Raw genomic sequence first — 144,179 nt, forward strand, 5'->3', positions numbered from 1 at the left:
CTACAACGGTACCCATAGTATTTTTCATTCATATCCCTAGCACGTGTTGGCCCACTACCAGCACACATAGCAGCCTGGTCGACAAACGAAGCAACAAGTACCGCTCGCAACGCAATCGGGTGTTTGTTTACTACACGGGGCTCTCTGATTGGCCCGCCAGTGCTTATCAACAAAAGTTCGTGGCACCGGTCGTGATTTTGTTTATGGCGAAGAGTGTTCGTGGCTTACTACGCAACATCCAAAACTCACAAACACACACGAAACCAGCTGTGTGACAGCCGTTCGTCCACGAAACTTTAGCTAGTCTGTCAGTTGCAGAGGAGAACCGTAACGTGATTGTTGTGCAGCTATTTTGTGTCTTTAGAAAAGTGATTCTGTTGACGCAGTAGTGTCACTTTTTTACGGTTTAGGCAAAGGTGAAGGTGAACGCATTGGCGACGGAAGCAACGAAAATTTAGAATTTAGTGCCATTATCGGATACATTCCCATCGGTATTGTCGATCGGAAGTTAATTCGCTAGCTGCGGCAACCGCCGGAAGAGGAAGTTGCAGCAATTAAACGGTTGAGATGTGATTTTAAGCCGGAGAAAAAGTGGATGAAAATGATGTCATCGGCCATGATTAAAAGTGTTGTTTTCTTGTTTCACGTAGAATGATGGCTCAGTGCAGCAAAATATCGCAGTTTTTGCGAGGCTGATGTTACTCTGTTATATGGAATTCACTGATAGTAATAATAATTGGGATTTTTCGCTAGGTGACAGTAATTATAACGTGAATATTGTTGCTGTTATACAGACGATTTTGTAAGCAGAGATGTGAATCCCGTTTTTTTGTTGCATGAAGTGGCAATACATGCGGAAGACGTAGCTCGTAGTTTGTAGATAAAGTAGCACAACAGCTGTGTTTTACTTGAAAAGTGGTGTAAAAATAGAAGCGTATAGTACTAGCAAAGTGGTTTACATTATTGAACCCAAGTTCACCATCTGGGTGATCCGAATTGGATTTATCAGTGCGAACAAACTGACGAAAACGTCTTCGCGATGGTGTTCGAGAGCATTGTCGCCGACGTGTTGAATCGGTTTGTCGGCGAATATGTGGAGAACTTGGACAAGAAGCAGCTCAAGATTGGAATATGGGGAGGTAAGTCTTTAATTGATCCATATCTGGGTAAATGTTAGAGCTATGAAAACAATCAGGAGCTCGTTCCCACTGCAATCGTAGTCGAAGATAATGCAAATAATGTGTTATATCATTCTCATTAGAGCCCCTCTTGGCCCATACAAGTGTGTAGCCATTTGTGCGTGCGTGCTTCATTGAATACCAATGAAAGTGAATGCCCATGAGGGGGAAACAGGTTGACCGAGTTGCCAGGCCACGCAGATTTCAAATAATATCATAATACGATTTGTTTATTTGAAGCTCATTTTCGAATAAACATATTGGTCTTACTGCACCAGCGAATAGGAATGACTCATCCTTTGCAGCTCCGTTCCAGATGGCAGATTCGGACCAACAGAACAACAAAAAGTAATGAATTTGATTCTAGGTAGTAAATATAACACACTTTCTCACACTACACCTTTCGAACATGCTACGAACAACTTGTTTGGCATGAATAAAGATAGCATTTACTACAAGCTACAAGTTAGAGGTTGGTACTCACGCTTTAAAATTGCGGAATTAAGTAAATTAATTTACATATCTGTGAAAATCATGGGAATATGATGTCAATTCTGAGATTCTAAGAAAAATAAGAAGAGAACCCTAAGAGTTTTAGGGTTCCGGAAATTCAGTGCTATCCTTAGGAGTACTAGTATTTCGGAAGGGACTCTGGGATTTCCACCGAAAATATGAGCCATCCATAAGGACATTTCATAGAGAACTCTAAGATTTCCATCTGATTCCCGATTTTGGCAACATCCGCTTTTGTCTACCTGTTTGGCATCACCCGTTCATCACAATTTCTTCCCGATTTTGGCAACATATTGAACATTAATATTGATTATTAACGTGACACGGGAGACCGTGTTATTTTTTATTCAAAACTTTGCAGAAGCAAATCTCGAGTTTTAGTGAACCGATGAAGCTGATAATTTAATGAATTGTACACTACATATATAGAATTATATGATAATTGTTTCACATCGGTACTTGAGATTTGCTGCTTCAAATGGATAGAGTGATTATAATGGCGTCCCGTGCGGCCTTAAGGTGAAACATTTCGGAATCCAATGATGGCGGCCACAATGGCTGACGTGTACCCCTACTCACGTTTTCAAAGGCACTAAAATAGGTACCGTAAAATGGGGTGTTAAGGGATGAAAAAAAAATTTCAACTCGAATTTCAAGCAACTTCTAGTATGTCAATAAATGAACAAAGTACAGCCCTACCATTCTCTCGTCGTGTAAATCAAAAGCCAAATACAATTATGAGGATCCCATTACAGATTTCTGAGATAATAATGAAAATGTGTGATTTTTGACGGAAATGCAAAATGGGGTGTTAAGGAATTTGAGTTTCGTAAATAAAACCATATATTTCAAACAGCAAAACATAATCTTTTTGGTCAATAACTTCGGTGCTTTCATTCAATTTCATAAGTTATGTTCAACCTTAATCAGATAATACATCAATATAATTGAACTTGGATCTCTTGCAACCGCAAACCGTTTCATTTTAACTTTTTTTTATACTTATATATTTTTGTATATTTTTTTTATACTTATATGCAACAGGATCATAACCTAAATATTTGCAGTTTATGAATCCTGCAAGCTATGCAGAGCAACTTCGTAAATAATCTATAATATAAGCATAATTTCAACAAGCTTTTAGTTTTAATAGGGGAAATAGTCAATTTGTCCTGTAAATAAAACACTACACTAAACAAAGTATTTGCATGCAACACCCAGTGGCATGGTCGAAAAAATACTGAAGAAGAATTCCAGTATGGAGCGGAAATCTAACGCTCACTATATAACACGTTAAGAGCCCAACGAGGCTGCGAAGTTTCTTAAAAAGAGCTCAGAAATGACAGAATGTATGTACAGAGAGTTACGCGAAGAGGCTTCTTTGAATGATTGTTCTCCTTCGTCTTCGAAAAAAGCCCCTATTTGTTTTGCTGATCTGTTTGATAGCTGGACGGTTTGAAAGCTCGATAGATTTGGTTTAGCTCTTCGCGCAACTTTTCATTTATAGACTCTGAGAAATGACAAAATTTTATTATTGTTTACCACTTCATAGGATTACCACTAAAAGAAACAACGGCTGCAAAATCATTTTGCATTTCCAAATAAAAGAATCATTCTAACTTCCCAAACACTTTACCAGTATCGCAAAAGTTTTGGAAAAAATATCTAGAAAAATCCTTTATTTACTTCAATACGTTGTTAACAAGATTTTCCAACCAGTTTAACCAATTTTTGAGACTAGACATTTTTGGAGATATTCAGTAACAAAAAAACAGGGTCCCTTAATTTTAAAATGCAGTTCTACCTCACGGAATAAGGTAAAAGTATATTGGAATATATTACAGCATAAATCGAATGTATTTAGTAACTTGGAAGAAGTAGAAAAGATAATCCCTTAACACCCCACGTATTTTCAAAAACAGACTTTTTCCATAAACAATATTAAAAGTGAAAATCTAGACAAAATTTTCAAAATTTGTTGCCTGCATTGTGATCTCAATTAAATATACTTATCTTATAAGTTACTCACATATTTTTCTTAATATTGTTTCATAGTTTTGTAGTTAAATGTATTTAGCCTATAAAATTTGATAAAAAACTTTTTGAATCGTTTTCAATATCTAGACTCCACAATACTTTATTTTATTAGACATTCCCTATCACATACTGCAGTTCACAATCCTCCGAACAAATCAAACATTTCAGAAGACTGATATATCGACTTTCGACGGTTTTGTGACTTGTCAAACTTGATGCAGAAGTTCAATACCTTAAAACCCCACGAGTCCTTAACACCCCATTTTACGGTATTAAACGTTTCTGCTCTTCTTATTTTATGCTTTCTGCTAGTGCACAAAGCCAAACTAAAAAGTACACTGTTGTTGGATGCTTTCTTCGCGATATTTGTGGTTTTATAGTTTTAGTGAAATCTTAGAAATTTATCAAACTGTTTCGCCTTAAGGTGAAGATGAATCGGAGCCAAAGTTCAAATTTTCAAGAGCACGGATCTGGAGAACCAAACATCCGTTTGAGCTGAAAACCTAATCGATTGGTCACCACCAGCTAGTAACCAATCGATCAAGTTTTCAGCTTAAACGGATGTTTGGTTCTCCAGATCCGTGCTCTTGAATATTTGAACTTTGGCTTCGATTCATCTTCACCTTAAGTACTATCAGTTTCAGAAGGTACTTGGTTCTCCAGTTGGAGATCCTTTCTCGCTTCTGTTTCTGAACTTCCTTTCCAGGTTTACCAAGCTACTTATTTTCCAGTAAAGAAGAGAACTTTTCACTTGGCTGTTGGATTTATGATTACCTTGTACTTAGAGTCCGTGGTTTCGGATAAATAGGAACACTGGAGTGAACTTTGAACCTAGTTTATATCGCGTCAAATGTACAAAAGTCATCTTAACTCTACAGGTTATACTATTGATGTGTTATTATGTAAAACTGGAATTATGTTGAGTGCAAATTTCCATATCCCTTTTAAGTCCAGGGATATATAGACGTTTTATTGATTTTACAGAGATAAAATCTCAACCTATGCTTTCTTATGCGCATTCGTCTCACGCGTAGGCGTGTTTTCTTATCTCGAGCGCAGTCATAAATGCCTATTCGTTCCTAGACGGATGATGCAATTGCGTTATGTAAATGTGATCCTTTGTATCGGATTTTGCTTTTCATTCAATCTTCTCGTCTTTGGTATCGACAGCGAGAGGGTCTCGACAGGCTATTAGATTTTACTGATTTTATTATTTGAACCGCTGCTAATTATCTCGCGGCGATAAGTACTGAATCCTAACATATTGAAATAAAACAAAGTGAAAATACATCAAAACTAAAAATTATGGTGAGCAAAGAAACGTAATGTCAGACGTTTTTATGAGTATAACTCCCATGTATCAAAATTCAAAGTTATTGCTTAACGTGTAGGATAGGTGCTATAAAGCAAGCAAACTATATAAATTATAGATACATAGTTTGATATAGATCATAGAAGAAGTTTAACGGTCTGAAATGCCGGAAAATGTTTTCCTATTTTCGAATTAACTTCAATTAGCTAGTCCATCAAATATTTTAGGAAACCTTTGGTGAGTGATTTCTTTCAGGTATTTCAGTAAGAGTAAGAAAAACAGATGTTAAGAATAATTTTCGCGTTGTTATTGCAGAAACTTTATTAAGGATCCATGTTTTAAGATCTATAAATATAGCTGATTCCGCAAAAACTCTGTTTTTTATTCAGGAATTCGTCCTAATTCTTACGGATCTTACAGAAAATCTGCAGAAATCCAGTTAGAAATTGTATCTATACTTAGGTCTTTGCTATTTTTTTTTTCAGAAGCAGCAATTGGTCGAACTCCAGAGAAAGAGAAATATCAGGAAAAAAATCGTTTGATAATTCGATAACAACTCAAACACAGACAGAAGCCTTATCAATATCGCGTGCATTCTTTTTTTTCAAGTAGTCGTAAAAATTTAACGGTTTTCTCGTAAAATTAGAAATTTAATGTAAAACGATAGTCTTTCAGCTGCAAACCTTTGAAGTATTTCCATTATTGAGTCATCCGAATTCTTAAAAATATATAGACGAAATTTTGCAGAGCGTTTTACAAGGCATTCCAAAAGATTGTTATCATAAAAGCTTGCAAGAAAAAATAGTTTTAAAAAATATTTATTTCGCTCATAACTTATTCTGTCATCTTCTTTAATGTTTATACCAATAAATCTGCTAAAATTAATCAATATATTTAATTCTATCTGAAACCCACGTGCTTATAAAGCTTTCAGGGAAAACATCAAGGAGTTCTATCTGCAACGTGTCCAAAAAATCCAATAGCTTATTATGATTACTCAAAGCTCGAATCTACACGCAGTTGAGCTCAAAAATTGTTGACAACGCCGTAAATTACCCTCATCAAAATATTTTCAAATCTCAGCAAACGAACATAATGCTCGTCATAAAATATGTATACATCTCGGCGGTTAATGGTGTCAGTTTCAAGAACAAACATTGAAAATGTATTAAAATCCGGAAAAAAAAATAATAGGGCGTGTAATTTTATAACGGGTTTTGCAGTAACTATTTGATGAATCCTTTTCTTTTCATTCCAGACATAACATTCCAACTAGGATTTTTGCATAATCGTGTTATAGTTAAAATTGCACGAAAACGATCCTCAACGGCACCTTTATTCGAAACCAGCTACTTTCAATAAGGTCTTAGCTGTATATCTGCATTCGAGAACATCTGCAAATTGCCACACCAGGCTTATATTGTGTACAGCAAGTGTACTTTCCAGATACTTAGTACAAGCTGCTCTTAGGTTAAAAATTCAACTGAAGAAGGCTTCCAGACATTTTCCACATCATTCTTAGTAGTTACCATGTATTTTCTGAATCTTTTGCAACATCCAGATTTGTCAACATAAAATTCATGCCTTGTTGCCAAAATATGTAAGACACCGTATTTAAATTTTGTTCGGCTTGAAAACTATATCTTAGGTGCAAAGTGATAGGAGCATCTATTTTTCAAATTTAGATGTCCTTATTTATTTTATGGATAATATCTTTAGATTTCATCAAATTACTTCTGATTACAGTCTATCAAGTGCATTTTGAAGAAGTTATCTAACCCATTTGTAACGTATTCTTCTGTATCTCTCATAAGAGTTCCAGGTCAACGGTCGATTTTGAAAAAGAAAACTGCCTTTTCAGTTCTGACATTTACTCAATTTTTACTTGGGTCTTGATTTCAATCGGTCCATGCAACCGCTACAACACGTTACATACAGAAATTGAAGCAGTAAGAATTTTGAAGAATGCGAACCAACAAGAATACGCGTAAGCGTAAAGTTCTTTCGATTTACCATTGTAAATTTTTACCTTGGGGGTAAAAATGTATTGGGATGTCCAAAATAATAAAAACAGAGCTTTCGGTCAAATTATTTTCGACGTATTTTTGGCTATTCATGACCATGTGAGCATTTTAATCTCATAGATGAAGTTTTGCTCTACATTTTGGCATGTTAATTGACCTGGCTACGCTGTACAATTAATGAATTGAGGCAAAAGCCCAAAATCATTGCCTTGAAGAGATCGATCGGTAGATTCCTGGATTATGGTTCCTGTCACAATGTACTTGTAAGTTAGACATCTCGAAAACAGTTTCTGACAACATCTGGAACGACTTGTCCATCATCTCTTGACCACGATTTCCGAACAATCGGAACTGCTAAAGGGTACATCTTGAAAAGATTATCCCACTTCGGTCATCCTTCGGGTTTGCTCTTAACTTTGTGAATGTTGTTTTTGTTAACATTTTGTGTTAGCAAGCTCCTCATCGGTTTTCTCTGGATTAAAAAAATAAATAACTTCTGAAGTCGCGATCTTTGTTCTTTTTAGTTAGGATTAGATGAATGTAGATTTTTACCGAGTTCCCAAAAATTACTACTAAATTTCTAAAGACTCAAAAAATTCCAAAATTCTACCATAACTTTACCGGAATATTAATTGTGATAATTTTATAATCGTTTATTTTTTATTGCTGTTCAGATCCGCCACTGCAACTAGTTATGAAAATCTATTGTAATATAACCCGTTTTCAAGTTTCGATACCGTTTTTGTTTTATTTCCTCAGAATCATCTAAAGGAATTAATTAAGTTGAAAAGGTCGCGCAGTTTAGACTTCTCACATAGAATGACGAGATTTGAACCCAAGGTTCACAGCTTGATCTTGCTGAATAGCATCATCATCATGAAACGAAGTCTTGCAAAAAATGAGATATTAGTTGTTTTATTGAAGAAGTCATACCTAAACGAAAATCTAATAATGGAAAGTCATTTGGATTGTTCACTACTAGGAGTATGGATGTATCCGGAAGATTTTCTAGATAAATTTTTGAAAAAAAAAATATTGAGCCTCTTGAAAAAAATCTGGAAGAATTTGAAGTAATTCGTGAAATAAATCATACAGGAACCCCTGGAATAATCTCTGGAAGTAGAGGAGTTCCTGGTTGAACTCTCGCGTAACAATTCAATCCTCAGATCGTTAGTTCTGAGAAAATTCGATGTGAATGTTGTTCACCACATTTTCAATTCCTATGTCAATCAATGTGATTTCTTGCTCGTTGAGTAACGGTTTACTATAATAATCGATATTATTCTGAAAATGCCAAAAATGTGGAAAAAAAAATGATGTTTTTTTCAAAGGAAAATAGAAGATACTCAAAATCTCAAAAGATACAAAAATCTTGAAGAAAAATTCATGGTAGAATCACTGCACAGATTCTTAGAGAAACCTTCGGAGTCTCAATATTAAATTCCATCAAATTCCTGAAGAAAATCATTCTCAAAAAATCTTTGAAGTGCTCTCAGGGAAAAGTTCTCTGAGGAATGCTTATGAAACTTTTGGAGTATTTCACGATTCCTGTGTGGTTGCGTAAATTTAATTCATGAAAAAAAATACGAAATTTCAAATAACTGACGATTTTTTAGTACACCCGATTCTGTTTTTGGGATGCGTACCGTGCAAAAAAAGTTTTCAGTTCAAAATTTCAAAAACCGTGCATAAAAAGTAACACCACTTCGCGACGTTTCATGCAAAAATAAGGTTTTGGCGAGAAAAAATGAATGTCAACTTTTTTTGCCGTGTAAAAAATCCGTGCAAAAACAGAATTTGGTGTAGGTCGAATTGAGAGAGGTTTTGGAGTGGTAGAAGGCTAAGGAGGTCAATTTTGTGCCGAAGCATCTCAACCCCCCGAACGCACCGGAACTGCGGCCAATTGAAAAGTGCTGGGCCATCATGAAGTAGGCGCTTCGGAAATTGAAATCGGAGGAAGATATGAAGAAAAATTGGACAGCCATGCAAAAAAAAAAAAGTTGGTCCAAGTTTTGTACAGAACCTTATGAGTAGTGTGAAGAGAAAAGTTTGTGCATTTGGATATTAAATTGAATAAAACAAACATAGGAAAATATTCATAACATGTTTTATTTTACTCCCTGAAAGTTTGAGGATGATTGGTTGAACGTGCGAGTTTTGCCAAATATCTATGTGTGTCGCAATTTGATTCCGTACAACTTTAAAGTAAAAAAAAAATACTTTGTAACTATTAGCTGTGCAAAAGTAAAGGCGTCTGTACCAATAATGATGTAAAAATGCCTTCACATTGTGCAGTTGTCAATCTATTGAACGATAAATGTGTCGCTGAAGATTAGGTTGTCGTAAACCGATTATCAAATATTTGAGGACGCAAAGCTTTGTGAATACAATGCTTTACTTTTCTTGCGTTTTAATTCTCTCAAATACTTTTTTCGCTCCAGTTTTTTTTTCTGATAAGAGAACAACCATCACAGCGTAGCAAGGTTTGACCGGCCTTCGTTATCAGTTTTTAATACCGTTGAAAGACGCTAATCATTTCAAGCACATAAATTTGCAGCGTGTCGTTGAAAGTCTGTTCCTTTTTGTTTTAATACACGACACAATTAGTATTGCCGTTGTTTTTCTTTCTACCATAGGCGTTGTGAAATTTAGCAATAATGACAAATTATCGTCGTTGTTGGATTCGTCGTTATCGACGGTGCGGGGCGGTTAGCGTATGAGTGACGAAGAATTTATATGGCTTTGAGTCACCTATAATGTACGCTGCTGTATGCCTACTTGAAACGAATACAGCATTAGGGTGGTTCACATAACAACAATGTTTGTATATCACATCTCCCATATCGACGATGTCAGTATGGGAAAATACAATTGCAACTTTTTCGATTTTCCATACAAAATGGTTTATTTTGAAGGCTTAGATCTCAGTTAACCCGTTTGAATGAAATTTTCACAGCACGCAGATAAACTTGAATGTCGACAAATGTAATTGATCGATTTTTTCAATTACAAGGTAATAAGTAATAACGGTTTGACTAAAAGTAATTTTTGACAAATTTTAATAATTTACGTAACTTAAAAAGTTGAATGAATAGCTTTATGGTATCTTCAGCATAGTTTTTCGTCACTGTAGTCAAATCGTTATTACTTTTGAAATCGTGATTAGAAACATTGTTCAAAAATATATGTTGATATTCAAGTTATGTTTGTCGGAGATATGGCCCAGTAATCCCGAAGAAACGGAGATATGGAAGATGGGATTTTGTTTGGGTGGATCGACCCTAATACAGCATTCTTTCTCGCTGAAACTGCTGTTTGCTTTCCAACCTGGGATGGGAACCGAGCCGAGTCAAACATGTCGATGTTGACAAACAGATTGGATATACGAGTAACTTGAATCACCGTCGAGTGATGGTAGAGGTAGAGTACTAGCAGCAGAGAAACAAGATTGTACATCAAATATGTAGAAGAGCTCTTATAATAAAATATGATGCAAAATTGCTTCTGAATTGGAATTACTCCCATTTTCGTAGCTACGTTACTGGCTGACATTTATACAGGGTGTTTGATGTTCATGTTAAAACATTTGTATATAATGACATTGAAATGCATGATTTGAATTTGATAAAAAAAATTCTTTTGTGTCATATTTAGAATAACACGATTTCTAATAACTGTAATAAACACTACCTGAATACAGGTCTATTTTTAATGAAAGGACATAAAAGTTATTGCTTCAATTTTTCGATGTAATTCGCTTCTGATATTCGACATAAATAACTCGAACAACATAACGTTTTTATAATTTTGTTGAATAATTGAGTTGAACGTAATACAGCTCTGAATACATTCTTAAAGAATTCCATGAACATTGCTGCAAAATCTTTTGAGTAATCAAGTGTAATCAAATTATGCGTGAAATTATCCATAAGGAGAATTCCGTTGTAAATCCAGGAAGTTTCAGAAGGTTTGTTCCAAAATGCTCTCAGCGATTCTCTCAGAATTTCTACCAGTAATCCTCCCACTTACTTCTCAGTTGTTATATCAGGAGATCTTCTAAAGAGTCTATCAGGAATTCTTTCAGGGAAACCCACAGAGGTTCATTTTAAGTTTTTTAAAGAAACTCATCTAGGGGTTTTGATAGAAAATGCTACGATAATTCCTATAAAAGTTGCTACGCCAATTTTACCAGTAATTCATCCAGCCATATACACAGAGGTTCCTTAACCCTCTCTTTCCCATGGTAGCACAGAGGTAATCCACCGATTTTCGACGAACGCGGGCTAAACCAAATTGGTACGAGTAGCTCAATAATAATTGGAATAAATTTATACGCTCATTTGTCTTATCAAACATCGAAATAAGTGACCTAAGGGTCAAACTATTGAAAAACAATCAACTAACTATTGACGGATTCCATGTCAAATCGGTCAGTCACAGAACTCGACCATCTTCGATTATTGCATGCAATATTTTTGAAAAATTCTAATTCCGAAACTGTTGATTTTAGAGAAAAATGTTCTATGAAGAAGTTGTAGTGAACCGTTTGGACTATAAGAAAAAAATATACACTGAAAAAATATTGTATTTATTTTCATAGAAAAATCAAAAATAAAAATAAAATTATAAATTACACAAAAACTCTATTTTTAATATTTTTTAAATTTTCACCATAGAATCTTGATAGTAAACAGATGTTTGGGACAAAGTTTCATGATGGAGAAATTTTTAATAAAAAAAGTTTTTCTAAGAACAACTTTTGGTCGATTTTTAAAATTTTGATTTTTTGTCAAAATAAATACGTTCTGATGATACAGTAAGCATCTTGAAATGATTCTAAGCCACAATGATCATATGAATAATTTCTCTAGAAGTAGCCATTTTCGAATTATATCGAGTTTAATGCAAAAAATATTGTTTAAATATTAAAATAGGCCATTTTCAGAAGTACCGAAAAACACACTCAGATTTTGTCTAGACATTTCTCCACCAATTCCTCAAATAATAACTCCACGTTATCCTCGAAAATATCTTTCATGATTTCCTACAATAATTTATCTAGAATTTGTCAATAAATTCGTTTAGCAATTCTCGCGTAACAATTCAAAAGGGCCAATCCTCAGATCGTTGATTCTGAGAAAATTCGATTTGAATATTATTCACCACATTATTAATTCCTATTTCTCAGTATTCAAATCAATCAATGTGATTTCTAGCTAGTTGAGTGACGATTTACTATTAATTCACGCTAATCTTCTTCTTCTTCTTTCTGGCGTTACGTCCCAACTGGGACAAAGCCTGCTTCTCAGATTAGTGTTCTTATGAGCACTTCCACAGTTATTAACTGAGAGCTTTCTTTGCCGATTGACCATTTTTGCATGTGTATATCGTGTGGCAGGTACGAAGATACTCTATGCCCTGGGAATCGAGAAAATTTCCAACCCGACAAGATCCTCGACCAGCGGGATTCGAACCCACTACCCTCAGCATGGTCATGCTGAATAGCTGCGCGTTTACCGCTACGGCTATCTGGGCCCCCTATATGTCATGTATAATACACGCTAATAATCGATTTTTTTCTAAAAACTGACAAAAATGTGGAAAAAATGATGAGTTTAAATGCTTTATTGGCCAAAATTGAATTTTATTAGCGTGCTTGGCCCAGGGCTATGCCTTTTCGGTTTTCAATGAATGAGCAAGAGAGAGTCATTGGCCTCTCACCATGCTAAGGCCAATGACAGTTTGCGAAATTTTCCGATTGTAGGCCCTCCTGATAGAGCGAGAACCGATTATTGGCCGTTTCAAGCAGGGGGTCAATGAATGATTTGAAAAAAAGCGGTTATTGGCCGTTTTGAAAATCGAGTTTATAACGGTAAGTTTTATGATTATGTTGACAATGTTTGCACAGTTTGTGGGTGTTGGGAGATGCTATCAAATGGTAACATTCATCCGAAAATTTCCTCCAGAGATTTTTCATCCACTGATTACATTAGCAGTTTCTTTCAAAAATTCCTCCGTCAATTTCCCACTGGATGGTCCTTTTTCTATCTGGGGTAACGTGGGGACAGATCCTGCTTTCCAGCTTAGTGTCTTATGAGCACTTCCACAGTTAACTGGAAGCTGTCTTTGTCAATTGACTATTTTTTGGATTCGTGTATCGTGTGGCAAACACGGAGATACTCTATGCCCTGGAATGTCGAGAGAACTTCCTTTACGAAAAGATTCCCGATCGGTGAGATTCAAATCCATGGCCCTCAGCTTGGTCTTGCTGAGGTCTTAACCGCTGCGGTTATCTGCCCCCTTCACTGGATTCCTCAAAACATTATTTAGAACTTTCAATCAAAAATCTTTGAAGTTTTCCTTTTGAAATGTATACAAGAATCTCGCAGGAGTTTTTGAAGGAATATTTGCAGGAATCCTTGGGAGGAATTGCTGGAGTAATCTCTAGAGGTATATTGTTGTCCTTTGCTGAGTCGATGCAAAATCTAGTAATTCATAATTTATATAACCTTCCTTGTGCATTGGGGTCATTTTTAGTCAATTGGCACTGTAAAGAAGTTGTAACTTTGTAGAGGAAATAAATAGAAATCTAAAATTTTCTGACTTTTCCTATCTTCTAAAATCGAACACATTCTCGCTAGAAGCAACTTTCAGCGACCATAAGTGTTCTTATGATAAACTCTACAATTATTTACTGACGGCTTATTATTTTTGCATGCATATATCGTGTGGCAGATACAAAGATATTATATTTTCTGGCAAGTCGAGAAAATATCAAATTCGAAAACATCCTCGACCGTTGGAATTCGAACCCATCAAGGTCTTGCTGAAAAGGTGCCCGTCTATCTAGGCCTCCAAAACATAAAATTGTTAGTATCCGAATACCCGGAACCGTTTGATAAAATAATGAATCGGCATCTTTAAACAAGTTATCATATTTTTTACCTATAAGTAAATAGACATTTCGACCGCATTCGCAATTTTGAGATCAGCTGAAATAGGGCTTCAACTGAAATGAGACACTTCAAGCGATTTCTCCAAGAATTCCTTCAAAAAATTCTCCAGAAATTTTACTAGAATTTCTCCAAAATAATCTCTACTGTAAATTCTACAGCGATTTCTCCAAGGATTGCACTACGAGTTTCACCTGTGATTTCTCCGCGAGAAATTTAAACTTTTAAACCGCTCCCGATAGGGCTATACATATACCTTCAGAGTTTTGCCAGGAATTTCTCGAGGGATTCATGGAAGGATTATTCTAAAGATACCTCTAAGAAATTCTCTTCATGGATTTCTCTAGAGATTTCGCAAGGTTTTTCTTGGAAATTTTCCCCAGACATGCTTCCAGTGAATCCGCTAGAATTTCCTCCAAAGATTCCCCCAAACATTTCTTCAGGGATTCTTGCTAGGATTTCTTAAAGATTTTTTTCCAGAAATCCTCCAGAAAATCCCTTTTTGAACAATTTTTTGGAGAATTTCTCGGAGAAACCTTTAATAAAAATATGGAGAAATCACTGTAGGATTTCATGAAGGAATCCCTAGACTTTAGATACATCCCTGGTTAAATACCTGGGAGAATCGCAGGAGAAACCTTTCCAGGAGTCTCTGGAGAGATACTCGGGGTAATCTCTGGAGTAAATCCTTGAATCAATTTCAAGAGGAATTTAGGTAGAGATTTTTCAGGGCTAATCTCTGAAAAAAAAATCTGTAGGAATTTTTGAACGGTTACATGGGTAAATTGCTGATTCCCTGTAGGAATCTTTGGGGAAATCCTAATAATTTCATTTGAGAACATTTCCAGCAACTCCTCTTATAATTTATTTATGTATCCCTCTAGAAAAAGCTTTTGTTCGCAACCGTATGTTTTAGACCAGTTCATCTCCATTCCATTGCTCCAGGGATTTCTCCTAGCCAGGTTCCGTTTTGATTCATATTACGGACACTTAAGGCTTCAGTGAAGTATGACGCATTAAAATCCATATAAAATAAATCATCCTGATTGATTACTCCGCGTTATCAAGCCTTCAAAGCACTTAACTTTCCAATGGTGCGATTGATGTTGATTCCGCAACATGAGTACTTTGAATAAATAGAAATGTGTGGACGTTTCATGATTCTTATTCCGAACGTTGCCTTACTTTTGATTCGAATTCTGAAAATCATAAATAAAAAAAATCAAATTATCAATTGAAATCGTCGAATCACTGAAGGGACTTCTGAGGCAGTAGGGGATTATAAATTTGCATAAATATCTGTGGAAAATACTTATTGAAACGAACGAGAATTTTGAATGGCAAAAATTGAAACATGTCGTTGAAATGTTTCCCATACAAAGTGTAGTGTCCGGAATTTGAAGCTATCCGTAATATGGATCAAAACGGTATTCCTTCAGCCATTCCTACCAAGAATTTTTCCTGAGACTCGGGAAAATCTCTAAAGAATTGCTTCCAGAGATTGTTCCATGTATTTCTTCAGAAATGCCTGCAGGCATTTTTCCAGAGATTATATTGGGAAAATTTCTTCTTGAATTCCCCCAGGAGAATCTCTTCATAGACACCTTTAGAGATTTTTCCAGGAATTTTTTCTTGGATTTATCCAAAGTTCATTTTAGGGATTCCTCCAGCAAAATCTCTACAGTGATTCTTCCAGGCATTTCTACAAGGATTACTCCAGCAGTTTATCTTGGGAATCCTCCAGATATGCCTTCAGCGATTCCTTTAGCAACTTACCCAGGTAACCTATCAAAGATTCCTTCACCAATTTACACAGGTAATCCTTCAGAGATTCCTCCAGGAAAATGTCTCCAGTCTATAATATTATTTCTTCTAAGTCTACCTTCCTCTTAGTTTCGTCAAGAGATTTTTTAAGAAATTCCTCCTTTAAAAATATTTCTTGGTTTTCACGTATTTTACTAAACTTACATCTTAGCATTAGGGTAATTTGCCCATTATTGCGGTATTCCCTATTATTGCGGTATAAGAATTAAACCCTCATTATCAATCGAAAACTCTATTTTCTTTGGATATTATTGGTGATGATGAAAGCTAATAGTATTCCCAAGCTGTACCAGATGAATGCTTTAAAAATTAAACGATTTTGATCGTTGGAAGAACAGTTTTAAATGATGCATCAAGAAAAGCCTATATTTTTAACCAGTCTCTCTATCTACGGGTGGGTTTACATAAGCTTAGTTTTTTTAAGTTTAGAACCAAAACAATTATATGTAGCGGGTATATCAGTTCAATATGGATGTAGTTACATGATAGATATTGAATTTTGAATAAAAATTCTATATTTTTGAGAAAAAGCATATACCGCAATAATAGGACAATGAAAATAGCGTTTTGCGTATTATTGCGGTATCTGTAAATCTCATTCAAAAATTCGATATTTCAATAGTAATTTTAAATGCAATTGCTGGAAACATTAATTACATTATTAGGGTACTAATTAGGGACATAATTTTGAGTTATTCATACATTTATTTAGTCAAACAAAAGATTTATGTATATCTTTACCCTGTAGTTCCTCTTATTTAGAAATATTTTGCAAATAAGCACAATGTTTTACCAAAAAATCACGTAAACTGACTGAAAATCGGAACACATGCCAAAAATACGTTGAAAAACTGAGATATAAGATGATCGCAAGGAAGCAATCCTTTAAAATTGTGTAGCTAGTGGAAAATATGTTTATACTTAAGTCAACAAATTCATTTCTTATATAGCGACTAATGGTCTCAGATAGTAGAAGCATTAACCTAAGAATGCTAATGTCGCTGCTGTTCGTGTTACCAACATCTAGTTTGCCATGAACTGACAGCGTGAGTACCGGGCATCAAAGTGTCAAATTAATTATAAAAGCATAAACAACGACAAGGCATTGAACAAACAATGAAAAACCATAATTTAAGGTAATAATAATTAAAATCAGTTTTGTGACAATAGCGCCACTAGCGTTCTATTACTAATATTTATATTTCTCAGATGGAAGAACCTTTTCTATTCACTTTAACATTGTCCACCTATGACGAAAGTGGAGACGAAACCGGCAGAAAATCATTCGATTCTGTTGATTTGTTTTCAAATCGTGATATAAAGTAATGAATTAGTTTTCCTCATAGATATGTCCAAAGTCACACAAACTGACAGTACCGTGCAGTGTCATTAAAATGGAGGGAGCATAATTTCAATGCTCGAGCATTGTGTGGTATTGAATGTATATTGAATGTAATAAAATCTATGGTTTTTGGTATACCGCAATAATAGGACGGCACTACCGCAATAATAGGACAAAATACCGCAATAATAGGACAGAGAAAGAGCTTCAGATTTATATCCAGAAAATGTATGTATAATTCCAAAAAATACTTTTTTACTTCACTATACTCCAGATAAAGGATAGTTTTAACACTTAACATTGCAAAATACTATAATATTTAGATTTTAGACACTGCAATACGATTTTAATTTCAACACCTTGCTTAAGTCCTCCATAATAGGACGGATACCCTAATACATGTTCTATCCCGTAGGTGATGTCGTATTGAACAACTTGATTCTGAAGCAAAGCGCCCTGAAGGAGCTAGACCTTCCGGTCAGCACTCTTTACGGACATCTCGGAAAATTGGTCCTGAAAATCCCATGGAAGAACCTCTATAGTGCCCCGGTGGAAGCCATAGTAGACAAGTTATATATTCTAGCCGTGCCCAATACCGACATCCGTTACAATGCCGAGAAGGAAGACAAAAACTCCTTCGAGGCGAAGAAAGCGGAACTGCTCCGTATCGAGCAGGCCAAAAAGATCGAGGAGGATAGGGACAAACCCGTGGCGGATAAAACGTTCACCGAAAAGCTGACCGCACAAATCGTTAACAACGTGCAGATTAAAATTTCCGATATTCATATTCGATACGAGGATACCACCACAACGGGATTCCCGTTTGCATTCGGTGTAACGTTAAGCAACTTAAGCGTGCATACCACCGACAAAAACTGGATGCAAACACTTGTGTCCGAATCCGTTACGAAAATTTACAAAATGGCCCAGATGGAGATGTTGTCAGTCTACATGAACTGCAATACCAAACTGTTCCAAGACCAAGATCCGTCCATGTACAAAGTGCTATTCCAAGAAACGATCGCTAGCAAGTGTCAAAAACCCGAGGGCTATCACTATATCTTTGGACCCATCAGCTCCGGGGCACGCTTGGAGATGGTTCCAAACCCGGAATCGGAAGAGAACCCCTTTTCATCCCCAAAGATAACCCTAAATCTGCGCATGGAAACATTAGCAATCGGCATCACAAGGGTGCAGTTCCAGAACACAATGCAGTTAGTTGAGGCTTTTGGGAGAATGATGCGTGCCATGCCATACCGGAAGTTCCGTCCCTATGGAATCGGGTACAAAAACAACTACAAAGAGTGGTGGTACTTTGCGTACACCTGTGTCCTGGAGGTGGAAGTTCGAAGGCGTCGTCGCAACTGGTCCTGGGAGAACATGAAACGGCATCGGGATAATTTGAATCGCTATGAAGAAGCGTACAAGGTGCAGTTGACGGCTAAAAAGCTGACCCCGGAGATCACCACTCGTTGTGAAGACCTGGAGAGGGTGTTGGATTTGCACAATATAATCGTAATCAGAAAGAAGGTGGAATTTGAAGTGCAAAAGGAAGGAAAGAAACAAGAAGCGGAACAAAAAAGCGGATGGTTTAGCTCTTGGTGGAGCGGAGGTGCCAAGAAGACGGACGACTCAAGTAACACTACAGATATAAGTAAGTTGATTGTGATTTCTCTTAAGTCATTAGAAAACTTTAAACATTGATCTTTTTCCATCACAGAGAAACAGTTCGAAGCCGCCATGACACCGGAGGAAAAGGCCAAGTTATTCAAAGCAATTGGCTATCAGGAAAACGCATCTCCGACAGAGCTTCCCGAGAATTACGTCGCGCAAAGTTTGAAGTTCGAATTGAATTCTCTAGAGGTATCGATCAAATCGGAAGTATCGGTCGATTCACAGGAGAAATTGGGCAGTCCAAGTCGACTACTGGAACGGGTGATGATGTTGGAACTGAAGAACGTAACATGTGGCGTTGAACAAAGACCTTCGGCCGGAGCATTGAAGTCAGTCTCAATAAGGGTGTATTATCACAATTTCGCATTCATAAACCTTTATGTTTTACAGAGCCGCGTTACAAATGAAAGAGCTTACAATTTCCGGATTGAGACAAGGCGAAGTCCTTCCAATAATGGTCAAATCCCAGCTGGAAGGATCAGATACCTTACTGGACGTTTCGTTTGAAACCAACCCAATGGATAAGAAATGTGACCAACGAGTTGTGGTAACTTCACGACCGCTGCAAATAATCTACGATGCAGAAACCATCATTCAATTGACCAAAGTGTTTACGACTCCACGAACTGCCACCATTTCTCAGTAAGTTTTTGGAATGTGTCGGACAGAACGACGAAATTTGAATGTTTTTTATAATTTCAGGCTCACGGATGCCGCTGCAGAGAAGCTGGTAAACATCAAAGAACGATCGGCTACCGGTTTGCAGTACGCTATTGCTAACCATCCACGTTTGGAGTTGAATGTGGACATCAGCCCCAGTTATATAATCGTTCCACATGGAGGCTTGTTCTGTCAGCAAAAATCAGTGCTAGTCGTTAGCTTAGGTAAATTGGTGGTTCAAACAGAACCCCGTCCAATCAATCAGAAGGACGTTCACACAATGCACGACGAAGGTGCCAGCCAGGAAGAAATTCTACAAGAAATTATCCGCCAAAGCTACGATAAATTTGTTCTGGAAATTCGCGACGTGCAGGCAATTGTCGCCACTCAGGAAGAAGACTGGCAAGGAACTCTTCGTTTCAGTACGGTGACAGAGATGCACATCTTGGAGCCCACGTCGTTCCGAATATCCGCCCATCTTTCCGTGCTTGATGATGATCCAAGGCTTCCCAAATGTAAAATCTTTGGCGAACTACCGTCAGTGAATATTTGTGTCACCGAACAACGAGTGCTGGAAGCGCTTTCTATTGTCACGAGTCTGCCTTTGCCGGAGAGCGATGAAATCCAACCTGCTCCGATTGCAAAGGATAGTAACGTGTTCAGCTCGAGCTTGTCCTTGTTGAAATATCTAGACGAGAAACAGCAAAAGTTGACCAAAATTCAGCGACCGGTGGATAATTTGAATACTTCCGATGCGATGGACGGCGAAGTTGTCCAATTTATTGATTTGGAAGTGCGATTTGTTCTGAATGGTTAGTCTTAGGACGTCAATATGTACATACATTGTTAACGCTTCTTAATCTCCTTCACAGAATGTTCACTTACAATTTTCAAGATAAGTGGGACAGGAAGTAGCTCTTCAGAAGTTTTTACTACTCCTACGGAGGAGTTCCCCCAGTCACCACTGGAGCAAGCCTTGATGCAGCGGAAGAGTGTGACGTTCAATGTCCCCTTCACTCAAGTGAATTCCCAGAAAATTGTCGCTTTTAAGGTGAAACAGCTGGAGATGAACATGGTACAGAGAACCTACGACCTGAAGGTGGCCTTGAAATTGGGTGCCGTCACCTTAGATCAATTCCGCGTGAGAAACGAACAGGAAAATATACTTAATGTGATACAAACACCGAAGTATGAGGACAACGATGATTATCTATTCACTTTAAACTATACAAATGTGAGTATTATTCTTGTGTTGTGGGAATAACTGATTAATAATCGTTGAATTGATTTGGTAGTGCAAGAAAAACAGTCCGGAGTTTACCACGAAATACGAATCTGTGGAACAGGAAGTCGGTATAAACTTTTCCACCTTGGTGCTGTTGCTTCATGAGGAGGCGTTGAATGAAATCATTAGAGTAGGTGTTTTCTTTTTAATCTGGAGAAGAATCATGAAATAGCTAATGACATATAATTCTATCCGGCCAGCTCGCAAATGATTTCCAAATGCGTATGGAAGCCGTCATGAGCAGTAAGAAAGAACAAGACCAGCAGAAATTTGCCCAGCGCGATCGAATCGCTACCATCTACGAAGAGGAGAGCACCGCTTCGGTGCTGCTACACGCAGCGAAAGAGAAGCTGCCTACTATCCTGGAGGACGAAACGGTCACCGCTGAACAGTCCAATAAGGGTGAGTAAAATTTGGATAAATATCTAGCAATTCGGTAGATGTAAAATTGTATGAGTGTGATTGATTTACCATGTAGGTGTTAGATATTCTTCAGTTTGACTTTGCGTAGATTAGTGCACACCGTCAGTATGAATATTTCAGTTCATTATCATATCGTCTAAAGGATTTTAGGGGTACAACCGCCATTAGAATAACATTGAACATTAAGACTAAAAAACATGATTATTAGTGACTTTATTTGTGAAACTTTCAGCTTGTAGATGTCTGATCTCTATAAAAAGGCTAAAAACATCTAGCGACATATATTTAGACTAGCCCAACTCTGTATGAGAAAAATGACGATGGTTTTGACGTCTGTTTATCGTTATCGTCGTTAAAGATGAAGTCTTCAGACGTTAACGTTCTCGTCGATAACGATACTGTAAAGTTTATCGACACGTTAATGTCTTACACCATTAAATCGCTTCCGTACTTTCGCGTATAATTGTCAGAATATCTCCCGTTGAGATTCTCCCTTTAAAGTTATTCGAAAATTTTCTACAAATAAATGAAACCATATCCGTTGAATAAGTTGACTATTAAACATTTGAGCAGTGCGTAAATCGAATTAATTTCCTGGCGAATGCATGCCCAATCTGGCCCAGTCTGTGTTGCGATAAATTCGAACAATAAGATAGCTTGGTTAGTATGATGGATTGAATATAATCGTAAGGTCGAATCCGAAGTCAAATCATGTCCTAAAAACTTTTTCAATTATGTAAACTGCCGTAAATCGCAAGTCAGTCCCATCTGCATTTTCGTCAAAATCGAGTTAAGTTCAGATTTTAACATACCTTCCAATGCTCTTTCAGCTGCCCTAATGAGAAAATAAGATTTGTTCCGAAAAAGTAAGAAAAAATAGCAAGTCAAATTGTCCCATAATGAAAAGCAACCGCATATCAGTCCCACTACAGATTTCCGCACCATGTTACACAAAATTAAACTGTTGTTTGGTCTTCATTTTATTTTTCTCGTGAAGATATCGTAGTGAAAAGTAAGTTGTGAAAGTTTCATTCAGATTTGAACATGTTCCAATCCTCTGGAATTTTTTGAACATTCGTATGGAAATCGAGTTTGGAAACTTCACAGCCCATTTTCTCAATGCCTACATTTTACAGATGGGACTGACTTGCGATTCACGGCAGTAAACACTAAATTAAAAAGTAGCAATTTCCCTTCGCGAATGCATTTTGACGGAAACGTAGGTGAAAACTCTTCCGATATCTGCAACCTCTTTGCAGATTTCTTCCAAGAAGTGTATACCACCTACTCCGAAGAAGACCGCGACCGCAATTTCTTTTCTTTTTTCCCAGAAATTTCTAATAATATATCTATTGCAAAACTATCACAACAAGAAATCTTATCGGCACTAAAAAACTTGGACGCGTCAAAGGGAGCAGGACCGGATGGCATTGCACCCGTGTTCTTCAAACATCTCTCAGAAGAACTTACCATTCCCTTAGAACGCCTTTCCAACATGTCTCTAAATAATGGAAAATTCCCAGAAGCGTGGAAATCCTCGTATTTGGTGCCTGTTTTCAAATCAGGTACAAAATCTGACATACGGAACTATCGCGGAATTGCCATTATCTCCTGTATCCCCAAACTCTTCGAATCTCTCGTGAACGACAAAATTTTCCAGCAAGTAAAAAACCAAATTACTTGTAGGCAGCATGGCTTTTTTAAAGGCCGCTCAACATCTTCCAATCTGCTAGAATTTGTATCTTTCATTCTCAACGCAATGGACAATGGCAAGCACGTAGAAGCCCTCTACACTGACTTCAGTAAGGCATTTGACCGAATCGACATACCATTATTAATCTTCAAATTGCAAAAAATAGGAATGGAGCCAGGACTCTTGAGTTGGATCCAGTCATATCTATCAGATCGGAAACAAATAGTGCGCTTTCAAAATAAATTATCAGCACCCCTCTGGAGTACCCCAAGGTTCTCATTTAGGCCCACTTCTTTTTATTTTGTATGTAAACGACATTTCCTTTTTACTTAGAAAAATAAAATTTCTTATATATGCAGACGACATGAAGCTCTTCATGGAAGTAAGTAATTCTAGCGAAGCATAAGAATTCCAGAATGACATTAACTTATTCTTCACTTGGTGCAAAAAAAGTCTACTCCAACTCAATATCAAAAAATGTAATTCAATAGCATTCAGTCGAAAATATGTCACACCTCCAATCAAAGTATTTTTAGGAAATCAAGTAGTGCAGAAGTGTAAAATTATAAGGGATTTGGGCGTAATCCTAGACTCTAAACTCACTTTTGTAGAACATTATAATTCCATAATAAACAAAGCAAACAGCATGCTTGGCTTCATTAAGAGGTTCAGTAACAATTTTCAAGACCCATATACTATTAAACTATTGTATATTACATATGTAAGACCAATTCTGGAATATTGTCACCTAGTATGGAACCCGTACCATGTCGTACACGAAGAACGCATAGAATCAGTACAGAAGCAATTCCTTTTATACGCCCTTCGGAAATTGAATTGGACTGTACTGCCACTTCCGTCGTATGAAGCACGCTGCATGCTCATCAACTTGGAAACACTTAAGCAACGCCGGGAGTTCGCAATGATTCTCTTTATAAACAACATTATTTCAAACCGTGTAGACTCTGCTGCATTTCTTTCTCAACTTAACTTCTACACACCCTCTCGGCATTTAAGAACAAGAAAATTATTTTCAGAAAAATCATGCAGGACGCATTATGCTCAAAACGGACCAATAAACCGTATGATGCGTCAGTATAATGTACATTGCGAATTCATTGGCATTACTATGTCCAAAGAGCAGCTTAAAACACGACTAAAAAACAATAGAAGTAATCCATAGCATGTAAGAAAGTATTGTAATTATTGTATGTAGTCTACCTATGCTTGACGATAATAAATAATAAATAAATAAAGTCATTCGTCATACCGTCGGGGACTGACCCTCATAGGGGATGTGGGTCCGTCTATTCGCCGAGATGGAGAGTTTACTGGACCACTCTTTCCTGATTGGGGTGATCTCAATGGAAATCACGGTCAGTTAGTCACGTTGAGAATGGAAGCAGTTTAAGGAAGCCACCCGCAATCTACAATTCCCTTATGGAAATCGGTTGAAAGCTTCTTAGGAGCGAATGAACGGATGCTATCTGAAATCCCGAGGAGCTTCATAAGATTTGACGCTGCGAAATAAATCCCACGTCGAAAAACTGAAAAACATGTCAGCGCTTATTCCCAATAAAGATCGTTGAACACCAAGTCATCGATGTTTCCAAATGCGTCACCAGCTGTAGCGAAGCTCGTGTGTACTTTGACAACGAACTGATGGAAGAACTAAAGCCTCAAGGTATCAAGGAACTCCGAAGAATTACAAGGCGTAATGATACCAACTTATCAATCTTCTTCTTCTTCTTGGCATTACGTCCTCACTGGGACAAAGCCTGCTTCTCAGCTTAGTGTTCTTATGAGCACTTCCAGAGTTATTAACTGAGAGCTTTCTTTGTCAGAGTTGCAATTTTCGCATTCGTATATCGTGTGGCAGTTACGATGATACTCTATGTCCAGGGAAGTCAAGGAAATTTCCATTACGAAAAGATCCTGGACCGACCGGGAATCGAACCCAGACACCTCCAGCATGGCTTTGCTTTGTAGCCGCGGACTCTAACCACTCGGCTAAGGAAGGTCCCTTCCAACTTATCAATACCCCCACCATAATCCTCACTATTTTCCACATTTTTTTAGGCGCATTTTCCCCAGAGACTATCTACGTATGATGGATTACCCTCCCTTTTTACCCTTCCCCTATGCTGTGCTAATGCTACTGGGACTGCTGGGTCACATGCGCACCTGCTGTTAATACCAGAATATATATAATCCATGTACCAGTTCCGTTTTCTGCAGAGGCTGCAACACAACGGAGCATTCATTGGCAAGCAGAAAATGCCCAACTTACGTCAAGGAGGAAGAGATTTAGCATCTACGCGTAGACATGGGAATATTGGTTGTGCTACTTTTCCCCGAATGTCGTTTCCCCTCATCGTTACAGACGTCTACCCCACCCCGGATCTGACGAACAAAACTCGGCGCTTCGTCGCGACCGGGACAGCGGCGGATAAGGGAGGTTACTCCTATACATGCTGTCCGGGCGCCAAGCCATCAATGTTGATCGATATCGAGACCCAGCTGGAAACGCAAGAATGTGTATATCTGCCAACGGACTCCCTTCAGAAATCTTTCACCTCCAACTACTACAAAGTAGATGTTCAAGATGTTTTGTCTAGATCTCCAAGGGCTCCGCTGCCGGAAAAAGCTAGATCCGATCCAAAAGTTTACGATTTTCTTCAGCTACATAGGGATGAAGCCCAACAGCTGGGACTTTTAGCTCATTCCGAACCATAAAAAATCCGATTACTCTAATAGTCTATCCAGAAACTGCAAGGTCTACCATTCGGTTCCTAATATCAGAGGTTCGCTGGCCATGAAAGTCTCTGAAACATTTGGACTGGTCGTCTTTGACGACGGAGCAACAACGTTCACCAAAGGCTAAAGGAACTCTTCTATCGATATTACCTTAGCTCGTCCAAACATAGTAAATCGACTTCTGTGGATAGCAGGTGAAGACCCATTGGGCAGTGATCATCACCCGATTTCGATCCGGATGAACAATCACAAAGAATTTCACGTCGCCCTCGTTGGAAATATGACCAGGCTGACTGTCCGCAGTTTCAGGAATTGTTAAACGCCTAACTTCGTAATTAAGTCCCGAACAATATTGAAGACCCACTAGACGAAATCCTCAATGCAGCCTCACTGACTATCCTTCGAGCAACTAAAAACCCTGGTCGTAGATCTCTCCCTTGGTGGTCCCCGGACATAAAGAAAATGGTTAATGGCCGTTAAGCGCCTCCCCGTAGACCACGTGCTGTGGAGTCCTACCGTGCAAAAAGGAACGAGTGCCGTCAACAAATTTTAGATGAAAAACAAAAGAGCTGGGAAGCTATCTTGGAAGGAACAAATTCCAACCAAACAGTTAGATTTGGAAACGAGTCAACGCCTTGAATGACCAACGAAGATCGCTGGGAATGACTAAGACTGCCAAGCGGTATAACATGGGAACCAATTGTAATAGCCAATGCCTTGACCGACCATTTTGCGTCTCCTTCGTCACAACGAGTTCACTCGGCGGAATCAAGTTTCTATGAGCAGCTTAAGTAACCTGAAAACCCCGGCGGGTACTGTTCCACTTCTCATCAATGTCTTTTTTCGTCTAGATGAACTTAACTTGGCTTGTTGCGTAGTAAAGGCAAATCAGCAGGTTCAGACGAGCTTGGCAACCGACTGTTTCGACAACTCACAACAGAAGCAAGAGTGGCGTTACACGAACTTCTAAACAAAGCCTGGACCCAACACACTCAACCTCAAACTTGGACTCAAACTTGAATAGAGCCCTCGCAAACCTAACTCATCAGGGCCTCCTCCCGGTTTAACAGGTCCACTAGGTTGGAGCCAGAAGATCGGACGCTCCACAACTCCTGGTTAATTTCTCCGTCTAGAAACGTTTCAAAGTAGGAAACAACCCTGCTGCAAAGCGGGCGCATGTCGTTGAGTTACTATCCAGTAAACACCATGACCACTACATTCGTTATACAGATGGATCAGGACCGGTTTTGAAGTTGCCGAAAATGGTAAAATCTACTGTTTCCGACTACCTGATCAATGCTCAATATTTTCGGCAGAGGCAGCGGCTATTCTTTAACCAGCACCCAAACCGATCTAGTACACGACACTGAAGACGGCCTTACAGTTGAGGTCGAAATACGCGTATCTGTCAAAGGATACAAACTCTAGTGGAATTGAATGGTACAGTACTAAATTCGGTTTTTTCATCTACCGATTTGTGTGGTTTCAGATTCTTCAAGTGTTCTCAATACCATAAATTCTCCTTCATCACATCACCCTTGGATCCAAGCTATCCAGATGAATTCTCTACCTAGAACAGTTTATCTCTGGGTCCAAAGATACTCTGGTATCCAGGGTACCGTTGAAGCTGACCACTTTGCCACCAGAGGTCGAACTAGTCGCACGTTTATTAGGCTGACTCCTGGAGTGGACCTAAGAATGTAGTGCAAATCTATAATTCGTCTGGTGTGAGCCCAGCAATGGACAAGCTCAAGAACACTGTGTATCAGAAAAATCAAAGGAGAAACCACAAGATGGACTGACACCATCAGCGTCAGTTGCAGATCCACAAGCTCTCTCATGTTTACGAATCTCACCCACAACATGGGAAATGGGGAATCACATAAAAATTTCGCATAACTTACAACGCAACCATGACGGTGGAACATCTAATCATCAACTGCCTCGTCTATCAAACATTCTTCATAAATCCGTTCTATGAGCCTTTAGTTAGTTAGTTGATTGGTTTTCAATAGTTTGACCCTTACGTCACTTGTATCGATGTTAGTTGAGATTAATAAGCATTTTACATTTATTTCAATCTTCGTTGATCAACTTCTGCCTTCAACTGATAGGTAAATATTAGGAATTTTCGCAATTGTATAGCGCATAGTTTGAGTTAAACTAAATCAATTGTATCCACGCTTGCTTTCGTTATCACTTTCAAACCCTACAAACCGGTCAAACGTGAAGTACATCGAGTAATTGCGAACAAATCGATACTTAAACTCGCGAGAACTGCTCAATCGATGATTTTCTAGAATTAGAAAACAATGTGGATCTTGTATTATTAAGCCATTTTCATTGTAGTAGAACTAGTAACTCATACATTTTTGTTTTCTTTTGTTTCCCGTTTCTAACTGGTTTGTTTTACGTAACTTAATGGTGTGCCATGCCATCATCATGAACTATGCAATCGATTTCGATGTGGCACCACGATACGAATGGATTATGGATGTGAATGCTGCTCCGGTTGAACAAAATGAACGATCACCGAAATCGATCTTTTAATATATGTTTTATGCGTGCTGCCTGCATTTTTTGATCTCTTATGCGTTTGTGTGTTGACTGATGTTATGTTACTACACCGTTTTGATTACCCTATGAAAATTATGTGACACATAACCGAACACACTGAATCGGAACCCGTCGCTCACTTGATCGGTACAACAATTCGAACTCACAACCTTCACACAAAAATACCCCAAACACGATAAATTGCCAAAACGATTGCAACCTAGCAGCTAATCGTAAACGACTATCAATTGTAGACAGTATTAAGATCAGAGTGGAGGCCAAGCTAGAAGATGTCACGGTGGAACTGCAGAACGATAAACGTTCGATCGCTGTCTTGGAGGTTGGTTGGTTTAATATTCTCAAATCTGCAGATTTTCATCCGTTTTTCCTACGGTCTCTTTCAGGTTCAAAATCTAACAAGTAGCGCAATTGTAAAGTCGTCCTATACTGAGGTAAACATCCGTTTGAAGGATATCGTCCTCACCGATACGAATCCTGCAACGATCCACACAAAGGTTAGTATGAAATAAGAAGATTTAAAAATATATAAGTAATTAACAGTTTTTATTCTCACTCTTTGACGCAGATTCTGTCGATCATCGGTGACAATGCGCTACAGGTGCAAGTTATACTGTTCGATCTGGAGGCCACTTCGGACTACAATTCGGACGACATGCGTGTCGAAGTGACGATGGGTTGCGCTCGGATTGTGTTCCTAAACTGGTTCGTTACCTCGGTGTTGGCATTTCTGGATAACTTCCAGGCAGCGCAACAGCGAATCAAGGAAGCCAGCGCGGCAGCAGCTGAAGCTGCCCGGAACAACGTCGTCGAAGCGTACACTAAAGCTACGCGCATGAAGCTGGATATTAAGGTGAAAGCACCGATCATTGTTATTCCTGTAGATTCCAAAAGCTTGAAAGCGGTAGCTATGGATTTCGGGCATTTGAGTATAACGAACAACTTCCGAGATATTGCAACGGAGAATGCCCACGGGCCAGCGGTGATCGACGAGATGAAGATTGAACTGAAGGATATGAAGCTATCGAAGGTTGATGTTTGCCCGTCGGAGGAGAGCCAGATGTCACACATGTCGCGATACGGATCGGACGATATGATCTATGGAATTGTGCCGGATCAGAGTGCGGTGCTCAGTCCGACCAGTTTTACACTGATCATGAAAAGGAACCTTTCATCTGGGTGGTACCGCGATCGACCAGATATAGATATTTCTGGACGGCTGAAAGCGGTTGAGGTAGGTTGTTTGCGACATTGAATGTTCTATTTATCGAAGTGAAATGACCTTTGCTTGCAGCTCAATTTTATTGCGACCGATTATAGCGTGATTATGCTGATCCTTTCCAAGAATATGACGGAAGGCCAAAACGAGTTCAAGAAACCCGTGATCAAGACTGAGAAGTCACCTACCAGTCCGCAAGGTATGTGTTCTTTTTCCGTTTTTTTTTTCTATGAGAATTCCCCATCGAAAATTATTAGTTAATTCGTTTTCTGTTTGTTTTTCGCTCATAATCACGTGTTTTATTTTACCTGAAATCGGCTCGAATCATGTCGTGATGCTGCATTTGTTTCCAAATTATTACCGTTTGCTGCACCATCATCCTGCTTTGAACATCATCCGTGCACCAACTTTCCGTGTGTCCATAATCATCGCTTGCAACATGAAAATGCAAACAAAATGCGTGTTCAGTCATTAACTATACTACTTCCACCGCTGGCATATCTGCTCCCGATGGTAAGCTACCATACAATGCTACTCTTAGACGTAGAATAGATTGCACCTGATACACTGCTTCGGAACATATGTACGCTCGAAACTGTGAAGTAATCATTTCCGGTTTCACCTGTGAATAGCATCTGTCCTATCTGATTCAGCGCAGTGCAATGAGTCTCAGTTGAACTAAAGATGTTTGTCGGTGTTAGGACAGACTGGACCAAGTGTTTTTCAAAGGTCTGAGAAAATCGCACTCCTAGCATTTTGTATAACAAAATATTTGCATGACTTGCTGTTATATAGGAAGTTATTTGTTTTATAAAACATTTGTATCTAAATAGCATCGGAAAGATCAGAAATGATGCGATTCTTGACTTATCTTTACAAGGTCAAAATATCATCTAGTCCGGGCTGTCTGAACACCGACCAATTGAGAACCACTGTATGCGACTAATCTCACAGTCACAAGTGATACTAAAGTGTTAAAATATGCACCTTCTATTGAATCAATCCTTTAGATGTAGAGATTTTAATCATAGCTCCTCCTTTGCAGCTAAAACTAACTGGTCTGCCGTAGCCAAGCGTGCTACCGCCAAACCTTTTGGCGTGGACGTGGCTCAACTGAAAGCAAAGCAGGAAGCCGCAGCTCGGGAGAAGGAAGCTGCCAAGCAAAAGGTGGACACATTCCTGAAGTTTAGCTTCCAAATCGATAGCATCAATATTAAGATGTTCACTGGTATGTAGGGAGTTGAATCATGACCGGGTTCATCACAATAACTTTTGTTTTCCAGCTCCGGACCAAGGATTGGCCGGTTTTGAGGTCTACTATCTATCACTGCAGGGGAAGAAGCTAACGGATGGATCTCTGAACACGGCTATCATTTTGTGTGACATTCGGTTGGACGACATTCGCCCGAACCGAGAGAACATGCTGACACGGATGATGGAACGACGATCGAATAATCCCAAGATTAGCTTCGCCAGTGGAAGCGATGATGAAGAAACGGCTGCCCTAATGGCTCCAATACACTCTATGATCGATATTACGTTTAACATGAAGGAGAACGACATGTTTGCGGACGTGAAAGTGTCTAGTTTTAATTTGATTCTTTCCGTGGACTTTTTGCTCAAACTGCAACAGTTTTTGCAACCCGAAGAGTTGGTTGAACAGAAGGCGCTACAGGCAGCTGAAGAGCAAGCCAGACGGGAACGGAAATCCAGCACTTCAATTGGTAAGCTAATTTCTTGCGCACTGAGGGTACTGCAGCTTTAAAACTCGTATCAATTTCTTATGATATTCTTATTAACCTTTACGTTACCGAGCTACAACATGGCATTTTCAAATAGCTGCCATTTCGTCAATTTCCATTCGTTTTTTTAAATCACCTTCAGTTGATTTATTTTCTGTTCAGGATGAATCACTGCGACCAGTTTTCTTCGATTTTTGTGGTATACCCGTGTCCTTTGTTTAGTGCATGTCAAAAATGAAGAAGTCGTTTTTTATACAAATCTCGAAAACTTATGCAAACAGACTCAAGTCAAAATAGTATACAAACTTACTTTATCTATTCTTTGTGTTTCGCAGACGCTCTGAACCAACTCGATTTTTCACTTTTAGAACGTTTTATTTCCGGATTTACAAAACGAAGAAAGTAAGATTTTCAACTTTCGCAACCTAACCACTACTTTCGCCGTTCCGCTGTATGGAGAGACAAAGTGACTTAACCACGAATCAAAACAAAACACTACTTGAGTCGATTTTACACTGGTACAAAAACGTCGCAAGTAACTGAATAAAACCAAGGGTGGAACTGGCGGCTCTTTATTGCTACCCCGACGTGTCGCTGGTTCTAAAATGTAAACAACCATACAAAATAACGGCCAAACAATGGTGACGGCGTAATCAATTTTCTCGCAAACATCTTTTTTGGGAATTTAGCAGAATTTTCTGATTAAATTGCCAACAGCGCACTGCTGTAGCACGTAGCAAATAACTTCTTGCAAACAATTTCTTTCAAGCGCATTGATTACCTGTAATTTTGCGAAGAATGATTTTTACTTTTCCGCGTTAAGCCTTAAAACTGGTTCTGGACTTAGGTTGGCGGCTTTTCAATTTTACTCCCAGTTGACAGCCGCCCTCCACCCTTGAATAAAACGGCTTCTCATTTTGTCATAAAATTGTTGTGGGAAATAATAGGAACTCCGTAGTTTTTTAGGCGCAAGCTCATTGTAAAGGGTGTCCACGATGAAATTGCCACACTATAGGCCTATTCAAATGACGTCTCAAATCAGCTGATCGGGAAGCACTTTGACATTTCTTCTATGAAAATGACAAGCCCGTGTTAGCACCGGTCCTCCACCGATGTAAACAAATGCATAGACGGATCTGTCACATGAAAAGGCCTATGAAATTGCTCTAACTTCTTAACCGTTGGGTAGAACTTAATGAAAATTTGGGTGGATTTAGTTCATAGTGCATTATTTACATCCTGCAAATTTTAAAGTCCTGTGATCAAAACTCGCGGAAATGGAGTCGAAAGAACAGCTCGTGCGTGATAAAATCTTACGCATTCATCACGAGAACAAGGATCTCTCGCATCGTTCCATCGCTAAAACGTTCAGAATCGCGAATTCCACGGTGTCGCGAGTGATTAAGCGGTTCGAGGAACGATTGACCACCGATCGGAAGCCCAGAAGTGAAGGAAAAAGTATTCCGTACAACACCAAAAATCACAACCGCATAGTTGGGGCCTTCAACCGAAACCCGAACGCCTCCGTTCGGGATGTGGCTAAGAACATGCACCTAAGCCGAAGTTTTGTCCAGAAAGCCAAAACTAAGGCTCGGCTTCGAACGTTCAAGGTACAAAAGGCCCATAATCGCGACGAGAAGCAGAACAAGTCCGCCAAAACCCGTGCCAGGAAGTTGTACCTCAACATGCAGGATGTAAATAATGCACTATGAGCTAAATTCACCCAAATTTTCATTGAAGAATTTAACGTTAAACGGTTAAAAGATTAGAGCAATTTCATAGTTTGGCAATTTTATTGTGGACACCCTTTACTCTCTTCTCTGGACTACTCTCTCGTTCTCGTGATCTCTCATCGGCTGCTCGGACGATCGACTTCTCTTCACGTGCTTGACCAAACGAAGACATTGGTGAATGCAGAGTCTATGAATGGAGAGTTGCGCGAAGACTACAACCAAGTCTACCTATTGAACTGTCAAATAGTCTACCCAGTGTTGCCACAAGTACAGATTTATCTGGAAAGGTGCAGCTTTTTTGATAGTTTTTGGTACAGATTACAGATTTTCACGAAAAAGTACAGATTGGTACAGATTTTTTGAATTGGTAATTTTGTGACACAAAATCCAAAAAAATCGTGAAATTTGAAACTAATTTTCACAAAACTATAATTGAAGGATACAATTTCCATAGAATTGAATAATAATTATATTACAAGGGAATTTTTTTCACTAAAAACTATATAAAACTTCTAAGTTCAAAAGGATTTTATGAGTTTTTTCAACAATTTCTATTGAACGCGGTACAGATTTTGGGTACAGATATCTAGAATCTATGATACAGATAAAAAAGATTTTTGAGCCGTCGGTACAGATAAAAATGTGGCAACACTGCGTCTACCTATCCTGAGACGAGACTCGCGGAGACGGTCTTCTTTTTCTGCGATTGCTGAGTTCTTATTCCACTCAGTGTGTACATAAATTTTGCGCAAACCTTTCAAGCTCTCACATGGCCATCTCAGCAAAAAAAACTATTGCGTTTGCATCACACCGAAGCATAAACGGTATTTTGAGTAAAATTTCATGTCAAAAAACGTAGCAGACATTATAAATAACTAGTCTTGTGTTTAGATTTATCAGCATCTATGGAAAAACTGCTCCGCTGACTGAGGTTTTTAATAATAGTTTATTTTGAATACAATACTTTTCACTTTTCCAGCCATAGAAACGATGGGCTGCATTTGACGTTTCGTGACAGCGGAATCTGGGCTGCATATGACGTTGATATTTTTCCTCTTCGCGAGTCTCTCTCAGTACCTATCGAGCAAAATAAACAAACACGCTTTGGGGCGAGAGGAGTATTGCTGTCGTAACGAAAGTAAAAAAAAATATGTACATTTAAAGATGCGGTGTAATATGATGATGTAACTTACCCCATTCTCATTACATGTAATGTAACGGTGATGTAAGTAATCTCCCTCCATTAGTGGAAACACATAAATCCGTTTCATAGTTGAACGGTAACTGAAATTCAATAAACCATACAAAATTAGTCAGGAAACAATATAATAATTATTTAATCCAGACATACGCTGCAGATGTGGCTGTTTCAATTCCCAGTCGGAAATTCAAAGCAAAAGAAATTCACTGTTTTTTTTAGTTGCTCTCCGTGAGGAAACTGATAAAAGCTCATGTTTTTGAGTACATGGTGTTTGTCGTATATGTTGTTGCAATTCTCCACTAAACAATCATTCTGATTATTTTCAATTACAATACGTTCTCTGGTATTTAAATTGCAGCAACTAAAAAAAACAGTGAATTTCTTTTGCTTTGAATTTCCGACTGGGAATTGAAACAGCCACATCTGCAGCGTATGTCTGGATTAAATAATTATTATATTGTTTCCTGACTAATTTTGTATGATTTATTGAATTTCAGTTACCGTTCAACTATGAAACGGATTTATGTGTTTCCACTAATGGAGGGAGATTACTTACATCACCGTTACATTACATGTAATGAGAATGGGGTAAGTTACATCATCATATTACACCGCATCTTTAAATGTACATATTTTTTTTTTTTACTTTCGTTACGACAGCAATACTCCTCTCGCCCCAAAACGTGTTTGTTTATTTTGCTCGATAGGTAGACGATTTGACAGTTCAATAGGTATACACTCACAAAAATCCAAACGTCATTGTTACGTGAAAAATCACGTAGATCATTCCAAATTCATTTTGCCTCCACTTTACCTGACTAAGATAAAGATCACTAAGCCGTTCATAACCATCAAATAGTGAATCGGTAATTGTTACTGAGGTTACCTATCGCACTTACGTGAAATTCACGTAGGTGCCTAAGTTCATTTTGACATCTGCACGGAGAAAAAAGAATTGTCCAGTCAATCATATTTGCTGGTAGATCAATCATATTTTACATTGAATTTTAGTCAACCATACATTAAAATTGATTCAACAATATCTATGGTTGGCTTAACTATTTGGTACGATTGGTTCAACTACACAAAATAATTGAATCAACCATAGATATGATTGACTCAATATTAATATACAATCATGACAATGGTATTATTGTTGATGTTGTGTTGTCAAACCCGGCACGAATCTTCTTTATCGACATTGCCAAAATGCGACAAAATGTAAATAAAAATGGGAGCAGGAATACGAACCACAATCTTGAGAGTGAGAGCGCATTGACTTACATCTACTCCAACTTCGCTTGTTGGTAATCAGCGGTTTTTTGCAGTACAGCTCATAACGTTTCAAGGTAAATATGTGCGGAAAGCTAATTCAACAATAATATAATTGAAATAATCATGTGATGGAAGACAGAAACAAACGCAAAAGCGATTGGGCAAACCATACTATCAGCTTAGAAGCACCGAAAATATGCTTGTAACAATCGTATCCAGGCATGTTAAAACAACTATCGGAAAAGTTATGTCAATCGTGCAAGGATTTTCTGCGTGTGCATGTACGTACACATTCGGTGTTGAGCGCAAATCGTAAGATGGCGCCCGCTTGATTTTTGAGGAACTTCAGAATACCGAAAGAATCCCTGCATTACTTCATATTTTATACCCGATTTATAATCTCTATCAATTATAGCACGCGAAGGCGAAGGCTACAACAAGACAGAACAAACTCACAACATTTGGGAAACATGATTCATAATGCTCAGATTGAATATAAAAATATCACAATCTTTTAGGTCTGTTTACATTTTCCAATTGGGAATTAGTTTTCTTCCAAAGCCTATTAGAGATAAGGTTGGTCTTTATTCCAGTTAAATTCAATGCAAAACCATCTAGGTCCTATTGAAACGCTTCGTGAAGGCTACCGGAAAATCCACGTAGCTCTTACGTGTAGCGCCGGTGGAATGGACGAAGGTCAAAAGTTCATGCGTTCATTCTGGGCTACCTATGATTAACGTAAGAGCTACGTGGAAAGTGCGATGGAAAAAAACCACGTATGTTTTCACGTAACAATGACGTTTGGATTATTTTGAGTGTAGACTTGGTTTCAGTCTTCGCGCAACTCTCCATTCATAGACTCTGAAATTGTATTGGTAATTTAAATTTTGTTCTTCTTCGACACTTTGGAAACAAACATTTGCGCTGAGAGTGCATTTGAGTAAAGTCACTGGAAAGCGCGTAAATAGGTTGCCGGAATAATTAAATGTTTTGTTATTGAGGAACTTGTTACCAGTTCTCTTTGCGTAACTCTCCATTCATAGTCTCTGGGTGGATGAAGCCATTCATTGTCTAACGCTGATGGAGTATTCGGCCCGGCTGATTGAAGACGAGCTCCAATAGAGATTAATGGAACGAACGCAATGATCTGGAACTACGAAAGATCCGGTAGATCGAACAGATTAAGGATGGATATTGGAGCGACATTCACCTGATTGCGTTTAATTTGCGCGTTGAGCAATTTCGGACTGCTCTACCGCTCTTTGTAGGCTCCGGACCAGATTTGCTGAACTGTAGAGATGAGCGAGTGACGATTTAACGGATTAGGATTGATGGAAGACAATCTGTGGACAACAAAAGACCCGGTAGATCGAACGGACCTGGCTAGAAGTAAAGGTACGCTAAATAATCACTTGATTGCGCCTTGTTTGCGCATTAAGCTAGTTTCGGACTGCTCTACCGGTCTTTGTAGCTACAGCATACTTGACGTAGTTCAGGGTTGGTGTTTGCTGAACTTCTTAACGATTTGATGATAATCAGGCTGGCATGACGAACTGCAGCGGCGATCGACGATTGGTTGATGAATTACGAGGGCATAAACGAACTAGAAACAACGGAAGACCCGGTAGATGGAACGGATACATGATAAATTATTGAAACGCTAATCACCTGATAGCGCTTCAAAAGCGCGTTTAGCATGTTCCGGACAGCTGTTCAACTTCCGTTTGAATGGGCAGAATTGCGACCTTCGCAACTGGTCTCACTACGCCGTCGGCATTGGCAGTCTTCATGGTAACGACGCGAACAACTCCGTCCTTCCCTGGATGCAACTGGGTGATTCTTCCAGGCGGCCACTGCACAGGAGCCAGATTTTCGTCCTTGATGATAACACCCGGACCGGGACTGGTGACTTATAACCTTTCGTTGCTCGCGATTGGAGTTGTGCGAGGTATTCGGGATACCAACGAGCCCAAATACGCTGGAACAGCTTCTGTGTGAACTGCCAGTGATTCAACCGGTTGTCTGGAGTGTCGACACAGCTTGGTTCCGGAACAGCTTGGAGGTTTGATCTCACCATGAAGTGACCGGGTGTCAGCACTTCTAAATCAGATTTCACGCAGGAGATGGTGCTTTGCTGACTTCACCGCGGCTTCCCACAATCCACCAAAGTGTGGTGCGCGGGGAGGGATGAACTTCCACTGGATCTGCTTTTCAGCGCACCAAGTCTGGATCTGATTTCGGTCTGCATCACTGGACTTCAGCATTTCATTAATTCGATGGAGAGCGTTAGCTGCTCCCTTGAAGAAGGTCCCGTTGTCCGAGTGAATTTCTCGAACAAGGCCGCGACGGGCGACGAATCGGCGGATTGTTGATAAGAAGGCTGGTGTGGAGAGATCCGTGATCAACTCAATGTGAACAGCTCTAGTAGCAAAACAAACGAAGATGCCGATGTAGGCCTTGGTTGGTGCTCGATTGCGGATGGGCGACTTGATGAACACAGGCCGGCTATAATCGACACCGGAGATGGCGAAGGGACGTGCCGGAGTGACACGAGATTTGCGAAGATCTGCTGTACTCTGCTGAATGAGGATAGGTTTGCTCCAGAAGCACTTGACACAACGGTGATACGTACGACGAACAAGATTCCTTCATCCGATGACCCAATATTTCTGGCGCATTGTTGCCAGCATCAGTTGCGGTCCGGCGTGGAGCAGAACCTTGTGGTAGTGTTCGGCAAGCAGTTGTGCCAAGGGATGTTTTGCAGATAGAATGATTGGATGCTTGACGCTATCCGGAATTTCGGCATTCGAAAGGCGTCCACCGACAAGGAGGATTCCGCCATCGTGGACATGAGACTTCAGCAGCTTGAGCGAGGAGGATTTCAGCGAATTCTTGCCAGCGGATAGCTCTGCCGAGTAGAGTTGTGATTGGGCAAGGCGAACTAGTGCACGATTGGCGGCTGCAAGGTCGGCTGTCGACAGAATTGATTGACGTTAGCCCTGCTGCTCGTAGGGCATTGATGTATTTCAGACAACGCTATGACACGGCGAAGTTTGGTGTAAGTTGAATAACGTGCGAACAGCTGATCCGGTAGTTGATCTTCTGGGGCGACGATCGTGGTGAGTGTTACCTTCCGAGCTTCTTCGATGGCTGTGGCGGATTATCCTGCTGGATCGTTCAAAATCGGCCAACGGTTTGGGAATTCCGAAAGCCACTGCGGGCCCTTCCACCATCTGGTTTGGTTGATGAGATCCGTGGGTAGCAGACCACGGGACAGTTCGTCAGCTGGATTTTCTATTCCTGGTACATGGAACCAAGAAGAAACATCGATGGTAGATTTGATGGTGAAAACATGATTTGCAACAAATGTTTTCCACCGGCTTGGCGGAGATTTCAACCTTTGGATGACGGTGGTGGAGTCGGTTCAGAAAACTACTTCTGCTGGGTTTTTGATCGACTGCTGCACCTTGTGATACAACTTCGTAGATAACACGGCGGCGCAGAGTTTGAGCCGTGCTATGGTGTGCTTCGTTGCAAGTGGAGCCACCTTTGACTTGGACGTCAGCAGTTGAACCTTCACATCTTCTGCATTGAACGTACGGACGTAGCAACAAGCTCCATACGCTACTTCGGAGACATCTGTGAAGAAATGTAGCTTGGTTTTGGAAACATGCCGGAAGAGGTCTTACAGGAGGCATCAAAAACCACGCGAACCTTTGTGGTGGTGCTGCTCTCCTTGAACACCGGATGGTGAGGCAGATAACAGTGTGGAGAATTATCGTCGATGGAATCGAGCTTTCGCATGTGTCATCAGCTTAGTAGTCTAAGTAGCTTAAGCAATCCCTAGAAATCCTTTCCTTTCCTGTTTCAAATGTATTCCTTAACCTTAAAACTTCCCCAAACTAACATAGTTTTTAAAATAAGTACAAATTTCAAGATGTAAATTATGTAAAAAAAAGAAAAATTTCGGCTCTGTTATGCCCTACGGCGCCTGAGCCTGCCAAATAAACGGAATAAAAAAAATGGGTAAAGATCTACCAGTGAACCCTAGTCCTGACTGCTTAAAACGAAGAGAACAAGATATAGTAATCAAAGGAACACTTATCGATCCTTGTTACTGTTATGTCTACCCATCTCAAGCAGGGTTCTGGTACCATTTACTTATTCGTACCTACACTATTTCTGGACTATAAATACTGGCTGCCGTTGGCGCAGAAGTAGACTTCCCGGCCTGTGGACAGATTAATATATTATAATATTCTATATTTACAGGTTATAAAAGTGGCGACAAGGATCATGGAAACGTGTGTTTTTTTTTCATGTTTTCTTTGGGATGGCGAATTGCCAGTTTTATTTGTTTTTGAATATTGTTTTATTTTTGAAGTGTGGTAAATTGCCATTTTGAGTAGAACTAAATCGTTCTTTAGAGCTGACGAAATTGTCGTTTATTGCGCACATAGTTGTTCTTTTGTAAAGCGATTGCTGTATTGAGATGAACGAAATTGTTCTTTAATGGTGATGAAGTTGTTAAATGTAATATTGAGAATGAATCCAATGATTTTCATATTTTGTTGTGGTCATTAAATGAACAAAATTGCGTTTCGAAAATAAAATTGTGGATATATTTTCGAATGTTTGTTGTATGAGCTGTTCTAAAGAGCATGTGTTTTTCAAAGAGTTTTTAGAAAGTTTCTATAGGGGAAAGGACTGTTATGTCTACCCATCTCAAGCAGGGTTCTGGTACCATTTACTTATTCGTACCTACACTATTTCTGGACTATAAATACTGGCTGCCGTTGGCGCAGAAGTAGACTTCCCGGCCTGTGGACAGATTAATATATTATTTTATTCTATATTTACAGGTTATAAAAGTTACGTTTTAAACCTGTGACAAGTCTCGGTTTTCCCAGTTGGCCGAGAATGATCTTGACAAGAAAAAAAATTGAGTCGAATTTAACAATTTGTTTTCTAATCTTTTATTTATTTCGTTCTCTAGTTTAAAGAACTAGGATTCTGATGCATGGACAATATCGGTGTAATTTCTTATCTTCATCAAGGGATCCGAATTTGACTGATAAAGGGGCGCGCCTGTGGAGAGTGCACTCACCACACTATTCGAAGTGAACAAATCTTTCAATTAGAATCCTTTCCTGTGATCAAGTTAGGAATTACAAATGTAAGAAAACCGAAAACTTTATCACTTCTCGATAGTGACAAAGTATCACGACATGCACTAAACAAAGGACACGGGGTATATTACAATAGATCAAATATTGATTAAAATGGTTTATGTTCCGAACAGAAAAAAAAAATCTCCGGTATGGTTCCAAATTCAGCATTGTCCATTTATGACAAATAGCTAGTACCTTTTTACAGAGTCAACTGAAGGAGATATCCTAACATATTGTCATTTATCAATATTTTGCTTAATTTGGTCTTCAGCAAAACAATTGCTGAAATTTCAGCATGATTTATTGAGTTTCGTCAAAATTTGCTGATGATCAGCAAATTTGCTGAACAGTGTCACAAACCAATCTGGATTCTTGATGATTTATAACAGCTCATGTTTCATATTTCATAATTATCGTCGTGGTGGTCGTTTGATAATATTAAGCGATATATCCTCAGTGTAGAAATTGAATTACTCATAAACTTACAATAATTTTAAATTCTCAGCTCCCACGGAGAAATCAGAAGTCGGTCTGATGGAAATTAATATCAAAATCGAACAACCGGATATCATTTTGGTGGAACAGATGGACGATATCAACTGCCACGCTTTGATTCTGAACAACGAAATATCGCTCAACGTGCGGTTAATTGGAGAGCATCAAGTTATCAAAGGTGAACTCAACAACTTCTGCTTGTACTATGCCGAATTCAACCCGGAGCGTCGCAACGACACCAAACACTTCGTTATATATCCCTGTTCGATCAGCCTAAACGGCTCGACGCCCGAGGGCAAGGGACTGCATCTGAGTTTGAATTCGACCGATATCAAAATCAGTGTTTCGCCGGCAGTCATCGAACTGATGAACAATGCTCTGCAAACATTGACGGCAAATGAACAAGCCAAACTCGATGAGACTCAAGCACCAGAGGATTACAGTAGACTGTGGGACATCAAAGGATACGATCCGGATGATTTCTGGTTCATACGACCGGAGTTGGCCGAAGATGCACTGAGTTTGGAGTCACTGCGGACGATTGACATCAAAGAGGAGAAGTGTATGGTCGAAGTACCTTCCATATCGTTAATCATAGAAACGGGGTTGGGCATCAATACGATTCCTATGCTTTTCATCGAAACCAGCATGCAGGCAGAGGTTTCTAACTGGAGTTCGGATATGAATATTAGTAGCTCCCTGCGGTTAAGCATGTCATGCTACAATCAGGCTCTGGCCCTATGGGAGTACGTCATTGAACCGAATGAAGTGGAGCAGCCGAACGGAGCAATCGAAAACGTACCATGGGAGTTGACATTTGAGCTCGAAGTGGATCATCATGAGGATCGTTCGAGGGACCCCACTACAAAAATCAATATTGCCTCCAGAGACAGCTTGGAAATGACTGTTAGCAAAACCTGTTTGGATGTATTCCAAAATTTGGGGAAGGCTTTCTCCGAAGCGATAAAGCGAGAAGGAATAGTAAAGGCAGAAATTGTAGCTCCATATACGGTTCAAAACGATACCGGTCAGGACATCAAAATCAACTTTGTCAGAGGAGATTTTCTGATACATTCCTCACATTTGCAATCAAATAGGGTTGATGAACTAATCGCAATCGAACAGACCGGTGATCAGGAAGTAAGTAGCTGTATAGTGATGCCGAACGGTCGACTCCATTTGGAGCCTCGAGAAAAAGACTGCGATCTGTCGATGTTGACTGTGATGCAGGACAACGAAAATAGTACTAAGAAAAAATTCCTCAAAGTGATCATCGGGGATACTGAGAAGGAACTGACGCTTCCGGTGTACAAATCGGACAAGCGTTACTTCCCTGTTTACCGAAAAACCGATCAAGACCCATGGGCCATCATCTCCGAAGTGAAGATCGATCACGGTGCAACGGTCGTAGTGCTGCGAGGAATCGTTCAAATTTACAACCACTTCACTGCCCCGATCTACGTTCATCAGTACATTGAACACGAGAAATATTTTGTTGGCGAAGTTCGCCCGGGCGGATTTTTCAACGTGCCTCTGTATTTCCTGTACAACCATATGGATCTTCACTTTTCGATGAAGGGTTACCACTCATCGGCTCAAGGAATCAGTTGGAAGGAGTCGCCTAACAATTTAAATCTCATCAAGTCGCTCCAGTGTGATCCTATCAGAACATTTGAGCCGTTCTATATCAATGTAAGGACCGTTTTCGTAACAGTATTCTCATGTTCCATCTAATCCATTCAATCGTTACAGGCCGTTCGCGAACGTCACGATGTTTTCCACGAGGTTACATCGAAGCACACGATGATGAGTGCATGCTTCGAGATTCACCTGCGGCCACCGTTGATGCTACGCAACGCATTACCCATAGGGTTGACCATTTCTGTGGCGGGTTGTTCCGTTCGTAGGGAACTAGAAGCCGATATCGTCACCAGCACCGAGAGTCTTTCCAACGCTTCGACCATTGTTGGCGAAGACTACCTGGATTATGGCGAGAAGCTACTCCGACCGGGTGAGCTTCTGCATCTTCCGACAGTGAAAACGGCGGCCCGATCGGCTACGGAAACATCCTACATTGTGGCCAGGGTGAGTGAACATTAGTTGTTCAATAAACGTTTGCAAATGTTGAATTTCTAATTTATCTTGGTAGCTCGTGAATTATTTGGAAAAGGATTGGTCGTGCACAACGGAAATTCCAGCACAACCACCGGAATTCGGCGTGTGGACGTTCAATGCCTATGATTCGGTGGAAGTGATGTCGCTCCAGCTTGGTGTTAAGTAAGGGTCGAGTGAAGAAGACTGTTTGAAATGATGAATTAATTTATTGTTTTTTTTTTTTGGATAGATACGAAAATCGCACGGATGGATTGACGTTGATTGTGTATTGTCCTTTCTGGATGCTCAACAAGACGGGTTTGATGCTGAGCTACCGGGTAAGAAGTCAAAATAATTGTTTTCATAATTGCCCTTAAACTGCTACAAAACTTTCTACGGAAATCAGTAAATCGTGGAAAAAGTTTTTGAGACTGCCAAAAGTGACGATTAGTTGCGGTTTCTCTCTAAGTTTTGAAGCAGTTTCTCGTTTCCATAAATCAGTTTTGCCAGTCTCGTGTTTTGTTTTCAATCATTTTGTTCCACCTTATTTTAAATACACAAAAACATTAAGTTCTATTTATCACATTTACACTTTACAGACAAACAGATAATGCTATTGTAGCATTAGTACTCCTTGGATACATGAAAAACAATTTTGTTTAGGGGGCATTCATTGAGCACGTCAAGCTTTGCATTAAATAGAGCACTGTATTAAAAAGGGGAAAAGCATAAGAAATTACCAAAACTTGCGTGTCGTGCCTAATGAACACTCCTTATTCTATGCATACTTAGTTGTCTATTATATCATGCTACTTTCTTATCATTGTCCCTTTTCCTTTGTTTCTATTTCCATATTTACTCTTCTCTCTATTATCCATATTACGGGATCTTTGCAATGTTCGCGCACACCAATCTATGTGTACTGTGCATTTGTATTACCGGTCGTATCCGTTGCCAAAACCGGCTCTTATCGGCTTCTCGAATCGATACACTAGAAATCGCGTAAAACCGAGAAGAAAGAGTTGGCCGGCAAAAACACCACTTACAAGGTATTCCCCGCGCAAATTGCATCTCGTTTAATATTTATTTCCGGTTTCTTTCTTTCTCTGGCTGGAGTTTTAAAATACTGCTGGTTCAATGTTGTTTCATGTTTTTGATTTAACAATTCTTTTTAATTGGATGGGTTTTTGCATTGGCTTGAAAAAGGTCCTGCACAGTTCTACTAACATCCCCTCTACATAGCCGATAGGATTTTTGGCACTAGTTTTCTTTTCTCACTTCCGGATTTCCATTCGATAAGCTTTGTTGCCACCTCGTAGCAATTCTATGTTACCCGGTTTTCTATTTGTTATTCGTAATTCCTACTTTCGCCTTCTTTATCTATAGGATATGTATGTTACCTATCTTTTTTATTCCTATCCTATTCATATAGCGATTATTTAGTAAAACACACAGCCACAACAGCGGGATACTATCAAATGTTATCACCATAAACTAGCTCAAAGATTCAAACGGTCTAGCCTACAACAGTCTAATACAACCTTTTACAGATACGAAGAGCAAGACTTTGTGAAGAGCTTTCCAAGATCAACTGCGGATCCCGGGTGAGAAATGTAGGTGTCCATAGGGGAATCATAGCAAAGAATCAAAGAAAACCAAACGCTGTCAAGACTTTTATGGTATCTCCAAAAGATTCACTTACACCGATCAACACACTCCACAGTAATAGCAACATTGCATGCAATCAGATAGATGTGGGAAACTGTACATACTAAATTACAAGCTTTTATTCAAAGATTCTTCAAGGAGGCGGGTATTAAGAGCTTATACACCGAACAGGTACTAAATAATACACAGTCCTCAAGCATTTCCATTGTCATTATATTGGGAGGAGTTGCATTGATACTCATTAGAGATGATCCCATCTCAATTTCATAAAACCTTGTGTTAATCGGGTTCCATACAGTTTAATTTCTAGGCAGTCTATGTAACAAGTTGTTAAATGACTTTTTTGCAATTTGTCATCGTAATAGCCTGTTTTTCATCACGCCAATCTGTCATAAAACGGCCTACTTTCCTGCACTGAAGTATGCAGAGCGGGAATAGTCATTACGCAACTGAAATCAGTGCTGTAATGATTCATTACGCAACGCTTTCTCATTACGCAACTGTTTTGAGTTGCGTAATGAATCATTACACAACAATTTTTCAGAAATTGTAAAATAATGGTGAGTGCATTCCGATATAATTTCTGATGCTCTCAAGTGGTCTTCGACGAAATTGCAAAAAATGTTGTACGTAACTCGTTGCAGAACTCGATTTTTACAGCACTCGTCGCAATTATCCTACTCGGCAAGCCTCGTAGGATAAATTTACCACTCGTGCTGTAAAAATCATCATTCTGCAACTTGTTCCGTAAACTACTATTTCAGCACTAGATGTAACAATCGAATTCTGCTCCAAGTTGCGTACAGAAACTTCATCCTTCGCCGCCACACACCGTTTTCCACCGTTCGAAAACCCCAAGAGTTTGTAGGTCCTCCTCGAGCATAGTCCACGATTCATGCCCGTTTTATACATCGTGCATTTGTTGCGGGCGTGAATCTTTCTTGATCGCAATTTCTTCTGGAGCTAATAGTAGGCACCAAGGTGTGTGCACACGGTGTGTTTCGTAGAACAAGTTTATTACAAAAAAATAGGTAAGTCTGAAACTTCACCACAATAAAGTCTAGGTTTCTCGCGTTAATTTGCTGCTAAAACCAAAATAATCGGTCGGGGGGTCCAGAGTAATTTTTTTTTTGTATGATTTCGAGAAACTTGCACATATGTTTGAATTTTTCTATCTATGTGTTTATGTACATTAGGGCGGTTCAAAATTAAAAAATGTTTGAGAATTCAATCTCACATATGTTCCTTACTATCCTTACTATAAAAATAGTGTTCTGTGAAATTCGCAGCTTTCTAGGTGGTGATTTAAGGTGGCCCAAAGACAATGTAGGTTTATATGCAAATTACTATGAAGAAATTTTGAGGTATGTTCCAAACACGCTTGTACTGTAATGTAAGTACAAACTCATTATCCCATTGTAAAAGCTCTTTCTTAAAACCATAATAAAGAAATTTGCTGAAGAGAGAAATTCAATTCGACAGATAGCAGAAGAGGTTTTCTTGAGTTTGTTTGCTATTATTTAGCTTAACCCCTCTACCGGCAGCTTCATTTTTTCAGCACAAAAATATATTTGAATCGCGATAACTTTTTTGTTTCTCTATATTTTTCCACCATTTTTTCACAACTTCTCAAAAAACTCTTCTACCTTTGGAATCTATGTCGGTATTCACCATTGGTCAACTGGTTTTAAAAATATATCGGTGTTCCTTGGGGGACCGACACTTCCCATATAAAATTTCAATATGATGTTTTATGAAATTTTCAAGATCTCGTTACGGCTAGAGTGGTACTTAAAATATAAAAGCTCATTGCTCAAAAACAGTTACACCGATTTGTTTAATTTCTTCACAATAGACTTTCATCAAAGTTCAGTTTTGAAAAGCGAATAACCGAATATGAGAAAAAATCTGTAGCCAAAGATAATTACGAGAGTTATGGCTATGCGTCGGTCCCCCAAGGAATATCTCCGACTATAGATGACCAATGCTCAAAACCGATACAGATTCTGAAAATAAGAGAGTTTTTTGAGAAGTTGTGGAAATTTTTTTCAAAAATATTGAGAAACAAAAAAGTTATCGCGATTTGAATATTTTGAAAATATTAAGCTGCCGGTAGATGGGTTAATATGGGGTTATAGTACTGCAAACAAGTACAAAAATCTTAAAACCATTTTATCCTCATAATCTTTTTTTCTGATCTTTTCATAAGCACTGTGCCATTAAGAAAATAACATAAAAAATATAAGAAACATCTCAAATACCATCCAAATTAGCGTATTTTTCAGCACCATGGGGCAAGTATATTACATGCCTAATAAAAAGGTTTATCACATGCGAAGCCCTCTACTAGTTAATTCGAATAACTGAAATTGTATTGTTTGAAAGGCGGATAAGTCACTTTTGTATCTCGCTCCAAGGGGGGGAGTGGTTAAGCCATGCGTGACAAGCCTTACAAAATTATCGGAGGACTCGAGAAGCAGACAACCGGTAACTCACTGGTCACTCGCTGGTGGCGACTAATCAATAAAATGTTCAACGCAAAAGGTTGTCAGGTTCTCAAGATACAAATCTACAAACAAGCTCTTGAAAGTTCGAGGTTTGATATCGATGCATCTTCACCTATTAAAAATTTTTCCTAATAACTTCTTACATCATTATGACCAATTTAAGTACGATTTTCAAGGTTTTTCGTGGACAATAACTAAAATGACGTTTGAGACAATTTTGCAATTATGCGTATATCATATGTCATATATGCTTATTACAGCTCTTTTGAGCAAGAACAACTTTACCTTCCAAGCCAAGGTGTTCAAATTGTTTGATCTTGCAGTTTGTCCCGTATCTATGTTCAACGCAATGTGTATCGGTACAAAAACACATATCCATGAATACTTCACACAAAATAAAAAAAAAATGTTCTGGACCCCCCGACCGATTATTTTGATTTTGGTCGCAAATGAAAGAGCAAAGTCTAATTGTTTTTAGTTCGAAATTTCAGACTTACCTATTTTTTTGTAATAAAGTTCATCCACTAAGACACCGTGTGCATTGTACTCTGTAACCAGAGTAAGGTGTAATCACTTGGCGAAAGTGGCTAGGAGGCCATCTTCAACTTGCTGGCCGTTTTTTTTTTACAAACATTACTGCCTGGCTCGGATGATGCTGAAACTGAATCTAACTGTGCTGCCATCAGTGTGGATAAAATTGTCGAAAAAGAAAGGAAGGAGTAGAGCACACAAGGAGCAGGGGCGACCAGATTAGAATAATTCTCGACAACACTCTCGACAATCTCTCACCTACCTGTCGAAGATGTTTGTAAACAAAACTTCCAGCCCTTCCTCACCTACCCTGTCTGGTTTTCTCTCACACGATAGTTTTCACACTCCAGTTTGTCGCCCTTTTTGTAGATGGGCAGATAACGCCTTGCTTCCACTCCTCCGGTAGCTGTAGACGGTACCGTACATCGTTGATGACGAATTTTTGTAATTATTGCGACATACAAAAACATCTACCGCGTAGAGCTATGGAAAATCATGGAAGAGAACAGCTTTCTCAAGACTCCAACAAGACTGATACGAGCGAATATTCTTGCTCGTTTGCATCCCGCCGCAGACTCCGACAAGGTGATGAATTTGAGCTTGTTGGTCAATATTGCGCACGACATAGGCGTTATATGCGGAGAGCCGGGTTTAAACGCCCGAGGAACGATTTTCAACTGATCCAGTCAACTTGTTTGCTTCGCGGATGATTGTCGGTCGAACTTTTGAAAAGGTGACAGACTTGTACATCTGTCTGAAAAGTGAAACGCAGCAAATGTCGAACTGGTGGTGAATGCGTCAAAGATAAAGAACATGCTAGTAAGCGGAGCCTCCATGGTTGATTCCAGACAAAATCCATAGGGAGATCTTTTCCATTGAATTCTTCTCATCCAGAAGCTCTTTACAGCTATCTCCCGATCTACGACGTGAGGTGTAGAGCTACTTGGGCACTTCCATGATTCTCTTCGGCATGGGAGGTTTTTCTCGGGCATATTGTCTGAAAATTTGCAATAAGAAGCGCTTTAGTACGACGCATATGGCTAAATAGAAAGTCTGTAGCATTCAAAAAAACCCACTGCCGAAGTGAATCAAAAGTACAAAGAATAGGATCCGGCTCCTACTTCGCCTACGCTGTGCCCCTGCAGGACGGTCTTGATGGATTCCATGTAGGGAAACATAGAATAGAATGGCTCATTGGATTGTTCCTAGAATGTTTCAATTTGTATTCTTTTTCAAACGATTTTGAAATATGTTTACTCTGTTGCCTTAATCCAGCGGTTTTCACATCGTGCTCCGCGGAGCACTTGGTGCTCTGTGAAGCTTTGGCAGGTGCTTCGCGACAGTTTTGAAAAGTATTACCAATACCTTGAAATATCTCAAATGTTTGCTATAAAATACGGTTTTAATTATACCGAACCAAGTCATATCTAGAACTATAGAGAGTACAAACTTAGAGAATAAAGCAAACGACCACGCTGAAAATTTGATCGATTAGTAACTCGTTGGTTGTGACCAACCGATAGATTTTTTTTAAACCGCTGTTTTGTTCTCTAGATTTGTGCTCTTGAAAATTTAAAGGTTTTGATTCATCTTCACCATATGTTGTTTTCGACGTTATGGTGGTCAAAATCTCGAACATTATTGAATTTTTGTGTATCTCGGATATTTTAACGAAAAGTTCAACATATGGGCTAATTGGTTGGTTAAAAATATTCTGTCTAGGAAAATTCATTCCCATTTATTTTGTATAGGAAAGCTTTAGCTTTAGCAACATTGGGTTTTCTTGAATTTAGTATAGAATACAACTTTTAAAATTGTGAAAGTATCTAAAGAGCATGCAACTGAATAATGCGATAATAATCGGAATTTTGAAACCGTGATACTGTGATACACAATTACAAATATTTAACGTAGGGTCAGGCGGGGCAAGATGAGCACCCTAAGGATAAGCGCGATTTAAGCCTACTTAAACGTTATTATTTTGGTAAAATTGGTGACCATCCTTATCTTTTACATTATTACTTTGACCTCCAACCATTAAAAGTTTTAAAAAGTGATAAATAGTTTTCCAAATAACACGTTAAAAAATAGCTTTTTTATCATCGGTCAAAAAAACTGCGGGGCAAGATGGGCACCCCCATAAAAAGATGCAATTTACTAAAGGAAACTGTTATTTTTCAATGTTTGCAATATCCCAAGATATTATCTTTAATATCTGATAATATTTATCTTCAACTAGCTTAGTTTTTAAAACTTTTATCAGAAAATAAATAACTTTTCATAAATTGCTAAGATTTTACTTAAAAAACGATTAAATTTATTGTTTGTTTGTATATTTTTTAGAAAAATTGTTTTGTGCAAAGAAGATACCGTAAGTCAAGCCCACAGCTAAATGTGGTTCTATAATTTCACAGTTTTACTTAGTTTTGAGCATGGTGCTCATCTTGCCCCAAGGGTGTAAATTTATTAATATAATCAAAACAATTGAAATATTTTTTTTTAATTTGATAAAAAGTTTTGCTCCTGATTATCTACAGAAGATTATTCTATAACTATACGGTTAAAAACGAATGAATTAATTTGTTTACGCAACAAAAATATCACTTTTAAATTAACAAATCTTATATGAAAAGGTACGTTTTTGGACTTCTATGTATTTTGGACAATATTTACGTTGTGCTGTTGATTTTTTAGCTGAAATTTATGGCCATCATATCAATTTAATGATATTCATCAGAACCCCAAATAATGTATTGAAAAAAATCGGTAGGAACGACACAAACTAGGGGTGCCCATCTTGCCCCACATTCCCCTACATATTTTATCAAAGTTATGAATATATTTTTGAGTGCTAAACTTGTTGTTAATCCATCCAAACACATTAATATAGGCTTAAAAAAGAAATATTTCGCACAAGAAACTCATTCAGTTGTTCGAACAAAACGCGAAAAACCCTAAATTTCTTAACGAGTGCAATTTAAACCAAGAATTTTGGAATATTTGACGAAAAACTCTGTTTCACAGTGCCTGAAAAACTTTCTCAACCAAATAAAACAAATCTTTCAAGATTAGAATTAATCGTTAAAAAATCAAAATCAAATTTCATCGAGCACAAATCCAGAGTACCCAACATCCGTTTGAGCTCAAAGCTTGATCGATTAGTAACAGCAAATGACCTTTCGATATATTTTTCAGACTAAAAGAAGTTCAAAGGAAGTTTGGCTTCAAATCAAATTCATCTTAAAGGTTGACTAAGAAAGATTAACCAATATAAATCTTAATTCACGATGTTCTTATAAATTACAGCGTCAATTTAAGCATGAAAAAAGATCAGATTTCCAACTGAGGAGTAATGAAGAGCAGGTGCTCCGCTAAACAATTTTATTTTAAAAAGTGCTCCGCGATCCAAAAAGGCTGAAAACCCCTGCTTAATCTTGGAACATAAACTCTTATACACTCAAAATAATCCACACGTCATTGCTACGTGAAAACATACGTGCTTTTTTCCATCGCACTTTTCTTATTATTTAGTTTCTTATTTATTGGATGACATCAACAGACAAAACAGGTCCCAATGATGTATATTAGACAGTTTCGCAAAAATCAAAATTTCTGGGATTCAACCAGTCACCCCCTTGTCCTAGTTGCAAAACTAAAACAAACTACCAGACAAATTTTCATCCAATTTGGAGAAGATTAGGAGGTGCCTCAAGTCGAATTTGTGTTTTTTGGCTATTTTTTACATTCCAAAAATTCGAACGAGAATTTGGAGAAAGGAAAATCATAATAAATACCACTAGTTGAACATATTATTAGTCCTTACAACTTTTGAGAACACTGTATGCCGATTAGAGATGGTTTTGACCTCATAAAATTGATTTCTGTTCATTAAAGTACCTGTAAAACATACATTTCTCTACAGTTTTTGTTCTACAAGATTCTTAACCGCATGCCTAATCAAAAAAGTTCAACTGTAGTATCATTCCTTTTTTATTTCTGAACATTATTGTAGTACATCATTTTTGTATCCAAATTACAGATAAATTGTAAAAAATCGTCGGAAATTCGACATTTAGAGCTGCTGCCAAATGGCGCAATTGCTGACATGTTACAAAATTGAACATAGTAGCTTTGCTTTTTCAATGATGGATGATGATTGAAGAAAACAGCTATCAAATGTCATCAACGCAGTCGTGTTTCAAACAACATTCGCATTTGATGCCAAGCAATTACATATGTGATATAGCTCCGAGGTCAAGCTTCTCGACTACTGATCTGAAATACAACAAAATAAAACAACATTATTCGTCAAGAAATGAAAGAAACATGGTTTTAAACTTTCTCCGGATCGTTTGTCGGGAAAGGTGAAAGTCGAAAACAGAGGCGACCCTGTTAAACACTCGTTTGATGCCACTTTTCACGTAGCACTTGCGTGAATCGTAGGTACCACTGAATGAACGCATGAACTATTAAACTTCGTCCGTTCAACCGGCGTTACACGTAAGAGCTACGTGAATTTACCCGTATTTTTTACAAAGCGGTTCAATAGATTCGAGATGAGTTTTCAATGGAAGTTATTAAAATGTTTTAATATAAACTACCCTGTTACTGTTTCTCATTATTCAATTTGAAAATAAGAAGATTAAATGAACGAGAAATTTAAATATTTATTCAATGTAATTACTGCTCAAGTAGCCTGCTCACGGGCACCAGTGCAATGACTGTGTATAGATCAAGCAATCCGTAGCTAAATCAAAACACTGCTTGGATTTGTTTGCTGTTTATTAATGCTTTCCATCTCAGGGGTTATGTATAATTCGCCTCCAAAAGTATCTGCGTTCCAGTTAACTTTGCTGCTGTGTGGATTAAAATCAGAAATAAAACAATAAATAATATGAAAACCTTGGAAATCGAAATTATTTTACCTTGAAATTGATATTAAAAATGTTGTGAAGTCTGGCAGCTCCTCAAGCTCTTAGAAAAAAAAACAGCAAACATGCTCTTCGCACTTGTACACAACACCGAATGAATGCGAAATGCGGTTGTCAAAATGAATTCAAGTGTCGATGTGAATTTCACGTAACACTGATAGGCTAACCACGGTAAATATTACCGGGTCACCACTTAGTGTTCAATAATGGTATGGTAAACATTACTTTAGTCAGGTGAAGTCGAGACAAAATGAATTTCAAATGATCTACGTGATTTTCCACGTAGCAATGACGTGTGGATTATTTTGAGTGTAGATGTTCCCTTAATTTCCCGATGAAATTCAATAATTTTTTACTTTTTATGCCAAAGCCGTAAGCTTTTCCGACGATTTTATTAACGAATAAGCGAATACCTCTGTGGCAAACTCATGGAGACGCTTGGTTGTTGACTGTTGACTCTTCGTTCTCCATACTAAATGACATTCTACCCCATCCATTCGATTATTTTGAACCACTCCCATTATTCAACCTACTTTTCGACACGATTTAAAATCTTAAACCTTAACAGCTCAAATATTGGAAATGTTTTCATGGTGGTAGCTAGCAAATATTGTGAAATTACTGTTAACACTTCAGTCGTCGCGCTGTTGTATTTTGTACAACACTGCTGAAAAAACCTCGCTTTTCATTCACAACAGCAGCGCGGTGGTTCTGACGGTGGCAAACCGCGCGACGACTGAAAGGTAAGGACTTCGAATGATCTAGATGGGGATCTTTTTACGACAAAACGACACAAATCCTAAAGTGTCATTTTGGACCACTTTACCCTACGACAATATCCGCGTGGATGAAGTATCCGTAGCTTATGAAGTTTTAGGTACAGTTAACTCTCCCTTACTCGATATTGAAGGGACCATCGAGTTAGGGAGGTATCGAGATGCAGAACACATATATTTCAAATTTTTAACTTTTTATTATTTTGACAAAGTACATTCAGAATAGTTATTTTAACGTGAAAAACAATACAATTTTAAGACATTTACCTATGTGACACTTTTTACCGATCTGCAAAAATTAAAAATTTTAGCACCCAGAAATTGGCAGTAAACCCTAATTTTACTATCAATTTAATCATAATAACCAAAATCACGAAATTTATTAACGTTTGGAGGACATTTGGAACTTTTCATGAAAATATCGAGTTAGAGAGGTAAACTTACTTGGGAACTTGAAACAGATAGCATCGAGTTAGGGAACATCGAGTTAGAGAGGTATCGACTTACAGAGGTATCAAAGCATGCTAGATTGAAGGGACCGCGCATTCCATCGAGTTAGGGGAAATATCGAGATACAGAATATCGAGTAAGGGAGAGATGACTGTAATTGGTTACTTTTGTTTAAATGTAAGCTTTAGCTTAGCTGAATCACCATAAGCTACGGCACACCATCTACGCGGCACCAATTAGCGTTTCATCGACCTTATTCAACTTTCCTAACAATGCTCTCGACTACGTAGTCCATGGTAGGTATTTATCAGCCTCCTGACACCGCCTATACAACCCCATTGAAAAATAACGAGCAAACATCTCTGGTTCCTACTGGGAAGTGGTTCCCACTGACAGCTCAATGTTTGTAAACAAATAAACGTTTGAGGAATAACAATCGATGATGGCGAAATCTTTTTCTCCGAAAAAATTCTTTTCCCGCATAACAACAGCTATTCGAACCAACAAACGGTTACAAGCTATTGGATTGCAGTACAGCAAGTCAATTTGGGTTGATGTGATTAGCTAGAAACACATTTTAGTATTGGAGGAAAAATTCCCTAATATGATTAGGCCAATGTACGTTGTTGCTCTTGAGTTCGATGCTGACTACGAAAACATGGCTGCCTAGCACCGGGTTGGTATTTATAGTCATCCAGAGAGACTCATGCTAGCGAATCGTTTTTCGGTTATATAGATGTTGTGCGTATGTAGTGGTGATATCCGGCATCTGCAGTCGCTCAGTGTCATAGTAAGGTAGACGCCGATACCATATACTGTTGGATTACATAATTAGACTCCAATTTGTTTGATCAACGTCAAAGGACGTAATCAAACCACCAATGTCAGGTCAATTCTTGCTCGGTCAAATCTAAATTGGGTTAGGGTTAGAACGGTGATTCAGGACGAGGTTTGTCAGTTCCGAACTAGGTTTAAAAAATAAATTCGCCATTTGATAAGTTTTTCTGCACGAAGTTTTTCTACGTTGTTCTACTGTTCTACGTTCTTTTTTTACTTAATCGTTTATTTCTCAGGCTCAAGTGCCATTAGGTATAACGGAGCCGAGTTCATTTGGTTTTCTTTTTAATTCACATTTGCTTCTTAAGGTTCAATTTAATTCAATGATGTACCAAAACTTTGAAGGCAGATATCAAACGAAAAAAGCATCATACTACAGTGCAATTTCTATATCAGCGTTTTAGCCCTAGCAAAAAGCTTTAAATAAGAAGATCGACTTAGTACATTCATTATTTCAGTAGATTAGTGTCTTTGATATTGTGAGTAGAAGCACAAGTCGGCCTTGTTTGGATATCGCCATGTGTCACCTTAACGTTCTATGTTAGTTTGTGGGAAACCGTAAAACTCGCGGTTTGGTCGAGGTTGGGGAGTACAATAATTTTCGGGGAAGGATAGGATTTAGGGGATGTTCGTTGACGTTCAGCAGCTTAGTGTAATGTTGCTACAGGTCAGCCGTAGAGTGAACGTGACAACCTGTAACGGCTGTAACGGTACAAACAAACGTATTCCGAGAAGACAAGTTTGACAGACGAAAACTAAAGGAAGGACGAGGTGGACTTACAGAACAACCAAAGTAGGATATCAAACAAGGACATCAGTTTGCTTTCAAATTTTGTAAATTAGTATAACGAATTCGAGGTCCTGCCTACCCAGAACATCTTCAATGTCTTACTTATCTGGTTTCCCTCGGGCCCTGAGGGATTCACATAAATCGAATCTGGCATTGTCGTATTCGGAAATAACATCGGGCTGCGCAAATTTAGCACTTTTTTGTAAGACTTCCGAAAGGTTATCAATTCTTGCTTATAATTCCGAGCAATAATTTTGAATTTGAATACCTTTAATAAATCTATTCTTTTGTTATTTGGTGTATTGTATGTATAACATCATTCATCTATAGAAAGGCATTGTGGAGAATGGTCTACATTAGGCGCCGTCCACAAATTACGTAACGCTCTAGGGGGAGGGGAGAGTAGGCTCAAGCGTTACGGCTCAAACAAAAATTTAAAATTTTCCATACAAAAAGCGTTACGGAGGAGGGGGTCAAAAAATTTTAGCGTTGCGTAATAAATCGATGCCGCCCTAAATCTTATCTGATTTCTGGAAAGACTTCTACGATCAAGCATCCCTGGGTATAAAGCGCGCAAAGTTCCTTATCGTTGTATGTTTCAGCATGGTTATTCTTTTTTGGAAGTTGAATAATTCACTCACCCACATCTACACATACTGGAACACATTCAATGTCATCACTTGTCGACACTGGTTCAAGGTATTCGTTCATTACACCGTCACAATGGTGAAAGATGTTTATGTACCTGTTTGTTCTTAGATGTTTCTGTTCTGCGTTACTAATTTCAATCGTTCACTATAATTATACTGTTACCTTCTGTTAATAGCACTTAATCTGCTTTTACGCAGCATTTTCTTCGTATGCAAGAATCCATTATCCTACTATGTTCTGACTCCACGTTTTGTTTCTGCCCATACATACAGCCCAACGATGAGAATACCAACATCCTCTACCACCCACCGGAGTACGAAGGACCGATTTTGTTCTCGTTCCGCGAGAAGGCATTCTTCGGCAAAAAGAAAGCCGCCATCCGGGTGGACACCGGCGAATGGAGCGAGAAATTTTCGCTGGATGTGGCGGGGTCTAGTGGGGTCATCGACTGCCACGCAAACCACATGACTTATCAGGTGAGAATCAATCATGGACAATGAAGTCGACATTCTGATAAATCGTCATGCTTGTTTCTACGCTTGTAGATTGGAGTCCACAATACCCTGACGCATAATTCGTTGACGAAGCAGATCGTGTTCATGCCGTACTTTGTTCTGATCAATCAGGCCGACTTCGACATAGAAGTGCAGGAACATTTGCGTCCGGGAGATCCTTGGACCCGAGTCAAAGTGAACGATTGTGTCCCGCTGTGGCCCAAAACGGAAGACAACCGAATGCTACGTGTAAAGGCAGCTGATCAGTCGCAAATTACGGCACCCTTCAAGTATACTGAAGTGCAATGTACTTTGCTACAGCTGAAGAATCGCTACGGAGGAATCAACGTGGACGTGCACGTAACGGAAGGGGCTATCTACATTACGTTTACTGGTTACCATCCGGGTGATGCTCCCGCAATGTTGATCAATCATACGGTTGAGGAATTTGCCTTCAAGGAGAAGGGTGACGTAAATGGAAAGATATTGATGCCAAACCAGATGGTGTTGCATACCTGGGTCAATCCTGCTGGTGAAAGGAAAATTGTTTGGGATAGCGGCTCCAAGTTGGTTTCAATTGATAACGATTTGCGACGTGATGACATTAGCGAGTTCAAATCTCCAACGGATAAAGATATCTATTGGGTGTCGTTCTTGAATGGTACACAGCGAGTGCTATTGATCACTGACAACGCAAATATCGCTTATGGAGTGCACAGTGCTAGTCGATTGGATCAGGTTACACAGGAAATAAAACTGGAAATACACGGCGTGGGTTTGTCCCTGGTGAATAACGTAATTCAAAGCGATTTGATGTATATTGGCATCGCAAGCTCTGGCGTGATTTGGGAGGAACGCAAACGTTCCGGTCGCTTCAAACAGATGAAAATCCAGGAAACATACAACGTCGAAAACCTTTATCAGCAATATCTTAGAGATGTGGAAGTTGGCGCTGCATCAAATAAGAAGTACTACCTCGAAGGTGAACGACGAGCGGAGATAGACTTTTTCAATCGCATCATCAAAAAGTCCACAGAGCGACCAATCAAGCGAACCTTCTATCCGGGTCTGTGGTTCGAAATTAAATCGTCGTCTCATCAGATGCAGTTCCACGCGAAGATAAACCGCATCCAGATCGATAATCAGCTGGCGGATTGCATTTTCCCTGTGGTGTTAGCTCCGATTCCGCCACCGAAAAGTGTAGCCGCCACAACCGAGTTCAAGCCGTTCATTGAGATGAGCATGGTGCAACGAATTATTCCGCACTCGAATGTCAAGCAGTTCAAGTACCTGCGCGTCTTGATGCAGGAATTCCACGTCAAGGTGGATTTGCTGTTTGTCAATGCTATCTTCGAGATGATCAGCACGGAGATCACGGAAGCTGAGGCGGTGAGTACAGAAAGCAACTTCATCTACGCAGTTTCCATGTAGGGCGGTCTCAACCCGTATCCGCCCAGAAAGTTGACAATTATTCAAAGTGCTGCCATTTTGGCAATGTTTGACGAATTGCTTTTGTTTCAGCTACAATGTAATCTTATAGATGTTTAGTTTTTAGAACAATTGAAATTTACGGAAATGTTTACAGGTCGGGAAATATTAGCTCTCCGGGTCAGATCAGGTAAAAATCATCCCAACTTAATGCTTGTAAACTTTTTTCAACACATCTTACATGGCTGGTAGCAAACCTCTTTTTAAAGACTTGACCACAATTTTACGATGCTCCCCAGACCATTATCATCATAAAACAAATCACCATCAAATCTATGCTCACCAGTTATTTTCAGTTATTTTCCATGACTATTGAAAAAAAACTTATGTTTTCAAAGTGATTTCGAAAAATTTACCGCACATGTAAAATTGCTTGTTGAATCACTTTTTATAAAAACATTTTTTTTTTTCGTAAAGAAAAAAAACATCAATACGCTAGAAACTTCAGAGAAAAACCTTAGGAGTCTATTTCGTGACGAAAGATATTTTTTACTCGAATTCTTTCTACAATTTCTCCAGTTTTTACTCCAGAAGATTTCCCAACGATTCCAACATGAGTTCTTTCAAGAAAATCGACAATGTAATAATTCGTTCAGGATTATTTTTTGTTTTTCAAGAAACCCCAAAAAAAGTCCTACGCCGATATTTCCAGTTATTCTTCCGAACGCTTTCATATGGATTCATGCGAGAATTGATTAACGATTACTCCTAGGTATTGCTAAAAAATCACACAGCATTTCATCCAATGAGTACTCTTGCAGTTCTTACAAATATTTTGGAATGATTTCTCAAACGTAGATTCTTCAAAAGTTGATTTTCGATTCGTCCGATGTTTTTCCAGGAATTTATTCCGAAAATCCTGCTGGATAATGAACAGAAATTCGATTGATTTTTTTTTCAATTATCCTAGCAATTTTTTTAGGAAATCTTTCAAGGTTTCCTCAAAAGTTCAGAAGATTCTTGTAGAAGTTCATCAGAGGTTTCTTTAAGATTTTCTTCAGAAATGTTTCCTCATGTTCTTGAAAATATTTTCAATAATAATTGTTCCGTCTCCCGACGGAAGCGCAAATCATGTACCACCCTATTCCCATGCATACCCATCACCACCCTATTGCCAATCAGTGAGCGACACGCGTTCGTCAGCGTGGTCGACACCGAAACGTATGTCGGTTACATTTTCTCACCACTTTCTGCTGAAGCCAACCGCAGTCCCAACGGCTGCATCAGTTCACTTTCACTCGACGCCGAGAACGCATCGTTTGCGTAGAAACAGTAAATCATTATTAAACTAATGTAAAGAGAAGAGAATAAAGTTTGTAGTTAAGCGTAGCCGTCCGCGTTCAATTCCTTCGCATCCCAAGAAAAGTTGGCCCTTGCCAATCCTCCCGCGGAAGTGATCCTTTCGCCGCGAAGTGTTTTGTTCCGCCGTGTTTTCCCCCCAAAGTGTATTACAGTCCGCTGCCTTTCGATCCACCCTGCTGGGCTCGAACATCTGGTCCTTCGAACCGGATCACTAGTGCCGTGTAGTGATTTCTTGTGAAGATTCTGCCGGATTTGACCGCCGGCCGAGTGGTAAATCCGGAGAAGAAAAACCCGTGAAAATCCTTCCTGCATTGTGCCGCCGCCCGAGTGGCGCAAGCGAAGAAAAAGTGTTGTGACGATCCAGCCGGATCGAGCCGTCGTCCGCCCGCGTCGTCGGCGTGCGAAAGTGAAAAAGTTTGCACACGCTGTGCATGTCCAAACGTGTTTGTGCGAGACGAGCTACGCGAAATTGGAACAAAGTGGAAAGTGAACCAAAACAAGATTGCTCCCTCTGCTGTGAGTGCCCGAGCAAAAACTTTGAACTGAAAAACTGCGTCGCAAGTTTCGACCGAAAAGTTTTCGCGCGTTCGAGAAAAAGTGTGCACAAATTGGTGCGCTGCGCAAAAGTGTTTTCGCGACGAGTTAAATTTCGAAACGCGTCCGAAAGTGTTTGAACTGTGCGTGATCCTGAATAAGAAGAGCGCGAAGAAAAACAGTGCTAAATGCCGCCTGTGACGCGGTCGAAGCAAGCCGAAGAAAAGACCGCTAATCAGCAGCAGCAGAGCCAAGATTCGGTATCCGTTGCCGATACTTCCGGATCGTTTTACGGATTCGCTGAGTGGGAAGCAGAAATGGATCCAGAAACCAAGAAGGAGTTCGAGAAGGCCGTAAGGCAGCGCAACCAAGTGAGGATGAAGCTGGTAAGAATTAACCGGACGCTGGCCAGCAATCAAGAAATTGGATTGGCACAACTGAATGTGCTTTCCAAAGGACTTTCTGCCACCTACGCCGAGTTCAGTCAACTCCATACCAACATTGTGGGGCTGGTACCGGACGAAGCGATGGAGGAGCAAGAACAGGAATACGCGGATTACGAGGAGATGCACTATGCCGCGTCCAACGTCGTCGAAGCGCTGATTTTGGCAGCAAAGCCAGCTGCTATCCCTCCAGCCAGTGCAACAGCACCTCAAGTGGTCATCCAGCAGCAACCATTGAAGGCACCGATTCCGACGTTCGATGGGGGCTATGCCGCCTGGCCTAAGTTCAAGGCCATCTTCCAAGACTTGATGGAGAACTCGGGGGATAGTGACGCAATTAAACTCTATCACCTCGACAAGGCACTCATCGGCGAGGCAGCAGGTGTCCTGGATACGAAGGTCCTCAGTGAAGGAGATTACGATCATGCCTGGGAAATTCTGACGGACCGCTTCGAGAATGAACGCGTGATTGTGGAAACTCACATTCGTGGGTTGTTGTCCCTCAAGAAGATGACCTCGGAGACCCACAAAGAGCTTCGAGCGCTCCTGAATGAAGCCACCCGTCATGTCGAGAGCCTCCGCTACCTCGAGCAGGAAATGACCGGAGTATCGGAACACATCATCGTGTATCTGATCATCTCAGCGCTGGACAAGTCAACCCGGAAGGCCTGGGAAAGTACCCAGAAGAAAGGACAGCTTCCCAAGTACTCGCAGACCATCGATTTCCTGAAGTCCAGGTGTCAGATCCTGGAAAACTGCGATGCAGCGTTTCCAACGACGAACCCCACAGTGAAGCCGAGGCAATTCCAGCAACTTTCGAAGCAATCCCAGAAGAGCCATGCAGTTTCCACTACTATTTCGCAAGCGTGCGAGATTTGTGGTGGTGATCATCGGAACATCCAGTGCACCGCATTGGACAAGCTGAGTGCCTCCCAGAAGCAAGAGAAGGTTCGAGCTGCAGGAGTTTGCTTCAACTGCCTGCGTAAAGGGCACCGCTCCCGAGAGTGTCCATCCGATAAGTCGTGCCGCAAGTGCCAACGCCGGCACCACACGCTGCTCCATGATGATGGGGCACCCATCCAAGTGACGAAGTCGAGCGTTTCCCTTCCCGCGGAGTCCGTGGTAAACCTACCACCGGTTCCGGCTGCTCCGGTTCAACCGAAGTCGGGGCAGATGAATCCTCCTGTGGACCAGCCTGTGTCCACTACCTGTTCGTCGAACTTCGCCCAGTCGTCCAAGACGGTACTGCTGCTTACCGCAGTGGTGCAGGTGTTTGACAAGCGAAATCAGCCATTCCCATGTCGTGTCCTGCTGGACAGCGGCTCTCAGGTAAATTTTGTGACCGAAGAATTAGCAAATCGACTAGGTTTACCGAAGAAGCCAGCTAACGTCCCGATTACTGGTATCAACGCCTTGCGCACCCTTGCCCGCGACAAGGTAACCCTGAGAATTCGATCCCGAGTATCCAGCTTTCAAGCCAGCCTGGAGTGCCTAGTGACACCGAAAGTGACGGGCACGATTCCATCGTCCAAGATCAACATCAACCACTGGGACATTCCTGACGGAGTGGTTCTGGCCGATCCTGAGTTCCACACACCCGACAAGGTGGATCTACTAATCGGCGCGGAACTATTCTTCGACATTTTGAAACCGAGTCAGCTGAATCTAGCGGACAACCTTCCGATGTTGCGAGACACTCACTTTGGGTGGATCGTATCCGGCGTCATCGTCGAGCCTCAAGTCACAAACGTTTCCGTCCAGCAATCCAACCACGCTACCGTCGAAGATGTCGAGCGAATGATGCAGCAGTTCTGGCAAATCGAGGAAGTGCCAGACGTTCCCAAGCTTTCATGCGAGGAGTTGGCCTGCGAAGCCCACTTCTTGTCCACCTATCAGCGAGATGAAGATGGACGATTCATCGTGAAGCTACCGTTCAAGCAGAATATCAACCAGCTAGACGACTGCCGCGCTCTAGCACTCAAGAGGTTCCTGATGCTGGAGAAGAGACTCGTCCGCAATCCAGAACTGCAGACGCAGTACGTGGAGTTCCTCCGGGAGTACGAAGCTCTTGGACACTGCCACGAAGTCCGGGAAACCGACGACCCTCCAAATCAGCTAGCGTATTACATGCCGCATCACGCGGTGTTACGACCTTCCAGCTCGAGCACGAAATGTCGTGTCGTGTTCGACGCCAGCGCCAAGTCTTCAGCATCCGAGCTGTCCCTGAACGAAGTGCTGCAGGTAGGACCTGTAGTACAGAATGATCTGCATTTCATCGTCCTGCGCTTCCGGAAGTTCAAGATAGCGTTCTCCGGAGACGTATCCAAAATGTACCGTCAGGTACTGCATGCGAAACAAGATCGTCGTTTCCTGCGAATCTTTTGGAGACCCCACCCGTTGCAACCGCTGCGGGTCCTGGAGTTGTCTACCGTTACCTACGGTACCGCATCGGCACCATTCCTAGCTACTAGGTGCTTGGTGCAGTTGGTGGAAGAAGACGGCGATGCCTTTCCAATCGCCTCTCGTATCGTGAAAGAGGAAACGTATATGGATGATGTGCTCTCCGGCGCAGACTCGGTGGAAGAGGCCATCGAAGCCCAGCGACAACTGAAGCAACTCCTGGAGCTAGGAGGATTCCCCATCCACAAGTGGTGCTCGAACTCCGAAGAATTTCTCGAGCACATCCCCGAAGAAGATCGCGAGCAGAAGAAGCCATTGGAAGAACGAGGAGTGAACGAAGCCATCAAGGTGCTCGGTTTGCTCTGGGACCCGAGTGCTGATACCTTGTTCATCGCCAACCATCCGAAGGCCACGACAGCAGCCGACCAGCAACGCGTGACGAAGAGAATGATGTATTCGGAGATCGCCAAGTTCTTCGACCCTTTGGGTTTGGTGTCGCCGGTCATAGTATTGGCGAAGCTCCTGGCACAGCGACTGTGGCAGCTCAAGATCGGCTGGGACGATCCGGTCGACGAAGCAACAGCGCAAGAGTGGCAAGAATTGCAAACATCGTTGTCACATTTGCACCAAATCGATATCCCGAGATGCGTAACCTTCAATGAAGTGATTGCGTATGAGCTGCACGGGTTCTCCGATGCCTCTACCGTGGCGTACGGGGCCTGTGTCTACCTGCGAAGCTTGTTTGCCGACGGTTCGGCGAAACTACGACTCCTCACCAGTAAGTCCAAGTTGGCTCCTCTGCATGACCTTTCCATTCCTCGGAAAGAGTTGTGCGCCGCTCTACTGCTCACCCGGTTGGTGCAAAAGGTGTTACCAGCCCTGGACATGACGTTCCGGGAAATTGTGCTGTGGTGCGATAGTACGATTGTCCTGGCCTGGATACGAAAGCCTCTCAACCAACTACAGTTGTTCGTACGAAATCGAATCGCTGTAATCCAAGAGAATACCGGAGACTACAGATGGGAGTACGTTCGGTCCCTGCGAAACCCCGCTGATATCGTTTCCCGAGGCCAACTACCAGAAACACTGAAGAACAACCAGCTTTGGTGGAATGGCCCGGACTTCCTCCAAAGGGTGGAATACGACATCGACTTGCCGCAGTTCGTTCCAGACGATCAGTTGCCCGAACTCAAAGGAGTGATAGCCAGTCCGGCTGTAAGTATCGAACCGTTTCCATTTTTCTCCAGGTTCAGTAGCTTCCGAACTATTCAACGTATCATGGGGTACGTGCTGCGATTCGTCAACAACTGCCGAAACCCTCGCAATCAGCGCGTATCAAGCCGACATCTGACCGTTGGTGAACTTCGTCGGTCAACTGAAGCCATCCTCCACGTAATCCAACTCGTTCATTTGGCGGACGAGATTAAGCGAGTGAATGCCAACGAACCCTGTAAGAGACTCGCCAACCTTCGTCCGATTTACTCTGATGGCCTATTGAGAGTGGGCGGCCGTTTGGATCGCTCGCTGCTACCCTTCGAAAATCGTCATCCCATCATCTTGCCGGATAAGGATCCGGTTGTACGCCTGTTGGTGCAAAAGATGCACATCGAATTGCTTCACGTCGGGCAGACCGGCCTGATGAACGCCCTGCGCCAACGTTATTGGCTCCTGAATGCTCGTTCTACCATTCGTTCAATCACCCGTACATGCGTGAGATGCTTCCGAGTCAACCCAAGCAACACCAGCCAGCTAATGGGCAACTTGCCGGCTGCCAGAGTTGTACCATCACCTCCGTTCGCCGTCACCGGCGTGGATTACGCCGGCCCGTTCATCATCAAGCAAGGAGCGCGCCGTCCAGCGTTGATCAAGGCATACGTCTCCGTCTACGTGTGCATGACTACCAAGGCTGTCCACCTGGAAGCAGTGTCGGACTTGAGCACCGATGCTTTCCTGGCGTCCCTTAAGCGTTTTATCGGACGACGAGGCATGGTTCAACAGCTCCACTCGGATAACGCCACCAATTTCCGAGGAGCCCACCACGAGTTGAACGAGCTATACCGACAATTCCAAGACCAACAATCAGTATCGACCATCCAAGACTTCTGCCGCTCCCGTGAGATTGAGTGGCATTTCATCCCGCCGGATGCACCGGAGTTCGGCGGCCTATGGGAGGCCGCAGTGAAATCTGCGAAGACCCACCTCAAGCGCATCGTCGGCAACGTCAAGTTAACGTTCGAGGAACTGTCTACCGTCTTGGTTGAGATCGAGGCGGTATTGAACTCTCGACCACTGTTCACCATCTCCAACGACCCTGCGGATCCGCTGGTGATTACACCGGCCCACTACCTTATCGGCCGTCCCCTCACCGCCATGGCCGAGCCTTCCCTAGAGAATGTCAACGCAACCCGCTTGACTCGATGGCAGCATCTCCAGCTCATGCGAGAACATTTCTGGCGCGCCTGGAGCCGGGAATACCTCAACACGCTGCAGCCAAGGAAGAAGAATCTCCGAACTGTGCCCAACATCAGGAAGGGCATGGTAGTTCTACTCCACGATCGAAATCAACCTCCGCTCTACTGGAAGATGGGCCGTGTTACAGCGGTCTACCCTGGTGACGATGGCTTAGTCCGAGCTGTCGACGTCTACAGCGGTGGTTCCACCTTCCGCCGCCCAATCAACAAGCTGTCAGTGCTACCTATCGAGGACAACCAGCCTGGTTCCGACCAACCGATACGTAAGGATTGTTGAGTACCCTCAACGGGGGGTGTATGTTCCGTCTCCCGACGGAAGCGCAAATCATGTACCACCCTATTCCCATGCATACCCATCACCACCCTATTGCCAATCAGTGAGCGACACGCGTTCGTCAGCGTGGTCGACACCGAAACGTATGTCGGTTACATTTTCTCACCACTTTCTGCTGAAGCCAACCGCAGTCCCAACGGCTGCATCAGTTCACTTTCACTCGACGCCGAGAACGCATCGTTTGCGTAGAAACAGTAAATCATTATTAAACTAATGTAAAGAGAAGAGAATAAAGTTTGTAGTTAAGCGTAGCCGTCCGCGTTCAATTCCTTCGCATCCCAAGAAAAGTTGGCCCTTGCCAATCCTCCCGCGGAAGTGATCCTTTCGCCGCGAAGTGTTTTGTTCCGCCGTGTTTTCCCCCCAAAGTGTATTACAGTCCGCTGCCTTTCGATCCACCCTGCTGGGCTCGAACAATAATTATTTATGAAAAAAATCTTGGTATTTCCATGGCAGAATGACTAAAAATGCGTGGTATTTATTTCTTTTCAACTGTTTCAGTTTATCTGGAAATATTGATTATTCCACTGTGGTCGAACTTTTGCCCCAACTTATTCTAATCTCTACTGTATTTCGTCAAGCGTACACCAGATGGCAGTATAGTGTGTAAACGACAAATGCGAACCAAACTTATGTTAGTGATGCAAGTAGCCGATGTCGTCTGTTTGTCTGTGCTTCGGATACGCGGTAGGGTTCCCATGAACTATTTAACGTCCCACATGGAAATATGGCTGTTATTAATTTGTCTAGATAAATATTTTTTATTAAACAATGGACTCTTTTCAGAAACGATTATTCACGGAAGATCTGAAAGTACAAACGCAACCGCTTCACGCACACGTGGCCATCCAATCGCAGGCGGAAGTAAAGAACTTTTACGACAATCTTCACTTGGGCCCGTTGAAGATTCATGTGAGTTTTTCGATGGCCGGATCGGAATCGAAAGCTCTGCCGGGGATTCTTTCGACCATTCTCCAAGGCGTGGGCGTCACACTCACCGATATCAACGATGTAGTATTTCGATTGGCGTTCTTTGAGCGCGAGTTCCAGTTCCTGACGCAGCGCCAGCTGGTGTCGGAATGCGTGACGCACTATAGTGGCCAAGCCGTCAAGCAGCTGTATGTGTTGGTGCTGGGATTGGATGTTATCGGAAATCCGTACGGTTTAGTGGTAGGGTTCACAAAGGGTGTCGAGGATCTGTTCTATGAACCATTCCAAGGGGCTATTCAAGGGCCGGGCGAGTTTGCCGAAGGGCTGGTACTCGGTGTACGGTCACTGTTTGGACATACGGTTGGAGGGGCGGCCGGAGCTGTTTCTAAGTAAGTATAGCATCTAGTCGAAGCATTGGGGATTCTATAACACTAGCCCGGTTATCACTTGCTCGAATACTATAAGCACGAAAATGAGGAGCTTGAATTCCACTTCATCTATAGTTGCACATTGCGCCAAAAGCCTTCTAGGTTATAAGTCTTGGACCAATAATCGATGATTACAAGAAAGAAAAATAGGCTATGTTCATCATTCGGGCTAGTGGCATTTGGAGAAGTGATTATCGGGCTCATTCCAATCACATAAAAAGAGAAACCTCAAAAATTAAGCCAAAAATATTAGGATTTAGAAGTGGCGCAAGCGACTTAAAAGTTATTGTTCAGAATTGCTATGTATTAGCTACTTCCTAGTCCTCGCGCAATTTGAATTTATGCGTCTCTCTTGTTTGCTTTGTTAGTTTAATCTTATTTCGACCAAAATTCTGAAATATACGCAACAATTCGTAAACATTTATGGTTCTTTGCGATCTGAGTAGAAAAAGTAACCGGTAGACTATAGAAGAACATTGTGAAACGTAGTTCGCTAGTAGTTTACGCAACAAGTTGCAGAATAATTATCTTTAAAGCACGAGCCGTACATTGTTCCAACGAGGCTTACCGAGTTGGATAATTACGACGAGTGCTGTGAAAATCGAGTTCTGCAACGAGGTGCGTACAACATTTTTTGCAATTTCATAGAAGACTGTTGAAAGTGCTGTGGGAAATAATCGATCAAGTCTTCAACTTAATCGGATGTTCGGTTCTCCAAATTTGTGCTCTTGAAACTTCAACGTTTGTCTTCGATTCATCTTCACCTCAAAATAATTAGGTTATGTTCTAAGGCACACAAACAAAAATTTGGAGAAAACTATTTTCAACAAATATTAGTTATAACTGTTACAAAAAGTTAATGTTCCACAAACCTTTCATAAATTTAACTTTGAAGAAAAAGGAACTTATGCAAACTTGGCTGAAGTTTATATTTATAGCTTGAAAAAAAACTCACCTTTAAGTTGATTACGCTACCTGTTGAACTTGACATTTTGGCTCAAACATTGAGGTTCCTCTTTTTATGTGATAAAAAAAGCACACAAACTTTTGATTTTGAGATTTTCAAATAGTTAGACGCTTCCCAGAACACAATTATTCGATATGTAATCATTCCCGACAGAATTACCGGAGCCATGGGCAAAGGCTTGGCTGCTCTCACGTTTGACGAGGATTACCAGAAGAAGCGACGAGATGCTTTGAACAAGAAGCCAGCCACACTGCAGGAAGGCATTGCTCGCAGCGGTAAGGGGCTGGTCATGGGAGTGTTTGACGGGGTGACAGGCGTTTTCACCAAACCCATCAGTGGAGCCAAGGAGGAAGGAGTCGAAGGGTTCTTCAAAGGATTGGGAAAGGGGGCGGTGGGTTTGGTGGCTCGTCCCATTGCCGGCGTGACCGATTTTGCCAGTGGAAGCTTCGATGCGGTCAAGAGGGCTACCGAACTGTCCGATGAAGCTGCTCGATTAAGGCCTCCTCGGTTCCTGCACAAGGATGGCATTGTTAGACCGTACAACAAAAAAGAGGCAGAGGGGAATAAACTACTGAAGTGAGTTGTCATCGCACGCAACTTGAATTAACCTAGAATTATCCTTCGCAGGGTTTTAGTCCTAACGTTTTTGATTTTTGGTCTAACGTTCCAAAAAATCCTTGATTCATTTTTATATAAAAAAAATTCCAAGGCTGTCGATCCATCAGACAAAATATGAGAATAACTTACGTGACTATACGTGGAACACGTTTTTGCCTCAAGCACCAAAATACCGCTATTTACAAAATTAAGGGTTACTGAATCAATTTTCGTTTTCAGACATTTAATAGCACGTCTAGTTATTAGATATTGACTGTTCAAAGTGTAAAATTTGACTATTTCAGCCAACTTTATCGCTTAATTTGCCACAGAGTTCAAACTTCGTGTATATAACAATTAGTATCAACATAGTTCATTATACCTACTTTCGATGCTCAAAAGTTATTTTTTGATGGTTTCGAAAAGTATTGTAAGGTACCGTGGGGCAAGTGGGTAATGGAATTCGCATAGTTGAGATTCTTCCAATTCTAGGGACTTTAAATTGAAACAAATGAGGTTGTGTATATTTTTTAGCTTGACTCCCAACATATATAAGCAGTATGCTGAAAACGATTTTCATGAAAAATCGAAGAAAAAAATACATAAAAAGTTTTTGAAAAATGTCTCCTTACTTTTCACTTGCCCCAAAAGTGGGGCAAGTGAAAAGTTTACCGTTTTGAACAATAAATTCAAAAACAAACAGTTATATTTACGATTTCTATTAGCTTTAACACTTGTTAAGGCTTCCCGATGAACAATAACATAAGTAACATGTAAACAAAGAAAATGTTATTCTTTTCACTTCAATTCTCTTCTGTTCAGTTATGTTAGTTGAAATGATTCGACAACATTATAATTGCAACATTTCCAATGTTAGGTCTTACATTATAGGACAGCAATTGCATTTCGGCGCTGAAGAATTTCCACCGCTCGTTATTTGTTTTTGGGAAAGTCGGATATGACGTCGGATAACTCTTCGGGAGAAATCAAACGGAATCCTTCAATAACGTATTTAGGGTCTTTTTTATGTGGATAGACCTATACCCCATTTTTATGTTTTGAACTAGCTTTACATAGACATTCCACGAGATTTCCGTGTGTTTTCTAATATTGCAACTTTTCAGTCAACGTCTTTCTTTTAATTGGCTGCCCGAAGTAGACATATTGATTTTGTAATGTTTGGCAACATCTTTTAGAGAATTTCCATGATTTCTAATAGCTTTTAGCGCTTGAGTATACTGCCCATAAACGCATGTCAGTCCCATGTTTGCTGGGTTTCCTATTCACATGGGACAATTATGCGTTTATGGGCAGTATAGTGTTTCTTGGATTATCAGCACGTTATGTTTTTCTATGATAATTGCGAACCATGTTTACATATGGCTACTTAAAGAGAAAACACAAATTCAATCTCTAATGATAAACTTTTCACTTGCCCCACCTGATGAGAAAATTAACGTTGTTAATTTTAGTTATTTTTAGGTCTACGTCGAATGATTTCTAAAACTTTTTTTATTGTAGTTTGAAACTGTCACAGAGGACAACTAAGAAGTGGTACAGGAAATTATTTTCCGCAACTTTTTCCACTGAAAATATTAAAATAAGATTGTACGCCGCCAACTTGTTACGGAGTAACAGTTGAAAGGTTAACAATTTTTCACTCTATTATGCAATAATGGCTGAAAAATCTCAGAAATCTCTTACCTATCGTAATGTTCTCAATGACCTCAAAGGTTTACGCATGAGTTTAAAACGTTAATTCACATATTCAGTAAAATATATCAATTGTTTTCACTTACCCCATTTACCCACTTGCCCCGCGGTACCTTATTTTGTCATATAAGAGAAACGAAGAATTTTGTATGGAGACTGCAAGCATGTTGGAGAAATCAATTTAATCTAAATATAATCGTGAAGTTTCTACCAAATAATATCTTAAATGAAAGTTAAAGTCGTATTTTGCATGCTTGGTGGATTAGATCACAAAAAAAGTTTGATAAATCATAGTTTAAATGCTATGACAACCTCAATGAAAACAGTGTTTTTATACAGTTGTTTGATTCTTCAGTTTGTAGATCCCAGTCGTCAACTGTTTAAGTAGTTTTCCACCAAGTTATTGTACGGTGGAAATTCATACGATCTTTATTCACAAAGTTTTTCCATTGTAATTCTTCAACATGGGCAATTGATGGATCGTAGTCTAATACCTACTCTGTTTGATGGATCGTTCACCTTGGATTTTTTCATATAAAATATTAAAACATGATTTTTTTTATTGTTCACCGATAGAACCAAGGTATCCTTCAATAAATCTTGGATAGAATATGTTGAGGCAAGGATATTCCAAAAGGTTAGGCAATAAACTAAAACCCCGTGAAAAAATAGGTTCATTCAAGTTTGATATAATATCTTGGTTCCAGATATGCGTGCACCAGTCCATAAAAAAAAAACATTATAGAAATGGCGATTTTTCTTTCTAGGGATATTGACAAGGGGAAATTTACTGCGACTGATACGTTTGCGTACTACGAGACTGTTATTGACAATAAAGATGTTGTACTTCTGACCGATTGCCGTATTATCTATGCTACGAAGAGTGATTTATTTGGTGGTTGGCAGGTAGGGTTAGCACATCATATATTCCAGATGTTTGTATATTAAAACCGTAAAACTTTGCAGTGTGAATGGACCCACCGCTGGGCGGAAATATTGAGCATTTCCGTGCTGAATGACGGCATCGAGATGATTTTGCGGAGCAAGGATGGAAAGTCAGCCCTGAAGAAAATGTTCGGTTCGTCTGGCCACCAAAAGAAGATTCTGCTTATACCGGTCGCATACCGTCGCAACCGTTTAGCCGAAGTGATGGAACGTCTGCGGCAGCGCGCCGAGTGATAAATGATGAGGCGATCGCAAAATCTCATGGTGTAATAGTCTAGTCACATTTGCCAGTTAGATCAATTCGTTGACCGAATTATCATCGATCCATAAATCCACTAGAACGCTTTAGCTTGTACCATGATTGATTATATAGAGCTGTTGAATTTATAATCGGTAGAATTTAGCAATTACATATTTCAATGCAGATCATCTGTCGCTGAATAAATGGAGGTGATATTTATTCCAGTAATATCAAAGAGAAACACATAAATGATTTAGCTTTTATACTTTATATTGTACCGTGACATGCTCTATTACCGTGAGGTTAAAAAAATTCAAGTTTCAATCGATCAGATAAAAATAACGTATGATTATTTTCAAGTCTTTTATGTTTTATATAGTAGACCGTTTTATATACTTTGCATAAATAATATGATTTGAACCATTATGAAAATTTTAACCATAGTTACAGTTGATATTGTTAAACATACCAGTGTTCCAAATACCGTGCATCTGCGCATCAAAAATAAAACTTTTGTATCGAAGAACGTATTGAGGTTTGCATGATTGATTCAGGAAATAATATATATATTTCACTTCGCCATTTTGGAATTATAACTGAAACACGGTATTTGGAACACATAAGCAACCGTGCCCTAATACCGTGTATTGGCACCAGGCGATTACATTCTAACATTATTTTTGCTTGTTTGTGTGTGCAACTTTAGTTCAAGTTTGTCATGGCTTTCTAAATACTACTTAATGTGCTAACGTTTATGACAATCATTTAGAAAAATAAATAATATAATATGCTAGAAATCCACATAATTCCCAAATACACGGTATTAGGCAACACACGGAATTAGAGCAGGTCACGGTACTCAATATGCTCGTCCATGTGGTTAATTGTTATACATATTCATCATTGAGGACAATGCGATGCTGATAGGTTGCTGTAGTGTTTGTTCATTCTTATCATCGATCGTCATGAACCAATTTGTTCTTGATTTTAGGTTTATGTTTTAGGTTACTCACTGATTACCACAATTTGGCTGGTATGTGTTGAAATCAAGAAAATTTGAGACCAAATAGTTGATAGATATGAGCGAGCATCCGATGGACATGCTTCGAAAGTTATCTGTATGTTAACAAAGGCAAAGCAATCACTTTTATCCAATGAATATGTATATGAATATAAGACTTTCAGTTACTACAATAGGCTCGTTCGTTTGTATGGGTAGTACAAAAAATCGACTGTTGGAAATGATTTCGTTTAACCGTATATTATTGTACAAGAAACCCATATTTTTGCTTACTGCTGAAAATATTCACACATTTATGATGAACCTTTTTTTCTGTTTATTTTTTTTTTCTACTCGGATTAAATAAATATTTTTGAATTAGAACTGTAAAAAGCTAGATATGAGAAATCCATTCCGTTTATAGCGTTCTGATTCAAATTCCCAACAGCTTCAAATTTCGGACACTGTAACATTTCACACGAAATGTTTCAATATTTTACAGTCTAAAGGTTTCCACTTTGTTGTTGTTATCTATCAATTGCTTCCATCTTTCAATCTATTCGTTCATTGCAATCGCAGAGACGAACAAGACACCGTTTCCCTCAACTGACATGATCGATTTCTCTTCATCAATTTGTTTGCTAATAACTTATAAAAGAAAGTCCTACTATTTATTTTCTATAAAGCAAAATGTGGTGATTCGAAATCTAGCAGCACAAAAATATTACCGAAAAATGAATCAGTTTTCTGCAATAATGCAAAGATAACAACGATGCAAATAAATCGGGCAATGCCCTAACGAATAATTAATGTCCGATTATTGAAATGATCAACTTATTAGAAATTTGAAATTGCAATTGTTTAATTGTCTTAGTGCATTACTGGCTTCTTAATAAGTTTTCACTAAACTGCGACCATCGATACATTTTTGTTCCATTCACTGCTTATCAATTTTAATAAAGATTCAGTAATGTTGTTTATGAAATTGTTGAAAAAGTTTCTGAAAATTTAGATGAAGGTTTGACCCCTGGGCTTGGGATTATATTCTCCAGGAAGCGATGATTTTAGATACCTGATCGCTTTTGTTAGTAGTTTTGATTAAAAGTTGGATGCATTTCAAAGCAATGAAAAAAAATAATATAAAATTCAGATTTATTCTATTATTTATTGACGGTTTGTAATCTTCTACTCTACGGGTTTCTGCGAGACCCAAAATGGCGCTTGCGCCGGGATGCGGATAGGAGCAAAGGGAGATAAATAGCGTCTGTTTAAACTAATTGATCAAAAAGCCGATCCATCTCTTGGGGGTGGTCGAGGGGGCCATCACAAATAACCATAACTATTATTGGAGATTGAGGAGCATGTATCGTAAAACGGGGTACCGTAATTTCGGGTGAAATTGATCACTTTTCACTGTTTTCCATGTCTGTTTCCTATGATGTTGCCAATTGCAAACAACTTAATGCAGGAAAACAAGTACGACGGTGAGCCTCATTGGTTTATATACTCAAATTGTCATACAGTTGTGATTTTAGTGCTGAAAATCGTCTCTAAAATAAAAAATCAAGGAATTCCATTTCGGGGTGAAATTGATCACCTGTCAAAACAATGATTGTTAGTTTTGAAAACAACTTAACCTATTTAATTTGAGCCTCCTGAATCCAAATATGCTTGCCAAATTCTTAACAATGCAAAATTTATGAAAATAATAAACAATCAATTTTCAACAATACCGCTGAAAACGCCTAAATGTAGGCAATTTCCGAAGGAATATTCTGAAATCCATAAAAAATTCAATTATTACAACAAAATGAACTAATTTGTACGAATTTTGATGATAAAATTCGTTTTGGGGATATATTTCCAGCATCCTTACAAATTTTCAAGTTTACACCATGTTCAAATCCTTGTTTAAAACTATAAGTTTATTGATGTCTGGCAATACCACACAAAACACTATTATGGAATTTTCTATTATTTCCATAGAAATAAACATTCCTTAACACAAAAAGCTTCACAACATGCAATTCGACAATAGTTAAGACGAACAACGTTCATTTACATAGGTTGCATTGATTTCTGTGCTCTATTAGAGGGAAATAAAATCGTGTGACACAGTGATCAATTTCATCCTACTGATCAATTTCACCCGAATTTACGGTATCTTTGATAATGCGGGTAACTTTGATAGTGCGGGACCCACCACATTTTAGACGAAATAACATAAATTCAGTTAAGCAAACGAATAGAACAGTAAAGAACATTGGTATGTCACTTCATGTTAGACCTATTTTCGTTTGAATTGAGAAAATTTTAGACTATATTTAATTTGAATATTAAAAATTGATGCCATTTTAGCATTTCAAAAACGCTTACGAACAATCTGTTCTATGATCGCTATTTGATTTAGTTTTCAATAGTTCGTCAAATATCTTTGACAGCCTAGTTATGATAAAACTTGAATATGGTCTCAAATCTCTTAACAAAAAAACATTTTTACAAACTGTGGCCATTTTTGTAATCTAAGTCAGAAACTTCCATATAACGTTAAACGCCTAGAAGTATGCAAGTAGTATGCAACGCCCTATACATGATACGAGATTAATTAAATGTTGTTTAATTTATGCTTATTATTACTGTAACAGTTGAAAAATCAGGCGTTTACTGTTTGCTAGAAAACTCCGAAATTAAAAAATCGATGAATTTTATAGCAAAAACAACCATGTATAATCTGGCAGGTCGAATGTATAACATATTCATTCGAATAAGCTATACTGCCGTGAATCGCAAGTCAGTCCCATCTGTTAAAAGTAGGCATTGAGAAAATGGGCTGTAAAGTTTTCAAACTCGCTTTACATACGAATATTCAAAAAATTGCAGAGGATTGGAACATGTTCCAATTTTTATGAAACTTTCACAACTTGCTTTTCACTACGATATCTTTCCGAGAAAAATATAAAGATGATCAAAATAAGTCACATTTTTGTGTTGCACGGTGCGAAAGTCTGTAGTGGGACTGATATGCGGTTACTTTTCATTATGGGACAATTTGACTTGCTGTTTATCCCAAATTTTCCCGAACAAATAATATTATCTCATTAGTACAGCTGAAAGTGCATTGGAAGAGATGTTGAAAACTGAGCTCAACTCAATTTTGACGAAAATGCAGATGGGACTGACTTGCGATTCACGGCAGTATATGTAGGCGTGAGCACTTTAAATTACTAAAAAAATCTACCTATGATCAAATAACTTATATTGGGCACCAATGTACTGGGGTTTGCAACGAGATTTGGACAAAAAACTGAAATTTAAAACGAGACAGGCAATCGAGAACAGGTTTAATAGCATGTTGGAGGAATAAGGAAAACTATTGATAAAAAAAGGAAAATGATGAAATTCCGCCAACGATCGCGTTCGTACTAGTAAAATTTCTGGGTCATATTTATCTCCAGATTCTTAGTGGAAACCTCAAATAAGTGTTTTAACTACAGATTTGAGGTTTTAAAACATCACGTAGAGAACAGAACCGCAGACCACGCTGAAAGCGAGAATTGTAGCGAGCAGAATAGGTAGTTTTTGTGGCTTTTAATTGTGGGTGTGTGTTAACTGTTGTGTGGCTTAGCCACGTGGCTTTTCCTTTGGTCTGGATTTTATCCACAAGAGTTGGGACCCTATCCACCGACGGGGTGGAATATCGCTTTATACGATAGAGACGCTTCCCACGACGGGATTTGTGGACGACCCTCAAGCACGTGGCCGATCGTACTCATCCTCGATAATCGTGAGCCTGTCGTGCCGGCGCAGCTTACGGCGTCGCAGGCGATCCTACGTGAATAGAAAACGATGCCATCTACGGGTACGAGCCGATCCTGACACGAAATGAGGTTGGTGTAGCCAGCACCTGAGACTCACCTGCACGAAGAGCAAACCCCATGATCTGGCGGTCAACAGAAACGCCTAGGATCCCAGCAACGAGAGCAGTTCAACGAACGGCCGCAACGTCATCAGGTACCGATAGTATATACTATTGCTCTTTCCCTGGGTGTGGTTGTGGCTTACAACACGGAGAAAAAACAGTCCAATTTGAAGCAACTAATTTTTTGTTGATTTACAACCTAAAAAAATAGTTGTTTTAAAATTGAAATTTGTTGATTTAAAGTCTTTAATTTAGATTGAAACAAACATTCAATTTGTTTGATTCTACCAATGGATTTGACAACCAAACAACTTTTTTTTTGTTATTTCAAGCCATTATTTTAGTTGTTTTCAACAAAACATTAGGTTGTTTTAAACAATTATCATTTTATTGATTTTTGTTTTGAAATAGAGAATACAAATCCAGTTTCTAGTTTGATTCAACAAACGTGTTGGGTTGTTTCAAGCAATATTTAATTTATCAGAAATAATGATTAATGACATAAGATCTAGTTTAAAACAACCTAATCATTTAGTTATCATACAAAGTCTTGTTATTCCACGACTATCTCACTGTGCACGATGTTCATAAATACTTGAAGGAACAGTTTTCAAAATATGATGGTAAATTAATAAACCATTTGTTCTCTACCCTATTTGAATATTATTTCATACAGATAATGTTAATTTCAGCAAATTGAATCCAAGCCTTCTGATGATAGAACGATAAACAATATTGACGCTGCATCAAAATCTTTAGTTATAAGGTAAGATTGATTTTATGAGACTAATTTCAATCCGTTGTTTTATTTACTTTTATTTCGGATTTTTCTAGACTGGAGAAATTTGATCTGTAATATCTGAGATGGCGTTTATCCTCAATTTGCCCGAAGGTTATTGAGAGCACTATTGGATTATCCAACAATGGAATTCCAATAAAATCGATCTAATTTTGCGATAAATATGTATTACTTTGCCGAAACTTCCAATAAAATTGAAAATGTTAACAGTTTTTTTATTGCCACAAAAATAATAATAACAAGAGAACCAAGAATACACGGCAGAATCAAATAAAAGAGCAGGTTAAAACAACCAACAAATTTGTTTGTTTCAAAGCGTTTTTTCTAATATCAAACCATTTTTCTGGCTTTAAAACAACCTAGATTTTTGGTTGTTTCCACAACTGTCAGATTGAACAACCAATATTTTGTTTGTCTCAAATCGAATTTGGTTGAGTTTAAATAGAAAGCAAAAAAAAATATAACCTAAAGATTTAGTTTGTTTCAAACTATACGCATTGTACATTCAAACAAAATTTTGTTTGTGCAAATTTCAAACTGAGATTTTGGTTGAAATAAACTAAAATTTGGTTGTTTTCACCAATATTTTTTCTCCGTGGCAGCCTAATTATGAAATATGGTCTCAAATCTCTTAGCGAAAACCATTTTTACAAACTTTTGTAATCTAAGACAGAAATTTACATATAACGATAAACACCTAGAGGTATGCAGTGCCATATAAATGTTCGTAATTCATTCAATTTTGTTTGATGTATGCTCTATTATCAAAGTTACCCCAAAACAGAAAACCGACTTTCGATTATATGAAAAATTATATAGCCATTTAAAATAAATCTTTCGGCAATCTATCAACTGCAATCGATAGCTAGGATGCCAGTATTTGTTTAAACAAATAAAATAAAAATCATTGTAACATCATGCATAAATATTCAAGTTTTCTTTGACAAAACTATCAAAGTTACAGCGTTTTACGGTAACCAAATATGAGCCCAGTACTCAGTAGTTTAAAAAACCCTGATGAAGTGAAATTATTCAAAGTGATTGAAAACATTAGTCGATACCCTAGTCAATCATTTTTTGAATTGTCCTTTCGAATTTAAGAAGATTGAGACGTTGCACGGTATATTTTGGACATGAAACGGAAATGTTCCCAAAGGGGCCCTGGCGGTGTTCCGGAACGGTCCACTAATTCAAATTATGTTTAAATGATAACAATCGATCATTATCTTAGGGATGGTACACAAATTATGTCACGCTAAATTTCGACTTTTTCGACCACTCCCCCCCCCCCCTTTGTCACGTGTTTTGTATGAGTCCTTCCAATATTTTGAAAGGCTTGTCACGCTTGGCTTGACCCCCTCCCCCCCCCCTTGGAGCGTGACGTAATTTGTGCATGACCCCTTACGTTTTACATAAAAACTGCAATAATTATAAAAATAATCACATTTCCAAAATTTGGCACCCTTGTAACCCTAGTACAGCCCTGAATATCTCCGGTATGGTTCCGAATTCAGCATCGTCCATTTATGGCAAATAACTTGTACCTTTTTAAAGTCAACTGAAGGTGGTTTCAAAAAGATCGAATGGAAATTGACGATAAGGTAGCTATTTGAAAATACCTTGTCAGAGGTCGGTAACGTGAAGGTTAATGTGGAATAAAAAGAGTAGTTGAAAACGGTCAAAATTGTTGTACAATAGCGTAAGCCCCTCCATAACGATAAAGTTAAAAAGCAGCCAAACCCTCGATTGTTGTTTTTACTTTCTGCAAACGCTCTTGTGCAGCATGTCCATGTAGGCTACATTATATTTAGTATACCTAGTAAATACGCTAATAAATGTCTTGTATGCATATTGGCAGTGGCGTGATGTTATCACGGCCGGAAGCATAAAGCTGGTACTGTCTACAATTTCACCTCTTTATGCTCTTTGGGCCAGTCTAATGTGCATGAAAAATGCCAAGCCAGACAGATCAAATATTACAACTTCTGTTTTACCGATTGAAACACTCAGTTCCAGTTCTGTTTTACCAACTGGTTGCACCGTCGCGTACATGTCCCATGCTACATCTTTATAATTAATGCTAGAGTAATGTTGCATGACATTTGATTGTGCACGCTAAGGAATGATTACACAAGCGATGAGCTAAATTGATGCTACACGCATAGAGGTTCGGTATTCAAAATAATTCGTATATAAATTCACAATAAACTTATGAAATAATACACATAACATAAACATAAATAATTTAATATAAAAAAAATATATTTGTGAGTTGTTTCACTCCCTGCTGCCAACAATAATCGAATACGAACGTGCATTTTTATCTCCCAGTACCCATTGACGTCGATAGCCGTGTGCACTAAACACGTTCACTATTGACCACCGATGGTTTTTAGTTCAACTCCGATCAGTTACATTTTTTTAAGAGAGTCAATACATAAAACAGAACTTTTTTAAACTACTGGGCTCATATTTGGGCACCGTAAATCGAAAATTGATGCTACACGCATTGAGGTTTGGTATTCGAAATAATGCGTGTATAAATTCACAATAAACTTATGAAATAATACAGTGGGATTCCGTTTTTGGCATGCTCCGTTTTTGGCAAGCTCCGATTTTGGCACCCCCCGATTTTGGCAACAAAATGGATCCGTTTTTGGCAACATTTTTCAATACCATTAAAATTTGTAAATTTTTGTAAATACTATCGTGTCTGTTGCTTTAGTCACTTGAATAGCATGTCAACTCCACACCGATTACATTCCAGATCTCCATTTTCGTCGATGTTTCCCCAAATCTCACCAACTACTAAGGACTCGCGTACGCGCTTATTTACTTCAGAATGGTCATTGGTCATACATAGGCAACGTTTCATGAGACCAATAATCTCCACCAGTATCTCAACTTAAGACCATTCTTTTTTCATAGGCATTCATATTGAGTGACCAGCCCACAAAAGTCTGCCAGTAGTTGATACAATAAAAAAAACACTGTTCTTCAGATTTGGAACAGCCTGTTCGAACAAAACATAAGAGCAACGAAAAATCTATGACTCACATAGAGTTACAATCATAAATTTTGTCTCGCTGTCTTTATTATTATGGATTTATATACATTGCGTATGTAAAAACACACCCCAATAATAGATACAAATATGTACAGCAAAATGTCGTGTATCATAATTTTTTTTTAAATTTCATTAAATAACATGACAAATGCGAAAACAGTCCAAACTACAATTTATTTTCAATAATACCATTGAAGCGTGCGGTAAATACGACTGAGAGTGTTTTTACTTTTTGTCTGTGGTATTGGTGTGTATATTGATCTTTCTGCGTATATTGTATATTGTATATTGATCTTTTAGGCTCTTTTTCGACATAAATGGCTGATGCGTTCACAAGAATAGTCCAATATGAACAAAACTAGTCTCAAAAGAAAGCTTTGTAGTATATCTGTCTAATCCATGCTGAAAATTTAAAATGTATATCAAACTCTTCGCTAGAGATGCAAGCAAAGGTAAAAATCAGTCCGGCCCGCGGGCCAGATCATTTTTTGTACTTAAGGCGAAGTACGCCGTCATTGAAATTTGTACGCGTCGTTGATGATTGTTGCTAATTCATCTCACGATTTCGAATCAAAGAAAATCAGTTGGTTTTGCACTGACACAGCTGAAAAAGTATCAGCATACTTTATGCATGTAAGCGCGTACAGTGATACTTTTTCAAGTCAATATAAACTATCAAGACTGAATTTTATTACTTTGAAATGCAAGTGAAAAGTCAACATTGCTGCCAAAACGAATGACGGGCTACTTAGCCTTAATTGCATCGGTAGCAAAGAGGTTGATATGAATTTTAAATTTTCAGCATGGATTAGACAAATATACTACAAAGCTTTCATTTGAGACTAATTTTGTTCAGATCGGTCATTTTTGCGAACGCACCAACCATTTATGTCGAAAAAGAGTCAAAAAGGTTGGGTAGGCCTGATTTAGAGCTACGTTCTCTCTTTTCTATAGACTCTATAAGGCGTTAGATTTGTTAAGAGACGATCCACAATGTTGTACAAGATTGTTAATCAAGGATACGGGTCTCAACATCATCAAAATGTTCCTTAGTCTATGAGTTTCCTAACTGTACCTTGGAGAATCCTTAAGGGATTCTTCGTTCTTGTGGGACTTTTCAGAAATTTTTATCGAATTCATGAGGATATCTGCAGATTCCAAGTGGACACTGAGAACTTCTTGAGGGATCGTTAGAGTGTAGAACTGGATATGGAGGATTATGTCAAAAATCTGGTGATTCCTAATAAACTCTAGGGCGTCTTGTAAATTTTAAGCGGAATAATGTGAATTTCTAGTTCTATTTTTAATATTTTCGGCGAACGCTTGAGGGTTTTGAAAAGGTTCCCAGAGGAATTTGAGGTATGCTAGTGGTAGCCTAATAATAAAAAACTTTTATTTATTTTTTCATCGGAGACTTGAGAATTTACGGCAACATCGCAGCGGAGTTCCAAGATGTTAACTCATAGCAAAATCCTTAGCAATATCCCGAGAACTCTATGCGAGATCCTACGGATGCTTGGCAAGATGCTTCAGAACTCAAGCGTTTTTTTTCTGTAGATTTCTTATGAGAACCTGAAGATTCCTATGAGGTTCTTGAGGTTTCATAACAGGATCCTGTAAATTTCAGTTGATTTCATAAGGCAGGTGTAAAACATATATCAAGCTGAATTAAAAATTATTTAGAGTAAAAATTAAATTCTACACAATTACAAGACATTTATGCATCTTCTCATATTTATGTTTGCCCTTTTGATACTTTATCAGAAACATAAATTGAAGGAGCAATTCTAAACTTACCGAATTTTTCAGATTTTATGCTAAAGTCCAAAAGTTAAACTGATTTTAAATGTTCAGTTAATAAGAAAAAAAAAGGTCGTGCCGTTTTGCAATACCCAGCGCATTTGATTCGCAAATACGTCTTTAAAAGAAAACTTTTTTTTTTTCGTTTTCTTTCATAGTTTTAAGAAAATGTCCAGTTCTTCAATAAAAGTCACTTATGCGATTATTGGTTTTACAAGGTCCTCTTATACAAAAATTATGCATACACCTTCTAAAAAATAATTGAAGACGTTGAGGCGTAAAACCGCGACCAGAAAATCGTTTGCCAGATTTAATATTACGGAACTATAGATTCATAGCATAGTATAACCCTTCGGGAAAATGTTTCGAAGTGAACCTTTTCGAAGTCTCAACGCCTTATGATTCCATAAAAATGATGTATTAACATTGTAATGATGCTTTTAAAACCAATAGTTGAAAAATAAAATTTGAAATATGGGTTCCTATTTTGGCACGGTTCCGTTTTTGGCAACTGAAAATTTCAACTTTGTTGCCAAAAACGGAATCCCACTGTACACATAACATAAACATAAATAATTCCATATGAAAAGAAAATATTTGTGAGTAGTTTCACTCCGTGCTGCCAACAATAATCGAATACAAACGTGCATTTTTATCTCCCGGTACCCATTGACGTCGATAGCCGTGTGCACTACACACGTTCACTAATGACCACCGATGGTTTTTGGTTCGACTCCGATGAGTTACATTTTTTTAAGAGAGTCAATACATAAAACAGAACTTTTTTAAACTACTGGGCTCATATTTGGGCACCGTAAATCGAAAATTGATGCTACATGCATTGAGGTTCGGTATTCAAAATAATTCGTATATAAATTCACAATAAACTTATGAAATAATACACATAACATAAACATAAATAATATCATTTGGTGATTTTTATTATCACTGCGACGGTATATCGACGTTTCCAGATAATCGCATTACGTGGATTTATCATGCAAAGTACAATATTTGTTGTTTAGGATAAGCGAGGAGGATACCCTGCTGGGGGTATCTGATAATGATGATTTCCCTTATGAGACTTCACTAAAGAAATCCATACATTAATTTCAACTTGTATAATGTCCGAAACAATAATTTAAAAAATAGCAAAATTACTAAAGGAATTTCTCAGTCATACATAGCGGGATTAATAAGGCTTAACTTTCTAGAAGAATTTAGAATTTTTTGTACTATTTTTTGGAAAAATCCTCAGAAATTCCTAAAACTCTTGAATCATTGAACAAAACTGAAAGTTACTTTAAACTAACAATTGGAAGTTATATGTAATAAGTACCCAGAGGACTTTCCAGGAGTAATGATTAAGAGAATTTCTAAAGCATTTTCTGCCGGAATTCTTCTAGAGATTTTCAAGCAATTTAGCAATTTGTTTTAGTAATTCAATAAAGATTTTTCGAAAAAAATTTCTGATGAGATCAGAAAGTATGGGAAACAATTTCAGTGAGAATCCTTGGAAGAAGTCAGTGTAAACTGTTTAATTAGTTTTGAAGAACGAAAATAGATCACGACGAAAATCCCGTAGGAATTCTCAGGAGAATCTCTTCAAAGCACATGACTGAATATCTGAAAAAACGTAGAAGAATTACATTCAAAGGACATTCCTTATTTTTTTTACTGGAATTCTTCAAGGATTTTCTACTAGATTACAAAAAGATAGAATGTGAAGCGGGGTGGTTCAAAATGACCAAATGGATGGGGTAGAATGCCATTTAGTATGGAGAACTAGTAGTTAGCAACCAAATTTCTCCATGGGTTTGCTCTGTGGTATGGAAACGCTTATTCCTCAATGAAATCATCGGAAAACCTTAATATTTAGACAAAAAAGTGAAAAATATTGAATTTTTCCGGAAAATAAAGGAAAAATCTATGAGTTTATTTCCAAGGGTTGTGGCGGCAACTCTTAGGTAAACATTTTTTAACATCGTTTGGCAAAGAATACAAATTGAAACGTTCTAGGAATGATTTAATGAGGTAAGCCATTTTACCCCATCAGTGCGTCTTGGACCATGTTCCCCTACAACCTAAATAAGAATGTTTAAGCCTTAGCGTTCAACGCGCAGCTATTCAGCGAGACAATCTCGAATCCCGCCAGCCGAGGATCTTTTCGGATTGGAAGCTAACCTGACAAGCAGGCTCTGTTCTAGTTAGGACGTAACGACAGAAAGAAGAAGTAGTACATCGAGCTCATCCTTAGGGTGCTCTCAGTTAGTCCCGTCTGTGTCTAGATGTTTTATCATAGTGATAAGAACAAAACATGGGTGATCCCAAACTGGCACGGTACATATTTGGTAAATTAAACTCGGCACATATTGAGGTTCTTGAAGAAAAAAAAACTAAATAAAAAACTTTCCCGCCCCCGGGTGGACTCGAACCACCAACCTTTCGGTTAACAGCCGAACGCGCTAACCGATTGCGCCACGAAGGCAGATGAAAACTAGTTACCTCAAAGCATCTTTTATTCAGTATGTATCACCGATTGTATTGAAATTAATGCAGCTCTAGTTAGCCAGTCTTGGACCAGAAGCTGCTATTCCTTGAGTCGATTTCGAGTATGGAACATCAACTCATGATGGTTTTACTGTAGTAGTGTATACAGTATGCTGTTTAAATTTTGGTCCATTGCAGTACACTCAAGAAATCAGCTCCCTGGAATACAGGTGCAGTTGCACATACCTGGTTCGATTTAGCTATTTCATTATTTCCATTTGTATCATATAAGCAGTATATCATTAGCGAATACCTTATATTAGTGTGGCTCTTATATATCATTTGAGTCACATTTAACGTATGTGCAAGCTTTATACCGTTCCAAAGCACATTGTGTAAACAATAATGGCAGCTAGGGAAAGTTTTTCGCGCTCTGGAGTTGTGATTACCTGGAGGGTCCTTAGATGCAATAGAATGTATATGAGGTAAAAATGGAGAACTTAGAGGATCAGAATCGAAGAAAGTGTTGTGGTACCGGAAAAGGTAGCCAGCAACAATGCTACATGAAACAATACAACCAGGTAGACAATCATTACCTGATTACGATTGTCTACCTGATTGTATCGGCTATACGGCTATCTTTTCCAGTACCACAACATTTAATATATTATTCCATCGGAATCACTAACAACTTCCAACTTTTTAAAAGTTTGGAAGTTAGTTGTGATTTTTTTCAGAATATCTCTGATCTATGGAGAAAAGCATCCCTTCAAATAATGTGTATCTTAAATGCATTCGATAAAAGTGAAACATGAAATGTATGTGTTAGGTCCATTGATTACATTTGAGTTAAATGCTTTCAATGAAAAGAAGCTTTGGCGATAGTGTATTGACTTCGCACATACTCTCCATGTGCAAACCCCCATTGCAAAAATCCATGTAGGTTGGCACATGAATCAAATGGGATCTTTATCTTGAGTGTAGGTAATTGCTGTGCTATGAACTTCAATAGGGCCTGCCTAACTGATATGAGCGACTTCTCTTCATCGATCCTCTCTTTCGCTAATAACTTCGCTAAATTAGATAAATCAAGCGTGTGCTAGAATAAGGGCGTGAGTCGCATGATCGATTTCTCTTCATCGATCCGCTATTCTGTTTACCCCTCTACCGGCAGCTTAATTTTTTCACCACAAAAAATATTCAAACTGCGATAACTTTTTCGTTTTTCTATGTTTTTGCACCATTTTTTCACAATCCCTCAAACAACTCTATTTTGAGAATCTGTGTCGATATTGATCATAAATTGTGTAGATCCAAAGATATTCCGAAATTTCTTGGGGGACTGACTTTTTTCTACAATCTACGTAAATATCTCAGGCTACAGATTTTTTTCTCATGTTCGGTCATTCGCTGTTCGAAACAATACTTCAATGAGAATTTGTTGTGAAAAAATGAAGTAAATTGGTGCAACCGTTTTAGAGTAACGAACATTTATGTGTCTGGTACCAATCTGGCCGTATGAAGATCTTAAAAACTTCAAAAAACGTCTTTTTGTAATTTTCAGATTTCTTGAAGCCTACTCAACCGATTTGTATGATTTTTTCAGTGAAGCTCCTTATAACCTGACATTGTATAGCACACATTTTAGTTTTTTGATAAATTGACTAGAAACAAAATGGCGCCCAAAGAATTTTTGCATGGGGAATGTCGGTCTCCCAAGGAACATCGGAATATCTTCAAAACCATATGACCAATGATGAATATTGATACAGACCCTTAAAATAGAAGAGTTTTTTGAGAGCTTGTGAAAAAATGGTGCAAAAATATCGAAAAACATAAAAGTTATCGCTGTTTGAATATTTTGTTGTGGTGAAAAAATGAAGCTGCCGGTAGAGGGGTTAATAAGGGCGCGGCCAGAGTAGACGCAAATTACGAAGCGAAGCGAAAATTGCACGGGAAGGAATAATAATTATTAATAATGAAATGTCAAACTCCAAAGGATTTTCGCGCCGTTTCGCGTGACGCGTCTACCCTGGCCACAAAAGGTGTGTGTTGTCTAGGGGGCAAATGCTCCGAATCTCCCAATTAAGGGTAACCAAAATTCTTAAGACATTTGAACATGTGATTCAAAGTCAATTTTCCAATATTCGAGTTATTTTTTTTTCACCTTATATCTGAATCGCACAGTATGATTTGGTAAATAATTATCCTTCAATATATTGAAGAAAAAAGAAAACATGAATGTTAAGTAGAAATTTTTTATATTCTTCTCTTACTAGTTTTCAAAAAATATTAGATTTAAAAATGCACTTAACGTTTTTGCACGATCTTAAAAAATATGGCTTAAACTGCTAAGCACTACTCAATTCAAAGAGTTAAGCTTAGCTTTAAATACAATCAATTGAATATACAGTACTGCCGGTACTGTTTTTACGTAAAGGCCAATTTTTATACAAAATGTTCAAGTTTAGAAAACTGTATAACAGCTTCCAACGAACCGATTGCCCTGAAATTTGAGTTACATCTCATAAATAACTTGAAATTTGGTTCATGGAAAAATAATCAAATTCTATTCAAGAGCTTGGGAATAAAAATGCCAAAAATTTTAAATTGGAAATATTTTGAAGTGTGTATAATTAGAAGCAGGCATGCTTCTGCAAATTTATCCCCTTAGATGAAATGCAAAACTTTGTAGAAGATTAAACTTATCGTAAATTGTTTGTTTCAAAAATAACATAGTATTAAAATTGGAACATTTTTGTCAAAATGGGCGAATTTTTAGAACTTAGACATTTTGAAGCTATTTCCAACAAGCAGTTCAAATTTCAGGTCAATCGGTTTGCTAGAAGCAGAGATGCAGGTCTCCAAACTTGACATTTTTTTAGGAAAATCAGCCTTGGTGTACTTTATTCTTGCCAGTACTTTTTTTAACCAGAGGCAAACTGGAAACTTGTAGTAGATAGAATCAAAAGGAGCTTTGAAGAAAAAAAAAATAAACATTTATAGCATTTTTTTACTTCATTATATAGAAGCCAAAAAACGAGCTAATCTAGAACGATTTTTTCTATTGGACGGAAAAATCACCCAGAAACACTATTGTAAAGTTTGAAATGGTTGTGATTGTTATGTCGAATTCGTTTTTGAACCTATGTTGGAACTGGCGCAACCCGTTCTGAATCACAGTTTTAACCCCAACCTGATTCAGGTTGGACCGCACTACAGTTTATTTGACATTGGTTTGTTTATGTGTTGATCACCGACCCAGTTCCTAAAAACGAAAACGACATTAGTCTGTGCAGCCTTTGGCTGAAGACGGTGTAAATTGGCTTTTTTTTTAATTCAACGCGTTGGTTTATGAAATCCCAAAACGTGCTGAATTTTGTATAATAGGGCCCCCTTTATGAGATCTGACCCGGGCCCCCCGAAGCCCAAATCTGGCTCTGATTCTCCCCCGGGGATTAGGTAAAAGAGCAATGGACTGCCGTCATACCATGGGTCAATTAAGTGATCAAGCGAACTACATGAATTATTAACTCATTGCAGTTAATTTGCTCCAATTGCTATGTATTGAAAGAGCGAATTCATAAAATTATGCTTTCAGGTAACGTATTATTATTTTTTTTAATTTTAAGTTTTCATTGAATGCAGAGCAAGATTTCCTACCGAGATTTGGTTAAAAACAAACAATTACCTTGTTCGATCCAAAATGAACTTTTGTTATTTCAACCCACTTTTCTTAGTTCAAAACAATCTAATATATTGGTTGTTTTTAACAGCTGTCAAATCAAACAACAAATTTCTAGTTTGTTTCAAACTAAACTTGGTTGAATCAAACTACATTTCCATTAAAAATATTACATTGAATTTTAGTTTGTTGCAACCAACGTGCATAGTTAAATCTAACTAAGAATATGTTTGTGCAATTTTCAACCTAAGATTGCGGTAAACGCGCAGCTATTCAGCAAGACCAAGCTGAGGGTCGTGGGTTCGAATCCCACCGGTCGAGCATCTTTTCGGGTTGGAAATTTTCTCGACTTCCCAGGGCATAGAGTATCTTCGTACCTGCCACACGATATACGCATGCAAAAATGGTCATTGGCACAGTAAGCTCTCAGTTAATAACTGTGGAAGTGCTCATAAGAACACTAAGCTGAGAAGCAGGCTCTGTCCCAGTGGGGACGTAATGCCAGAAAGAAGAAGAATTTTGGTTGAAATGAAGTGAAGATTAGTCGTATTTACCATTTTTTTCTCCGTTTAGCTGCTTTAAGGTGAAACTCCGTTGAATCAGTAAATTTCCGTGTGAAAGTAGTGGTACACAAGAAATATTCTCGTAACTGCTGGTAATATCTCTGCACTAGTTTGAGTCTTTTTCGCTTCGACTAAATAATATTGCTTGATGTCGTACTCAATCATCAACATTCCTGACAGCACTGCAATCGGTCAGCCGATTCAAAATTAGAAAAATGAAAAAAGCGAAAAGTTGTGATCGGGTGATTGTTTCAAGCACGGTTCCGCAAAGTTTTAAGTTGTTTTCTTCAGAAATCAATTAGAAAGTGTTTTTTAATAAACAAGCAATGAAAGTAAACTGTATACGATGTTCTACGGGTAGCGAAAATGATAAAATTGTGCGAAAGTTTGACTAGTTACTAGTTACCAAACTATAAAAATTGTAAGGTAGCAGTGTTCTGATGTCCCTCTAGCATTTTGGGAGTGATTAATTGTAAGTGAAAAAAATCGAGAAAAAATGTGAACCACCGTCAAATGGGTTTGTATGTGTGAGGAAGCCATTTTCTGCCATGACAGGGATTCCGTCCTATATGTCCTTAATAATACCCTTTCTCCCAATTTGCAAAATGTTTCGCAAGGTAAGTAAAACTGAATAAAAAAAAATCGAGTTAGCAGAGCGTAGTTTCGATCTACGGACCTCTGGGTTATGGGCCCAGCACGCTTCCACTGCGCCACTCTGCTCCTGAAAGTAGGTAGGCCCAAAGCAGTACTCGTTCTAAAAATAGAAACCATGTTTCAGCTGGAAAACCATTCGCTTGTATTCGCTTTGAGAGCGCCGCGGTGGCGACACCTACATTAGTTTAGGATTTGCGTGAACTGTGATGTAAACAAAAGATGCATAAGAAAAATACTTCTGAATTGCAATTTTTCATTAATTTCAGTGATTCAAAGACAAATTTTCAACAAAAATACAAATCATTTACATTTAAACTTTCTTTTTCTGGTGAAAAAAAAAAAAGTTTTCGAACTTTATTTACGATCGATTTGGAGGCGGTGAATGCTGACAAACAATATGGATACTCAAAAGGTGGGTAAATTAAAATCAATAAAGTTAAATGAAAATGTGAAACAAACAAGTGGAAACTGCCATTTATCGAACCATCTGTAATTATATCATGCATAATAACCGCGATCATATTTGTTTTAGGGCATCCCGCATAGAAAAACACAATTTGCGTAATGTTCCAAACAGTAAGTTTCTTCTATCTGATAGGGTTAGTGTATCACAAACGGTTGCTCTTATGTTGAATAATATGAAATCTCACTCTCGATACAATTATTGAAAACTTTTTCACGATTTCAATGCTATTATCAGCTATGCTAAAAAAAAAAATAAATTCCAAACATGGCACACCATATGTTTTATAGATTTTTAGATAATAACTCAATCTACTTGAGATTTTGGTTCATTTACTAAAGTAAATATATTGCAAAAAACCTGCAGCTTTGAATAAGCGTCCAAAAGACGGTTTCCCAAGGGCGCCATGAAGCCATGCTATGGCTCTGGTTATAGTTTCACACATTGATTCTAACATTAATAGAAAACAGGATGTTGTTTATGGTGCTTATGATCCAGTTGTAATGTGTTAATCTTTTCATTAACCATGTAAAAGAATTCAAAAATACATTCGTAATAGGTAACATATAGACAAAACAACTGATGTAATAAAAATAGGAAGAATTTCTAATTATGGAATGTGCTATGTATTAGAATCCTGTTTCTTATAAGAATTTCTCTATAGCATCATATATGATTTAGGGCAGACACGGTCTCATCTTCCGCTAACACCACCGCGCTCATGCAGAGCCGTAGCGTGGTCTCACGGCGCCCTTGGCAAACTTCTTTTTGGGCGCCCCTTAGTCAGTTTTGACTTCGTTATGCAAGTTTGTATCTGATTGAAGTTTTCGTAAGTTATCCCAAGTAACCAGTTAAAGTAATAATTTATGCATATAAACGTTGTACATAAAGCTAGTTTTACTGTATAACTACCGTTAAAGAGGATTTACAAGGGAAAATACATTGCAGCTTCAGCAGGATGGTTCCTTGAGATACTAGTCAATAGTAATTTAAGTTTTTTTTAAATACTAGGACGAAAATTGTATGAAATTATCGAAATCCACAAAAAATATGTTGGGACTTGAGTATTTATTAATTCAGAGTACATTAAAATATTTGCTGAATATTAATAGAAAGTGTACAAGAAAGAACTTTTTTAAAACTTTTGGAAATTATTCAAAAGATGTTTTAAAGAAATTCATTAGAAAATTATTTCATAAACAAAGACGCATCTTCAGAAATAATTGAGCATACTATGTGCTAACTCTATTTTCATTTGTATAGAAAAAAATGCAAAAGTTTCTAGAAATTTCATAATGATTTTGATTAACAACTTCTCCAGAAAACATTTTTAAGTTGTTTTTTTCAAGAGTCTTCCAACAAATTGAAACAAATTTATCAATTCGTCCATATAAAGTTCAATAAAAAGGGTTTTATTGATTTTTTAGTGTGATCAGAGAAAACTGTTAGGAATTTTTTATTTCGTCAAGATATTATTGAGAAGTTTAATTCCTAAATAGTAACATAGAAAAAATCCAATTAATAAAAAAAAATCGCCTGGAAACAAGCGCAGAATTCGCTTCGAACTTTTAATCACACATTTCAGTAATACTCATGAGGATAATTTACTAAAAAAAAAGATTTCAACTGTTTTAGAAACACCAATACTTCCTCTTCTTGGAGATAAATTTCAAAAATGATATTGTAAGGTGATCCAAAATTTGGTAATGCTAAATCATCTCCACCCAATCAAACATTTGCGAAAAAAAAAACTATTGGCAGCCAGTGTAGGATATGATGGTACTGCGGAAAAATCCATTCATTTCAACTCATGTTTGCTCTTCACGGACAAGAAATTCTCTGAAAATGTTGTTTATGATTCTGTGAGAATTTTTCTTAGGCTTGAATATTTTGTCCAGATGTAAAGAAGTTCACAAACGAAATCCACACGAAACTCAGCTTGCTTCTTGTGAAAGGCCGTTCAGGATTATGTACCGTACTCTGATTGAGAACCCTGTGAAATATTTTGCGAGTTTGTGAGACTTCAACCTGTGATTCAGTGAGATTTCGATTGAAAAAAAAAATCTGTGACGCAATAACTTTCGTTAACGCTCAAAAGAATTTTTGTTTTGTGCTGTGTTTTCAAAAAGTCTTTACCTATAACCCATATCAAGTTTATTTGAATATTTATTTATTTCTGCTAAATATGAATCGTCAATTGGACACCACAAACTTGATACAAGCTTAAAACAGTTTTAACTGCTATCAAAAGTACAAGGAAGATTACTTAGAGATTTAGCAAGTAACTATACAAACTTCAATGTTAAATTTGAAATTAATGTATGGGAATCATCCAAAATATCAAATAACACTGCGGAACACGTTTTTGTCTCCAGCACCAAAATACCGCTATTCACTTAATTAAGGGTTGCTGAATCCATTGCCGTTTTCAGAAATATCATAGCACGTCCAGTTTTTGAGATATTGACTGTTGAAAATGCAAAAAATGACTATTTCAGCCAACTTGCATGCAAGTTTCCCAGCTTGTAAGGTAATATATTGGCCTAATTTGCCACTGAATTCAAACTTTATGTGTATAACAATACTTATCATCAAAGTTTGTATTATTTTCGATACGGAAAAGTTATTTTTTGATGGTTTAGAGAATTGTTGTATTTTGCCATATAGAAGAAACGAAGAATTTTGTATGGAGACTGCAAGCATGTTGAAAAAATCGGTTTAATCGAAATTTAATCGCGCAATTTCAATCAAATTATGTCTGAAATGAAAGTTCAAGTTCTATTTTGCATGTTTGGTGGATTAGATTACAAAAAAGTATGATAAATTGTACTTTAAATTTCATGTAAACATTAAAAAAAGCAGTGTTTTGTACAACTTTGGCGACCTGTAGCTAAAAATTGTGACGTGCTGGAACATTTCTGAAAACGGCATCAGATTCAGCAGCCCCAAATCTACTAGAGACACATAATTTGGTTCTTGAGACACGCAAACATGTCATTTTTGTTACGCAGTGTAATCTTTGATTGCGAGTCAGAAACTGTTCAAATTTTCAATTATGACCTTAGGGAATTTCTTTTGAAATTTTGATTTAAAAGGCGCCGTTATTTAATACATCTTTTTCAAAATTTACCAAATGCGTAACGCATTTCGGCGCCCCCCAAAGGCTGGCGCCCTTGGCGGTTGCCAACCTGGCCAACCGCACGCTACGGCACTGCGCTCATGCTGTGGACTGGAAGCGTGGTGTTCCGAGTAGCCATCATTTGCTGGTCTATTCTTCACGAACCAGATGCATGTCACGGGACATGGCAATTTAAGGTGAAACAGTTTGGAATCAACTTCTAAGATTGCACTGAAACTGCAAAGGCACAAATCTCATGAAGAAAGCATCCTACAACAGTGCACTTATTATGTTGGCTTTGTGCACTAGCAGAAAGCTTAAAATAAGAAGATCAGGAACATTTGCCAACTATTTCTCTAGTTTTGTGCCTCTGAAAACGTGAGTAGGGGTAGAAGTCGGCCATTGTGCCGGCCATCTTTGGATTCCGAGATGTTTCACCTTAAGAATTTGTTGCGCAGCCCCTCAACATAAACATTGTTGTCACACGCTACACTGTGATGTCACAGAGCCAACACGCTTATCATTTACTACCCTTCGTTCAAGCTATTTCCGCTCAGGGATTTAAAATTGCTACATATTGCTTTGTTTTCAATTTATTACAGAGAGCGTGAGCTTGTTTTCAATTTATGTAACAACTTCAATGTAAGTGTATTGATGGCTAGCTTTGTCGAAATCTAATTGATGTTAAGAATAAACGTGTTTGTCTGAACGAATATAATCAACGTAAATAATGTATATTTATTAGCGTGTATATATGTATAACAGTTAGTATATGGTGTGTGTCTTTAATTGGCATAACAGAAAGTGTTCGAAAAGATACAAAGTTTGTATTATGCTTTAAACCATAATGTTACACATCAGCAGAGTGGCGCAGTGGAAGCGTGCTGGGCCCATAACCCAGAGGTCCGTAGATCGAAACTACGCTCTGCTAAACCGATATAATATTTTTTAAATCTTACAGCAGCTCTGTGTAGGAGTATCCATATAAAGGGCGAAAACGAAATTATTGCGACAATCGTAGGAGCCTTGAGTGTAAAATTGACGGCATTTTCGCTTGATGCCCTCTATCAAAGTCTTTACAGTGTCATCCGGTACCAGTTTCTCATCTTTTATATTTTCTTAACATGTCCTTCTCGTCTTTGACTGTCTTCTTGCTCTTCTAGGCTGACCATACGTCCCGTATTTAACGGGACAGTACCGTTTTCACAACTTCGATTGGATGTCCCGTCGTATTATTAAAAATGCTCAATTTGTCCCGTATTTTTGAGAATGACCATATTTTTGCCATTTTTGTCAACCGATTTTCAGAAATGTATTTTTTACTCTTACTTTAAGAAAATCTCCCGTAATGATTAAAATTATCATTATTTAATTAAGATATGTTCGACATTTTGTAATGAATCATTCTTTATTTTAATGAATCGCTTAGATAAGTATGATTCATATGCAATTTAAAACATTTTGTGGTCAATGGTGGATTATTGAAACAAGGTTTTACCTTCAAATTTTTCATAAATAAAAACTAAACTTTTAATGTATACACGCATGTCGACTCACGGTGTTTAAATCTTGTACTTTTTGTACTTGCATGTAGCTCGTTGCGTTGCGTTTTGCGAAAACGTTCAGCATTTGAGCTTAAAAAACTTTAAGCTCAAAGTTGGATGGTTAAAAATAAATCCGGCGACGATAAATTTCTTACGCATTTTTTTATGGGTCAGATTTAACTTCAAAATCAGCATATCACGGATCCAGCATAGATAAAAACCTAAAAGTTACAAAAATATCTTTATACTTTGTGGATTTTGTGGATTTAAAAATTTTATCAAGATACTTATGCTAGTCGAAAAAAAACTGAGGAACAGGCAACTTCGGTAATAATCAAAACTTTCACACCGTGTGGTCGTTTGCATCGCGACAAATTTTGCGAAGATTGCAAATTATGTGGCAAGTAACCACAAGCATTATATTGTTGCACGTAAAGTACCACATTTTGAATGAAACATTGTTTTTTATTGATCGATGTACAAGAGCTGTCAGGAAACAATGCATGAATTCTTATGAACTTATGTTATATTATCAATTCTTGATTGCTTAATTGATGTTTTTGCATAAGTTCAGTCATTTAAATGCCCATTTACGATTTAAAAGGTACTTTAACGGTTGTCTTAAGGCTAAGTAGCCCGTCATTCGTTTTGGCAACAAGGATGACTTTTCAGCTTGCATTTAAAAGTGATAAAACTCAGTCTAGGTTATATTGTGCTCTGTAAGATAAATCCACGTAATGCGATTATCTGAAAATGTCGATATACCGTCGCAGTGATAATGAAAATCACCAAATGTTTCAGATTTAGCAAATTTGAAACATTTGCGTCCTTGAAGAACGAAAAAATCCAAGCCTAATTGAATTTTGACGTTGCGTTTGAATTGCGCGCATAACTTCTGCGCGTTACCGCCGCCGCTGGATGTGGATTTAAAATGAGCGCCGCAATATTGACTTGAAAAAGTATCACTGTACGTGCCAACATGCATAAAGTATGCTTATACTTTTCCAAGGTGTCAGTGCAAAACCAACTGATTTTCTTTGATTCGAAATCGTGAGATGAATAAGCTACAATCATAAACGAAGCGTACAAATTTCAATGACGGCCTACTTCACCTTAACGTAATACCACCACATTAAATAAGCAATGATTCAGAGCATCATGGTTACTTGTGTGATCCCGTTTTCGTTCTTCATTTGTCCCGTTTTTATCCTGTTAGCTTATGGTCAGCCTATGCTCTTCCGAAGTTCCCGCTTCATTATTGCCCAGTAGGGGAACTGGGTGTAAAATGCGCCGTTGGGGTAAAACCCTTGTTTTGAACGAACGACGTGCTTTGGGACGCTTTCACACGAGATAATGGAAAATGTATTAAAATGCTTCTCTATACATATTTTTAAGTGTTTTCCTGGCAAAAATCGTGAAAAACTCAAAAAAACGTTTTTCGCGGTTTTCGTTGTAATTTTGTGTTATTTTCTAGGCCATTTTTCAGGCCGATAAACAACAAAAATTTTGAAACTATCACCGAGAATCGACTTGTGCACTCCCATAGTTCGTATTCCTTGCGAATAAAGTGTTGAATTTATCCTAATAAAGCGTATTGAAGGACTTAAACTTTAATCAACTCGTGGGGCAAAACGGCCACTCCTATTTCATAACACCAAAACAGCCGTTTGAATTCAAATTCCAGCAAACGTAATGCCAAGCTGTAGTTACGTGCCAATTTGAACCTTACAAATGCACATTTTTCGTATCAGCATGTATACTATAATCGAACAAAAACATCTGATCAAACACTCTTATGTATGCAAAGTACATAGCAAGCATGATTGCGCATGCGTGCGCGCGAACGACTAACGCCGAGATCAGGTGGCGCCCACAAAAAATAAAAATGCAGATAAGCTAGCATTTCTATAAAAATTGATTTATTAACTCCAAAAAAAAAAAAAGAAAATGGATGGATTTTTCTACTATTTGAAAGAAAACATATTTGTCTATGAGATAATGAATCAAAAAAGGCTTTTAATAATGTTCTTCATAACTAAAAACGCTTCCTTCCTTGAAGGGCGCGTTTTACACCCAGTTACCCTACTGCTCCACCGAGCGCAGCTCCGGACAGTTTGGCGGATTCATGTCCTTTGGAACAAAATGGACAAAATTGGCCTCATACCACTCCAGGACACTTTTAGAATAGTGGCATGATGCCAAATCTGGCCAAACTAACGGAGCTTGCAGTTGTGCTGCTGCAAGAACGGCAAAAGACGCTTCTCGACGCACTCAGATTTGTAGATCTCGCCATTTACTGTGCCCGAACTTCGACATTTTCTTCTTCTCAAATTTGTCGTCCACATCGAACTTGCTCTTGCCGGTGAAAAATCATCACACAGCAGCCATGTTTTGTCAGCATCTTCTCGTAGAGCTTCCGTGCCCGAGTTTTAGCCGTCGATTGTTGCCGCTCATCGCGGTTTGGGAAGTTCTGTACCTTGCATGTATGTAGTTCAGCTCTCTTCTTTGCATTCTGGACGTAGCTCTGCGACATGCCGATCTTTTTAGCCAAATCACGGCTTGAGACGTTGGGATTTGCTTTAATCATCCGCTTCACCTTTCCCTCCGTATTTTTGTTCTCCGGTCCCGGTTTTCTTCCAGTTCGTTTGCCGTGGTCCAACGTCAACCACTTCTGGAACCGCTTCAACACTCTGGAGACGGTTGAATGGTGAATGTTCAATATTTTTCCCAATTGCCGGTGTGACAGGTCAGGGAATTCCAGGTGTTTGGAAAGAATTTGTTCTCTCGACACGCGTTGGTTCACCACCATTTTCGTTGAATCGAAAAACACGACTTCGAGTTTGACAGCATGTAAACAATACACATCAATGAGAAAGTGTGCAAAATTTGGTTGATTTTCACCCAATGGTAGAAAAGTTATGCCCTGTTGAATGTTTCGCAATAATTTATCGTTCGCCCTTTATCCATCAATTACGTTACGTAAGACATTTTCTGAATAGTTTTTCATCCCACCCTTCACCCATGATAATACCTTTTTTATATGAACATTAAAATAAATTGTACGGCGCGTAAGAAACGTCAAGCGATTAATACGTTTTTACGATGTTCTTGAGAAAAACACATAAAAATATATCAAGAGAAGCATTCCACCCGAGAAGAATTAGCCCAGGGTTAAAAATCTCGTTACTTAAGACAAAAAATACAGCGGTATATGACCCCCCCCCCCTTGGTTGCGCCACTGAGTCATACCTAGTATATAAACTATAGTAAATGAAATTAAGGCAATCAAATTTTGCTGACTTCTCCTTATTCAAGTTGGCACTAAAAATCGAAAACAAATTCGAACATTCTAAATTTTTAGGGAAACATTATTCAATAGGGGAAGACGGGGTAAGCCCGACCGTCTAAGTAAATTAATTTATGTGTCAAAATCAAGAATAAATTTATCCTTTTTCGACGCAGCATGTAATTTTTCGAATCCTTTGGCATGATTAAAAATTAGCTTGGAGAAGTGATTGAAAATCACGATTATTTTAAGCGACGGGTAAACCCGCGTTGGGGTCTCTAAAGGTGCTCCGCAGCTTGTTGGTTGAAGCGCCCATCTAGCAAATAGGAAGTCGTGGGTTCGATCCCCACTGGAGCACGTCGCAGTTTCAATTTCAATTACATTTGACACATGTTCGTCGTGTACATGTAAACTTCAAAACCTTACAACAGTTGCATTAAGAAAAAAGATTTAATTTCACTTGACTAACGAATGAACCTACAACTTTGAACCTACAACTTTTTTTTATATAATGATAAAGACGTTAAGACATTCTATTTGGTATAAATTAGGAATGGTGGTCTTACCCCATCAACATTGATCGGTTTCACCCCGCTTGGGCAATTATTACAATTAAAGCCTTATTCCAAAGCTAAATATTTACAATTCATATTCCACTTCACTGAAACATATTTCACATTTTTGTCAATGCATAGACGGGTAATCTGTTGTGTTGTCACAAAAATATAGCTTACGGAATACTTGAATTCAATGTGGATGCGCAAAACCTTTGTTTATGATAGTTGTCATGAAAAAATCATTAATATTATCATTCAAAAATATCCGGAATGACAAAAGTTTTGTTATTAAGTAAAGTGCTTGATGAAGTTCGAAGAAAACCGCCATTTTCATGCCAAATTTTAGGTGGTCTGTCTTATCCCGGTGGGCACTCTGACCCTGTCTTCATTAAGAAATCGTTAAAAATGTTAACAGTCTATTTTGAGAGCTTCAGTTGTTTTTGTCCGGACATGCGCCACTGTGAGAGACTGTGGAAGACAAGAAAAAGACATAATTGTGCAGTTGCAGAATGGAAACGTTCACGAAACCTGATCGCCATTTAGCCGGGAAATCGAATTCTGAAGAAAAAGATTTAACTTATATAGGTAAGGCAAGCAGCAGCCTCTCTCTAGATCAGAGCGCGCTCTACATGGTGCTGCTCACCTTGGGAACATATTAGCGGAATTTGGGGCAAGTGTGCCACCTTAAGCAAATTGTTCTCTAACTTTGTCTAAAGCTTATAAAATCCACCAATTTAGCCTCATGATGTTAGTTTCACATTTTTTCATGACCACTGTGTTATTTAAAAAGAAAATTATTTCAAAAAGTATTAGTTTTGGAGCTTCTCAAATGTCATCCAAAATAACCTATTTTACGACACTATGGGGCAAGTGTGCCACCCATATGGGGCAAGACGGCCATCGAATGAACATCGCATGTAATTCTATTTGTAATGAAATTTTCTTAATTTCATATTATTATTACTTACAAAGCAGACGCTAATCGATAGTTTAAAAAATAATTTTAAGTTTACCGTAATAAGGGGATGCTTTATAACAAGGTTCAACATGCGTAACTCCCTATTATTATTATTATTATTATTATTTTTTTTTTGTTTTTTTTTTTTTTATTTTTTTTTATTGAAAATTAAATAAAGATTAAATAGTTCGTTCTTCCTTAATAACTATTTGAACAACAACCATATTCCTTTAAATCAGTGTCCTACTCTATTGTTTACGGTCAACAAATATTTAAACAATTACCGAATTCTTTTTCATACAAACGACGGTTACTCCATCTCAGATCCCGTATTCCCTTCTTAAAAACGAAAAGAGACTGTCCTTGACCTACCACATTGAATGAAATTGCTCGAATAGTCAACCATAATGCCGCTTTATGTTCTTTCTTTGCATTTTGCATTTTTAATTGCAGAATATCCTCTAAATCATTTAAATTTAACTTTAATCTGTTATGAATAACATTGCTACACCAGTCCCATACTTGTTTGGCTTCTTTGCATGATTTTATGCGATGTAAATTAGAATCTATTTCTCCACATTTAACACAATCCGATGTTGCGAGGTTCCCTATATTGTACGCTTTAAGTTTTTCTCGGTTGCTAATGATATCGTTCAAGAACAAATACACATTGGATCTATCTGCAAATGGTAGGAAGTTTTTACTAAGATTTTCCCAAATAATGCTCCATTCGGCAACAAAATCAACTTCTACTTTAGGAACCTGATAGAGCTCGTCTATGAAATAATCGTACAGTAGTTTAGTTGTAAACAGATTGAAATTATCCTTGAGATATCTGCTAATTTCGATCCATTCTCTGGCATTCCGTGACAACTTCTGGCTTTGAATCAATGATAACAAATAACTCTCTTCCGTCATGTTTCCATCAGCATCAACATTGTACAAAATGTTTCTAATGAACAATGATTTGCATTTTGCCTCTGGATCGACTAACCTGAGACCTCCTTTCAAAAAATCCAAGTATAATTGATTCCTGTTGATTTTGAAGACTTGCCCAGACCAAATAAATTTTCCGCATGCTACTCTAATTTGAGCAATATGAGCATTGGAAGGTGGAAATATTTGCGCTAATTCGAATAACTAAAATCGTTATTTTTGTCTCCATTCAATACAATATATGTATTACCCTTATATTACGGCGAATATGTATAATATTAAACTAGGTCAGCACTAAATAACGGTAAAATATTGATGAAGATATGTAAAACGGTACTTAATAAGCCGAAAAACATGTTATTATTGGATATTTTGAGAAAAAAATCACTTTGGGGGCAAAAATGTCAGTTATTCCCCTACTATACTTCAGAAACTACTACTGGTGCCTCATTTAATTTAATGGTTAATTATTATGATTTTATTGATGACGTTTACATTTTTATAAATTTCACCCCAACAATTTTTGCTTACCAAATAGGTGGCACACTTGCCCCAATAAGTATACATTTCAACCGAACTGGATTTCGTATGTAAAACTAAATATTTTTTTCGTTCAAATGCCACAATAACTTACACATTTGAATAGTTTCACGATGTACAGAACGTTAGAAAAATCTGGTAATAATTTACCCTCCACCATGCTATTTTGAAACAACGAAATCTTATAAAAATTCACTCAAATTTGGTTGTCTTTGCACAAGTCGATGTAAATACGTGAAAAATCGAGCAATTTTCATCATATTTTGATCATTGTATTGTGAATTATAAGGGAACATATTTTTAAGCTCAAACAGAAAATAAATATTATAGTTTTTTTTTATAAAAAACAGGGGTGGCACACTTGCCCCTATGGCACACTTGCCCCAAAGTCCGCTACATATTTCGTCCGACGTTCGCTCGGGCGGTTGGATGGTTTTATTCTGTTCTGGCTTATGCATTGCTCGCCGAACCACCAGCCATGCGATTTCAGTGTAAAGGCTAGCTGAGCCACCGTTGGGTGCAAGGGGCCATCCATATATGACGTAGCATTTCCCTCAGGATTCATGGAGGAACACACAGAGCTACTGTTTGCTGGAATAATCCTCAAACGAAAAGTATTGAAATATCTCTGGAAGAAATCCTTGGAGTAGGTACTTCCAGGCGTCTTTTGAAGAGTTTATGTTGAGCAGTTGTTTTCTAAAGAGATGAGCCAGCCTCGGGCTGCAAATCTCTTAAGGTGAAGATGAATCGAAGCCAAAGTTCAAATTTTCAAGAGCACGGATCTGGAGAACTAAACATAATCGATTGGTCACTAGCTGGTGGGGTCCGATCGATTAGGTTTTCAGCTCAAACGGATGTTTGGTTCTCCAGATCCGTGCTCTTTAAATTTTAAACTTTGGCTTCGATTCATCTTCACCTTAAATAAAGATATCTATATATCTATGTTGAGCAGTCCATTCACATTTCTGGTGCATTGTGTTTAGTTTTGACTTATTTTATTGAATAAACTATTATTAAGGAACCCTATGAGCAACTATAAACAAAAATAATGAGCAAATAAAAATAAAAATTCTTGAGGAAAATCTCCTAGAAGAATTTCAGAAAAAAACAATCCGGAGGAATTCTTAGGAAATTGTATAACAGAATTCATTTAGAAATCACTAGACAACTGCTTTAAAAAGTTAGAATTGAAGAATTTTCCATGGAATATTTCCAGAAGAAATACCTGGTACAATTACTGGCGGTACTTACCTTGATACCTTGATAACTACAGCGTAGCGTCACGCAATTGCCGGGCGTATTGTCGAGCTCCATCTTCGTCGATTTTGGGCGATACTTTTCCAGTTGCCCGAACGTTTATGATCGCCATGGCTATGTCCTCTTCCACTGCGCACAGCCAGCGTATTCGTGGTGAAAGGAGAACAAAAGTTACCCATAGACGTATAGTTTCGGGGTGGTAAAGTGGACCAAGACTGACTTGGGGCGGGCAGTACGAGTAGCGTTCACCAAGCACCGAATGCGCCACCCAAAATCGTTTATTGAGAGAGTCACTCTTCAACGTGCTGCAGGAGGAAGAGGCGTCACCGATATCCATGCACTATTAGTCTCCCAGATCCAGCAACTGCGGGCATATTTTGTAGAAAGCCAGAACCACCACGAAATTTACCGCACAGTATGCGAAGCTGTGTGCTGCTATACGCCAGTGAAATGTGGTGTGTATCAGCGGAGAACACTCAACGGCTGCAGGTGTTCATCAACAGATGCCTACGATATATAATTCGGGCATGGTGGCCACACAACTGGATTTCTAATGGTGAGCTCCATCGTCGGTGCCACTAGCAACCGATACAAACCGAAATTCGGTAACGAAAGTCGGGATGGGTCGTCCACACTCTACGTCGGGGCGGAACCGAAATCTGCAAACAAGCGCTGGAATGGAATCCAGCAGGACATCGCAGCAGAGGCAGACCCAGAGGCTCATGGCGGCGCAGCCTCAACAAAGAAATAAAAGAAGTAGACAACAAGTTGACCTGGCCGCAGGTCAAGGCGATAGCTGGCAATCGCCCAGGATGGAAATCTTTCACGTCGGCTCTATGCACCAGAATGGGTGCCCAGGATCCATAAGTAAAAAAAAAACATTGCTGTATTGCTGGACCACAATGTTCAATCAACGTTCTCTAACTAGATAGCAAAGTACCACGACTTGGCGGAGGAGTTGAAGCAGATGTGGCACCTAGAGGACGTCTATATAGTTCCGGTACTCCTCTCAGTGACCGGAATTGTCCAGAAATCTTTCCAAAGGTCCCTAGACGAGCTGGAATTGAAGAAGGACCTACATGCAATATAGTGAGACGGTTACTGAACCACCACAATTGCAAAGCTCATCCAGCAGACTCATTAGGATAAGTAAAACCGAATGAAAAAGATCCACCCAGCACAATCCCCTTTGGCATGCAGATTGCCCGGGGTAGGTGAAAGTTTCCAGCATTTTTTTTTTGCTGAGAAGTGCTAAAGCTCTGTAATAATCATTGGCGTAGCTAGGATTTTTTTCTGGAGGGGGCCTAGGGGGGGCCTAGCAAATACTTGTTTTACAGAAGTAATGTCGGTCGCAATAATCAAGATTTTCACAAATTTCGTAATTTTAACGGATTCGTATTGTTTTATTTATTGGTCTCATTTCGTGGTACATCATTTATATTTGTAAATTTCAATTTTCGCTACGGAAAAGATTCATTATTGCTGTAATCCAGTTTAAAATCATTTAGGAATTCCAACAAAAAAAAAAAAAAAAAAACTCTCAAGGAATGTCCTTTGTGATGCTTCCACGATTTTTTCAGGTATTCAACCATATGCTTTGAAAAGATTCCTCTGTGAATTCCCACGGGAATTTTTTCATGAATTATTTTCGTACTTTTCAGTGCTTTCTCCATGACTCCTTTACCAGTATTCACTGAGTTCGCCTGGGATTCCCACAGAAAATTATTTTGCAGACATTCGATCACCATAAAATTTGTCGAAAAATCTTTATCGAATTGCTTAAAAATCTGTTGAAAAATTCCACCAGAAATCCGTTAGAAATTCTTTTAATATTTTCGACTGGAAGGTCCTCTACATACTTGTTACAATTTACTTTTTATCAATTGTTACTTTAAAGTATCCTCCAGTTGTTCATTATTGATTTGTAAATGATCATCAGGAATTACTGAGGATTTCTCCAAACAGAATAGTATACTAAATTCTAGAAGTCTCTCCAAAAATGTTATCAATAACACCAAGCAAGGATTCATGTCACGAATTCTTCAAAGAGTTTGCCAAAAGTTTTTACAACTTTGGTTTTCAACTTCATGCTAAAGTTCCTCTACTGGAGTGTTTGAAAAAATCGCAGAAAAAATTATCCCGACTTCCTGCAAAACAAAATGATTCTTCCAGGTGTTAGGGTAAGTGTTCCCTTAGTTGTGGGTGTTCCTATAGTTGCGGTAGTGCCGTTTTCACTGATTTTATTGCTTTAGCCACAGAACCGACACTGCCAATTGACGTATTGGCTTGTTGATACACGGAATAGTTGAAAATAGCGTTCAAATTGCTTTAAAACTGATGAAATATCACTAAAATTGCTAAAACTGTTCTTGCTTGTACCAATAGTTGCGGTAAAGTGTTCCTATAATGGAGGATCCCATAAGAAAACAACGGATAGCGCAACTATAGGAACACAAATTAAAAATATACCGCAACTAAAGGAACAGTGTACCAATAGTGGAGGTATTATTTTTCACTGACGTGCCGTGGATTACTGCGATGAAATCAATTTTCTCAATAAGTCAATGGTCGTTACTTCCCGATACAACATCAACATGTGCATTAATTGCGTTTCTTAAATTAAAGCGGTTAAATGAAGTTCAATCGTGCTTAGTACCTCCACTATTGGCACATCTACCCTAATCCAAGGATTCTTTGTAAAATTCCACATTCATGAGTAATTAAAAGGAATTCGATTGGGAACAAAGAAGTTGTCCGCAAATCTATCAGCGTTTTTTCACAGATTATATTTTTTTTAGATTTCTCTAACATCAATGAGCAACATCCCGCATTCCTTCAAAACCCTCTCGAAAACCCTGACTAAGAAATATTTATAGAATTCTAACTTTCCTATAAAATTTCTAGCTGAAAATGTTCAACAGTTCTTTCGAAAACTCTTCTGTGAAAATACTCAAAGATTTCCGGAGTAATTTGTTCAGGGATTTCTTAGAAAACTACTCTATTGTTTCCTAAGATTCTCCCGAAAAATTTACAAGAGATTTATCTAAGTATTTTCCAGTGAATTTTAAATCACACTAACGATTCTTTTGGGAATTTTTGAAGAAATTTTCCATCAAATTCACTAAGATTTTGCAATTCATTCTTGAACTTCTTAAAACAAATCTCCAGAACTTTCGTCGGGAATTCTATCAGGTTCAATAAATAAGCCCAATTGTAATCTCAGGATTCTTCCACAAATATTTTTTTAAAATGTATACACTCTTTATTTTTTGGTTCAAAAACTACTCCAAGAAATTAGCAATATTTTTAGAGATTGCTTTACAAATTCCTCTACGAATCACTCCGTACAAGATTTCCAGGGAAACATGTAAAAAAAATTAAAATAATTTTGTTGGTAAATTTGTTGAAGTTTCATGAACATATTGATGTAGAAAGAACCATACCTTTAGAAATTCCAAACAAACTTTTTCAAAGTGTCTATTATCGATTATTTTGTAGTACTGTAGAAGTTCAACGCGAAAATATTGCCGTTTTTTTAAGAACATTACCAAAGATGTATTGAGATTGTATTTGTAGTGTAAAATGTTAATGAATTTAAATCTTAGGAGAAACTTTTGCATAACTTTGCAAAATTGTTGAGGAATTCCTGATGGACTTTCAAAAAACAGGAACCATACTATTAGAATTCGGTAATTTTTCAAAACTGCTATAATTTAGCTTATTTTTAAATTCTTTAAAATGATGCTTTTTGAAGTATGGAAAGCTTTTTGTACAAGGTTCCTCAAAGCGTCATGCGAAGGAAGGAGAAGCAACGAAATGTTGAAGCTGGGGGAACAAAAGATAACAGGTAGGTAAATTACATGAATGTTAAACCTCTGTAATGAATTTACAAATAAAACAATTTCCTCAAGAAGTTCTATCAGAATCATTTTGAGAATTTATCCTTGAAATCTATCCTTACTTGACCGCTGGTTTTCTTGAATCCTGCCAGAAAGCCTGTAGAAATTCTGCCCTCGTATCGCACAAAATTTCAAACCAAGAATATGGATTCTGACAATAATTGGTAACATAATTTCTAGAGAAGTGTTCCTCTTCCCAGTTATTTCGGTACACGTTTCTCTACAGATTCCTTTACCGCTATGCTAATTTTGGAAGCAAAAGTTTTCCTGGGGGTTTTTACAACAAATTTCCTCTGAAGATTCGAAGGCAGGAGTCATTTCAAAAACATTTTTCTTTCAAATTTTTGAATAAACCTGAAAAAAGCAAAAGAAGTAGACATAGTTGGAATGGATGTCAATCAGGAGGAATTGAAGCTTTGAAAGTATGAACATAACCCACAATATTATTTGACTAAGTTCCAAGAGATTTGCAAAACTTCTGAAGCCACCATTCAATATTCCTTGAGGATTTTGATTATATTGCTGTGTGCGTTTGAAATGCAAAAATCAAATGCGGGAACACCAAATGCGGTAAGATTTTTCACAAGAAATGCGATGTCAAAGAAAGATTTTTCTGGCTAGGGCGGCGGTGATTTCTGTAATCGTTGCTAGGTGTCCTTCGATTGTTTTGTGTTATCGCATTTGGAGGACATTTAGTCAAGATTTGCATCTCAAATGCAAACAGCAATACTTAAATTCTATTGAGAATATCGAAAAGTTTTATTACAAAATTTTGCTACAAATCTGCTGGAAATTATTCAAATAATCTATGAAATAATAAGTTTTTTTTTAATTGAGTTGAGCACTAAATTTATTCTTGCGTAAATATTTCAAACATTGAATCGAAAAGAATTTATCGTTGAAATAAAACACTATGGTCGATTTTGTTACATTTTTTTCGCACCACGTTAAATTACTGCCATTTATCTGAAGAAAACTTGGCCTTGTCGAAATTCCTTGAAGGTAACAAAAATTCCCGCTATGTATTGTCTAAAAAATTCCATTAGTTGTTTTAAACATTTTTTCGGACATTTTACGAGTTGAAGTTAATGTTCTTGTATTTGTAATCTTAGTAATATATATTCATCAGTGAATTCTCATAGGGGAAATCATCATCACCGAACACATGAGAAAACGCAATGCAGTGAATATGCTGCTTAATGCTCAAACAGTATTATTTGGATTATTCAGAAAAAAAAATAATTTTAGAAATCAAATTTCCAGGATATTGACGCTTTTTTGTACCACGGTATTTTAGCAACGGAGATGTCGAAAAAAATGCGCTAATTGCATATAATAGGAAGCTACTTCCAACAGTAACTAATCGATCGACAGCCGGACGATTAAGCTTTCCGTTTGTCGCGCGATTCACCGAAGCCAGAACCGCCACGCTGATGTTGTGGAAGACAAGCGAGGTTTTCTCTAAAATAACGTAACTACTTACAGAAGAGATTTTTGTCAAAACAAGAGCCTTGTACATTGATTCAAAATTTTTTGGTTCGTCTTATGTTGTTATTTTTTTAATTTCAATTTTTATTATTATCAAAAATTCTGGGGGGGGCCTGGATGATCCAGGCCCCCTGGCCCCCCTGTTCCTACGCCAATGGTAATAAAAATATCAGATAATTCTTGTTTTATAGTGTACAATATGAGCAATGAAGACCCTCAAAAAAAGACATTGTCAAATGCACTAATCCACGGTTCTCCTATGCTTAACCGAACTGCTTTGCACTTTGCTTCAATCACAGCCAAATGTGAGCGTTAATGCATCGATGACCATCCATCCGACGAGGACGCACTGACACTACACGAAGCTATAGTTAGCAATGTGTGAGTGGCTCTAATGTTGAGTGAATTAAATTTTGTCTGATGTAATAATGTGACGGGATTAGCTTACCTGTAGCTTTGATTGTGGAATGATGAAATTTGAGAATCAACATGATCAGAACTAAATAGTTCTACGATTGAAGTGGGAGAAAAACAAATGTTTCGACATGGAAATTCGACCACTCATCAACTTTTACGTGTAACAAATTTGACTTGCTACTATGTAGACTTGCTTTCTAAGACATAGAAAAAGTATTCGACAGTGTTTAGCATGAAGGCTTGATTGCAAAATTTAAAATCTTTAAGTTTCCAACATACATTGTTAGAATAATCCAATGTTATTCGTCTAATCGAACACTTCAAGGATTTGATTCACTTCGACAAGCTACTGAGCTCATATTTAGCCACAATATGCATCGTATTGAAGTGATTCTTATTGCAAAGCTTCAGACATTTCGGCCGAGAAAAACCCCCATGTCAAAGTGAATTATGGAAGTGCCCAAGTAGCTCTGCATTCTAATACATACACTATTTACACATCTAATTTACCTGAGTTACCGCCGGGGTGTCAAAAATCAAAAATGCAAAAATGGAAGATTTCTCCTAATGCTGCTCAACTGATAATGTTCCCACATAAACCATAAGGTCTTTATTTGAAACCTTCAAGTAGACACGTTGAGGACATACAAGCTAAATGTAACAAATATAAAATGTCTGTGTCCATCCATCCATGTGTTAACAGAAAATCGAAACTTTGTTATTCGAATAAGCTTTTGGTAGTCAAACAAATTTTCAGGCCTGCCTGATAATACCAGGAAGAAAGCTCTGCAGAGGTTTCAAAATAATATTTTGAAAATTATTCTTAAGCTCCCTGCCTGGTATAGTTCTAATGAGTTAAATAGATCAATTTAGTTTTACCAAATTATGATGATAGGATGATAGTGTTATTCAACTAAGAACACCTAAATATAAGAAAGTACTGTTTGAAATGATACTGATAAAAAAATCAAAACAAAAAGATACGATCTCTAAGATGAAGCATGGCTTAGCACGTGTGTGTCGTCGCCACAAATTCTCCGGCGACGCGGGAAGAGATCGGTTGGATGGAATTGAAATGTCAAGGTGTTTCAATCATTGTTATTTTTGTGCTTCTTTCCTCCCAGAAGCCAAACACGCTGCAACCTGCGGCAACGAGTTACCTACTGCAGAAATCTACAGCCGGGTCCAGCTTCCCATCAGCCGCAATGTAGGACGCTTGCTTACACATCGCCGAGCGAGTTGAGCTCCGAGTGGACGACAGTAACGGCCTCCCTGGAAGGTAGAATTCATGGATCGCAGAACAGAACGCAGCAGGCTGACAGTTTACAGAACAAAGTGTGCAAATTTACGCGTGAATCGAAGCCGGATCCCATCCGGGGAGAGGGCGTGCATAATGGGACTATTTCAGAAAAAAGGCGATGAAAATCAAGCTTTTAGTAACATTTTATTAACAACATATTACATTTCATTTGCCGTAGCAGTTTAGAATTTTACAGGTGAGCTGATTCCACCTGCTGATAAGGGAAAAACGCTTAACCTAACATAAACGCATTCATCGTGGCCAGTGTTGTTCAGACTCATTTCCCCGAAAATAACATTTTCCGAACTACGAAGCCACGAACTACTACAACCATGCTCTATCCTCCTAAGATTGAAAAGCAGATGGTTAAGCTTGAGTACTGCACACAAAATCGATCAATTTTGATCCCAGAGAGCCACAATTCAAGTTTCGGTGAAATGAAATGAGTGAGTGAGTGAGTGCGAATCATTTCACCGAAACTTGAATTGCGGCCCACCGAGATCGAAACTGTCGGATCCCATGTGCAACACTCAAGCCCAACCACCTCCCCCTCCATCTCAGGAATACAACGCACAGTTATAACAATTCATGGCTTCACAATTCGAATTTCGGGGAAATGAGTCTGGTCAACACTGATCGTGGCAATAGAACTCGACTTGTCGAGTCTAGTACACGACACTGAAGACGGCCTTACAGTTGAGGTCGAAATACGCGTATCTGTCAAAGGATACAAACTCTAGTGGAATTAAATGGTATAGTACTAAATTCGGTTTCTTCATCTACCTATAATTGAACTAGAAAAGTTACAGGTATTCAAAATCATGAAGATTGAGCCGTCGCATAACTAGCTAGTTTTTGTAAAAAAACAGAAATGTCCCACAATACGGGTATCTCTATTGGCTATTCTTGAATTATTTCGGTGGTCCCGAAGAGCCAGTGCTTATTCAGTTATACAGTACTGACCTTTTCAGCCCCCGATTTTGACTGCACCCGATTTTGTCAACATATTTTAAATTCGTCAAAACATTGTTTTCGTCATGTAAACGTAAACGTGGTGTTACATTGAAACTGATGATGATGTTTGATGTCATGCACCCATGGTCGTAGCCATAGAGAGCAATGGCAATACCCTCTCCCCTCTGGACGACGGAAAATATTTACTTCGGGAATTAATCTTGTGTTTAAATTCTCCACCACTCGTATTTACCTGTCTGTAAAATTTCTGAAGTAATTCTATAAAAAATCTTCAAAACACTTCTGTATGAATTTTAAACTACATTTTAGGAAAATTTATGTGGAAAACTCCGGATGGAACATTCTTTGAATTATACCTCGAGGCAATTATTGCTGCTATTTTGAAGAAGTATCTAAAAATTTCGGTGTTTTGGGATAAATTCTTAAATAATTTAACGGTCATGTATAGCTAGGAATTCAGGTTGATCCCTTTTGTCTTACTGGCCATAACAAAATTGCTGATCAAACGGACCACAACGAATCGGATCTTCAGATTTTTTTAATTAATTATTTCTCCACGAATCTAAATGGTCCCGTTACTCAACACTAGACGCATTTTGAACTTCACTTAGGTGAAAAAATTGGATGGATATCTTACATAGTTTTATCACGTTTTATGTTTCATGCAAATAGGGTGCAGAGGTAGTGTATAATCTATAAGGAGTGAAAATCGTGAATGAAATTTTAAGAACCGATTTTCGACCCCCCCTTTTTTTCCTGATAAAAAACCTGGCTACACTTATGTCCACCGCCCCCTCAAGAGCCCACGTAAGTTCTAAACGCGGTTCATAAGCAAATATAAACACGTCAAAATTTGAATAACGGAAACAAAAAAAATTGACCCGATTTTGTCAGGTTTTCCATTTTTTCAACCAAAAATTCATCGAGGGGCTGACAAAATCGGGTCCTTACTGTAATTGAATTAGAAGAGTCACAGGTATTCAAAATCATAAAGAATGAACCTAGTTTTGGCACAAAAATTCAAAATCCCACAATACGGGTATCTCCAGTCGTCATTGCTGGATTATTTCGGTGGGCTGGAAGAACCAAAGTGGTCTTTCATCAATAATTGAACTAGCAGAGTCATAGGTATTCAAAATCATGAAGAATTAGCCGTCGCATGCCTAGTTTTGCTACTAAAACTAAAATGACCCACAATACGGCCATCTCTGGTGGCCATTCCTGGGTTATTTCGGTGGGCCAGAAGAACCAAAGTGACCATTCATCAATAATAGGGCGATATTCAAAACTGAAAAGGCAATAGATGCATCTATTTATATCTAACATTTAGTGCAAATGTAAACATTCTCTAAGCCCTCTTTATACGGCTTCATGCTGAGTAAAGGCGCTGTACATACGAACGAAAGCTTCTATGCGATCCTTTTACCAACAAATCTGGCGAATCTACTCAGCTATTTTAAAGCTGTGTAGGCAGCTCTTATTCATACCGATCATTGCTCTAACTCGACAGTTTTACGACATGTAGCTGTGTAAACATCTTCGGAAGGCGCTTTCTCAATTATTTCGCAACTGTTGAATAATTTTTATACAGCTTCGCTGTATTATCGACTAAATATTATTTCCAAGCTGTTTCACAGCTTCCTGAATTTATATCATAAGTATCTGAACGTTACACAATTAAAGTATCTGCCACCGCCTGGAATCGAACTCACGATCTCTGCATCCACAAGTCTTGACGTTGTCCTTGCTGCCACGACAGTATATATCGAAGGCAAAGAAAACACACTGTTTTGTTCTACATCGAAAACGGTTCATATAATATTCTATAATGACGGTAAAGGATGTTATAGCCACGCTTACACCACTTCATCAGGCTGTAAAAAGGTGTGAAATGTCAAACGCAATGTTTACATCCAACAGGCTGTGTAGATTTGTGATAGAGTGAAACTGCTGCTGAAATAAGAGTGCGCGATGATTTTCGGTGATTATCCGGCGGAGTACAACCCGAAGATCCACGGACCTTACGATCCTGTCCGTTACTAAGGCAAGCCGGATACGCCAGGTGAAGTTGATCGAATTGGGTGCTTGGTTTGGCCACCGTGACAAGAACCCAAGGCTGCTGCTGGAATCGTGAGCCGTGTCTTTTGGAGATGGCAACACAAGTACTGAAAACCCAAACGGATGGGAATTGCCCCGTTTTTCCAGGTCAACGTCGGCGGAATGGTGTTATTCTATGCCAAAATGAAGCAGCGCAGGAACTACAAGTACCACTATACGAAGGCCCCTGGAAGCAGGGCAGTGAGAAGCGTATGAAAGTGCGATCCGCGGAGAATAATTTTGGCAGGATCTGGAGGGTGGTTCCGGCTTGTGGAAGATAGCAATTCGGCATGTATTGACAGACGGATGCTGGCATATAGTGAAAATCTGCTTGTTCGGAGAATAAATTACATAATTTGCGAAAAATAAAACGTGAAAATATAGCGCAAATTTCGTTTTTCTGTTAAATGATGGTCACTCCTCCTGTGTTGATTCTTCGAAAATTAAGTATGAGGTTAATGGAATTGCAATAGATGCGTCACAAGTTGTTGTTTTACAGCTTACAGCTGTATATTCGCTGTATAACTAACGATAAAGCGCTTCTTAATTATATATTGAGTAGCATAACAAATCATATTGTATAGAAGCAGCCGGAATAATAATGGGAACATTTATTTCACACCATTTGGTTGCTACTTTTTACGGTGTTGAGTTATAGCTTAGTGAAAGCAGCAAAAGCGATAACTGATGAAGTCTATTCAGCTAATATTTGTAGCTGCAAATCGTTTGCGATACAGCTGTATTAACGCTAATAGTTCTATTTTTGACAGCTTTCAATTTTTGCTGCGTTCGCTGCTTTAATTCAACTGTTATACAGCACAAAGCAAATAATATTGGCTTATAGCGCTAAAATTGTTAGTTGGGTGGCTCTTTTTCAATGATAGTAAAAGCGAAATCCTGAAGCAAAGAAAGCACAACGGAAGATGAACTAAACACAAAAAGTTATGTATTCACTTTACACTTGATTTCTAATCACTACTTTTCTGATTCTCTTTCCTAATTGCAAGCAATTTACAATTTTCATTATTTTCCATACGTTTTGACAGTTCTCCGACTACCATTCTTCCATGTGCTTGTGTTGAAAGTTTGAGAAATTTGAGAATCCAGCGTAGCGCGATCAGTGAGCGGAATACAAACATCAGTGTCGCCGCTCGGCGGTCGGTTAAAGAAACTAAACGTTCGAAAGGTTGTTGTCTGTAATTTTTGCCGATGGCGCCAACTGTTAGCGTTTGAGAACAAAATAAACAGTCGTTACCCTATTGAATTGGTTATTTCGGTAGGCCAGAAGAACCAAAGTGGTCATTCATCAATAATTGAACTAGCAGAGTCACAGGTATTTAAAATCATGAAGAATGAGCCGTTGCATGCCTAGTTTAGGTATAAAAACTAAAATGACCCACAATACGGGCATCTCCGGTGGCCATTCCTGGGTTATTTCGACGAGCCAGAAGAACCAAAGTAGTCATTCATCAATAATTGAACTAGAAGAGTCACAGGGATTCAAAATCATGAAGGATGAGCCGTTGCATGCCTAGTTTTGGTACTATAATTTAGTGGTCCCATATTACGGGTTTCCCGGTGGCCATTCCGGTGCTCCAAAAGGACCAGAATAACCATCCATTCATTCTTTTGGCAAAATACATCCAAACATAAAAAATCGTAAAGAATTGGACACAATTCATTTGGATTTGGGGTTCAAATCTTAGTGATTCAATCGAATTGTCCAGATTGGCCACCTCCCGGGACTCCAGGAACCGGTTCCGAATGGACCATACTGGACCAAATTTTTCAGGGAATGTGCGCCGGTAATTGGTTCCTTATTACAGAAAAAAAATATGCCAAAATATCCATCAACCGAATAGTACCGATGTGAATTACATATACAGAACTGCGATGGGAACTTACTTTTCGGATGTTCCGGGTTTCCGGAACCGGGTATGGATAACTAAGTGATTTGAGAATCTCTCTTCCCAGTCCACGTGAATACCAATTCAAACATAATAAGAGAACGAACTGAAGTGAAGTCGTTGCTAATTTGGTTCTATTTCCCAGAGAATAGCATGTATTCCAGTCGTCTCGAAAATAATTGAAAGTTGAGCTGATAGGATTGAGAATCGCTTCATGGGATATTTGATAGGGTAAATGATGGCTTCGGCACCCTGAGGGTATTTTCGGCAGCACTAACTTATCGTCCTTGTTAAGATTTTTCTACGGAACAAGAGTTACCTTCAATGTACTCAATATATTCCTTGAACTATAATCTTCCATGTAAACCTCATCTTTCACAAAAATATGATATAACATGAGTTTTATCATTGAATGAAATAAATGCTTACGAAATTAACGTCATTCGTGAGCTGCCGAATAAAACAATACAAGAACAGCTTAAGAAAAACTCACCACTTGGAAAGGTCCAATTGGCTTGTTTAGAGGTATCCTGATATTAACATATACTGATTCTACGTTAAAAACTGAGCCAGAATCCGAAGTTTCATAATTTTTAGTGCCCTGGAACTATTTTTAAAACACGTTTGAATTTAGTATGGAAATCGCGTATGAATCACCCCTCGGCAAAATTGACTTCGGGACGAGCTGTCATTGTGTAAAATGAAATGTCATTCAGTCAACGGAATGAAATCTGTTTAAATCATTTACTACATCAAAAATAATATATTAAAGCGCAATAAAATTGTGTTACACTTAGAAAAATGTGCTCTTTCGATCAAGCTACAAAAAACTGTGAATTTTTTATCACTAAACAACCCAATTCTCCGCTCCAATACCAATTTGTCACACAAGCTACGCACCGATCACTCATGCACTATTAAACTTTTGATTTGTCTATAAAACACTCAAAAATACTGAATTTTCATGCTTTAAATCACAAATTAAAATTAATGCACTTTGCTTTCCTCGGCAATCACTTTTTATTACGGGAATAGGTTGCCAGAAAACCGTATTCAATTGCGGTGTATTTTTTATTCACAATTTAAATTCATTGAAAAAATCGAACACAACTAATTAATGCATTGGAATCAGGCAACAAAGCATGCATTGGTAATAATTGAGCCTTTGAATACTTTCCTTATCTGAAGATTGTAGCGCATAAACTTCAATATACTGAGAAACATATAAAATATACGTCTTTCAATAGGTAAACTATTTTGGCAACACTCCTGTTGTTCTACAGGCAATCAGAGGATGATGTTTTTGTGTCAAGTCATAAGTGCATTGATTTGCAAAGGGCCTATTCTGATTTTCCCATACACTGAGAATAATATGAACGTAAAAATATCTAAAAATAGCCTGTAGAATTTTCAATTTCGCGTTACCTTTAAGCAATGTTTTGCGCATAGACACTAGGGTGCGGCTTATTTTCCGAATGTTCTCAAAACCAAAAATTCGTGTGCTCTTATGAATTCAAATCATATAAGAAGAGAAACCGCAAAGTTTGAGCCAAAAATATTTAGATTTAAATATTTATTTATTCACCATCTTTGACTACAGGTCACACAGACTGAAATTTTAATATTATGTACTTTACTTATATTCTATCTCTTATCCTATTAACAATTTAGGGGTGGCGCATGCGCATTGAAGGTGAATTTTCAAGTTATAAAAATGGCCTTCAGTGAAGTCACCATAACTTCGGTTATTTTTCACCAATTTCAAAAATTTTAGCATCATTATTTTCAAAATTAAATTTATGAAAACTTTGTAGAACATCAAATTTGTCTTAAATCGAAACAAATCTTTGTTAAAAGTAGTTTTCTCGAATTTTTTTTTTCATTTTACTGGAAAATTCATATTTGTTTGACCATAAGTTCGTAAATACTCAACCTATTTCAAATATTTGCACATTCGAAGCTTGTTATAACGACATGGCAAGGGAGCGTCGTAATAGAGAAATGTCGTTATAGAGAATAGTGATAACATTAAAATCTTTTTCTCAAGGGACTGAAAAATGTTACTATTTAGAGCTTTTGTCGCTTTTAAAATGGTCGTTATAACGAGCTTCGACTGTACATGTTTTTGAAGCAAAAAATAGTTGTTTCCATACAGTTCATACAACATATGTTTCTAAAAAATGGTTTTGGCTTAGTTTTGTAACAAAAACTACTCAAAAACATGATTTTTTAAATGGAATTTCTTCGGATTATTTATGTTTTTTTCGCCAAAAATTACATTTTTTTCAATTGAACTTGTGTTTATAAAGCATTTTGTTTGATTTTCGAGTTGAATAGTGCATATATTATTTTAACATGAGCAAAAATATTATTGTTTCAAAATTATTTAAAAGTTGTTGACAAGTCCTTTTCAAAGGTTTATCAAATTAAGAAAACCAGTTTCAGCTTTAAAAATATTGTTTAACTGACAAAAATTAAAAAAAAATCGCACTCGCTCTTCTCGCATGAGATGGATGGATATGGGTTATGAAAGGGGTCCGCGTTGTCTGTAGGGATTTGAATTCTAAACTTGTAACCAACTCAGTTATTGGGTCACCAAGTGGCTCGGTAGCTTAGTTGGTAAAGCGCTCGTCTAGCATACAAGAGTCCTGCACTCAAAATAATCCATACGTCATTGTTACGTGAAAAAATACGTGATTTTTATCCATCGCACTTTCCACGTAGCTCTTACGTTAATCATAGGTAGCCCAGAATGAACGCATGAACTTTTGAACTTCGTCCATTCCACCGTCGCTAAACGTAAGAGCTACGTGGATTTTCCGGTAGCCTTTACGAAGCGTTTCAATAGGACCTAGATGGTTTTGCATTAAATTTAACTGTAATAAAGACCAATCTTATTTCTAATAGGCTTTGGAAGAAAACTAATTCCCAATGTAAACAAACTTGAAAGATTGTAATATTTTTATTGTCAATCTGAGCATTTTGAATCCTGTTTCCCCAATTTTGTGAGTTTGGTCTGCCTTGTTGTAGGCTTCGCGTGCTAAAATTGATAGAGGTTAAAAATCACGTATAAAATATGAAGTAAAGGGATTCTTCGGTATTCAAAGCATATTTACATTGAAATCAATCTTACACAATGTTTAAAGCAGCAGTAGCTTCTGAAGTTCTTCAAAAATCAAGCGGGCGCCATCTTAGGATTTGAGCTCAACACCGAATGTACGTACACTATGCAAATGTCAAAATGAACTCAGACACCTACGTGAATTCCACGTGAGCGCTATAGGTAACCTCAGTAAACATTACCGAGTCACTATTTGGTGGTTATGAATGGTTATAACTGGAATGATCTACGTGATTTTTCACGTAGCAATGAAGTTTGGATTTTTTTGAGTGTGGGTTCAAATCCCAGCCGAGCACGTAGATTTTTTTCATAATTTTACCCATAATTTGTCCATCTTTGGGGTCATGCACAAATTACGTCACGCTCCGAGGGGGGGAGGGGGTCAAGCCAAGCGTGACAAGCCTTACAAAAATTTCGGAGGACTCATACAAAAAACGTGACAAAGGGGGGAGGGGATCGAAAAAGTTGAAATTTAGTGTGACATAATTTGTGTACCATCCCATTTACCACGCGTAATGAGTTAATTAATTTAATAACCATTATTGGATTACCGAACTGCTCAATATAAGCGTCAATTGGTCAAATCATTTTTTTTAGTGAAATGTGTCGAATGAAAAGTATGTAATTAATTGAGTAAGCTTCAAAACCTTGCAAAAAGATTTGGAATCGGTTGAGTATTCATGAAGTTATGGTCGAACAAAGATATTATTTTAGTAAAGTGAGGAAACATTTGGAGTAATCTACTTTTTTGTAAACTAGTTTTGATTTTACACAAAATTGATGTTCTACAAAGTTTTCATAAAACTAGTTCTTAAGATAATGGTGATGAAAGTTTCAAAATTGTTTAGAAATTACCGAAGTTATGATGACTTCACTGAAGGCCATTTTTTATAATTTACCTCCAAGACGCTCGCCCCTTAAAATCTTAATATTTTTGGCTCAAACTTCGAGGTTTCTCAAGGTTTTGAAAGATAAGCCGGCACCCTAATAAACAGTAGTGTGAGTAGCGAATAGGGGCATGCATGTAACCCATTCAAACGCAACTCTGAAATTCAAGTAATCCGATAATCGTGTTCCGTGGATTTTTCTTGCAGAGCACAACATTATGAATCAATTAACCATGACGTCACGCTGCAACTTCTAGGCTGGATTCGCACTTGCTGCAAGACCATGGCAATTTTTACAGCCGAAATGCTGCCATAGTGAGTTGGAATACAAAAAATATTCGATAAAATAAATGAAAACGAAATTAGGCAGCGTCCATTTATGACATAACGTTAAAATGTACAATTTTTGACCATTCGCCCCTCCGCAACGGTCTTGGCATGAAAAAAATAAATTTTGTGTTTGGGCCGCAACGTTTGAGTCTACTCCCCTTTCCCCTAGAGCGTTACGTAATTTGTGGACGGTGCCTTAGTCTGCATAAATTTAGTGGCGTTGTGTATTCAATTTGACTCTCTGCTATTCTATTTATAACTGCAATTCTGTTCTCAGTGTAGTCTGTATTTTTCTGCATTGGCCCTTTCAACGAGTAGAACATAATGAGTGACGTTTAATTTCAGGATTTATCAACAAATACGAAATGTTACCAATACATAAACGCAGTTTTGGATTGCCGAAGTGAACATTTTTGTTGCCGACAATAGTAATTGCATTGCCGATAAAAGAACAAGTGCCTCGTGACTTTGGTGGGGAAAAATAGAAGATTAAGAGAATAAAATAGTGTTTTGTGTATAATAATTAACAAATGAAGAGTGCTCAAGTGTAGTTAAGGTGTCTGCTGCTAATTGTTGTGCTCTATTGCTGCGTAAAATTGCCTTCCTCAAAGTTCAGCTACTTAGGCTGCCGACAATACGTAAGTTCCCCTATGTAACAAGGACATGATAAGAATCAGCGTGAGTTGATGTTTTATATGCCTATAAATGATGATTGCTACTTCCCCACATGCCCCATCAAGTCGATCATTACGAAAAATAATAAAGTTTAGATCTCTTTTGAGTTTGGATCCAGGTTATTTATCCTAATAAGTTTCAGTAATAATTGCTATATGTATATTATTAGCTGTTAGAAAATTAAACAGCTCGTCCTCTTTACCATGCAAAGAATGAGAATTCCAATTTAAAATATTTAATTTATTATTAGATCCATTAGAAAAACTTAATCCAATAACAATTTGATTAGTAAATTTTACACCAACTTGGACTGCTTCAGTTATAATGGTGGCTTTGAACATTGCATCAATCATTAGATTCAATTGTTCAGTTAGAAAAATAAAATCGCTTGGATTGCATCTCAGCAGGTAACAGGTCGGCTTGCTCTGACATGGCGTGCTTCTCCAATGTGATCTATAAGAGGTGAGGAGAAAGTCATTGTGTGATTGTATTAGTACAATAAAAATCAAAACAAACTCTAGCGTAACATTTGAAAAGGGCCTATCTGCAAAACGTAAACATTGAGAAATTCTCAATAGGGTCCTAAAGGCCTGTCCCAATTTTAGTGCCAAATGCTTAAGTTTAGGCCAAAAACACATGTTTACTCAATTTTCTAATGTTTTCCGTTGGTTTAAGCCCAAAAAACATTTTTTTAGATTTTGTCACATCCTTTGGCTTAAACTCAAATTTTGGGTGTATTTTGTTTTCCGTGTCACTTACGAAATGTCAGATAGGAACAACCCCAGTGGTCGAACTAAAACCCCTGTGGTGTTTTTGTCGACTAAGCGAACGTCAAACATGATCAAAAGTGTCAAGGTTCATTTATGGACCAAATTTTTAAATTAAAGTTTAAACATGATATAACCATTAGTTGAGCGGGAAAAATTGCTAAAGTTGTTACAGTAACATGCTTTTTCGTGTTATTAAATAAAAACAAGATTTCATTAAAAATTTTAGGACCCAATTGAAGATTCCGTACCATATTTATAATTCCTATTTTAAACCCATTCGCATTTTTACTAGTTTCATACCTGTGTTCGACACCCATTAAAGTCTGTTGCGTGACCCATTATGTTTCTAATCTCAAATAACACAACAACTCGTAAAAATTGTTGAATTCAAACATCATCGGCAGATAGGCCCTTTTATGAATCTTCAAACCAGTTAGGCCCTTTCAGTTAGGCCCTTTGATTGAACATGGTTTCAGTTAGGCCCTTTTATAATTTGCTAATTTTATTGATTTTTGAATTGGTTTGCATAAATCTTGAACAAAATTTAGCGATTATGTGAAAAAACACTATATAATAGCTAAATATTGGAAATTTTCGGTTGAAGATTCAGTACCATATTGATTATTCCTATTTCAAACTCATTCGCTTTTTACTAGTTTCATACTTGGGGAAGATCCAAAAATGACGTCCATCGTTTTTCGGGATTTCTAGAACCCTTCTGTCACGCTTCTTGTCACGCTTTTTCCAATACCCAATCCATGCACTATCACATTTTCGTACATCCCCCCATTGGAGGAGGCCCCAATTGATGGACTTTTTTTTTGGGATAATCCCTTGTGTTCGACACTTATAATGGTCTATTACGTGGCTCACAACGATTTGAATTTCAAATAGCACAACAACTTCTAAAAATAGTTCAATTCAAACATCATCCGCAGATAGGCCCTTTTACGAATTTTCAAACCAGCTAGGCCCTTTTTGAATTTGCTAATTTTATTGATTATTGAAGTGATTTGCATAATTCTTCAACAACATTTAATGATTATGTGAGAAAACAACACAATATCAAGCTAAATGTTGGAAACTATTCTATACAAAATCAGCAACATATTGATTATTGATATTTCAAACCCATTCACTTTTTTTACTAATTTTATACTTGTGTTAGACACTCATTATGGTTTATTACGTGGCCCAGAACGTTAGTAATCTCAAATAGCATAACGACTCGTGAAAATGGTTGCTTTCAAATATCATCAGCAGTTAGGCACTTTAATGAATCTTCAAACCAGTTAGGCCATTTCAGTTAGGCCCTTCGATTGGACATGGTTTCAGTTAGGCCCCTCCAGTTAGGCCCTTTTATTAAGCATAGTTCCAGTTAGGCTCTTTTGGAATTTGTTGATTTTATTGCTTATTGTGATTTTCATAATTCTTAAATAAAATAAAGCGAGAGAAAAACTATGTAATAGCTAAATCTTGGATATTCTCGGTTGCAGGTTCAGTACCTTATTGATTATATCTATTTCAAACCCTTTCACTTTTTTACTTGTTTTATACTTGAGGGCCTCCCTTAGCCGAGCAGTTTAAGTCCGCGGCTACAAAGCAAAGCCATTCTGAAGGTATCTGAGTGGGAATGGAACTCAGACACCTTCAGAATGGCTCGGTCCAGGTTTTTTCGTAATGGAAAATTCCTTTACTTTCCTGAATATAGAGTACCTTCGTACTTGTCACACGATATACGAATGCGAAAATGGCAACTTGTCAAAGAAAGCTCTCAGTTTATAACTGTGGAAGTACTCATTGAACACGAAGCTTAGAAGCAGGCTCTGTTCCAGTGAGGACGTAATGCCAAGAAGAAGTATAAGAAGAATTCTTGCAGGGCTGTTACAAAAACAAACGAATTTGTTTTTGTGAAAATCGCGACTTTTGGAACTCGATCCACAACTAGAGGCAACAAATAAAAATTATTCAAATTTTTTAATGTAATTGATTTTTTTTTCAGAATCAGTTTTTCAACTAACTTCGCATTAAGATTATGATAAAACTAGTAAAAAAGAGAATGGGCTTGAAATAGGAAACAATATAGTACTGAATCTTCAATAAAGAATTTTTATTAATCAATGTTAATTTTCTCACATACCTAATCGATTGATTTTGTTCTAAAACTTTGAAAATCACTTCAATAATCAATAAAATTAACAAATTCCAAGAGGGCCTAACTGGAACTATGTTAAATAAAAGGGCCTAACTGAAACCATGTTCAATTAAAGGGCCTAATTGAAAGGGCCTAACTGGTTTGAAGACTCGTAAAAGGGCCTATCTGCCGATGATGTATGAATTCAACCATTTTCACGAGTTGTTTTGTTATTTAAGATTTAAAACGTTATGGGCCACCTAGTAGACTATTATTAGTGTAGAACACAAGTATAAAACTAGTAAATAGGAGAAAGGGTTTGACATGTGAATAATCAATATAGTACTGAATCTTCAATAAAGAATTTTCAATATTCAATGTTGATTTTCTCACATAATCGATTGATTTTGTTCTAAAACTTTGAAAATCTATTCAATAATCAATAAAATTAACAAATTCCAAGAGGGCCTAACTGGAACTATGTTAAATAAAAGGGCCTAACTGGAGGGCCTAACTGAAACCATGTTCAATTAAAGGGCCTAATTGAAAGGGCCTAACTGGTTTGAAGACTCGTAAAAGGGCCTATCTGCCGATGATGTATGAATTCAACATTTTTTACTAGTTTTTATGTTATGTTAGATTTAAAACGTTACGTGGCCCAGTAATAGACTATGAGTGTCGAACAAAAGTTTAAAACTATTAGATAGCAATGAGTTTAAAATAGTAACAATCAATATGTTACAGAATCTTCAATCGAGAATTTCTAAATTTTTACGTTATGCTGATAGACCCTTTTCAAATATTTTACTAGGTTCCATTATGTGAGAAAAACACTATACAATGGATAAATATTGAAAAATATGAAGGAAAATTAAAAATGCACGGAAGGGCCAATCTGATTTTTATGGAAATTTTCAGTTAGGCCCTTTTATTATCAGTTAGGCCCTCTTAGTTTTATCCTTTTCAGATAGGCCCTTTTAAATTAGAATAAAATTACCATTAATAATGCATTTTGCATGCCCGTAAGAGTATGTAGGAGTAATTTACGTAAAAAATGATACGAATAATGAATAATCAAGTTTGTTTACATTTTGCAGTTAGGCCCTTTTCAAATGTTACGCTAGAAACATTGAGGGGAAGATGGGTGACGTCATACCGTTTCAACGAAATGCTGTGAGTGGATGTAAAACACTCCATATCGCGGAACAAACCAAGATCACACCGTAAAAATCTGCAACTAGGTAACACCTAGATGAAAGAGTCGAATGGGTAGATTCCAGGAATTATGTTTTTGCACTATATTCGCGGATGAAAGAAAGCACTTTTCATACTTTTTCACATTGGTGCTTCTCACAGACATCGATAGCGAAGGACCCCCCCGTTTATCTTGCTTCGCTCAAATTAAACTGTCGAGCGAGCGAGAGAAGATGCCGTCCGAAGCCAAAGCCATCACCGCTGCCAAGAAGAAGAAGAGGAAGCAGTCCACAGGAGAATTTGCGGTCTAACTGTGAACACGGTCGGGCGAGTCATTCTCGCTTTGCGGTTCACTGCTTGTTTGCGTTCACCCAGCCATCGTCATCGCTGCCGCAAATTTCATCGGCCGAGGAGCTGTTGACCCACGCTTCAAGATTTTGACTCGTAATAAAATCAACATTGGTGGTCAAGAAGCAATCCCGTTAGGAACAAATACCTGAAGCCCTCTGATTTGCTTGCCCGAGGAGCTGCTAATCGAGCGTTGGACTAGTGAAATCGCTCAAGATTTCAAGAGTGAGCAACGTTTCTAGATTTTAACTTAAGCCCGGTGCTCCACAACCCGTTGCTGTTGTGCGCCATCCACGCCACGAAGCATTCAGTTGGTTCGTCGTATAAGCAAAGAACTTGCTCAAATTTATACATTTGAGTTGAGGATTCCCCGTTTGACCATGGCAATCAACTGATAACACCCCGCAGTGCTATTTATCTGTAAGAGCATCAAAGCTAACAAAGCCATCGGCCCTTTTCAGGGCCATCAAATTAGTGGAAAAGAGTTAAAAGAGAAATATTTCCGTCTTTATTTATGACTTCTTATATTCCTAAATCAATTTCACAGCTTCATGCAAGATTTAATTTGAATAATTTAGGGCTCAACAATTTGAGACTGTACTCGCGGACGCTGCTGCAGTGCCGTCGGGGTGAGTGCTAAAATAGAGTGGCCTTTCCAAAAGCGTCTTTGATGATCCATGTTTTATGGGAACACTTTGATTAGGAAAATTATCACATGTAACAAAATTGCGACATATTTAGAATGCTTTTGGAAATACATTCTCATTGAACAATTGAAATAATTTTGGCACCCATGGATCAGAAATTTACCTTCATAATAAAGAAAACTATTGATTATCAATAGCTCGTGTTGAATATATAGTAAACTAATGGTCCTGGCAAACTTCGTCTTGCCATCAAGTAGGCTGTTGAAAAATATCATGGAATCTCCCATACAAAATGACATATTAATACTCCCCCGATTTACCAGATTTTCCGGAAACTTCCCTCAACTTTTTTGTCACACGAACACGTCGGAACCCTTCAAGAAGTCAACAGTGAAAGAATTGTGCAAATCGGTTGTCCCGTTTTTAAGCCATTTCGTGACATACAAACACGACTCCATTTTTATTTATATAGAAGATAGATAGATGTCAACCCTTCCAACTATTCATGTTCGATCAATGTCTCACGCATTCGTATTCTCCGCAATTTTCAAGTAATTCTTAACCCAACACTTTATTGGCACATACCCATTTCCCAGATTGGTCGATCAGAAAGCGAAGAGCACAAAAGGAAGGACTATCATCTGCTAAGGTTATAAAACATACTTCCTTCGTCGGATTCAGTTTCGTTCCATTTCCGCTTTCGAGCTGGTAAGAGCTCCTCCGAACTTGCTTAGCGAGAAGTACCTCGCTGCTAGAAACCTGTTGAGCTGTTAATCTTCAAGCTGCCAATCCAGCATCTGGTTTGTGAAATCGCTCAAGATTTCTAGGTTGACCGACCCGCGCTTCCAGATTTCGACTCGTGATAAACTCAGCATCGGTACCAGAGCCCCCTGAGTGACTGAACCGAGGAGCTGCTTATCGAGCGTCTGGCTTGTGAAATCGCTCAAGATTTGAAGATTGAGCTACGTTTCCAGATTTCGACTAAATCCCTGTGTTCTGCTACCCTGTTGCTGTTGTGCACCCATGAAATATTCAGCTGGTATGTCCTATACACTTTCGTTGGGGTTTTGCTGGTTAACCATGGCATCACGCTGATAACATCCCGTAGTGCTGCTATTCATCTGTGACAGCATACAAGCTCAATCGGCCCTTTCTAGGGCCAACAAACGTTGTTAAAAAAGTTTATTGAATAATATTTCCTGATTTATCTATCATAATTTAAATCTAGTGGTATTGTACAAAACTTGATTTGAACCACATAATTTATCCCACATAATCTCATAAAATTTGATAATTTACTCGTGGACGCCGTCGCAGTGCCTTCGAACCGTAATAACATCATAGTACTCAGCATTGTATGGCATTTCTTACAGCATCGTTGATTTATCATATAATGGGGGGACACCGAAGTAACCAAATAGCACTTTAATTTGCCCTGCGTGCTAATATACTGCTATTACACAGCTGACAAGCCCTATATTAGCCGTATAGTAGCCCTATAAGGCCAAAAAGGGCGAATCAGCGGGCCAATGGTTACTTGGGCATTTCCTAAATTCTCGAGTACGGAAATTGGAAAATGTATTAAAATTGCAACAGATTTTAAATACTATTCACTAAACTGTTTCTTGACCAGTTGTAATAAGCATCTATTGATCTGAAATTTTCCTACATGTTTGTTTCAATAAAGAAATCCATTGCAAATGTTATGTTATATAAAGCAGAGCATTCATATTAACACATGTATTGGGTTTCGAATTCCAATTTCCATAAATTTTACGCACATTGATCAGAAATATTCAAAATTTGCTCGAAGGCAAAGCATTCGTGTTTTTTCATTAATTGTAAACTATTGAAATAATATTTTGTTGTCTATCCGAACGCGTCCATAAATTTTCAAAGATATATAAATCCCTAACCAAGACATCAACTTCATATACCTTATGTCCCAGATTGGTCGATCAGAAGAAGGCGAAGAAATGCTATTCAAATAATGAAAAAAACATACTACCTTCGACTGATTCGGTTCATTTCATTTAATCTTTCGAGCTAGCAAGGGCTCCTCGTGATAATCGCAGCATCGGTTCAGTCAGTGTACAATCCCGTTAGGCACCACTACAAGAAGCCTCATAATCGGATGATTCGAGAAGCTGCCAATCTTTGGGTATGTGGTATCGCTCTAGTTTGAGCTACGTTTTCAAATTTCCACTTAATCTCTGTGATTGTCATATAGCCTATTTCCCAGATCAGAAAGCAAAGAAATAGGCTAAATAGGAAATAAGCTATATGAAATTGATGTCTTGGCAAGGGATGTACAAGATGAGCATTATGCTGTTATTGCATCCCGACGGCACTGCAGCAGCGTCTTCGGAAACATCCTCAAATTGCCGTATTGTCGATTATTCGTAATAAATCAGATATTGTATGATGCTACGAGAAAAATTAAGAGATTATAGCAAGTATGTAATTTACACATTTGGAAATACACAAATAACTCTTTAGTACACAATTGTTGCCCCTGAAAAGAGCCGATTGAATTTTTGATTTCGAGGAACAAACTTTGACGGCGCACTGGTTGAAATCCTCCTCGCCCGATGAGGTTTGCGGTGGCGGCTTCTTCATCGTGTCAATCTTTGGGCGGGGTTTTGCTTAGAAACTTCTTTTTCTCCTCCTCCTTCTCGGATGCCAGCCACAACCACAGTTTAGGACTGCGATAGCGGCCACAACCATCTCATTATGCTGTGGACTGCTTCCTCTCTTTCTTATTGGCAGCGGCAGCGGTGATAGCTTTGGCTTCGGACGGCATCTTCTCTCGCTCGCTCGACAGTTTGATTTGAACGAAGCCAGACAAACGGGGGGTCCTTTGCTATCGATGTCTGTGCCAGAAAAGCACGCCCGGTCAGAGCAAGCCGACCTGTTGCCTGCTGAGATGCGATCCAAACGAAGAGTGAAAAGCAAAAATTACGTCAACTTTTCTCTAGCACCCCTATTTTATAGATTTGCTTGAAATCAACGTTCTCTTTTAAAACAGTCACCATTTGCACAGGTATGTGGGATTCAGTAAGTAAACGCCATGAACCTTTGATGTCTTGTCTTTCGATTGAGGTGCTATTCAAGGAATTTCGTTGAGCCAGCAAAAAGTTATAAGAGTTTAAAATACTTCATGCCAACGTAACGCCCTTGGTTTTGAAATTCCAATTTCGATTCTGTATAGAAAATTATAATTTTACTATCAAACTAAGCGGCATAATCAAATGCAAACGTATTCAGTTTTCGGTGGTCAGTGCCTCACCTAGAATTGATCGAAGTTGTGTCCATATTAGTTCTATGTCAACCCCATGGTAATGTAACATACATTACCCACCCACCCGCGACGACTCGCCTACGTGAATGGCAATACCAAAAGTTAGACTTTTGAAGGCCCCCGCAGTTTACGCATTCAAACTTTGTGGTATCATCCTTCACGGGATAGACGTCCTTAGCGTGAGAAGAGCCTTGTCAAATCATGCATTTAGCATCCAAGCGGCAATGTTTTGTACCATGACTCCACTTTTGGTACCGACGGCGCTGAGTGGGGTTCTGGAAATTTCCTGGCCGCCTTATTCTTAAATGATCCCATTGTGGGGCGTCTGCTGTCGCGCTATACACTGTAAACTCGTCATTACTCTTTAATGTGTGAAAAATACCCATTATTTGCTGATATATGGAAACGTCAAAATAACGGGTACTTTAATTTTTCAGATACAGCGTATTTTTTACCCTTTTATATATTCCATGAACTTACTCTTTAATGGGTGAAAAAAATCTTTAAATTTTGTAATAGTTCTTTATGTAGCAGTGGTTGACATACTTTCAATATTGCAGTAACAAGATATAATTTAAATAAGTATTTTGAAATTCGGATAGATCAATGGTAAGTATAATGTATTTCCTGTCGTGTCCTGATTATAAGACAACATTCAAATATTACAGGATACTATTGCTGCCAAATACATCCCTTATGCATATCCCGGTGCACAAAATCACCAAAGGCAGCTGCCCGTTTACTAGATTAACAACATCAACGTTAACTAATGAATTATGCTCCCGCACCTGTAAATACTTTATTTAATAAAAATGGTTTTAGCATGAACTTTCTTTAGTTGATAATTTTATAAACGAGAAAAAATAATTAACTTCAATTCAGTTTTCATAGTTAGAAAAAGAGTAAATTTTACTCTGTTTCTCAGAACAAATGTTTTGGATAATGGGTAAAATTCACTCGTTGATCTGACGTACAAGCCGTTTACTCTTTAAAGAGTAAAGGCCCTTTACTCTTTTTATGAGTTAAACTAGTTTCTCTCAAAGTGGGTACTTTTTTACCCTTTAAAGGGTACTTTGATCTTACAGTGTATGCTTGGGAGCATGCAGTTTATGCGCAACACACTTATGAAAACGTAGTCTTTGTTCGATTAAAAGGGCAACCGCCAATGGCGAGCACTTTATTTTTTTTATTTTTTTTTATAATGAGACGTTCATTTCACGCCATTCTGGCTTTAATTACTGGGATTAAAGACAAAGGCTGGGCCTTTGATTCTTGACCTTTCCCAATGGTATCGGAAGGAACTTTTTTATTCTTTGTTTGGAGACAGTCGCCTCCCAATATGAATAGAATGCAGTACTGGACAGAATAGAGTACGTATTGGATTTTTTTTTTGCAAACAAAATGGTCGAGTTTAGCGGCTTGAATCTTGAAAATAACTTGCACTTTATTCAGTTGGAAATTTACATCCTTCTATAATCAAACTTTTGAGTCATCGCAAATCTTCAATTTTGACAAAAATGTAAAATTTTGAATCAAAAACAATTTTTAATTACAGTAAGCTTAACCTTACTCGATATATTGTAATTCGATATCGAGTTAGAGAACTATAGTGAAAGATGGATTTCATGGCTACATTGGAGGTCCCTAGGACCGTAGTTGCACTGATTTTGTGTTCTGTTTCTACACAGTTAAAAATAATGAATATTACACGTCATGTAAACTTCATTTATGCGATGTAAACATGGCGTCATGTAAATTTAAGTCTGAAATAATGTAAAAATGTGTTATATGTCATGTAATCACACAGGATCCTGCTGAATTACATGACATATAATTGAAGTTTACATGACATATCATGTAAATATCCATGATATTCCACGCTCCAATTATGTTCATTATATGTCCCCGAAATTTACACGTTTCGTTCGAACTGTGAGATACCTCCCTAACTCAATGGTTTTTCTTCTTCTTGGCATTACGTCCTCACTGGGACAGAGCCTGCTTTTCAGCTTAGTGTTCCTATGAGCACTTCCACAGTTATTAACTGAGAGCTTTCTTTGCCAAAGTTGCCATTTTCGCATTCGTATATCGTGTGGCAGGTACGATGATACTCTATGCCTCTCAGGGATGTCAAAAAAATTTCCATTACGAAAAGATCCTGGACCGACCGGGAATCGAACCCAGACACCTTCAGCATGGCTTTGCTTTGTAGCCGCGGACTCTAACCACTCGGCTGAGGAAGGCTCTAACTTAATGGTCTTCACAAATTAAAGTGCAACTACGATATATCGAATTATGGAGAGTTGACTGTAGACATATTTAGTTAAATACTCAAAGCAACTTTTTTGATTCTCTTTATTGTTGAGCTCATTATTTTGATGTCTTTTGTTAATGTGCACTAAATAATATACTTACCAAAACCTATTCCGGCCTCCAAAACGTAACAAAATATTCTTCCATTCTTACCAATCGAGGGAAACTTGGCATTCTACCGAGTTGGCCGCCGTTCTAGGTGATTGCGGCCTGCGGATCGTGTAGCAACCTTCTCTAGATCTAAACCTCGCCACTCCGACGAAGTAGAACTGCACTCGATTTTGTTGTCTTGGGAGCTGGCATGATCAAATGGAAAAACTGGTTTCTCCACCCTTCACTGTTATTTCGCGCATGGTGCGGCATATTATTAACTTATTTTAACCTTTTTCCTATGCTGGTTTAAATCCGAAAGGCGGAGACAAGTATCGGTCACTTATTTAACAGGCATTGTTAGCGCTGTTTGAGAGTATTCTAGGTGAATGCATCTACCCTATAGATTTGAATGTTGTGCTCTGTATGGACATTTACCTTCGAATGAAGTGCCTATCGGATTATAAGCAAAATACTGCGATCCCCTCGAGTGTCGATCATAAATCGGGCTAGTTTTAAACGGTCTTCGATCTTGGTTAGAGATTTCAAGTCAAAAGCCAGGGTAGATGGACATTGGCGCTATGAACGCAGCCAGGTTTTTCATTATGGGGACGACGATCTCATCGGCATAATTCACCAATTTTAACACAAAATGGCAGATTCAGATATTTTTGCATCTTTTTGAATTCATTTTATTATACTATAGTCAAAAATTTGCTACTTTAGCATCGCGTAATAAATGGATGCTGCCATAACTCGTTGAGAATCCCCATTGACGCAGCTAGGATTTTTTTCCTGGAGGGGGCCTAGGGGGGCCTAGAAAGTTCTTGATTTACCGAAGTGATAATCAAGATTTTCCTAAATTTCGTAGTTTGCGAAAATTTGCGTTGATTTTATCTGTTTGTGTTTTTGTCTCATATCAGCTATTATCTTTGAATATCAGTCATGCTTGTAAATAACAATTTTCATTACGGATAATTCGACACGAATGCCACACGTATGGTAAAGTGTCCTAAATAAATATTAATAATAATAATAATAATAATTACGGAAAACATCAACTCTTTGTCTAAAGAAACTATATTTTACTATTTATAAAAAAATCCTCGGAATTTCGAATTTTGAAAATGTGATGAATAATGTTCCAAGCGCTACTTTAGGATTTTCATTAGGAGCTTTCCTATACTGATGTTTAGAATCGCAGAATGAACACAAAAAATTCCCCTGATATTCTGGAGATTCTTCTGAAATTCTCCTTAAGTGTTCAATCTGCGATTCTTTGCAATTTGTTATGTCTGGATCATCCCTGCTATCATAAATTTAATTTAATGGACAATTTCATCGGCCTTTTCTGATGAATTTAAAATGTAACATTTACTGAACGTTTCCGAATACTTGTGAGTCGAAATTTTAGTGCTTTTCCCCTGCTCCAAGATTTTTTAGAATCCAGGAATCCTCTAAATAGAATTTCTGCTATGATAGATTAAAATTTTGTGAGATTTCTTGGAGATACTCTTAGAAGAATCGATTATTGAATTCTTGGAGCAGTTCCTCACAGCATTGCTGAAGGCACGACAAGTTTTTATTAGAACAATAATAAATCCCTGAATAATTTTTAAAGCATCTTTAGATGAATTTTTCGGGGAAGAAAACCAAGGCATAATTCATATGGAAAGTCCAAAATTTTTATTAAAATAGATAAATTATAACAAATCTTCACGAAGAATTATTTGAAGTACCTATTCGAAAAAAAAAATGAATTCATTTTGAGTGAAAAAAAAATGAGACTCTTGAAAAAATCTTCCTAAGTATTCTTGAAGAAATATTCGCATTAGTTTATGGAGGAATAATGTAAGATTTTCTGTAATAGTTTATAAAATAGCATCTTCTTATATTAAACAAATACATGTAGAGAAAAACATTGTGAATTTGAAATCTTGAAGATTTTAACTGAGTATGATTAGTAAGTAGATGATTCAGGATTTTCTGGGTATCTACTCAGGTTTCACTATTTTTTGTTTCATACGAATCTTTAAGCGTTGAAAGAAAATACTCAAGTGATCAGTTTAATCATACTAGCATTAAAACACGCTTTAGAAAATTATCTAACAGTTGTATTCGAGTAAAGTGAAAGCCTTTGCTAAACTGATCGAAAGCTTTTTCTTTATGCGACCTATTACGGTCCAAATAAAGACCTTAATTTTCCTTGTAATTGCTCGAAATTTGACGGCACTTGAAGTAATACATCAAAATCTAGAATGTCGTAGAAAGTGTACTGCGATATGACAAACTTGGTAAACAAAATGTAGCGCTGAGCTCGACAACTATATTTTTATTTCGTCTTTAAACCAAATTCAGTATTTTGAAATGTTTCTGAAAAATTACTGGAAGGTCGGGGAAAGTCAGGGAATTTTATTTTCCAAATTGAGTCGACACCCTGTAGAGGATTGCTTGAAAAATGCACAGAAAAATTATTGATTCTCTCTTGATTTCTCGTAATATTCCACAAGGTTTTCATAAATAATGAAATAAGATTTAACTGGGAAAATATTCTTAGTGATTTCTCAGAGAAGTTTTCATCAAATCTATCTGCATTTTTTGAAAGAAAATAGTCTAAGTGCTTATTTAGATTTATCTAAAAATCAATTTGATATTAATTCCCAAATTTCTTACCCATATTTTTTCAATTCAATCATTTCAAAGTTTTTAGTGGAATGGGTTCAGCTATTCTTTCATTAACTCTTCCGTGCAAATATTCTAAAAATTTTCGAGAAATTTGTTCAGAAATTTCTTTTTTTTTTTTTAATTATTAAAGTTCATATTGAATTTGGATAAATATTGAACTCTTATCGAGAAACTCTTGTTAATTTTTATCGTCTTTATCAAGAACTCTTCTAAAAATGTTTTATAACAAAATTCATAATTTAAAACTAACTAAGTAAATTTTTGCATAACTTTGAAAATTCGTTGAGGAATTCCTGATGGATTTTCAGAAATCAGGAGCCATACGTATAAGAACTCTGAAAAAATTTAAAACTCCTGGAATTCATTTTTCTCCTTTAGATTCTTTAAAATGTTGGCTTTTGAAGTGCGAATTTTTGTATGAAGGTGCCTGAGAATACGTCATGTGAAGGAAGGAGAAACAACAAAAAGTTAAATCAGATCGAAACAACTAAAGATAAGTGATTATCTATATTTTTTTTTCTCTAGAGGTGAATCAATGGGCTGGATAAATAAACAATAAACTGCAGGATAATTGAAATCGCTCAAATCACAAAAAAAAATCTGAAGGAGCTCCATCAGAATCTTTATAATTAAGCCAAAAAGCCTCTAGGAATTCCGCCTTTAAAATGTACAAGAATTCAATTCCAGAATATATATTTTTTGCAGAATTTATAAAACAATTTCTGAAACATTGCACAATGGTCGGAAAAAAGTGAAGTTTGGCCAAAACTATTTTTATCGCCTTAATCGATGAAATATGTAATCAGAATATGTTCTTTAGCGTTTTTGTTGTTTCTGAAGGGGTTATTCACAAATTACGTAACTTTGAAAAAAAGTTTTTTTAAATTAAAATTGTTATCAAACTGAACTGAAAACACAAATTTTGTTTATATTTGATCGAGTTTGATCAAAATGTGTATGAATAATGGTTAAATATATTTTAAATAAACTTTGTATGAACAATATCGTCAAAATATATGTAAAATATTGAATTATTAAAATAGCTCTAACTTGCAAATCAGCATATTTCTGCAAAAATTTTGAAGGTTTTTTGTGAGATCTAAGGATGCTTTTTGATGTGCAATATTCGAAATGGCGGCGACATGACGCGACAAGAGTTGTTTTTCATGTTCAAAATCTTCAAAATTACTAAAGTGTAATATTGAATAGTATTAAAACTTCAACCAAATATTTTTTCCATCCTCTTGCTCGATAAAAGTGTTGAACCATAAGCTTTCAGATAGTGGGTAACTTTGGGGAAAAGTTGCATTCCTAAATTATAAATTTTGTGCTTTATTTTATAGTTACATTTTTCAATTTTTTGACTTCAGCCGGTTTGCCGTCATAAAAGTCATAGAAATTTAAATTTTAGTTCAATTTCAGTTAAGGATCATAATAATATAGCACATAAGGTATATTTTAGAATTAAAAAAATCATGAAAATCTCAAAAAAGTTTTTGGTAGTTTTGGCCGCCCCTTTATATGGAGCCCGACCATTGTGCATTGTTTTAAGGAAGATCTTCAAAAATTTCTTCATGAATTTCTTAATTAATCCCTGCCCAGTTATTTTGCTAAATTGCTAATTTCGGAAGTAAAAATATGCCTGGGATTTTTCAATAAATTTCTTCTGGAAATTCGAAACCAAAAGACATTCCAAAATACTTTTCGTATATAATTCCTGTAGAATCTGGGGATTTGAAGCAGAATTAAAAAAAAAACGAAGGAGAATTTGTAACGCAGTTTACAATGCAATTTATAATGAATTTAGCAAAAAAGTTTTTATTAACTTTTTTGGGAAAACTAGGGTCATTTACGGCTTCAGCACCATTGGACTATTATCGGCAACCAAATTACAAATGCTAGATACACAGATTTTTTTCTTCAAAACACATCAATGAAAACATTCAGATGTTTCTTTGTTTTGTCAGCTTCCCGTTGACGAGATTGCCGAGACTGGACGAACAATTTCATCATAGATGCCATCAATTCAAATGAACACGCCTCAAAGTGCGACTGATTTGGTGATTTGCCTGCAGTTCTTATGGAAAATCTGCCGAAGAGAATATTTAAGGCTGCCGACATTAGTCACACGGATATTGGTTGTTCGAAGCGTTATAAATAAGTTTCCAAGAAGGTTTTAACAAGTCTATCGGTGTGAATTGATAGAGGATTGAGCAGCGCATGCATGTAAACAGGCAAAAACATAATTCGTCTGCTGATGTTCGAGAAAATTGCAAAAGAAGCGCGACATCGGTTTGGACTGCCAAGAATACGTAAATTCCCCTATATGAAGGAATTTGACAGAATCAACGATTATTTTGAAAAAAAAATGTTATGGCAAAGTTTGAACTTTTTCAAGGCTAAGCAATTTTTAGCAAATCTCAATATTATTTGACTACTTTCTAAAAGATTTGAAGCAAAAAGTATAAACCACTTTTCGATATACATTAACGAATTTGATCACTGAAATTCTTGAGACTGTAAAAAACTTACTTGGTAAAATGTAGTTTAGAGGTAAATTAAAAAGTTCATTCATACGAAATTATTAAAAATATGAAGTGAAAACAGAAAAAGAACATATTACAGGAATCAAAAATTATGGCCGATTTTATTACTTTTTTTTTGAAGCCTTAGGTAAGTTCGAAATTCTTTGAATAGATATGTTTTGAATTAGGCCTTGTTTTTCGCCAATAATTGCAGCTATTTTACGTCTTAGAAGTTCCTTTAGTAATTTCGCCTATTTATGTTTTTGCCGAGACCTTTTTCATTCATTGATCTTTAAAGAAAACTTATGGGGACAATCATCATCACCGGACACCTCGATCAGGACACCCTCCAAGAACACAGGAAATCATAATTCAGTTAAAAGCCTACACTATGCTAGAACATTTGAAATACAGTCGACTCTCCACATCTCGATGTTCTACATCTCGATATCTCTCCCTATGTCGATGATTTCGTAAGTCCCTTCAGTCTGCATACATTTTCACTCTCCATATCTCGATATCCTCCTTATCTCGATATCCCCATATCTCGATGTGTTTCTGTTGATTTTTCGTTCCCAATTTTCTCTCCGTATGTCGATATGACCAATATCGAAGGTTACTAGACCAAAGTTTTGGGATTCAAAACAAACTAAGAGCGCAAAATGACGTCTGTTTGTGTATTACTTTCTTGGAAACGGAGTGTTTTTCAATCTAGTATTCATCAAAAAATTGTTCTTTGTCTCGATCTCTCCCTATCTCGATGGTCCCTTCGATATCGAGATGTGGAGAGGCGACTGTAGTATGGTTTGCCCTACTCAGAAAATACGAATTTAAGGAACCGATTTTCTAGGATACTGACGCTATTTAGTTTCACAGTATTTTGAAACGGAGGTGTCGAGCGACAGCGGGACGATTAATTTTTCGATGGTCGCACAATTCAACGAATTCAGAACCGCCACACTAATGCTGTGAACGACAAGCTAGGTTTTCCCACTATTATTGAACAAAACAAAAGAACGTAACTACTGAAGAATGTTTATCAATAGATAGAGAAGATTTTACTTCACTTTAGAATTATGTAATTTTTTTTTCAGATATATTTTCATTCAAAATTCTGGAGGGGGCCTGGCCCCCCCTACGCCAATGAGAATCCCCTGGATATTTTTTTTAGCATAAATCGTTCTAGTATACTTTGATGTCAGGCTTCGAAAAATTTCTACACGAATCCGAAAATATACTTACCTTACCTTACCAGTCAGGCTAAGGCCTGGGTGGCCTCTGCTGTACGTAGGAGACGCCTCCATTCGACTCGGTCCATGGCTGCCCGTCGCCAGCCACGCATTCTGCGAAGGGTCCGCAGATCGTCCTCAACTTGATCGACCCATCTTGCTCGCTGCGCACCACGTCGTCTTGTGCCGGTCGGATTGTTTTCGAGAACCATTTTCACCGGGTTGGTATCCGACATTCTGGTGACATGCCCGGCCCACCGCAGCCTCCCATTTTTTGCGAGGTGGACAATGGTTGGTTCTCCCAGCAGCTGGTGCAATTCATGGTTCATCCGCCTTCTCCACGTTCCGTCTTCCATCTGCACTCCGCCGTAGATGGTCCGCAACACCTTCCGTTCGAAAACACAAAGGGCGCGTTGATCCTCTGCACGTAGGGTCCATGTTTCGTGCCCATAGAGGAGTACCGGTCTAATCAGCGTCTTGTAGATGGTCAACTTCGTGCGATGACGAACTTTGCTCGATCGGAGCGTTCTACGGAGTCCAAAGTAGGCACGATTTCCAGCAACGATGCGTCTCTGGATTTCTCTGCTGGTGTCGTTGTCGGCGGTCACCAGTGAGCCCAAGTACACGAATTCTTCGACAACCTCGATTTCATCACCGTCAATATGAACTCGAGGTGGGGGGCGTGCCGTGTCTTCTCTTGAGCCCCTCGCTATCATGTACTTCGTCTTTGACACATTGATGTTCAGTCCGATTCGCCTAGCTTCAGCCCTTAGTCGGATGTACGTGTCCGCCATCGTCTCAAAGTTGCGTGCAACAATATCAATGTCGTCGGCGAAACCAAGTAACTGAACGTACTTTCTGAAAATCGTGCCACTCGTGTCTATTCCCGCTCTTCTTGTCACCCCCTCTAAAGCAATGTTGAACAGTAAACACGAAAGGCCATCACCTTGCCGTAACCCTCTGCGAGATTCGAAGGGACTCGAGAGTGTCCCTGATACGCGGACTACGCACATCACTCGCTCCATCGTCGCCTTGATCAATCTTATCAGTTTGTCCGGGAAACCGTATTCGTGCATAATCTGCCATAGCTGTTCTCGATCGATTGTATCATAGGCCGATTTAAAATCGATGAATAAATGATGTGTGGGTACATTGTATTCGCGGCATTTCTGCAACACCTGGCGGATGGCGAATATCTGGTCCGTTGTTGCTCGTTTGCCCATAAATCCTGCCTGATATTGTCCAACGAATTCTCTAGCAATTGGTGATAGACGGCGGCATAGAATTTGGGAGAGTACCTTGTAGGCGGCGCTCAAAATTGTGATCGCACGATAATTGGCGCAATCCAACTTGTCGCCCTTTTTGTAGATGGGACACACGACACCTTCCATCCACTCCTCTGGCAATACTTCCTCCTCCCAAATCTTGGAAATAACCCAGTGCAGCGCTCTTGCCAGTGCATCACCACCGTATTTTAGCAACTCGCTCGGAAGTTGGTCCACTCCAGCGGCATTGTTGTTTTTCAACCGTCTAATCTCCGTTTCTACCTCTTGGAGATCTGGAGGCGGAAGTCTTTCGTCGTCCGCGCGTGCTCCCAAAATTATTTCCGTGCCACCTTCGCTACTGGTCACATCACCATTAAGGTGCTCGTCGTAGTGCTGCCGCCACCTTTCGACCACCTCACGTTCGTTCGTGGGAAGATTTCCGTCACAGTCTCTGCACATGTCGGCTTGTGGCCAGCGTTGCCAACCTTCCAGATTTGTCTGGAATATTCCAGATTTTTGAGGCCCCATTTTACAAAAATCTGGAAGATCCAGATAAAATTTTAAATGAATTTGTAAGGTTTTGTAAATAATTTGTAAGGTTCTCCATGTACGACATGAGCGATCAAGACTTTTCCAGACAAATTTTTAAAATCTTCCAGATTTTTGAAAAATTGACTTGGCATCCCTGCTTGTGGCACAAAGCCTTTGCGCGAACGGTTAAGCTTCTCGTAGAACTTCCGTGTGTCTTTAGCGCGGAACAGCTCTTCCATCGCTTCGCGATTTCGTTCTTCTTGATGGCGCTTTTTTCTTCGAAAGATCGAGTTTTGTCTGTTCCGCGCCTGTTTATACCGTGCCTCGTTCGCTCTCGTGCGGTGTTGCAGCATTCTCGCCCACGCTGCATTCTTCTCATTCTTCAACTGCTCGCATTCGCCGTCGTACCAGTCGTTTCTCTGATTCGGGGCCGCTGGACCTAGTGCTGCTGTTGCGGTACTACCTATGGCGGATCTTATGTGCCTCCAGCCATCTTCAAGAGTGGCGGCGCCAAGCTGCTCTTCCGTTGGTAGGGCCACTTCCAACTGCTGCGCGTATTCTTGGGCTACTTCTGAGTCCCGTAGCCGCTCGATGTTAAGCCGCGGCGTTTGGCTTCGACGCGAGTTGTTCACCGTCGAAAGTTTTGAGCGCATACATACAGCAACTAGATAGTGATCCGAATCTATATTCGCACTGCGGTATGTGCGAACATTGGTGATGTCAGAGAAGAATTTTCCGTCGATTAGAACGTGGTCGATTTGGTTCTCGGTTAGGTTATCGGGTGATCTCCAGGTGGTCTTATGGATATCTTTGCAGGGGAAGAAGGTGCTTCGGACTACCATACCACGAGAGGCTGCAAAGTTGACGCATCGTTGGCCGTTGTCGTTAGATACGGCATGCAGACTGTTCCGCCCGATCACCGGTCTGTACATCTCCTCTCGTCCTACCTGTGCGTTCATGTCGCCAACAACAAGTTTCACGTCACGTGGAGAGCTTCCGTCATAAATCTGCTCCAGCTGCGCGTAAAACGTCTCCTTCTCGTCGTCGGGTCTCCCTTCATGTGGGCAGTGTACGTTGATGATGCTGTAGTTGAAGAAACGGCCTTTTATCCTCATCTTGCACATCCTTGCGTTGATCGGCTGCCATCTTGCCCAACACTATGAAGCCAGTTCCTAGCTCATTTGTGGTGCCACAGCTTTGGTAGAAGGTAGCCGCTCGATGCCCGCTTTTCCACACCTTCTGTCCAGTCCAACAAAGTTCCTGCAGCGCTACGATATCGAAGTTACGAGGATGTAGTTCGTCATAGATTATCCTGTCGCAACCTGCGAAACCAAGTGACTTGCAGTTCCATGTTCCAAGTTTCCAATCGTAATCCTTATTTCGTCGCGTGGGACTTTGCCGATTGTTCCGGGTCGTATTATCTCCTATGTTATTCGCAATAAGGTTTTTTACGGGTGGCTTATTGGGCCTACGCCAACACTCCTGTCTCGCCGGAGCGCCATCGTGCCAGCTCTGTTTAACGTCCCAACTAACACTAGGACGATCGCGCTGATGGGGCTACCACCTTGGATTTAGCTGTGCGCGATTCAGCATTTCTTACTCAGCCGCTGGATACCAGAACAGACGCTGTTTGAGCCGCACCTCCTGGTGAACAGACGCTCGAGACGTACCTCCTCAATCTAGCTGATGTCAGAAGGACAACAGTGCCCAGGCTGCACTACCAGCTAAGTACGCAATCCTTAGCTGGCGGTCTTTGTCATCGTTTGACCCGTGGAAGCGTGAGGTAGGAACTTGTGAGGACCAGAGCTGTGTTGAACGCTCCTTCCTAGTTGTCGACTCACCGTTTTGCAGCCCAATATAAAAAATCCGAATCCGAAAATATACGAATGAAAAATAAAAAACAATACAAGAGATTCATGTTTAGAAAATGCTTGAAAATGTCCTTCGTGGAATTCCTTATCGAAAAAGATTCCCGTAGAAATACATTAAAAATCTTCTAAAAAAATCATGATTGAATTTTTAAACATATATTCGGAATATGTTGTACATTTTTGCCCTAGAATTTGGAAGCGATTTTTTTTCAGGAATCCGTGCAAACATTTGATGAAATTGCTCACAAACTTTGAAACGATTCCAGGAGGAGTCCAAAACGATAATGAAGAAACCTCTTTTGAGTATACTTTTTATGTTTTATATTTTTTCAATTTTATGAAAAACAAGACATATTTTCTGGAAAAATTCTAATAGAAATTCCTGTACAATATCCAGTATCCTCACTGGAATCCCAGGATCCATAGTGGAACTCACGCTGAAATCCGAGGATCCACAATTGGATTCCACGATCATCACTATAATCTTATAATCTATAAGATTCCAGATACTGTAGAGACACATCATTTGATGCTTGGATCACGTTTTTTTGTAACGCTGTGGTAGTTTTCAACATTTTACGTGTGATAATTTATGTCTCGACCAGGAGTCAAAACGGTTTCATGAAATCAAAATGCAAAAAAGAATACACTTAAAGCATCAACATTTAGAGGGGGCCTCTGGCTACACCCATTGCGCGGCGTAGATGAAAGCGGGCCTGCGAGCCAAAGGTCGAACGATCGATGCGATTATAGGCCTTTTTCCAACTTTGATTTAATAGCAGACCGTGGAATAGTTTCTCTCGGTGACTTCGTTTTCTCACAATGATAAGTTGACGAGAAGTATCCGCTTCCTAGAGGGGCCAATTCCAGTAAGAGTGTTTGACAGAGTGCAAATTACCGTTCAAGGATATTTTTGGTGTCACGACACGGCTGTCAAACAGGATGCTGCAATGTTGCATTTGGGTGGCTATGATGTCATCGGGAACTTGCCAAACGGTAGACGGCGATTTTGGTTGATGTGGTCAGTGATCAATAATCAGCAACATGCTAACGAAAGCCACCACACCACCTTGAACTTGAGAGTTTTCGGCGATGACAGTTCGTTGAAGAGATATTCGTTCATTTCATGACTAACGTAGCTTTCAACGCTTTCAGAGCGCCACCAGCACATTACTATCAATTGAATCGTCAAGATCTCATCGAACACAGTGGAATGCCTTGCATCAGACCGTACCACACGAACGAACGAGCATTTAATTTCACTTTTGTTTGATAAAAATGAAATCTGAGGTAATAAACTTCCACTCGGTCCTCCCCCGCCCCAAAAACAAGTCGCCACCGGCCGGTGCAATCTTTATTGACGAATGTTTTTCGTGATGTTTCCCCGCGCATTTCCGCCGCCCCCACACATGCTTCTTGTGCGCTGCTGTGTTGTGTTTCTGACGTGCCTCTCGGCCGAAAACACACTTAACCCGTTGTCTGCGTCCTGGGGTCAATATGACTCCTGAACAGTTTAAAGGACTCTAATTTTTTTATGTGTACCGATTAATGATATTTCTTCTCACGTAGGTGGGTATTCTGTTTTATGTTAGACAACGCTATCATCCTAATTTGGTAAAACCAATTTAATCTCTTATTAACATTTTGTTAACAACATATTTCATTTGCGGTAGCAGTTCAGATTTTTTCCAGGTGAGTTGATTTCACCTGCTTGAAAAAAAACGCTTTTAATTTACTTAACCTTACTTAACTTAAATAGATAACGCATTAATCGTGACATTTTTGCCTAAAATAATTAATTATTTTATTTGACATTTGTTCCAATGTTTCCACATTGGATATTCTATCACGGCGTGTATATGGGAAAGGTTTATCACAAAAAAATAGGCATCGCTAAATCTTTCACCATTCAAAAATATAGGTTTTTAGCTTTCATTTGACGTGTTCCCCAAAAAAAAAAATCCACCGAGGGATCTCGAACATTTTTTTTTGACGTTGGATAACGTCTTACGGCAACATACTGGGGTACAATTTCGAAAAACGAAAAATCGCTCGCGTCACGAAAAGTGGTTAGATTTTAACTCTTAATAACTTACTAGAGCCCGCATAGACTTTCAAGATTCTTGCACCAATCGATTGGAAATCTTTCTACGAATATACTCGAATAATGGAAACTATTGATTTCCATGACTAAACTATTGAAAAATTGGTAAATATTGAGGCATGTCTTATTTTCAATAGAAAAGCACATTTTTCTTGCTTTTATAAGGTTTTGACGTTTTGAACACGGAGAAATCAGAATACCCAAAAATTAAGTTCTTTTTACTCAAATTTGGGTAAACTGCATTTAGTTTTTACCCACGGTTGGGTTGTTTTGCCTCTCTCGCAACAGCAATGTTGTCAAAAACATAGAGAGACGCACCGACCCAGCGTCGAAGTTCAATGGAATAAGCCAAATCTGGGTTCTTTCGAGTTTACCTAACGTTAAGTTGTTTTAACCCACCATGGAGACTTCGAAAGCTACTGCTGGGTAGATTTTTTCTTGCACTGAGTTGTTTGTTTTGCCGCTGCCAAATGGAAACAACCTAATGATAGGTATATATCAGTTAACCCAAATTTTGGTTATTCCACGGAAGAGCCGAATTGCATCAAAAGAAGTCAAAGTTGGGTTGATTTGCGGCTTCGTGAAGATTACATGTACCGTAATTCGAAATTGATCATTTTTCATATTTCTTCTTGTCTGTTTCAATAATGTTGGAAATGCCAAACAACTGAATGCATGAAATCAAGTACGACGGTCAGCCTCCTGGCTCATGTGCCAAAATATTCTAACAAATGTGTTTTTAGTGCTAAAAATCATCCCTTAAATAATGTCACTTGTCAATGCGATTGTTGTTATTGTTTAAAACGACTCTACATAATGAATATGAGCTCCCTGAACCCGAATATGCTTGCTAAATTCTTAATAATGCAATTTTTAAAGAAATAATGAATAGTTAATGTCATTTTTGAAAACGCCTGAACTAATTGGTACGAGTTAAGAAGATGAAATTGGGCTCGGGGATATATTTTAAGCATCCTTACAAACTTTAGGGGATTTTTTTTATTATCGTACAAATTGGGCCGAAGGGTCTCAGATTTTCATGAAACTTTTTCCACAGGCAGGGCTCATGGATATATGAATAAAAAAAAAATTGAGAAAAATTCAGGGTCGCCTATTTTTCCGGAAAACTCAGGTGGAAATTTTTTGTTTTCCCTTGACACTACTTACTTTGAAAAATCATAACTCAAGAACGAAGCATCGTAGAAACAAAGTTTTTATATGAAAATTTAAGCAAATTTTCTCAGAAATCCAAAAAAAAATATGAACTGGAAAAAAATTTCACAAAATTTTCCACCGTTAGGGAAATTTATAAAGAAAAGCTGGAAAATCTATGCCCGAACTCGCGGAAATTTTTTATTAAAATATTTTTGAGAAGGAAACTTTATAAACTTCAATTCTAGTAACTTTTAGGATGTACTTTTTTTTTGTTCCTGAGTTATGGTCAATTTTGTGAAAAATGACCATATTAGCCTTTTCTTTGAAAACAAATCTTTGCATTTTTTACAAAATTGACCATAGATCAGGAACTAAAGAAAAGTACATCCTAAAAGTTACCAGAATTGAAGTTTATAAAATTTCTTTCTGAAATATATTTTATTAAAAAATTTCCGCGAGTTCGGGCATAGATTTTCCAGCTTTTCTTTATGAATTTCCCTAACGGTGGAAAATTTTATGGAAAACTTTTTCCAGTTCATATTTTTTTTGGATTTCTGAGAAAATTTGCTTAAATTTTCATATAAAAACTTTGTTTCTACAATGTTTCGTTCTTGAGTTATGATTTTTCAAAGAAAAGTCTTATATGACACATCTGGACATTTTTCACAAAATTGGCCATAA

General features: G+C 38.3%; 1 protein-coding gene and 3 non-coding genes across 14 annotated transcripts; 2 read left to right on the top strand and 2 right to left on the bottom strand.

The window, feature by feature from the left end:
• The first annotated feature begins 300 nt into the window (after positions 1–300).
• LOC5573464 (vacuolar protein sorting-associated protein 13C) lies at positions 301–71,847 on the top strand. 11 transcript variants are annotated; one of them, XM_021841508.1, is made up of 27 exons: positions 301–491; positions 754–1,139; positions 17,599–18,837; positions 18,904–19,186; positions 19,248–19,499; positions 19,560–20,329; positions 20,390–20,751; positions 20,813–20,932; positions 21,003–21,204; positions 28,459–28,571; positions 28,636–28,746; positions 28,818–29,483; positions 29,544–29,667; positions 29,937–29,981; positions 30,514–30,696; positions 30,752–31,192; positions 41,096–42,777; positions 42,838–43,170; positions 43,235–43,362; positions 43,430–43,517; positions 44,730–44,792; positions 56,593–56,796; positions 56,866–58,203; positions 66,570–67,102; positions 68,262–68,684; positions 71,186–71,324; positions 71,385–71,847. In XM_021841508.1, exons 2-27 carry the CDS (start codon positions 1,040–1,042, stop codon positions 71,595–71,597), a joined length of 10,155 nt encoding a protein of 3,384 aa, XP_021697200.1. In that variant the 5' UTR covers positions 301–491; positions 754–1,039; the 3' UTR covers positions 71,598–71,847. The 11 variants fall into 11 exon arrangements, with proteins under 11 accessions (XP_021697200.1, XP_021697203.1, XP_021697201.1 ...); XM_021841511.1 differs by having other exon boundaries at positions 301–422; XM_021841509.1 differs by having other exon boundaries at positions 301–416; positions 651–1,139.
• Positions 71,848–84,603: 12,756 nt separating this feature from the next.
• Trnan-guu lies at positions 84,604–84,677 on the bottom strand. Its single transcript has one exon. It is a non-coding gene; the product is annotated as a tRNA-Asn (tRNA).
• A 4,898-nt stretch (positions 84,678–89,575) lies between these two features.
• Trnam-cau lies at positions 89,576–89,647 on the bottom strand. Its single transcript has one exon. It is a non-coding gene; the product is annotated as a tRNA-Met (tRNA).
• A 4,374-nt stretch (positions 89,648–94,021) lies between these two features.
• Positions 94,022–94,093, top strand: Trnam-cau. The gene has a single exon. It is a non-coding gene; the product is annotated as a tRNA-Met (tRNA).
• Positions 94,094–144,179: the final 50,086 nt, after the last annotated feature.

Source organism: Aedes aegypti, chromosome 2 (genome assembly GCF_002204515.2).
Source record: "Aedes aegypti strain LVP_AGWG chromosome 2, AaegL5.0 Primary Assembly, whole genome shotgun sequence".
Taxonomy (NCBI): domain Eukaryota; kingdom Metazoa; phylum Arthropoda; class Insecta; order Diptera; family Culicidae; genus Aedes; species Aedes aegypti.

Bases quoted from the DNA above. Each gene is read 5' to 3' on its own strand.
- LOC5573464 (XM_021841508.1), top strand. From the start codon at position 1,040: ATGGTGTTCGAGAGCATTGTCGCCGACGTGTTGAATCGGTTTGTCGGC. The intron at 18,838-18,903 runs GTAAGTTGATTG...TTTCCATCACAG, and splicing joins AAGTAACACTACAGATATAA to AGAAACAGTTCGAAGCCGCC. The intron at 68,685-71,185 runs GTGAGTTGTCAT...TTTTCTTTCTAG, and splicing joins GAGGGGAATAAACTACTGAA to GGATATTGACAAGGGGAAAT.